The sequence below is a fragment of the Telmatherina bonti genome (genome assembly GCF_933228915.1).
Source record: "Telmatherina bonti genome assembly, chromosome: 18".
In the NCBI taxonomy this organism is placed as follows: Eukaryota; Metazoa; Chordata; class Actinopteri; order Atheriniformes; family Telmatherinidae; genus Telmatherina; species Telmatherina bonti.
In genome coordinates this window covers 27,552,385-27,682,880 of record NC_136616.1, presented here as the reverse complement: position 1 = coordinate 27,682,880, position 130,496 = coordinate 27,552,385, and the positions used below count along the sequence as shown (strand labels likewise).

At 41.3% G+C, this 130,496-nt stretch overlaps 1 protein-coding gene across 1 annotated transcript; it reads left to right on the top strand.

Annotated features, from left to right (window-relative positions):
- Window positions 1–8,896: 8,896 nt before the first annotated feature.
- Window positions 8,897–92,074, top strand: efnb3b (ephrin-B3b; the record flags this gene model as incomplete). Its single annotated transcript, XM_079257689.1, has 5 exons — window positions 8,897–9,045; window positions 46,275–46,564; window positions 83,121–83,213; window positions 87,133–87,198; window positions 90,641–92,074. The coding sequence occupies 5 exons, from the start codon at window positions 8,897–8,899 to the stop codon at window positions 91,063–91,065; spliced, it is 1,023 nt and encodes a 340-aa protein (XP_079113815.1). The 3' UTR covers window positions 91,066–92,074.
- Window positions 92,075–130,496: the final 38,422 nt, after the last annotated feature.

The window sequence follows — 130,496 nt, the reverse complement described above, 5'->3', positions numbered from 1 at the left end:
ATTTCAGTCATTCAGCTCTACAACGTGTTACTTTAGTGTTCCCTGTATTTTTTGGAGCTGTGTAGTTTGTGTACATACACATACATACAAAAAGGAAAGAAAAATACATGATCATAATAACATTGCATCATGTGATTGCTTAAAGAAGTTTGAAAAAGGAGTGGGAAGAAGTATACACTTCATTAAAATACATTTTAATGTGTATATTTCTATCATTTCTGAGTAAAACTTGCATCATTAAAAGAAAAAAATATTGTGTAATTATTATTATTATTTATAATGCAAATGACAAAATTACTAACAAATATTAGTATATTTATAATTTATAATAAAAGTTAATACATTGATTATCATTCTAATATATTATAATTGTAATTTTAATATTTAAAATAACATTTAAAACATTGATTACTATTATTATTATAAATAAAATGGACAAAAATGACAAAATTATCATGAAATTATAAATCGATAAAGTATCAGTTGTTGATTGGTTTCATGTGGTTTTGAGTGGTTTTTCCACAAATGATCACAAACTTCTGTAACAATTTGCAGGACAGAAGCCAAATCTCAAAATAATAAATGTCCTCATGGGAATGGCTCGTAACAGAAACACCTCACTGTTCTCTGTCCGTTTCTGAGGATCATTTCCACGTTACTGCTACAATATCTGCTCATTACAGATGGGCCGGTCTGACGTTCACATGACTTGAGGTTCTCCTTACAAGTCCTGAATCTGCAGGGATATTTTTATAAGCCCCAACCGACTCATTTCATCAGCCGCCAAAATAGCTGCGTTCCTATGAATGCATCCCATTTCCATTCCAAAAGGCTGCAGCTGTGATTGACGTGTCCTTGTTCTCTGGTTTACATTAGATGTGAAAATAATTGGCACCTGCACTCATGCACATGCTCTGAAGCCAGGAAAAAGCACAGCAGCAGAGGTTTCATTTCATTTCACCCTGGAGTCTGATCCTCTATTCACTCCAGATGTGGAGGCATGCACGCACACACACACACACACACACACACACACACACACACACACACACACACACACACACACACACACACACACACACACACACATCTATCGGAAATAGCTTGGAAGATTAATACAGACTAGAGATGTGTCATATCATCATATTGTACAGCTGCAGACAAGTAGAGACGAGTGGCTCTGCATTGATATTTCTCTCACGCATAAATAAGCCCTCATAGATATGGAATATAAAGTAAGAATGTCTGATTCAACATCCCATTGCCTTCACCTCATCCTTTTCTCATCGTCTCATCCTCTCAATATCCCTTTGCTGCTCTGCACACATTTCTTCTGGCGTTTTCCGTAGCTAGTTATCCTGGAAGAGAGCCTATTGAAGTACATTAAGAACCCAGTCTCCCCAGCCGGCCCTGGCCGATTGGATGTGATCTCGGAGGTTTAGAGGGTGTGTGATGCCCAGGGAAAGTAATTGCTTGTGTAATTGCACTCTGGGGGGAAAGGTAGAGCAGTAGGTCCTGAATTCATCCTTCTACCTGCCCTCAGGCTGCATGGACAATTCTCATCCCAGCATGCATCCATTCTCTGCAGCCTCTCATAACCACCCTCCCTCTCTAACACCCAAGTGAGTGAGAGAGGAGGGGGGGGCACAGGTGAAGCAGTGAGTCAGGCCAGAAAAGCTCTGCAAGGTGCTGAGGAGACAGATGGAGGAGGAGATTAGGAGGAACAAGGAGGCGTCCTGCTGATAACCTGAGAAGGCTGGCGTGGGAGGGGGAGATGAAGGCATGCAGAGGACTTGAAAGCCAAAATCCAAGTTAGGAAAGATGTGTTTGTTGTGTGTGAAAGTGTGTGTTTTTTGTGACAGAGGTCCTCATAGAGATGGTAAAATCTTCTCAAGTGACAATGTGGAGCAAATAGGAAGGGATTTGTGCCCGGAAAGCTCGCTAACATGCAGTTAGAGGAAAGAAACTCCACGAAAAAATCCCATAATTTACTACATTCGTTGCAATAAATAAATAACTCTGTAGTCATATTGCCAAAACCTAATTAAACTGGGCTCAGTTTTACTTTTTCAAAAAAGATAAAAGACTAGACACAAACCGCATTCTCCTGGGTAAAAAGTCCTACACACTCGTTCATAAAAGCCTCCTGCATTTACAGAAATAATACTTCTTAATACTCTCTCAACAGACTTCCTAAAAGTTCCTGGCAGAGAGCCCTGAAGGCAAACTTCCCACAACTTCTGCAGGTGATCATCACCTTTCAGAGACTTTTCTGGGAGTCTTAGGAAAAGACAAAATGCAACTCTGCATCAATTTGTCTCTCTACATTTTCCTGTGTTCTTACTGGAAATGCAATCATTATAAGTTAAATAAGTCATTTGTACCTTTATTGTTAAGCATTATAAATAGTTGACTTGTTTCCTGAAGCACCGAGACAATAAATGTAATTTTAGCAAATGTTCCAGCTCCACATTTGTCAAAGAGTTTTTCATAAATGAATGTAAATGCAGCGTACTAATGAGTATGAATGAGGCAGGAGAGTTGTGTTCAGAGGATTTATTTGAAGTAACAATGCGAAACACATGGCAGTGAGGGATCAATGTGGCTCAATGATGTTTTTAAAGGGGTAATATACGACGTAAGGAAACGGCTGTGAGCTGCGGCAACTCTGACTAAAACACAGCCAAAACTGAGAGTCAGACTTAAGTTGCAGCCTTTTAAACAGCTCATAAATCTCTATGTTGCAGATAAAAGGGGCCAATTTGGACTCAGATCGTATTCGGGATAGGGTTTTTAACAGAAGTAGGTGTCGGAGAGGAAAATAGTAGTTACAAAACAGAAAAATTGTTAGTAATTATTTTTCACCAAGCTAATTTGCGCGTAAAGAGCGTGTAATGGAAGATACGCACTTTCTTGCCTCTTATAATTGAAGCGGAAGTGGTCACTTTTTTTTTTTCTTTACAAAATGCAGTGACTATGTTCTTCTAAGAAGTTATTTTTGTGTCACGTTAGATTGTTTTGTGACTGTTTCACACTTTTCTGTGAAACTGGGTCCATTATTTAGTTAAAAACTTTGCTTGCTTCTATGCTGTTGATGCACGTGTGTTCGTGTGCAGATAGGTCTGTGATAACAGAGAGAGCGGATCTGCACTATTTCTTCACATAGCAAATAATTTCTTGCTGCTTTAATAGGATTTTTTAAAAAGGATATTATGTTGGATGAATGTAGAACAACACCAGAAGGTAAAAAAAAAAGCACAGTGCCCCAGTTCTGCTCACATGTTCTAATGGTGAAAGCTGTTTGATTTCTTCGTTCTGAGGGTGTGTGAGGGGTTGCAAACAAAGCAGTCTGAAAGGAGATTTGTATGCTTATGTAATTATGTTTCTCTTGTCAAAGTCAGGTTCTTTTTTTTCTGACTCTTGTAAAATCTTTGATTAAATTTTTACTCTGACAAACTGCATCCATCTTCCCTTGAGTTTTTGTCAGATGAAGCAGCCTGAAAAGTTTCGGTTTAAAAATAAGCCTCTGAATCTGATAACTTAGTTTGTACAAGGTTGCAAATACATTCACAGAGAAAAACTTTCATTCTTCCTCAAATGATTTTTTTTTAATTTTTTACCACAAATCATTGGAGTTTGAATGTGGCTTTTTGGGAAACAGAGTCAAAACAGAACCCAGTTTTCTTGGTGCTTTTTGTGAAGCTTTCAAGCTCCACATTTTGACCTTCCCCTGTGGATGGAATTGCTCATCTGTCAAAGAGATGTTTAGTTTGCTATCACCTGACTGAAGCCTAGACTTCAGGTCCTGTGATAACAGGCAGTCATGCATGTCTCTGTTCAGGGATGGTCTCAGGTGTCCAATGAGAAAGGGCTCTTTTATTCCCGTCCAGCCATCCGGGAAGTCCTGCCGGCACTGAGGGATGGCAGGGTGAGATTTAGGGCTGTCGTTTCCAATCATTCTTCCCTGAGACAAAGCAAAAAGAAATTCATTTACTTGTTTTTTTTAGTTAGTTTTGGATCCCAAGTTCCAAGGACACTGAATAATTATGCAGATTTAGCAAATCACAAGAGCTGGTGTTGTCTTTAATGTGATGAAATAAGACCTAAATTTGGGTAAATTTGGATTAAGGGCTAGTGTTGCAGCCTGAAGAATGGTGGTGTGTGTGTGGTTAATGGACAGTCCCCTCAAGTATAGCAAAAGCCACACAAATAGACTGGCTCAATATGCAAATGTAGGTAAATGTGTGAGAGGTTGTCTGTCTGATGCACATTGTTTACTGCTGCAGAATCCATATGGGCGGTGTGTGTGTCACGTGTTGCTCAGCCTCTCTCTCCCTCCTGCCCTTATTTAGTCCCCCCCCCCACCCATCCCTCTGTGTCACAGGCAGCCATGGGGAAGCGTAGCAGCAGAACAGTGTTTTGCTGCTGCGGTGTGTGTGTGTGTGTATGTGTGTTGGAAGAGTGAAAAAGAGGTGGGAGCACACAAAGATAGACAGATGCTGAAGGATAAAAATGTGCAGCTGAGATAAGGGTGCCATAACCTAACCACGACCCACATGCTCACCATAGACTGTGTGATCCTCACACACACACACACACACACACACACACACACACACACACACACACACACACACACACACACACACACACACACACACACACAAACACATGCACACATCCGTACCACCCTTGGTGTGAATTTTATTCCCATCAGGGTGCATGTTTTCCTGTCTGAGGTCTGTGTACCGGTGTTTCCATCAATGTCTGTGTTGATTTGTGTGTGTACATATGTGTGTGCGTGTGTGTGCATCAGTCTTCGTTTAACCTTAATCCTGACACTACATGCATCATATCAACCATGCACTTACTGTAATTGCTTATGTTTTTCAGCTACGCATGTTTGATGAAAGCAATGCTTGGGGTTGCGCTAATGCAAGAATGTGTGTTTATAGTACGTAATGTGAGAATGTGTGTGTGTGTGTGTGTGTGTGTGTGTGTGGTGGAATCTGGCAGCTGGTGCAGACTGTAGCAACAGCCACCAGGGAGAGGATGTGGTTATGAAGAAGAGTTGAAGGTCGGTGCAGTAAATGAGGTCAGCCTGAATAAATGAGCACTAATAAACCCCAACATACCAGCAATGGGTGAAAATCAAGCAGAGGACTCCATCCTCTTGCATATCGCCGCACGCGGTGCGTTCAGGTATCCCAACGGCACTGCATATCTGCTGCTTGTGGTTTCTTACAGCTCAGTGGTTTTTAAGACTAAAGAAAAATCACAAGCCAGCCAGTTTTCCCACACAGATAAATTCCCAGACAGAGCAGAAGGTTTGTTTTCCATGCCAGCTCCACCTCTGAACCGCCGTTGTCTCCAAACCGGTCTAGCTTCCTCCACTACATTTAGCTCTGTCATCTACCGTGCCAAGGTTTCTGGAGGTCAGAGAAACAGAAAACAGCTCCATCTCTGCTCTTTCTTTCCTTTTCCTCTCCTTTCTTTCGCTCTGTCCATCTCGACAAAACCGCCTCCCTGTGTTTGTTTCTTGTTTGGATGTCAGAGTCTGCAATTACAAGTCTTGACGAAAGCATGCTGTAATTTTGCAATGCAAAGGGAAATGCCTGGGCTTTTGTCTTTTCTTCCAGATTTTTCATCAGTCTTCAGACTCTAGTTTACTCCCCCTGCAAGATCACTCATCTGTTTTGCTGCAGTGCCCTTGAGCATGACACCAAATCAGCTTTAGATGTGTATTTTCCTCAGACATAATTTCCCCTTACTTCTTCATCCTTAGTGCTGATACTCGCCTCTGTCTCTGAGTCACTTTCATTTCCCTGGCTGTGCAGGAACAGCAGGAGGTGTTGGTGGGGTGACAAGCTTTTTCCCTCTCCGTTGATGTGAAGGGAAATACTTTCAATGACAAATATTAAAAGTCTCTTCCTCTCCTTGTTTTTGTCTCTCAGTGGGTAGCCGTAGCTGTGTTGCACTAGGCTACAGTTTGGGGAGCTGATGGATCGCTACACTAAAGCATTGCTGGTAGGAGTGGGAACCATGCGGATCAAAAGTCCTCATGAAGGATTGATTTCTTGGATGGAAATGTCATGTAAGCACTACAGTGTGACGACAGTAAAACTCCTACGACAGAAAAATCATGCATTATGCCATTAAATGCTGCAGTATAGTTGAAGAAAAAGATGTCAAGTTCTGTAAAAGTCCTCGACTCTTAGCTCAGAAGAAGACTTAATGTGCTGCAAAGTGCCAAACACTTCTGTCTTGAACTGTTGTTCCCTAAAATTTAAGTTTTCAGGTGGAGGTTTTAAAAAAATACAGACAGTAAAATGTGTGTGAGGTTGAGGGACATGTGTGAACAGTTTGTACCAGCGAAGAAGAAGAGGCTGAATTTACTTGAATTTTTAACCAAAATCCCATCAAATAATTGAAAGACTGCAATGCAGAAGTCTTAAAATCCTGTAAAATAACATCATATCAAGGGGATTCTTGATCCTGCGACCCCTTTCCTAAATTCCTCCTCTTGATGCCTCTGTCTTCATTCCTGCAGGTAGGGTCAGTGCCCCTTTTTTCTTTTGGTGATCAAAGAGTATGGTCATCTAGCCACATAGACGCCCCCCAGCACCCCGGCTGAAGAGGGAGAACCACTTGCTGATCCATCAAGGAAAAGGGGCGCAATACCTTTACAAATCAGAGGGATTGAGCCAAGAGGAGGATTGGGCCTTTGTTTCTCCAGTAAGTCTCAGTCTCATGCACCTGAACTGCCACATGAGGGCAGTGCAGCCACAGCTTTGACAGTCCTCCCATCTCCTGTGTGTAAAATGGTATTAGTGGCCAGACAGGGGCCTCAGTGTAAACACTGGTGTGTGTGGCCCTCAGCAGAGCATGTCACCCAGCCCCTCAGTGCTACTCATCAAGCTAAACTGCCCGCTTTGAAGTGGATGTCAGGACTTTTCCCCGCACTCTTGTCAACTGGTGGGCAGACAAGAGGACCACATGCTCCCACACATGCAGAAGGGATTCTTTTTGTTTAGACTGGGCTGTAGATGGATGAGGTGAGGTCGGTTCAGCGATTCCCATCATTTTCTTCTGGAGGAGACATTTACCCCACCTCTCCTCCCCTCCCCCATGAAATATGCAAGTAACTCAAGTTGTGGGTGTGTAATTGCACTTTTTCCCAAAATGATGCTATAGCTTTCCTTTAATACATCCACAGGGAGCCGTGGTGGGAGCTCATGCTGTTCTTTGAGATATACTTCTTTTATAAGTGCTTCTATAGAATATGGCTTCAATGTGACATTTGCATAATATCCTTCTAAAATTGCATTTGGAGCTTGTTTTTTTTTTTTTTTTTTCTTCAGTTCAACCTGCTTGTGGTGCTCAGAAAATGCATTGAGGGCGCTGTTGCTCTTTCATCAGCAGATTTGACAGCGCACGTTGGTGAGAGTCTGGAGCAGTGGGGGGGTTGTTCTTCAGTGTTTGAAAGAAGGCAGAATAGAGCGCCGGGGAGTCCAAGGGTCCGAGTCAGGGGCCCCTCCTTAAACTTCTTAGAGGAGGAGGAGAGATGAGGCGCTGAAAAGGGACTCGATACCACCCCCCCACCCCCCCCAACTCCGCAAAAGCCTGGAAGAATTGCGCTCCATCAGTGCGCCCTGCCTGCCAGTCGGAGGATGGGGATTTTTTTCTCCCCCCATTCATTCACATCCCCTTTTTCTCTCCTCCTCTCAAACAAGCCAGTCGGTCTGTCAGTGCGCTGCGAGCATTAGGGCAAGTCAAACCGGTGGGATTTGAGGCAGAGAGACGGATGAGATAGCGCACGCAGCGCGTTCCTCCAGCCGAGAAGCGACGCGTTCAGCTCTCCAAACGATGCGCCACATCAGACAGACGTCCATTTCCAGCTGGGACTGATGCTCACACCGTTCATCTTCTTTTTATTTTCGTTTTTAATCACTTCACAAGTTTCACGTCGGCCTGCGTGTGGCTTGATAGGAGTGGACACGCTTTTCTAGCTCTTTGGTTTGTTTCTCTCAGTTTTCTTCTGTTTTTATTTTGTTCGAATCCATTTTTTTGGATTTTTTTCATCGATTTGGATGTCCATCTTGTCATTTTTGCTATTTTCAGCGAATGTATTTTGAAGGATTTATATATATTTTTAAAACAAAGAGACAAAAAAGGAGAGGATTGTAATGCGCATAGACTGATCCCACCGAGCATCAACATGTCTTTATGAGGATGGAGCTGTGGACACGAGTGACATCTTTTTCGTTTTAGACGTTTAATCTCACCAGTTTTGGCCTCATATCGACTGTGCTCTGACAACAGACTGACAGTATTTCTTTCCAGCCAAGCCTGATATGTTTGGAGGAAGATCTTTGTGAGCAAACGAGGTAATGGGAGAGAAATCAGACAGAGTCGGCAAAGAGAACAAGGGAACATTGTTCGGAAAAAAGACAATTAGGGTGCACCGTAAGGCAACAGAAATTGCTCTTTGGAGGCATTAATTCTTCTTTTTTTCTTTCTATCTGTTTTTTTTTTCTTTTCGAAATTCCTCTTCTGTGGAGTTGTGCTTGCGCACAGGAGTACTGGTTTGGAGAAAGGAAGGCTAATGACAAATTAATGGGAAAGTCATGGGATTGGCACTGAAATAGTACGGCCGTGGACGCGCAGTAAAGCCGTCGTTTCTGGAGCTCCAGACGCACGGATTTGAGCAAGTTTGTCTTCTTTATTCAAGTGTTTGATACTGCGATCCCGCACACTTTGCTCCAGTTTCTTTTTGGATCCATGTGGCTTTGTGCAGCAGGCTCTCGCTTCACACTTTGACTGTCTGCTCGGCTGTAGTCGCGCATCCATTGTTTTGAGTCTCCTTGCAAGAAGCGCAGCAAATAATTCCGTTTAAATGGGGCTGCATATACTGGGAGTCAGGGTTGAAATGGCGTTTCGAAGAAGTGGGAATGGATTGTGGATCCTTCTGGTATTCTTACTGGATTTACTGGGGACAACAGCCAGCAATATGGAGCCCATCTACTGGAATTCCCTGAACGAGAGGTAAGAGCGTTGTAGACCTTAATATTTGACTTCTAAACTAATAACCTTCAGTTTTTTTTAAACTAAAAGGACTCATGAGTAAAAAGAACTTGACTGGGAAGATGATGTAATGGATTCAAGCATCTCTATCAATAAGTAAAGCAACATGACGTGAAGTTAGGGAAAGGGCAGCAGTTTGACACAGTGCATGCGCAAACCTACTTCAGCCCCTCTGAAGACATTATTCTGGTTTCCAAGCGGTCAGTTTGTTGCACGCTCCTTCCAAAAATAACATCATCCAGTCATAATAGTTTCTAATTGAATCCAAACAGAGTAATCTAATAAATGTATAGATCTTGAACTGGAACTGGCTGCTCTGTTGAGCAGCTGCTCTGAATTTGTCACACTCACATTGATTATTGTGGAGAATCCAGCTGCAGTTTCTCTTACTGGAAGTCTCAAACCAAAGCCAGAGATGGAAGATGGAAGCTGTGTTTAGTATAATAAAGACATGTGTGATGCTCTAATTGCTGTTGCTGGATGACCTTGGTTAAAGTCCGGGGCCCGGCTCCCAGGCCTCTCAAACACCCAGTGTGCCCACTCGGCAATGCTCATTTGCATTTTTTTCTTTTCTTTTTTTTTTTTCTGGTGAAGGTGTCAGGCATTAGCTGAGGAAATGCCATTTAAAACACCTCCAGCCCTAACGGCTGACACCACTTTTCTCACACCTCTGCCAATTTCCCCATGTCTTGAGTTGACCTGGTGGCCTCGAGGCGGGCTTTAGAGTAATGAGGCAGCTTGTATGGAGGAAAAGAGATTCATTTCTGGGGATAAATTGGAACAAAGATATTATCCAGCTTGATAAAATTGTCAGCATGGAACACTCTACTTGAATAGCTTGTATTTCTTATCATGGCTACATTTCTATTAATTATCTGGAAGAAATGAGATATTTTAGGCTCGAGCCTCCAGGCCATCCTCAGCCTACACCCCTGCCAGAGGCTCTTCCAGGGGACTAACTTGTTTCCAATGTGTCCATGTGCTGCAGGCTGCAGCCTGCCTTGTCCCTTCACCTCGCCACAGATGTGACCATGCATGGGTCCCTGCTGTGGAGTGAGCCGTGAAGCCCTTAATGAGGGCTTTTTGTCAGCAGTGGGTGGATTCACCCAACAGGGAGTAGAGTTGGACAGGGGTAATTTCCACTGAGAAGCTAAAACTCTGGCTTCTGTGGCCTTACAGGTGATTCCACGGCATTTGTCTCCTAATGGAGTTTAGTGTTAAGTGTATGTCAGGGCTTAGTGAATGGGCCAGGCTGGCAATTAGATGGGTGGTGGCTTTGACGCCAGAATTCACAGTCATTCCCACAGATTTGCTCACTCATATATTTAAAGTACAAAGCCTTTTGTATACTATGAAGCTTATTCATGGAGCTTACTATTCATAGTTAATCAGCTTAGTCATTCCTTGAGTTTATTTTCTTAGTCCTTTTACATACTTTCTTGTACTTGTTTCTCCTTGCTCTCTACTTGACTACAGCTTTACTTTACTTTCAGCCGCCTCAGGGCAAAGTAGCTTTTGGCTTTGGGCTGAAATATGCTCAAAAGCTTGTTCAAATAGGGTGCATCTTCCAATGATAAGCTCCTGAAGCCCACACACATCTGGTTTGTACTTCTGAAATGAGGCGAAAAGTAAGCAGAAGCAGTAGTCTATATCAATCAGGTGCTGGAGAGCATGCATGCTTGACATCTTGTCTGTGCAGCAAATGGACTGTCACGTTGTTAACCTGTAGACCTCTGCTTTGAAGTTCAGACCGTCCACCTGCAGCGTTTCTTCCACCTCCTTTTCCTGTCTCTCTTTTCACCATTGTGAGCACTCATCTCTTTTTTTCTTTTTTTTTTTGCTGTCTTTTTTAATATTTTCTCCATCCGCTGCTGTCTTTATTTCCTGCCCATCCCTCCCCCTCTCTCCACCCCGTCTCCATTACTCTCTCTGTCTTTTTCCCCCTGTCAGTTTCCGTCTGTCTCTATCTCTTCTTCGCTCCGTCACTCTCTCGCTTCACTGCAGTGACCAGACGTAGCAAATTGGAAACATGTGTCACATCCAGCCACTAATTATGGCACTACAGCAGCCACTGATGCACCCAAAAATGTGTTAGGGATGACAGAAGAGAGACGAAAAAAAAATGGGAAAGCCGAAGGTGCGCTTGTGTGCATGATAAATAAAAGCTAAAAGTTTTAGGTTCATCATGTGCTGCATTCACACTTTTATTGACTCCTCCATCAGCTGGAACAACTATGGCTAGATGGGAAAAAAGGAAAACAGAGGTGGGGAAGGAGGAATATAAACAAAGACAGGTGCTGTGAGGTGAAATAGAAAACAGAAGAATAGAGAGGGAGAGCAAAAAGAAGGTAAAGGCACTCCGAACCTTAAGTAAATCAATACCAGTTAAGTCTCAAGTGCCAATACAGTTTCTGCCCGAGGAAGAGGGAACTGAACCGGAACGATCACCTTGGGAAGAACCCCCCCCCCACCACCACCACCCACACATACATTATCCTTATCTCAGCATCTCCCATTATTGGTCTTACATGGGCAGCCTAATGAAAGATCGAATCTTACATTACTGTTAGGGAGTCTGGGGCACGGGGATGGAGCATGCGATGGAGTGGCAGTTGACTAACACAGGTCACATCGCCAGACACACATTTTCAGACACATGCATGAACAGAATATGAACTCAGATCAAGAGAGTATTGGCTTTGGTTACTCCTCTGATCACAGCATATGGAGTTTTGTAGGTTTTGGCCCTCTTGCCAGTTAGATATCAGCGGCTGCTCCGAAGGCCAAAAAAATCATCCACCTCCGTTTTGCTTGCAGCCTCTTCTTATCTCTTTTCATACTTTAATAAGCGATTGTAGATTATTGTAAACGGCTGCTGAGGGTGGGCGTCTCCTCGCTCGTGCTCGCGGTGGCTTGTAATACAACTATTCCCCCTAAGATCCACATTAAAATTTAATCCCCCCCTTCCTGGTTCTCAATAATTCATTAATCGCAGACTAATTGGCGCCGGATAAAAGACTAGCTAACTAGGCTAAGTGTTTCAACTAAAAGAAAAAAAGGAAAAAAAATTGGAATCACTGGAAATGTTCATGGGCACAGGACACTGAGCTCAAAGCGCAATAAGTGTTAGTAGGTCAAACAGGATGTCATATCCAAGGAGCGGCATTCCATTGCCCGAAACTCCACACCCGTTTTCACCCGTGTGAAACACGCCCTTTCATGAATAATGCATGCATCCACACTGTTTGCATTAGCCTACATCCTGAGGTAAAACAGTTAGGCAGTATCCACGGAGTAGTTTTCCACCTTAGCCAGGAGTATAAAAACTAAAAAAAAATTTGAATGTTGTGGAGAGAAGATGAGAATATGAACCATATTTCTAAAGCTGCCCGTTGGCCCGAGCAGGCAACAGCTTTTCCCCTCACTCTCTTTTTCTTCCTACCTCCCTCTCCCTTTGGTGAAAAAGAGGAGTGTTTGCAAGTTTATGAGCTGAGAGCAACAGGAGCTGCGAAGAGAAGTTTCAGCTGATGTGGCAGGATGGAAAGGCCAGGGGAAGGAGAGAAAAGAAAGCAACCAACAAACCCAGGGGCTGACATCGTTCTCCACCCCCCCCCCCCGCCATTTTTCTTCCTTTCTTTGGGCATTGTGGGCAGGCAGATGGACATGCAGGTATGCAGTTAGACTGTGAAAAATCCAGACACATGAACAGACGGCTCCTTTGCAGCCACTCATGCTCGGCAGATGCCGGTGCACATACACATAAATGAGCCTCGTGGGGCTTGACCCTAACCTCCCTCCCTTCCACCTCTGTTGGACACATGTGTAAAGAGTGTGTGGTCCCAATGAATCTCCTTTGTTGCATGTGCAAGTGCGCATTAAACACTCACAGTAAAAGCTGTAAACACAAAGGGGTAGATGCGCACACACACACGCTGCAGAGGTGAGGTTAGTGTCGGGCTTCACGTGGAATTCATTCATTATTTTATCAGTCAATTACGTGTTTACTTGGCAGGAGCTGTGCACATTCATCAACATCATAAGGGCTATAAAGTACCGTTGTAAATATGCTGGGGTTAGCTTCAGAACTAACTTCCTCCCCCTGTTCCCAGAGCTTCAGAAGTGACTTTGGGATTTCTGTAATTGTTAAAAGTGTTGATGATTAGGATGAAGGATATTAACAGCATGCAGCTGGCTGAGCTAGTTCAAAAGTTGAACCACACATGCTTTGTCCCTTGGAAAAGTATGTATGCACAAAAACAAACAGGCTTACACAGGGTGGTGGTGGTAGCAACAGTAATCCAGGCCACAGGTCTAAAGGGGGGGTCACATGTGTCCCAGCATCACTGGGCAGATTGCCCTTGGTGGCTGAACCCAGAGCCCCTTAGCAAAGCCAGCCAACACACACACACTCACACACACAGGCCTCTCATTAGCTTGCTTCACAGCACACCCTGCCTAAGCAGGATCATCCAATCCTCCTGGCAGCATTTGGACTGGGCCAGGTCAACCCTCCCCCCCACCACCACCTCTTCCTGGTGACACAGAGAGTCAAACTGGTGGACTGGGAAGTTGGTATAAGAGTGTGCAAAGACTTTACAGGCCAGGGGGGTGTGCAGTTATAAGCGCAACCTCTGTCCCAGCATTCATCGCCATCTGTTTATTCTTTCACTTTTCCCTTCGTTTAACCTATTTTTTTCCTTCGTCACACTCCTTTTTCATGCATCCCTACCCCTCCTTTTTTTTTGGCTGCTTAGCTTAGTTTAGACTCTGTATCACGAGACTCCCAGCTCTACTGCTCCTCGGCACATCTCCACAACGCTGGGTTGGGCTCATATCGCAGCAGTGGCTTTGGCATCAATCCAGATAAACAGCATAACAGCAGGAGGTAGCTGGAAAGGTTTCTTTCCATGCCTGGATTCTGGTTTATAAAAGAAGATGTGCTGGCATGTGCGTGCGTGTGCATTTGTACCACTAATAGGACCCTGCATGTTAAGATTTACAAGTTCTCAGTTGTTCTGTGTATGGCTTATGAAAATCACCCACTTATCAAGCGATTTATGTTGTTATTATTCCCTGAATCTTTACTTGTTAGTGTAAGAAGATATTTCTAACCTGTCTTCAACTTAGCTCAAACAATAACTGGATTTAAAAATATTAAAATAAAGAAATTTGACACAACCCTGGTAAATTATTCAAGAAACATAAACATTTGGTGAGAATAAAGATTTTAGTCTTGAAATGAACTGATTAGAAAGACTTTTTCTTGTTTGTGTTTTACATTCTTACACCCGTTTCCCCCCTGAGTGACATCAAGGTGGAGTCCTCATTTGCATATCCCTGCATACTGTTACGCATAACTTGTGAAATGCAAAACAAAAGACAAATGTTTTGTGCTTTTATCTGCCAGCCAGCTCCTTGTTCCTGCCAAAATTCATTCCGTTGTCAGCCTTTACATCCTGTCAATTTCATCAACATCACAACTCCATCAGCCTCTTCTTGCCGTGTGCCAATGGACGTCAACGCGGCGCTATGCTTGGACACAGGCCTAAAATGGTTTTGTGACTGAATGTTAAGAAGAGAGCTTGTGTGTGTGTGTGTCTACACAAGAGAGACAAATGAGCGGGTCTGCCGGCAGACAGCTGTGCCTTGTCACAGCTGAAGTTTTGGCAAACATCTTTGACCGATATGAACGAGGGCAAAAATAGAAGGAGTGGGTGTCGTCAGGGTGAGATGAGGCAAAGATGGAGGAGAGCAGAGAGCTGACAGGTCCAGAAAGGGAAACAAAAAGCAAAAAAACAGCATGAGGGAAGGCAACTGAAGAGAGAGATGGATTGCTTGGAAGCCCGGCTGGGTTTGACAAAGTTACTGGTTGATGTGACGCAGCTCAGACAGGGAGAGTGACTGATGATCTGTAGGTCACTAGCATGACTAGCTGCTTCCTGCTCAGCTACAACTGAGCTGGCCCCTCATTCCTCATTACTGACACGTCCCATAATATTTATCCCTGTGAAGTCTAGCATGAAACCTGGTAAGCTTTAAAGGAATTCATTTACTTTTAGGGCAGAGTGAGCTCTTTGATCAACTTAGCATGGAGAGACTAGCTGTTTCCCTATTCTCTGTGTAGAGGATGACACAACGCAAACACATATTGTGCTTAAACTCTGCACAGAGTGTGCAGGACTCAGACAGAAGTCTGTAGATCAGTGTGTTGATAGACTTGATTAGCCAAAAGCTAAATCAATCCCTTTCACAGGAGAGCTGCTGTTCTACTCAATAATCAACTTTTAAGTTGAATTCATTCCAGGTTGAAGTGCTGCAATTTACATTTAATGGGGAGGACTTTCTCGTCTGTTCCTGTTTTCCTGCATTTTACTCTCCAATATGCTTCAACCAGTACAGAAAAGTAAAAACAGGGATGATAATACTGCATCAAATGCATGACATAGATTTATAAGGATCGTACTTTTTCAAATTCAACTTTCATCGTGGTTTTTCGCTGCTGCAATCAAAGGGTGTGATGGATTTCACCCTGTTATGTTGTTTGTAAGTCTTGGAACCCCAACTCTTTGATGCGCTTTGATTTGACCTTCCAAAACTTGATGCTCACCGGGATCCTTTCCTTTTATTCTACTGCATTGTAACTGAGGTGGAACACAATCTCAATAAGTCATGTCAAGGATAACACAAATATGCTGTCAAACAACAACACGGACCTAGAAATGCAAGGCCTGCAGCCAGAAGCTGCGTTTGCAAGTGATGAAGTGGTTACAGGTGGTATTTTCTTTAAATAACTCATTTTGCTTTTATATTTATGGCATAAGAAGCTGTTTCCATGAGATTTGCAGAAATAAACTGAGCTGCAAAAGTAAGCACACATGAATCACCCTGCCTGCAAGAGCCTGGTAACAAGGCAGAACAGCTATACTCAGCTAAGTAACGATGCATGGTTTGGATGAGTGCTTGCATGTGTGTGTATGCGTGTGTATGGTGATGGCAGGGAGGTCCCTCTGGCTGTGTAATGGATGTCTGGTCTTTTGTGTGGGATATGTGGAGACCTGTTACTCCCAAGCATCTTAGCTTCAACATAATCTTTACCATTTACTTACAATGGGTCAGAGATGATCCTCATGTTAAGAGGCTTTGGTGGGAAACCATGTCCTGGTCTGGTCCTTTCCAATAACAACCAGTCAACTTGAAACTTGGGTTCCTAATGAATGAACACATTTATTGGCACAAAGTATATGTGCTGGCTTTTGTCTCTATAGATCCTTTGCAATATTCTCCACGCCTGACTCTCAGCACCTTGATTATTTTTCCAGGCTTCACGCTTTCTTTTCCTCAGATGCTTGAGTGTGTGCACGTAAGCATAGTTCTAATTAGGAGTTAAAAGACCGTACAGTGAGTGTAGCGCATCTGGCTTCGGCATTAGCCCATCATTGTTATAGTCTGTGGGGAAACTGACCTTGGCTTGCTTTGAGGGGAAAACTCATGCTTCATTTCCTGGGTTCTGCATAAGATATAATTTAAGTGGAACTGACATGAAAAAATAAAAAAAGCAATCTTGTGATGGGAATGTCAGATTATGATGAACTCTTATGTTTTGTAGGCACAGGTTTAGGCTTCATATCAGGGAAGTTTAGCCACTATTAAAACTTACTGATTCATCTCAGTTTGTAGAAATAACGTATTGAGATGGGGGATAGCTCGTGACATATGTTTCTGTTTAAGATGCTGGTTTTAAAACTCAGTTGTGACAGAAACGTTCAGTCTTATTGAGAAGAAGAACAGCGGATTAAACAGAGGTCCCAGTTCATATTATTTTCAGTCTAAGCTTAATAATATTCTAGGAGATGTACGTGGTCCTTGCCCACAGTTAGCATGGGGACGCAGCTAGCCAGCCTTGCCCCAAAATATTTATCCAACGAAATGTCTGGAATAGGAATGCAATCACCATATTTTATGACTGCTGATGCAGTGGGCTCTAATAAGAGGAGCTATAACAAGAGGGTATGCCATTTCCACTAAAGGGAGAGAACTAATATTTTCTGAAATTAAGATGGAATAACATGTTCGCCATCTTCAACAAAGAGTTGAAAAATGATCATGCCCTAAATCCCTACCCTGAAATTCTGTTATTAACTTACGTTATTATATTTTTGTTAATGGAATTGGAGAAATTTGGCCTGTCTTTATGGTAGTCTGTGCCAATAGTAATTGACAAGCTAATAGCGACGTTGTCCCAGCCATCTATGCTACAGCTTTTACAACTACCTTTGCTAGATTGAATTAAAATTTATTTTAAATCACATTTTACCAGTAAAATTACACTAGATGTAATTGCATTACAAATGATAATACCTTAGACAAATAATGTTGGGCAGCCGCTAAATGGAAAAGGATAGTAGCTAGCTAATTCTAACATGTTGGTAACAGAAGTAGAAAAGCTTCAGGTTTAAAGCTAGCTTGTTAGTCACTTGTTAAATGAGCGTTAGAAATAATATTGCAAAAACCCTCGAGTGTATTAGATGTGCCAGGGTTTATATGAATGCCTCCACAGCTTACTTAACTTTTCATTTTGTTTTTCTAAAGTTGCATAGATTGCCATGCCTGTTAAAGAGCTTTATTTTTCTCTATAGCTGAGATTATTAGCCATGCTATGAAACCTTTTCAGATGTGCAACAGATAATCTCAAAAATTCATGGTTGTCAGCCCAAAATTACTATTCCCATTTCCTGAAAAGCAGACATTTAGCTGGTGAAAGTATTTCAGTCTGAAGCAATGATTTAAGACTGGTGCTAAAGTCAAATAGCTGAGAGCTTCTAAAGTTTTTTTTCAGCATGTGGAGTCCACTGTGGTGCTTTGTTGTTGCGGACAAGTAACTAATAAGATCCATCTTGTGGGCGATGAAGTAGATTATTGGCCCTTCCACATCCTACAATCTCATACCCACCTTTGGCTCATAAGACGTGACTGTGTGTGCGCTTGAAAAGTTGCTTTCTAGCAGTTTTGGTGTCTTTTTTCCTTTCCCTGCTTTTGTCCTCATGTCTCGCTGTCAACATTTACATACAGCGGCATTAATATACACATGCATACACACATCCAGGCATGCATGTACACAGTAGAGAGCTTGTATACACACACATACTCATGCATGCACAGATGAAAAATGTTATTGCTTCCAGTGCTGGAAAAAGTCCAAACTGAGGGGTTGAATTTCCTCAGAGGTACGCTCCACCTCCCCCTCTCTTTTCGTCAGTAGCATAACCCTCACTCCCTTCTTCCACTCCTTCATCTCTACTCTCTACTCTCCCTCCTTCACTTCTCCCTCCTCCTTCTGTTCCCTATGAACAAAAGAGCTCCCCTCCCAGAGCTTCTACTGAAAGCCCTCACACACACTCGACTCTCTGGCTTCACACTCTCCCACACGCACTCTTAGCCCTCTCGTCGTCTGCAAAACCAGTCCACTTCTCTACGCTAATCCCCCTTTCATTTCCTTTGTCTTTCCCTTTGCTTTCTTTCTCATTGCCTGACTCACCAGCAGTGTAAGTTTCCTTAGCTACATATCCACGGCGTTATCGTGTTACAGCTGGTTGGCAGAGAGTAAAATTTATTCCCACTTTTTCTTTTTAAATTGGGCTCATCTCCTCCTTCTCTGTTCCTTTTTGTTCTTTTGTTACTCTACATCTTTGTGGGTGGTTCCTGATCTATGGTCTCTGTTTTTTCTCATTTGCTCATCACTGTCCAGCGGTAAAAAGGTCCGCTGTAGTAAAGATAGAATGAGTAATCAAGAGTCCCTATCACAGTGGTGTCAAAGTAATTAGGGCCTGACTGTCAACAAGAGCTCACCATGAACGTCCTCTCTCCACCCTCTCGCAAAGTTTTCTACAAATCAGGAAGCCATACCCTTATTAGCTACCTCATCTTCTAACCTCCCAACCAAAAGTTGTCCTTTCTTCTTGCTCTTTATCAGACGTGCTCTCCATTGAAGTGCAGCTGTATTGCAGGTCCCCATCCATTGGAGGGAGGGGGGGGGGGAACAGATGGAGCACTCTGCTTTCTTCTTTTCTTTCATCCTTCCATCCTGTTTTCCCTCTCTCCCTCCTTCTTTACAAAGAAAATCAAGCCAGAAGAATGCTGGTGCTCACAGGGGAAAAGGGCTAGATGGGACAAAAGCCTTCTTTTTCGGACAATCTCTCTCTTGTATTCTTTGACTTTCATTTGATGGATGAGTGACACGGCTAAGGGTCAATCTGCCAAACATGTGCCATCCCATGCCTTATGGGATTGTTTGTGCATCCTTTATATGTAAGTGATGCTTGTGGCATGGATAATCATTCGGCCGTGTGGGGTTTCCAGAGAGTCCCTATGCCTAATGCCCACAACTGTTTGCATTTGGTTGCCCATTTTGCATGTCTCAGTAAAGCCACTGGTCCCTGCTAGGCCTAGCCCATCTGGAGCCTCGGTCCTGGGTGGCCGTTGTATATGTGTGCACTGTTTGTGTACACAGCTGAGCACTGCAACTCGTCCAGTCTCGGAGGTGCATTCTGGCACTTGGTAAATCATACACATTATCTGATTTTTCAAAGCCTAAATGCAGCAGCCGTGGCGCGGCCAAACGACGCCACTATCATGCGTAAGTGCTGTAATTCCAGAGTGTTATCTCTTTTTAATCAGAACCTTAGCTTTCTCCTTATGTTTCAGCTTTCTTCTAATCATTTTTTGCAATGGGTGAGCTAACTGTTATAGTGGTATTTAGTTTAAGCAAAATAATTCACTCAAGGTCTTGTTTAAGTGCCTGTGAAGCCTCATGATGGCCTTACATGCTGAATAGACTGAGTTTTTTCTGTGTGTGTGTGTGTGTGCCTGTTTGTGTTGTGTTGTGTTGTGCATGCGTCATGCGTGGGTGAGTGCTCTTGTGTACATGCCCTGCGTGGGACTGTGTACAACCCCCCTCCTGCTGCTCATTGCCCCCTCCTCCATCAGCACATTAAGCATTATTTGCAAAACAACGCAATCATGGGAGGGAAGGCGAGGTTTTTGGACGTGCATTAAAAGCGAGAGTGAAAACAACAAAAACTGGCCTGTACCACTTGACCCTATTGAGAGGGAGGTGATGAGGTGGTGATGAGGTGCTGTTTAGAAGGAGGGGGATGTTAGCCAGGGGAGAGATAATCCCTCCAGTCATGGTGGGCCCCCCCTGTGCTCCAGCTCTAACGTGGCGCGCTGGGCCGTCAATCACTCAACAAAGCTGTCTGTAAGGGGATTATGAACCCATGGACCCTCCCTCCTCTCCCTCATCCATCTCTCATTTTCTCTCCTTTTTTTTTTTTTTTTTTTACCTTTTTCGCCTCTCTCTTCTTGCATCCTGACCCTGTTTTCTACCTTCAAACTTTCCTGACGGTCCCCTTGTCCGCTGTCATCCTACAACAAAGTGTCAGATTTTGCTTCGCTGTCTGAAGCCGAGTTTATCTTCAGCTTTCCATCCGTAGCACCTCTGTCCTCCGTAAACCCCATTTCACTCTTTCCAAAGCACTTCAGACTCTCTCTATCTCTTCCTCCCACCTGCAGATTCCTCACCTAGACAAGGGACAGGTGTTTGTGTGTTTCTGTGTCTGTCTGGAAGAATGTGACAGGTGTCCCATGCTTGGATTGAGGAGCTCGCTTTGCAGCCACACACAGGAAAATGACTTGTCTTCTGTGGAGAAATAATCCAATGTTTCCTACATTTCTAGAAATAAAGTAGCCAAATTTAAGGCAATGAAACAAGTTGGACTCAGGTCAAATGTAAAGATTTCTCACCTTTAAGAACACAAATAAATCTTTTTTATTGTTTGTTGGTTTTTCGCCCTTTTTGGGCTTGTGCTCTCTGTCCATAAACACCAAGCTGTCATCTGCCTAAATGTCACTTTTCCTTTAAATGAGATGAATAGCTTGCAGTCCTATCTTATCACTGTGTTGTTTAAAACCTAAGTACTGCCTCCTGCTGCTGCTGCAGGTGCTGACAGAAGCTCTCTTCCTGTAGTCACCCTCCATTAATTCACTGTTTTTCCGCACTATCTCTCCATCTATCTGTCTGTTAAATGTCTGTTAAGCTTAAGCGTTTATCACTGCTGAGATGAGTCTTCACTCTGTACCTCATTTAACCGGTTGGCCCACCTTTTTAGTCCTGTTGTACGTCTCGTTGTCTGCTTTTGTTTTCAAATTGACTCTGTTTTTCATGGTTTGTCTCTCTGGCTCTCTGCTCCCTGATAGATAATCTGTGCAGTTTGGCTTGCAGGTCACTGTTTGTTGCAGGACTTCAGATGGTTAATCTGCCTCAATCCCTAGAATAATCTCGCCATCCTAATCCAACAATCGGCTGTTGGGCCCGCATGGGAGAAATGAAGATTTGTCTTTGTGCTCGCTGTGAAAAGGAGATTGAAGGGGTCAAGGCTCTTATAGTGGCGGTGCAGTGTTTAATTAAAGCTCAGTTTCATTACAAGTTGTAATCAAGTTTCCTATCTTTTGCTCATTTAATAGTTTTTCTTAAGGGTTTATTTGATTTAAGTCCTTTATTTTAGTAAATTGCCATTTTTTAAAGTTGTGTCTGTGTGCAAAAATATTAAAAAATAAGCCCTTCTTTTGGCATTTCCTCACAGGCTGCAGCTTTTCAGTTAATATTTATTGTACCACAATCTTAAATCTCATTTCAATTTATCCATTTGAAATGGCTAGATTCAGATGTCTTGTTAACAATAATCACCCTGAGGGAGACTGTGATTCAAAGTGACTTAATTTTTTTTAAAAAAAAAAAAGAAGAAAATTGATGAAAAGATGGAGAGATTTCACAACCATTTATTTTACCATTAACAGAGTGAGATTAGACAGCGATGAGGAGTGGAAGTGAGAGGAAAGAAAAGACACTGGGTGAGAGAGAGAGAGAGGGAGAGACTTAATGTGGGTGACAGGGTTGTTATCTGGCAAGCAACTGATGGTTCTAACAGCTGTGTTATCTCATGTATCTTGTGTTAGATTTAACATGATTCTCTTACATGTGTTGTTCTCTGATTGATGTTTTGATTAAAGACATCCACTGGCAAAGATGCAGAAACAAAGCAAGGGGAGGCTGAAAAAAAAATAGAGGGGTAAGGAAGTGTGGAAAGGAGACTGAGGAGCAGTGTTTTATTGGGCCAGCATCCTGTTAAGTTTAAAATCCACTAACTGTGTTAGAAACTCATTCTTAAAGATAATTGTTTTGTTCTTTGAAAGACGGTGAGTTTGATAAGTTTAAAATACAGTAACTGTGTTTTGGTTAGTACATGTTTCATTGTTATATATGTATTTTTGTGAAATGAGTAGAAGTCTTATTTTATTCTGAAGGTGTGGACGGAAGTAAGTGGGTGGGTGTAGATGTGGTAAACATGGCGTCAGTGAAATAAAGTTAACGTTCGACTTCAAAAGTGAGTTTTTTATTTGTGTAACACATCCAATCTCACAGATTACTGGGCAGAGGTCCATCACTTATCAGTTCATATTACTTATTTCTATGTTTTGTTTAACCTCACATGACAAATGTTGATGGAAATGTGCTGGTCTGCTTAAGTCTCTCCTACATTCACTCCTATTATAGTAAAAACTGATTGGCTGATAAAATAACAGGGAATATATGTATATCATGCTTTTATTTTGTCATCCATGTGTGTCAATTTTCATCTCATCAAAAGCAAATACCATCACAAAAACACAACCAGGCTCATCTGGTAGTTGAACTGGGTTCAGCTGAATCACAAGGCATCAAAAAGATCCTGCATGTATTAGTAATTTAGCTGGAATCACACATGAATGCTTATTGCTCATGAATAAGAAGGCTCTTTCTGTTCAGATTTTCCAGACAAAAGATAAAAATGATTTCCATTGTACTGACACATAAAGCACGTGGCATATAATAAACCTGAGTCATTCACAGAGCTCTCAATTAAATTGGCCTTTTTTGGACTGAAAATGACACGCGAATATACTACAGCTCTGTTGGACTGACTTTAGCCCAAAGTTTTACTAATTTATCTTGTACAAACACAAATAGTGCCGCAGTTCTACATCCACTTAAAAATCTAATCCTCCCTCTGGTTCAACGCATGTGCTCCTTAAATGGAAAGCAGCAGTAGGTCTGTGCATCAGCAGCCACAAGAAGCAGCTCTGAAATTCCCGAAAGCAGTGAGGAAGTGCATAACTCATGGCTAATATGAAAACAGTTAAAATGGAGATTGATGTAGACGCTGTAGAAGAACTGGCAGCTGAAGCTAAAGGCTCGACGCAGACACAAAGGCAAAGCTCAAGTCATTTATGTGGGAGTTATTACACACTGAAAACAACCAGAGACTTAGAAGGGCTACAGCCTAAATTTACGGTTCTATCTTTGCCATGTTTTTGAGCTATTAAAGTACAACCGTGTAAGACTTTGTTGCCCAAACATAAGATGAGTTGTGGCCAAGCTTAGCAAAAGCTAAGATTTCCACAAGTGGCTCCAAAATGCAGAAATGGTCAGCACAGAAAGGCAAGCGGGTAATCTGTGCGCACAAGACCGCTCTGATAGTTTGCACTGCTGATCATTTGATCGTAAATTAAATGAGTTATTCTTTGCCTGATTTGTTCCCATTAAATGATGCGAAAGAGGCTACTGGTTTTTCAGAGGTGTGCAAAAAAAAAAACAAAAAAAAAACCAAGTAGAGGGGAGGGAAAGCAGAGGGTGGAATGGTGGAAGCTGAGAATGTGTTGTAGCTCTTATTAGAAACTGTGACTCTGATCTATCTGGTCTCATCTCACACCTCCTTACTTTCATCACTCCTCCCCCCTCTATTCTCACCCTACTTTCTCTTTCTTGAGTTGTATCTTACTCCACCTCTCTTTCATACTCCTTCGTCTATCACCAGCAAGAGGAAAAAAAAAACAAAACTTCTCATGCTCCGTTTGGTGTAGCTTCCTTTGAATACACGCTCGTACGCACAGCAGCATCGACTCCGCTAACTCAAACATACAGCCAAGGGTATAATAGAATGAAGGAATACTCTGAAATAAAGAGGAGATGGGGGGCAAACACAGGGATAAAGCAGACTGAGAGGGATTGAGAGCTTCATATTATTAATTTACCAGGAGAAAAAGAGGGAATTTCTTTTACCGCTCCTTCCATAGAGCTCTACACAGTCACACAATCTAGAGATTGGAGCCGGACGGTGGGAGCAACAGAGGTAGAGATAATCCATCTTGCTGTATGAACCCTGGAGTTAACTCTTTCATTGCACCAGCTTGGCCTGCCTTTATCCCTCCCTCACTATGCTTCTGCATCTAATTTTCTAATTTCACTGAAACTCCACTTTTTTTTCTCTTTTTTTTCTCCTCCTTCTGCCTATCCGTCTCCCATCTACCTCTCTGCAGGCTCTCTCCCTAATCCTCCCCCCTTAAACATTTCTTCCAGACTTATAGACAAGAATAAACCGTAGCACATCCAGCCAGGAGAGTGTGTTTGTGTTTCTGCGTGCACACAGACACACAGCTCTTTGTGTCCCATATGCGTGTGTGACATACCAGTGTATGATTTCAGTTTGTGGCTGAGAGTGTATGTTGGCATTTGGGAGCTCACTCGCCCATCGAATTTGGCAGAATCTCTCCTCATCTGGCAGAGGAAGAAGGGAGCGTGTCCCATTGCGAAGGCTTACATTGATTTACATACAAACACACTGACTGGTGTGTATTTGCGGTTGAAGAAATATGAAGCTTCTTCATGCCGTCAACAGAACATACGTTTCTGTACATAAATTGTATGAGATGAAGAAGTTTTAAAGACCATTGAAAGATGAGGTGTAATCCATTATAGAAAGAGACAGTGTCTTTGTTCGCATGGGGAGGAAAGACTTGTTGCTTCTTTTGTTGCAATAAACCAACTCTGCTGGACGTGTGTGTTATGTTGCGAGGCAGCTTTCAAGCCTTTCTGCTCAACAAGGAGTGAAATGCCAGTGGAATGCGTTTCTGTAATGGGCCTGCTGACAGCGCAGCAGCTACAAGCCCTCAGAGGAAATATTCTCCAGAAGCCTGTTACTGTAAAGTGTTGCTTTGTCTCCGTTGTGAGACGGAAAGAGAGGGAAAGAGGTGTCTGAGGGGCGGGGGGGTCAGGCTTGTGTCTTTGTATGAACCTGATTGATAGGTGTGTCTGACCTTAAGCACCTCTTGAGAAATCCAACAAGTCATTTTCTCACCTTATATTTAGTCCCCTCTGTGTCTTCCCACACATGCACTCAGACAGGGTCTGGATGGAAACCTAATTCTGTCCTTTTCTTTCTCTCCTTTTCAAAAACCTCCCAATTATGGCCACTCCATTTTCCACCCCTCCTCTTTCTTAACGAGCAATCTCGTTAATGTCAGAGCGCCTCTTTCTTTTCCTCTTTTTTTTCCTCTCTCATTCAGGCTCCTGGCCCATAGAGAGAGAGAGAGAGAGAGAGAGAGACAGAGATATGAAGAAGAGGGGATAGAGAAATCAGAGCTTGGCTGAAAGGGCAGGTTGTGCATGAGAGAGGTGGAGGTGGAGGGGGAGGCTCTGAGAGGGTGTGGGCAGAAAAGAAGCCAGAGCTCGGCAGAATAATGACCCAGACAAGTGTGTGAGATAACCGCCCTGGTTTCAGAGGGGACGTAATTACATGCTGCACAGCCTGTCAGAAAGAATGAGAAGAGGGGACTGTATTTAGTGATGCACCAGTGAGAGATTGGTGAGGCGAGGGGGACAACTAAATCTGCACCACTGCCTGGGCAGCTGCAGACCTGTGTGTGTGTGTGTGTGTGTCTGTGTGGGATGAGTGATGTTAAGCCATTCAATGTCGTAAATTATTCAGAGGCTTCATGCATGGAAACATTATAATTCCATGTCTCAGTGTGAATTATCCTCTATTTTACCCCGAGGCACATACCCCACTCTAGCCCAAGGCCTCATGGGAGATTGAAGGGAGTAAATACAGTGGAAGCTGGACCAGCATATAAACCACATGGAGTGGCCAGGCATCCCAGCAGGATGCGGCACTTCTTCTGCACTGAAAAACAATGTGGGTTTGAATCGATATTGCCTTTTTTTTTTTTTTTTTTTTTTAACCTAATTCTGCTCTTTTTTGTCCATAATAATGAAAATAGACAAAAAAAATCAGCTCGTGAGAATTTGTTCCATTGTTGCAATTAGTATGACGTGCTTGAGGTCTCAACTTCCAGCAGAACAAAGATTGCAGAAGTTCTCGTCCATATTTCGAGTAAGATGTTGGAAAGTAGATTCAAATTTATCTAGAGCAGTATTTTATCAATATTTTTGCATTACAAGACATAGTTGAAATAGTTCTTTTGTCTCTGAGGAACAGTCCTTCCTCAGTGGTTGAAGTATCTGAGAGACAGCCACAATCAGAGTTGATCAGGTTCTCTAAATTCAAAGGAAAGCAACTTCAGTCCTTTGTCCAATGGCCGCTGTCTTGCAGCTTTTAGACCAGGGATGTCCACAGTCAGTCCTCGAGGGCCACTGTCCTGCAGGTTTTGGATGTTTCCCTGCTGCAACACCTAATTCAAATTAAATTGAATTGAAGCAGCTCACTGTCAAGAGCACAAAAGCCTGTTAGTGACACATTGATTTAAGTAAAGTGTTATAGGGTAGCATCTAAAATGGCAGGATGGTAGCTGGTGAACTGAACTCAACCATCCGTTGTGATTAGAAAAAAAAAAAAAAGGGGGAAAATTCATCCTCATGGTTCTTTGTGGCTAAAGCAATCATGTCATGACCTGTGGAATTTAGTTTTGTTTTTGGTTGACTTCTTGTAAAGCGTCTGTGTCTAGTTTTAGTTCCTCATGTTGGTGTATTTTTTTCTTATCTAAGTTTTTTCTCATGGTTTAATTTGCATTCTAACCGGTCATACTTCCTGCTTTTTTAATAGTCGAGCCCCTTTTGTATTTGCTTCAGTTTGCTTCCAGCTCCTCTGCTGCACCTGGTTTCTGTTTCATGATTATTCCACTTGCTCCTCATTAGTTATTAACTCCCTCTGCCTAAGTACTTCCCTTCTTGTTAGATCCTTATCATTCATGTTCTGGTTTGTATCCGTCCAGCTTTTCCTAGTCATACAGTCAGCATTATGTTCAGTCCAGATAGTTTAAAAACATTATTCGTCTTGAGATATATAACATTTTCATGTCATCATACTAACTGTAATGTAAGCCGTATTAGTAAATACAAGGACAAGAGGATGAGTATGAGCAGCCTTGTCATCAATAATGATCTTTTGCTAGATAACCTTAAGGCTTTTTTTTATTCACATTTAAGGAAGATCAGTTAAGATTTTTTTATGTGACAAAAGTGACTTGTTTTGTTTGTGTCAGTCACATCTTCTATTGTTTATTACAGTTGTTATAACCTGGGGAAAAACGTCAATGCTGCTATTTTCTGATGTCACAGTGCAGCGTTGTTGTTTTTTCTTGTTTTTTCTGTTCCTCCTAACCAGTTAAAGGGAAACATGTCTCATTTGCATTTTCTTTTCTGCCACATTTGAGAAGTGGGAAACCACCTATTGGAAGCATGTAAATGAGTGCTGTACGTCTACAACAGAACATTGCACACTAACACAGTCATTTATAAAGCAAAATACCAATCATGCAAAATAAGTTGCATCTGTGTGAATGCACCGTGGGCCTTTCATTAAGCATGCATTGAGCTTATAAGCTAGCACCACTGCTAGCCCCTCCTGTGTGTGTTGACGAATACAGTTTGTGTCCATTCATTAAGGGCTTGTCGAAATAAATGGACTGAAGCAAACTGCTGAAACCACACGACAACGGGAGCAAATGTGGCTTCAGCAAAGATGGAAATTACAACAGAAAACATTAAACGTGCATAGAGGATAGAGAGCCGAACTCTCCTCCCGTCTGCAGCTTGTGGTCCGTCTCGCTGCCCTTCCACTTCTCCTGAACTGTGTTGTCAGATTAAATGTTTTTCTCATAAGTCGGATTCCTCCTTGCAGCTGAAGGAAACTAAAGTTCGATAGAGGCTGGAGTTGGTTTCTATGGTGTGTGTGTGTGTGTGTGTGTGTGTGTGGGTGGGGAAATGTTGGGTGTGAGTGGGAGGTGAACTAGCATGCAGCATTAGTTCTGCTTGAGCTGATGTGTTAATTAGCCAGCCGGGTGCATAGATAATTAATGAGAATCATGATTAATGACTGTACAGTATGCATGGCTAAGGCGGAACGCGACTCACTGATAAGGCGGAAAGCAGAAGATCACTGGCTATTTACCCTCTGCTGAGTGCCCGGTGGGTGTGTGTGTGTGTGTGTCTGTGTGAAACATGTTTGTAAGTATTTGCACGTGTGTGTTTGTGGACTGATTTGTGACTGTTGCCAGGCGTGGGCATTGATGCCAGTACGAGTTAGCAGGCCTGGCAGTCGGAGGGTCTAATAACAGACTGCAGCAGGTCAGGGGGCATTTAACACTTCTAAACACACTAGCAGAGCTGCCCACTGATGCCAGATCAGAAGGAGGACCTCACACACAGATCAACTGTGGAATGAAGAAAACCAAACTAGATCTGCTGTTGTTTTACTTTCTTTTCTTGGGACTTTTTTTTTTTTTTTTTTTGTAGAAAATTTCAACAAACTTTAAAAAGTTTTTTTCAACTTAAAAATCACGTCAAGTTTCTTGATTTTGGTGCATTAGAACATCTGCCATTGTGTGGAAAGTTGTTGTAAATGATTTCTTTTTTAAAAACTTCAACTCCAGCCGTGACGGCCACAGTCCTGCAGTTGTTAGGACATCTGATTCAAACTTTACTCTGACTTTACTTCTACAGACGTATACGGCAGCAAAGTAGACTGTAAACCAGCTGCCAAACAGACTTTCACTATGATGGACAATATTCATTAAAGGGTTAAATAGATCCAGCAACTTGTTGTCAACTTCAGTGCAATGACCCATTAATCTGAGTCCGGTGTGTTTCAGCAGATAGATGTATAAAAATACATTCACACTGCAGGTCTGCTCAAATGAGATTTTTTCTTTATTTATAGAAATACTTATATTTGCATGTTTGTTCACATAATAATTTAAATGCAACATCAATTACACTCCAGTGTGAACTGTACATCGCTCTGAAGTGACCTGCATGTGCAGAGGAAGATGTGTTTGTGTTTACGGATGCCAATATGGATGATACACTTGTTAACTTGTGTGTCAGTTTCAGAGTTGTTGTGCAACTAGAGTTGGAAAAATGATGATATAACGTTGTTCCGTCCATTGTTTGCATTCGATCTTGCCACAGGATTGTGAGTCCGTCTGATTTTAATGATGTAGGAGTTTAAGTTAACATTAACATTAACATTAACATAGTTAAATGAAAGAAGACCGTTCAGACTGACGTTGTTTTGCAAGAGATCAGGTTTGTGCCCGATCCGGTACGTCATAACCAAACTAGCCACGGTCAGATTTAAAAAAAAAAAAAAGATTTGTGCTGTTCAGACTGTAAAAAAAAAGAAAAGGAAAAAAGATCAGATTTCTTTCTTCAAAATTATTGGCACACAGGGGTTTTATTATCGTCATACCAAAACATTAAAGGACACACAGCAAACATAAACACATTTAAACCCCTCGTGGATTAGAAAGCTCAGAATCGGGTGTGGATTTTGAAGCGATCAAAAGCTTTACAAAAGCAACAAAATTTTCTTCAAAGTCAAAGGGAAAGAGGAAAAACAATCAACAGATTATCAGCATTATTAGATATTTGTTATTTGGAACAAACTTGTACAATTTCTGCAGAACTTTTGATTCCTTGCGGCGAGAGAAACTCTCAGGTTGGCAAGGCTCTAATCACAGTTTCTCACTAAATTACCAAGCAATCTGAATCTTTCATTTAAATTTGACACCACAGAGTAATCGGCCTTGATGGCGTGATTAAATTAATTTAAAACCTGCTCAGATAACTTGCCGTGAACAGAAACAGGTGATCGGAGAAGCATCCAGAATTAAAGCCTCGTGTTGAAGTGATGCTTGGATCTCAGAAATCCAGCAAAGCTGTGGATGAAACTGCGATTCAGATTGAGGATCCTAATTTTATAACAAATCTTTCGGCAAAATCTCCCACTCTTACAGGTTACATTCATCACATTCTCACAGTTTAGAAGTTGGAGTCTCTGCTCTAATGGACCAGTCCAAGAAGAATGGCACCAGCAAAAGGCTTCAGGGCTACATTAATAAGGATAATGGGATAAATGTGTGTTTAGCACACAGAAATAAGTGGCAAACGTGCTGATTTGCGATAGCGAGAGAATGCTGTGAACAAACTAAACTGTGCTCTTTGTTAATCTGTTTGCTTTGAATACTAACTCGGAGCTGACATCACTGCCCGTTGCAAGATGGGGTTTGACCGCTGACACAATTGGGGCATTGACCTCCCATTGGTGCAAACTGCAACATATGATGCTATCTCACCCAATGAGATAAGGGAACCCAGGGACAAGCTGAAGGGGGGGGGGTGGTGGTGGTGTTCAAAGGTCTGACATACCACTGCCCGCTCTGTATGTGTGTGTGTTAATCTGCTTTGTCTGGCTGGATGCACAATCAGCACTCAAGCATGACCCTTAACCTCCAACCTCAAATCAGGCAAGCGGGTGGGGAAGGTGTTTCCCTGCACCCACTCACACTCAGCTCCACTGCTTTTAAGCGAGAGTTCGCGTCAAGCTGCTGCAGCGAAACAGAGTTAAAAGGTGTTTTTAGATTAGTGAGAATGATGAGGAGGAGGTCGGGAGAAGAAGCAAGACTAAGGAGGACGGAGATAAGAAGCGAGCGAGGAGGTGCAAACATGGAGAACAGTGTGTTCTGTACTTTCTTCTCCCCCTCTTTCTGTGACGAGGAGACAAATAGCTATTGTCATCTAAGAGATGTTGGAAAAAGCAGATCGCGCTGGCGCTCCCCTTTGTCTTCCGGCGCTGTGCTTGAGAAAGGGATGACAAAGGCCATTTTCATGCTCAGCGTCTATCTCTGTCACCTCCTCCTTCTCTCCTCCTCTTTCTCTCCTCACTTTAAAACCCCTGTGCTCCAGGCTGCCCCCTCCTCTCCTTTCTTCTGTCTTTCTCTCACACTGAGCCTGCCATCGCTTTAGTCATGCCTTCGCTCTTTCTGTCTTTTTTCCCCCTTCCCTCTGCTATGTCACTGCGTCCTTGTCTTCCACCGGTCCCTCCTTCATCTCTCCCCACCACCCGTCCGTCTCTCCCTTTTCATTTTCCCTCCAATCGTCCTTTCACCTGCCAACCTTCTCAGTGGGAGGTGGGACTAATTATTCCTTACTCATGCTTTTTCCCTTGTCGTTCTCGCTTTTTCTCTGCTGTCACTCACACCTGTAGCTCATCTGTACCCACTCATCAGTCTCTCCTTCTCGCCGTGCCTCGTCTTCCTTTCCTTCACGCTATAATTCTATTTCTCACTTTAACGCAAACTTACTTAAGTGAGCTCTCTGTGTTTTCTTCTCGTTTTCCCGCTCTTCTTTTTCTTCTTCTGTTTTTCCGCTCTGTATCTAATGTTGCACCTGCTATGCTGCCTCTCCTTCTCCTTCTCCGCCTCATCTTCGTCTGACTTTAAACTGTCAATCAACAAGTCACCAAGGCATCTCTTTTTTTTTTTTCCTTATTCGTGCCAAAAACATAAACATGTCGACTCCCCAAATTGAACCAGTTGCACTGACTCCAGTTTTTTGCACTTTGAAGCAAGCTGAGTGTTGCAAACCAGAGATTTGAGCGTCTGCGGATGAACACATTCATGGAGAAGCACTTAAATCAAAAAAAAAAAAAAAAAAAAAAAAAGGCATCTCTTTCTCTTTCTTTATCTCATGATGTTCTTGCTCATCGCCAGCCAGTGGTCTCTCCGGAGTTTCCTTAAACAAAGGGTGGAATATCAAAAGTATTTTTAGACCCTTTCATTTTTCATTACCATAATGACTTGCGCTTTGTTGAATCCTTTCATTTATATTTGACTCTGTGTGTGTTTGTATGTGTGTTCAACAGGGTGTGCAGGGTGTTTCTCTTGCTGCTCTGCTGCTCCCCTCACTCGGGAGCCCAGAGGTTGAAAAAGAGAGCACACACACACACACACACACACACACATTCTACAAATCAGTCACACTCATTCCCAGCCGTGCCTCCTGTCTATTTATTCCTCGATTCATCCGATTCTTTATTTATTTTACACACCGCTTCCTAATGCAAATAGGTTTGCCTGCTCCCTGCCGAACTGCACCAGCAGCATGGGACCCACAGTGTGTGTTTCCGCAAGTGTTCATGCTAGTAAGTGAATCCATGTGCACGTGGGAGGATGGGTGAGAGTTTATGCGAGGATGTGCGTGAATGTTTGTGTGTGTGTGTGTGTGTGTGTGTGTGTGTGTGTGTGTGTGTGTGTGTGTGTGAATGGGACCCAGTGAGTAATAGAGCCAAAGTCCTTATCTGTCACCAGAGAGCTGCCTGGCTCTCTCTCAGCTGTCAATCACCCAGCCCTAGAGACAAACACTCTGCTTCAAACACGATGAGAGGCAGAGAAATGGGGGGGGGGGGGGGGGGGGGGATGAGGTAAAAAGACAGCAAGAGGAGAGGTGGAGAGTGAGGGAAGGATGGGTAAAAGACGGGAAGAAAGAGAAGAGGTGCAGGAGGCAGGTGTGGAGCGGCAGCAGAGAAGTGAAGGACAAATGGGATAGAAGTTGGGATAAAGGTAAAGGGTAGGAGGAGGTGGAAAGGGGAGGGGAGCGGAGGGGGGGAGTCTTGTGGGTTTTTTTTTAGGCCCTGCAGGTAAACGGTGAATGGAACTTTAAAACACTTCACCTGCATGAATTAGACAGGCCCCTTGAAAATACTCAGGCGACTTCGGAAAAAGGCTCTTTTTAGACAATAAAGAAAGAGGACTAGAAGTGGTACGGCATGCACGTGGATGTGATTGAGCATACACCCACACACACACACACACACACACACACACAAACACAAACTGACAAACACACACATTGCCATCAGCAATGAAATATCGGCATGACTCTGTTCAGTATCCAGACGGGAGTGAGTTGGATTTTTGATGATCCTGAAGGTCTCTTTTTCAGGTATGTGTGTGTGTGTGTTTTTGCACTTAAGTGAGTGAGTTTGGTCGCCTCAGACCCTTCACACCCCTCTCTTGTGGATGCATCTTCCCTGACTGACTGCTATTACACCAGGCTAACTGTTGATTTTACCACACGGCTCCGCAACCCCGGGGTCGAGCCGAGACTGCTGCTCCAGCGCTTTCCCCTAAGCCTTTAAATCTGTCTTCAGATGAGGGAGAGGAGACGTTTGGGTGGGTGGGTGAGGGGGTAATGAGTGGAGCGGAAGATGACAAAAAAAAAAGAACACAACAGGGTTTGAGCCCCAAATTGCTTCAAGATGCGTTCCACAGGAGTCGGAGGAGGATTTTAGGAGTCTTGTGGTGTTTTTTTGGAGCTGTGGGATAATGGAATGGAAGCTAGACTCCCAGTTCCAGTGGTGGGTTAAGTGTTGTTTCAGATCGCTTCCCAGTGCAACAAAAACACGCCGACATCATTGTGCTGCTCCTTCATTTTCTTCCCTTAACATAAACCAACTTGTCCTGAAAGAGGACGTACCAAGATGTTTTTTTTAAAATTGTGTTTAAGAAAATCAACACATCTGTTGCAAATACTGAAAAAGTTGAGAATATAATGGCGAGAAACAAACATTTTGTTGTTTTTATTAGATTTTCTAACTATTGCAGAAGTTATTAATTAAACGCTGCCTAAATTTAGTTAGTATAAACAAACCAAAAATGTGTCCCCACACAAACATTAAAAAAAATGACTACCATGCCCTTTTACTTGCCTTGTAAAAGAAAAAGAAGGAAAAAAACCCAGCTATGTCCCAGGAGTCCTGCATACTTGGTGGCCCCCAGGGGCCCCCTATGGATTACATTGCACTCCTGACACTGTGGCCTGACTGAGCTTAAGCTGAGTCGCCTTTAGCTAAAGTTTCAGACTCCCTGCACCCTGTGGCCTCTGTGGAGCAAAGTTGAACCTCCACACACATATTCACATACACACACACACATATTCACACACACACACACACACACACACACACACACACACACACACACACACACACACACACACACACACACACACACACACACAACCAGTCCTCTCAGGTCACAGATGGGGAGTGTGGCCCCTCGGAAGAGCTGGCTACATGCATGAACGCATGCGGATGCCCTCAAACACACACATACAGGGAGCTCTGGAAATGTAGGTGACCCACACTGTGCCAGGTCAGCATCTCACCTCACTCCTTTACTCCCAGTGGGACGAATCGTAGATGTTTCTCTTTCTGTGTGTGAGTAAAGTGCAGAGAATGAGAAGGAAAGGCGCTGCGTGCATTAGGGCCTTCATTCCTCCAGAGCCCGGGGTGACCTAATTAAATTAGCGAGGTGGTTGGAGTGAATGAGTGGAAGACCTTTCTCACACCATGCATAAACACCAGCTGCCACTCTCCATGGATGTATAGGTGTGTGTATATGTATATGTCATCATAAGCTACATACTTAAACACACTGACGACCTCAGTGGGAGTTATAAGGGGTCTGCACTGTATCTCTGGAGTCTCCTTTAGTGTCTGTTAAAGGGCTACATATATGCAGGTTAATCTCTTTGTGAACTGTGCAGGTCTTCAATGGCTTTTTTTTTTTTTCCACACTTACATATTTTGCACAGAGACACATGTGAACACACACAGAGCTGTCAGGGCCTGCAGTTCTCCATCACTGGACACCTCCATGAGACCACCTTAATGGGACCAATGCAGACTGCTGCAAATCATCTGGAGTGCATGCTAAAACACAGGGAGCACGTGAGAGGTAAAGAGACGTAGGAGCAGGAAAGAAATGGTGGTACGAGATGGTTTAGAAGCAAAGACAGCGTGAAAAAAATAAAAAACGGTGTCAAAGGTCTGATTGAAGTTCATGTGATCACCCAAAGGGATGGTTTGGTTTCCTTTTAGAAACAAAAGAGAGGGGAAACAAAAGTGTCTCTGTGACTTTATAGTTGCTGGTTAGTTATCAAGTTCATTTTCAGACATTTTCAAATACTGTTCGAAAAAAATATTCATGGAGGAAATTCATCTTTTTTTTTTTATGAGATGAGAAAATTGTCCAGCTTTCTGGGCCGGAGAAAAAAAAGTCAAAACCTATTAAACGATCCCAAAATTCATCGCTATGAAGCTGAGAACTGGATATTTATCTGGATGTAAGGTTTTCACAGGTCAGTTACTGCCCTAATTTGATCTGCTCCCATTGAGATTTTATCCAATTTAACAGTCAAGTGTGTTAAATTCCCCTCCCAAACAGCTTGTGAAGTCATATTTGCTCACATATTTTTATGTGTCTGTTGAAAAAGAAAAAAAAAAAACGTTTTCCTCTGACTGGTCAGCTCGGCCGTCCTTATCAGGGGCTATTTAACCCTGAAACAAATAGAAGGATGTAAAGTTAATATACACCCCCGCGTGCAGCATGAGTCAAGAACATTTTTTCCCAAATGCTATTGCCTTAAACTGACTTTTTGCCATATGGGACCAGATAATGGTGTGCATGACACAAACTACAGATAATATAGAAAAAAAAAAAATCACATTTGATCTCATGGGCACTTTAAAGTTGGAGTATGTAAGATTTTCAATAGTTTCAAAATAAATTAACTAAAAAAATAAGTACAATCATAATTAGATATATATTTTTTTAAACATGTAGGTTCCAGTCATCTATATTTTATGTATTATTAAATTAAAAGTTTAATTAATGACAAAGACCCTTCTTAAATGTTTGCCTACCAGTAAAAAAAAAGTGCTTTTTGTCATTTGTCATTAATTAAACTTGTAATTTAAGTTATTTTATTAGTTGATTTATTTTGAAAATATTGAAAATCTTACATACTCCACCTTTAAAGAAGAACAATGAGAAAGATAATAATCTGGAATCTGTTCTTCACATTTAATGAGAGCTCTTAAGACAGAAACATGTTATAAAAGAAACACAAACTTATTGTGCAAATGAGCTTTTAGTCACATCGCAGTGATTATGAGTTATATATGATTTTTATTAGGTCACTTTAGGATTAATTTAGCACTTCCAAGGGAGATGATGCTGAAGAAAAGCTTTTCAAAGTTAGTTAGCTTGTAGTTTGTTGTATAAGAAAAAAAAGATGCTATTGTGGAGAAGGTATGATGAAGAGGAGGAATGAGACGTAGAGCAGAGAAGGGCCTGACAGAGAAGAGAGAGAATGAATGTAGAGCGCTTTCTAGAGCCCACTTATCGTTTGCAGGAGTCAAAAGAAGCAGCGAACTAAAGTTCTGAGATGGAGATGCAGGTATAGCAACATGAAAAAAATACAGGATGCAAATGAGAAAGAGATGAAGAAGGAAGGATGTTTGCTGGAGAAAAGTTTCTCTTGACCTGAATATGGCTGCATTGTTCAGCTTTGTTCAAAGAGAAGTCTCTCTCTCTCTCTCTCTCTCTCTAGTTGGTTAGTTAGCTCTAGTTTCTCTTTGTGTTGCGGCTACAAGTTTCAACTTAATGTGATACGCTTATCCGCTGCATTGTATTGAACAGAATGTATTGAACACAGCATGAGCAGGGAGATGAAGGGTGTGTGTGCGTGTGTGCGTGTTTATGAGAGAGGCAAACACAGTGTGTGCAGCGTTTCTGTGTGTGTACGTGTTCTTTTCAAATGCCAAGGCATCCAGCGTGCCTCCATCCCGTGTCTCTGTGGTTATCCGGAGTGTGATATGTACTGGATGTGACATCGACGCTGCAGGATGCTGGACCGCCTCCGGACAGCAGGATATGTGAGTGTGTGTGTGTAAGAGAGAGAGAGAGAGCGATGACAAGGGCAGAGTTACCTTCAAAGTCCCATGATGTCAACTAACTATTCAAACAAGGCTGTGCATCCCTTCCTGCTGACTGCCGCCTCCCATCTCTGTCTGTTTCTCCCTCCTGCTGGAAGCCTCATCAGCGTGGCTTTACCTTTCTTTTCGCCCCCTCTTTTTCTGTCACCCCCTCTGTACTCCTCTCACTCGCCATACGGAAACCATATGGAAACCATTACAGCCGTTGTTGTTTCTCACTAGTAACATTCCTGAGGGCTTTTCAACGCTCACTGACTTTACATCAACCTTGTGCTCCTGTCTACTTGTTCACACAGCTTCTTATATCTTATCTCTCACCTTCCATTTTCGGTTTCTCCCTTTAACATCCGTTTCACCTTCTTGTGTTTCCTTTACATGCTGCTAAAAATCTGGTCTCTAAATCACTTCGGAGACTAGTTTATGATCCTTATGAGGCCCATGTGATGCCATTTTTCTCCCATTGGGTACATTTATGCAACAAAACTGGTTTGGTAAGGGTTCGGTAAAAGAAAAAGAAAAAGAAAAAGAAAAAGAAGCTTGAGGTTATGAGACACATGGGCATCCGCCTGCTCATTATAAATCCGATATTGACTCTCCTTCTCCACCGGCTCCTGATGTAACTTTCTGTTTCCTAGAAGTACCAATATTTTTCTGAGTATTTTCTCAGCTAGGAAGTTAAAGTTGACTAAAAAGAAGCACTTCTCCTCAAACAGATGTGATAAAAACAAAAGTTCCTCGATGGGAAGTCACCAAATAACTTTTATTCTTTCTCTTCCACTCCTTGTCGAACTCACATCCGTTTCAGCATTTCATCCATAATAGAAATGTTCAGAGGTATCTGGGCCATGGCTTCTAGAGAGACTCAAACACTCATCAATTTACATTATAACTCTCTCTTCCCTCTCGCTGTCTCTTCCTAACCCTTCTCTGTCTCCGTCTATCTCATACAAATGTGTCTCCATCTCTCTGCGGCTCTATACACACAGTCAAAGACCACTTTCTGCAGCTCTTCTCCAGGGTATATGGTTCTTTAATGAAGACAGTAATAATGATTATGGATATTTTAAAATCATCTGACGGGCTTGTGCACTTATGGAAGCAGAAGCCACCGACTCTGCAGCTAAAAGACGCTGTCAGATGACGCAGAATTAAATCACTGATTGTTGCATCCTGCAACAGTTTAAGATAACACATGGCATGTCAAAGTGCAGGAATTTTTTTCCTGCAGCTTCCTTTTGTTTAAGAAGCTACATTTTTTTTCCTTTTATCTGAAACACAAATACTGTATTAATTCTGAAATATTTTATTGGATGACCCGACACACTCATGCATCTGCAGATGATAATAGTATTTTTCTTTATGCAAGGTCTCGGGTTCAACTTGCAAAATGGCTTTCAGACAGCTTCTACAGTCATACGAGTGATCAAAGATGAGGTCAAGATGAAAGAGCGCAACATGAGTAAAACTGAAAAGCTCCTGAATCTTTCATGGTAAACCTATCAGATGAAGGGGCAGGGAAGAGATGTAGGTGAGATGTGCAGAGCACGGCGGGTCAGCGGCGATGGAAGTGCCGCTCCTACAAATCCTGTTTCAAAGACAGATTGAGCGTTTGGTGAATTCATGTTTTATATAAACTGGAGCATGTGTTTTACATTATATAGTGTTGGTGTTTCTGAGCTGGGGAGCATATAGAGCTACTGATTGCTCCAGCAGAAGAGTGGAAAACGATCGTCTCCTCTCCTTTGTGGCAAGTGATTTAATCCAGCGCCGAGGCTTGAAATAATATTTTTCTTAAAGTGGCTAAAGCCGTCTGTCAGTGGAGTGAGATGATTTCACTTTCCCAAATCTTTTCAATCATTGTATTCATACCTTAGGAGCCATTTGTCATCCTTCTCTAGGCTTCAGCGCGTGTCTGATTGGACGTTCATTAAAGCTCTTTGGAAGGAAACAAATTGCGGTGGAAGATTGGTTGAAAGTCTCATTTGTTTCATCAAATCTTCCATGTGAGCTCAAATGACATGTTTAAAATGGACGTTTTCCGCCGTGTGTGTGTGTGTGTTTGCTCATTGTGGCATTCTTTTGGAAAGCACCACTCCAGCAAATGAGACCCAGCGGATTTGCTTTAGACAGCTACTAGATGGCCTGCAGGTGTTGCAGCTCAGAGGGTATGTGTGCGTGCACGCCGATCTCGCGGAGCATGTATTCCTCCCGTGGCCGATCGGTTTGCTGCTCTTTAGAGCGCGCGCTCCCCTGCTGTGTATTTGACAGCGTGTGTACATTAAAAAGGGGGGAGGGAAAGGTCACTCAGGGCCTCGGCGTGTGTGATTACGCTGTGTATACCATGAGATTTGTGCAGACAGCTTTATGCGCAAGACCCGCCATAAATCTCCCCCGCCACAGAACTGAATACTGCCATCGTTTTAGATCCCCTATAAGATCGGTCATTTGGTGTCTCTTCTTGGCTTCCCGCTCACACCAGGTTGTGGTTAGCTTAGCGACAAGTTGTCTGACTGATCAGACATCCATGCCCTCTCAATCTACCCAGTTTCTTTCTCTCTGTGTGTTTGAAGCTTATATCACTTCTATCTCTTCTTCCTCTTGCTTCTTTTGCTCTCTCTTTGTACCCTCTCTCTCTCTCTCACGGTTTCGGGCCCCACATTCAGCTGTCTCTCAAACACCCCGCCTTCCCGTCAAACTCTCATGTTTGCACACCCCGTCCCTTGTCTTACCTCCGCCCGGCTGCACCTGCATGCCCAGCTCTGGTTTGGACATGGCTCGGGTTGCCTCTGTGGAATCTGGGAAATGCTCGGAGAAGGTAGACAACACGCAGATGGACGAGAGTACTTGGAAGCCACGCTAAAGCTGATACTCTTGCACTTGTGGAGAATTTATTAGAACTTGCGGTAATAAGAAACAAACTCCTAATCGTGCAAAATTTAAGAAGCTTCTGTTCTGAAAGAGTGGGTGAGAAATGGAGGATGGTGATCAGGAGGTGTGAGAGGTTGGAGGGTGGGTTAGAGAGACCGACACTTGAGTGTTCTCAGCTCAGCTCGGAGGTCGTGGCAGGGCGATGCTCGGGTTGAGAAAATGATGTTTCTGCCCTCATAAAAGAGCTCAGAGAAGAAAAGGTTTGAAAGCTCACCCCCACCACCTCCCTCCAACTCCTCTTCCTCCGCCTTCCCTCTCTGCTCCCCCCTCCCCACCTCAGTGTCACCTCTGGCCCCCTCCAACCTCCCACGCCATGTTTCAAAGTGTGGCCACATGAATGGCTCTATTGTTAATGGCTGAGAAAAAGAGAAGGGGAGACACAGAGCGAGGCAGAGTGGACAGCGAGAGAGATGAGAGAGAGAGCGCAAGGATTAAAGACGAGGAAGGAATTTATAGACACTCTGAGTGAAATGTGCCCAAAAAGAAAAGAGCAAAAAGAAAACGTAATGTTGCTCAGGGCTGTTTCTGAATAACATGATTTATTTAGATGTGGCCATAGAGGAACTCTATAAAGCTGTTTATCTGTTCACCTCGTTTCACTTCTTCCTCTCTGCTCTCTGACTCGTCCTCATCTAGTTTGTGCTTCTTCACTGGAAGTGAGTTTTACAACATTGCTGCATCTCTCAGGTTCACAAGACTCACAAACTAACCTGCATTTCCCACTGGACTTTAATGCGATTTTAAAAAAGGAAGAAAAGAAAACAAATGAAGCGTAGATGGTGTTATATTACTCCACTTGATGCTTAAATGCACTCTCGGTCTGTTGACACTGACGTTTCCTACGGAGGAGAGTGAAAGTTGTTCAGTTGTCTTATTTCCTATCTCCTGATTTAATTGGGACGAGGTATAAAAACTTTATTCTGTGAACGATGCACACAGAGACTATTATCCGTTATACAGACTGCAGGTAGGTTAACCTGGACTAACTCAACAAACCTGACACTGAATGTGCGTCCATCACAAAATCAAGCTCCTGAAAAAAATCTTTTTTTAAATTTCTTTCTCTGTCTTCCTTATATGTCTTTGCTTCTTCCTGTGTGTCATATTTTAAGATCTTTATCTGTATTTTTCCTTTTTATCCCTTTTTTTTCCTTTCTGCTTGAGCACCACATTTTATTTTTTGTTGCTACGTAACCGTTCAATATTTTTCCACACCCTCTTGCTCTTCCATTTCACTGATTTCTCCCTCTTTTCTTTCTGCCTTTCATTTACAAGCACTACCTGCCCAGTAGCAATTTACCTCTTAACACATCTCTGTAAGTGTATGTGTGTGTGTGTGTGTGTTTGCTCTGCCATTCTGCAATGCAACTAGGCTGTGACTCAGAATACCAACAGATAAAACTCACACAATGCGTCACCAAGGAAGCAAAAGGTGCTTGTTTTTTCTAAAAGTGTATTTGTCGGTTGATTTTGTTGTTCATGTTTGGGGAAAACTAAATCTGTGTTTTTGGATGTGGGTGGATGTGCTCGGGCAAACCTTTTGTGCTTACAGTAGAGGGCATTTGTTTGGGCCTGTGTGTGAAACAGATTTGTCTTTCAAGGCTTTGCCGCTGAAGCCTCAGGAACTACCACAATGTTTACATTTTAATACTATAAATGGTGTGAATGCCAGTCTGTGGCCAACAGGAAAGGGAGATATGTGTGTGTTTATGAGTGTTGAGTGAGGCTGAGTGCCTGCCTTTCCAGTCTAAGTATGGCCTGATAACCCCAAGTGACCTGGGTAATGAGAAGTGGAACAGTGGCTTCCCAGCATGCCTCTGAGCCTGTCTGAGCTCCTCCGCCATTCAGTCTGCATTCTCAAGTTTTCCTTCGGTGTAGGCCGCCAGCCAGACATGCCAATAGATAAAACTCTCATCATTTTAAAGCAACAGCATGGTTGTAAGCTTACAAGGCTGAGAGATAGATAGATAGATAGATAGATAGATAGATAGATAGATAGATAGATAGATAGATAGATAGATGTACAGTGGCTTGAAAAAATAGTTTTGTAAAAGTGTTCACTGCAGAACAATACATTGTTCCACCCTCTATTTTTTCATCACAACCTGTTATTTGAATTTGAAGTAACAGCTGCCTGTAAAATAAGCTGAAATAGACTAAAGTAATAATAAATAAAGATTTTTACATTATTTTGTAGTTCTGGTTCAATAGAAATATTTTTTAAAAAGCAAACAAATAAGATAATTTATTACATATTACATCAGTCATAAACTAATGTTTAGCTGAACAATCCTTTAATGTTTCCGCTCCAGTCAGGTGTTTTCTGTTCCTCTCAGTCAGACTTCTACACCTGTTGACAGGTATTTTGTCCCACTGTTCAACAGAAAAGTGCTCTAATTTGTCCAGAACCAATTTGTTTTTTTTTCTTTCTTCAATTCAAATAAATGAAAAAACATTGTCTTATATTACTAAATTATATTTTTGCAAATTTTTAGTTGTTCCTTTTTTAGGTCTCCAGTTATTTGAGTGACTGTTGTAAATTCAGCCTTTTCTTTAATGGAAGGGTATGAATACATATGAGCACAACTGTACCTATACGTATTCATACGTATATGTATTCATTCCCTGGATATAAAGCCCCAAAGTAAGCTCAGGTGCTACTAATTTCAGAAATCCAGTTATAACTTAAATAAAGTCTATCTGTGTGCACCAAAGTGTCACATGATCTCATTATATGAATACACACACCTGTTCTGAGGTTGCAACACCACTGATCAAGACCACGAAGGAAGTGACAAAATTAAAGTCAGAAAGCTCTCAAAGGGGCAAAGGTATGTAAAAGTAAAAATCAGGCTTGAGTTATTAAAATGGTTCACTTGGAGAACAACTAAATTCATCATCAAATTTTAGAAGCAACTTTCTTGGCATGGTGGTGTCGGATGTGTTAGAACAATGCAAAGTCATAAAGTATCCTTGTACAAATAGTAACCTTGTTTATTTATAGTGGTGGGTTGTCAAGCATCATCAAGTAAAAGCCAGTGGCCTATTTTTATCATTAGTCAAATCCTACTCCACCTTCTTGTCCACATATGTTCACTTTTGTTTAAAAAAAGTAAATAAAGTAGTGAAAGTTAATTGCTAATTCTCTATTGCTAATGCTATTAATTCTTAAACTATTTGGCAGCTTCAGTCTGAGAAGCTGCCAAATAGTTTAAACAGCTATGTTTGGCTATATCACAGAAATATGTTTAAAATGATCTGCGGACTCTTTTTAATGAGATAATGTTAACAGGCTAAATTCTAAAGTTGGTGTGTTTGGTACTTTGCCTTATGGATTAGCATGTTAGCATTGTTGCCTAGCTGATGTTAGGATTTAGCTCAATGATCACTCTACAACAGCTTCAAGGGGCTTTTAGCATCAACACTTGACCTTGTCAAGTTTTATTGAAGCCAGTAGTCAAGTTTCTGTTCCAGAAAAATGCTGCTTCATGATGGATCAAGAAAGAAACTGTCACACCCAGCATAATTTGTGGTTTTTAGAAGCAAAAATCTGCTTATTGATTTTATACCAGGAAATACCTTTTGTGTTTGAGCATATGAACAAGGACTCAGTTTGAACAGTTATTTTAATTTTTTTTGACTTGTCAGTAAGTCACCAATCTGATTTTTTTGTATTTGTACGACCTTGTCAGAGTCACCATCAAGTTTCATGAGAAGAAGTACAATTTCTTTTATTTTCAGCTGAAAGGACTGAATGAAATCACTGGTTTTACTTCTGCTGTCAGTACTAATGACAAACATACCGCATGTTAAAAAAATCCTTGCTTTTCTAGCTAATTTCATTACCAAAAATGTAATTTTCTTGTTTTCAGTGCTTCCTAATGTTGTTTATCATTTTAAAAGGTGGGATATAAAAAGAAAAAACCCCCACTAGATCTGTTACTATAACTTGACATAATTATTTCGTTGATAGCCGATCATGCAAATATTATCAAAACTGATGATGTAATAGTCCTCATTGATGCCTATTTATATATCTATATATCTATATATATATAGATATATAGATATATCTATATATATATATGTATATATTCTTTTCTCTTAATTAGGTGTAATTAAACTGTGATCATCACATTTCTGCTTAAAACCGAAGAACGCTGCTCCAAGTTATTGGATTGTCCTTTTTCTTTGGCTTTAAACCAAAACTGCCCACTTCTTTGGTTTTGAAACTGAATCCACAATAATTGCCAACAGAAACTGGAATGAACGTTAAACACCCTGAGATGAAAAGAAAAGGAAGGATATGAGAATAAATTATTTTATGCGGGCAAATGGAAACAGTTCCAGGAATTATGAAAGTAATTGGTATGAGCTTAAATGATTGTGATCAGGAAATAATGTAATAACTGTGACAGGCCTGACTGAAAAGTGATTTTTTTATTTAACTTAACAAAACTGTCTGTTGTTGCTTATACGACACTAGCACGATGACTCTTTTTTGACAGTGCAGTTATGTAACATCATTCATTGTCCTTGTGTGCTTTGTTTCCTGTATTTTTTATTTCTAATACTGAAATAGTTGTCTGACAGGGGATCAGAGAGAATAATTAAGCAGGTCTTAGTGCAGTGAATTTGTTGAGAACAGATACGGCATCTGAGGGAGAGGTAACAAAAAACAGGCCCCTTAAACTTCACAGGCATTTACTGCCTCCCACTTCCACATCAAAATGCCACTTAAGATTCTGTGCAAATAGTAATAATAATAATAATAATAATAATTATATATATATATATATATATATATATATATATATATATATATATATATATATATATATATATATATATATATATAAATAAAAAGCATTTGACCTTCTCATCATGCAGAAATGACAGATGTGCTATGAGGGGATGAGTCATTTGTTGAGTTTATGCCCTTCCGATGCCTGTGTTTCACATTTTGAACTCCAGAAAGGCCTCTTCAAGCTGTACAGTCACACTGAGCAACATTCTCAGCATGTCAGTAGATTAGATTTATATGTACTTGTGAAAGAGCTCCTGGAAAACAAGAGTGAAAGACATGCGCGATCAAAGCAGTTCACTGAAAGCCACAAACATTTTGCACTAATAATAATAAACAGCACTAAAGCCATGAATTAGGGAATGGAAATCATGTCATGCTGTAAATGACTGGCATCAAAGCACAAAACAAACTAAATGCTCTTCATGCCAAAGTAGATGACAGAGTGAAACCAAGACGGCTAATTACCAAATTAATTAACTGTGCATACCTGAGGTTTGGCGTTGGCAGCTTTGTTCTTTGTTATGTGGATCTGCTGAGATAGCTGTCTACTTGTTTTTTTCCTCCACGGACATGCCTCAGTTCTCACTTCCAAATATAAATACTGCAAAAAAAAAAAAAAAAGCTCAGAAAGAAAATGTTCTTTGCAAAGAAAAATATTCAAGAAATGTAAATGCTTTGAACATGTGTTTTCGTTTGTGTGTTGCCAAAATCTCAAACTCGCCTGGTAATTTCAGTACAAAGTTGGTTGTTTTTCTACTTTATCCTGATATTTGTTATGAAATGAATCGTTCGAGTAGAACTACACACATAATATCACAGCCATGTGGATTTTTGGTTAACCTTTGGGCCAATACATATGTTTTTCTTATTAAAAATACAATAAAATGACACCTTTTCATCTGCCGGTTGTCCCAAATCACCCATAAGAATACATTCCCCAGTAAATGGTACAGAAAGGTCAGCTTTGCATATAGACCCAGAGACTGCATAATCAAAAATACTCCTTATGGCTCATTTTCTGTTTTTATATTTGGGCAACAAAAGACTACATCTCCTGTTTAAAACAACAAAACATGATTTGGACAAAGCCTTATTGCATTTTTCCCTCTGAAGGTGCATTTGCATATATTTGATAACTTTGGTACATGTTTGATCTCTGTCTTTTATCACATCTCTGAACTCAAAGTTATTTATACAGAGAAAAAACATTGAAAGTCTTTCTTCTTTTTTGTAGTGGTTATATTCCCTGTGTGTATGGTCATATTTGTGCTGTTGGCTGCACAGCTCTTCCTCTGTACTGACACCTGTTCTTCACGAGGAAGGGAAATAAGAAAGTAGGAGAAATGAGCGCACTAAAAGACCCATCTGTTGCTCGTTCAGCAGCAAGGACAGGTGGCTCAGAACTGGTTTATAAAGACTTTAATCAACGATTCCCGCCTTTCGTGCTCCCCTGACTAATTTCTTTTCTTCCTATTTTCTTTCTTTTATGTTTTCCCTCCACCTAGGTTCAGAGACGACAAGGGTTACGTGCTGTACCCTCAGATCGGGGACCGGCTGGACCTCATCTGCCCTCCTTTGGACACGGCCAGGTCCACTCCAGAGTACGAGTTCTACAAACTTTACCTCGTGTCGTCACGGGAACAGGCAGACCGATGCGAGGTGATGGGACCGCCCAACATTGTGCTCACCTGCGACGAACCCACGCGTGAGCGCCGCTTCACCATCAAGTTCCAGGAGTTCTCGCCCAACCTCTGGGGTCATGAGTTCAAGAGCATGCACGACTACTACATCATCGGTGAGTCGAGCGAACGGATGGAAAGTTAGGGAGCAGAGAGACTGCATGTGTGTTTACTAGTGGTTGTGTTGAGCCTTATTGCAGGGTACGGGGGGTACTTGGGGTAGGGGGGATGTTGTTATGATTGCATGGTTGATTTCTGATTGTGCCTGAGTGTGTTTGTTTATTTGCGATGATGATGCTGATTGGGCGGGTGTGTTTAGTGTAATTAGGTTTGAGGATTGCATGCGATCCAGTCCGCAGATGGATGCGCTGCAAAAAAATGACCAGATGAGCGTGTGGGCTCTAGGAGATTTAAGGGTATATTTTCCATATAAATAATTTAGTTTAATGTGACATTTTTGTTGTATTTTAAATGTAGCTATTATCTCTTTTGATTTCTTGCACTGACTTCTAGTTTGCCACTTGTGTGGGATTTGTGATTACTGAAAAATAACGTGTTTCCCCCGTGTCGCCTCCGAGGGTGTCTGTCATTACCATGCCTTTGTCCCGTGTGGCTGCGGTGCAGGCCCCGGGTCTGTTTATTGTTAATGCCAGCCGTGCAGTGACCGCAAATAGCAATGCAGGGTGTTGTTTAGGTTTGTTCAAAAGGTTTGTTTAGAGTTAGACTTTGTGAAGACCTGATGAGATCATCAAGTCAAGCCAGACCAAATGTTTGTATCAGACAGAAAAATCTGCAAGTAAAAGGTCGCGTCAGACGAAACCTGGAGGTTTGTTTTAAACACAGACTTAGAGCCAAGAGCGTTTAACACTCACAACTGGGGCAGCGCATTTACACACACAAAGCACGTGCACGCACGCGCACACGCCCACCGCCCACAAGTTTCCAATACAAACACCAGCACAAGCAAAAGACCTCAGGAGCACGAGATTCAGCAGGATAGACAAAGAGAGAGACCCTGTTTGATTCCCACAGCTCTCCGCCCACGCACCTGCAAGCTCTATTCACTCAGGTGTGCAAATGCTCTCGTCGTTTTTCTTTTTTTTTTTTGTCTGCTGTTGTGGGGAACGATAGGAGGAGTGGAGCCAGGAGGAGGAAGCTGGGACAGAGATGGAAAGAAACAAAGAGAATATAAGATCTTTCGAAGTCTGTCTGGTCCCTCGTGCCTCTTTGTGATCTATATTTGTTCACTAGTTTTTGGTTCACTTGCCTCTCACTATCAGTCCTCCTACCCAACACGCTTGTAAAAAGAGGTGCAACGCTCTGCATGCACATCCTGCACCTCGCTTCAGTATCTGCAAACAAACATTTCACTTACATTAGATGTGTCTGTGACGTGACGTCGTCTGCGTGTGTTTTTACTGTGTTGAATGCACACCCAGGCAACCAAAATGACCAAAAGATGGCCCTGATAAGCAGGGGTAAAAATAAATGCAGGCATTTATCTGCTGATTATTTCTTCATTCAGTGACTCACAGACGTTTAACAGCAGACCCAGAACGACCATCAAATATGGCAGCAAGACGCTGACACTTACAGGGTACATAAAACAGTCTCTGATAGCTAAATTTAACTAGGCTCCTCATTTAAAATCCCTTGGTGCGCCATTAAATACTGCATCTTTTGAAGTATGCTCTCACTACTGTGTAGAAGTTAACAATACATCTTACTTGACAAGATGGCGGCCGACTGTTTATGGTATAGATTGACTGTATGAATAGTATTATGAGCGGATAATCATTTTTGACTGTATTTTAGTGATTTAAGCTGCTCAAATGCAGAAGTCCAACATGTTTTAGGATCATAAATTTACATCGGTGTTTCTTCTTCTGTGTTTAACAGAATCTTGGGAGTAAAGCAGAGAGTGAACAGAATCTTTTTCCAGAAAAACATTGAGCAATACTATAAAAATGGAGCCGATGATAGGCCATTTTTGAGAAATTTTTACTTGTTTTTTTCAATCCAAATGTTGACATTTTCAGAGTTGAAGAAATGGTTTGTTCCACCATCACTTAGACACACACAAGGATTTGGTTTTGCCATTTGTTACTAGCTCAGAAGTGCATCTGTTTTGACTTTCTGGTCTGCTTTTGTACCGTACCATCAAAGGTGCGACATCATGTAAAAGTTTAGTGATAGAGAACAGAACTGATTTAAAAAGAAAAACTATTTTTATTCAGATCGTCATGTTCTCAGCTGTTTACGAGCTACATACCGTTCGCTGTAGAGTTTTAGTTTCCGAGAACAAGACTGCTTTGTTTTTTCTTTTCATCTTCCGCATTTCACAAATGTCGAAACTGTCCACGGTTCAGATCTCATCTTACACGATTCAGCGGATAGCGACTATGTGTCGAACACACCCTGTTGGCTGCTTTTTGTGCATAAAGCCATGACAAAACTCTCTTGCCTTGAAGCCAATCCACTTGTATAATATGTAGGAAGCAACAAAAGTACAGGGCAACGTTTTTCCTCGTACTCGGTTTTGTCTTCCTCTCTTCTGTGGTCCCACCTCAATCCGGAGTCTTGAGACAGCAACACCTTTATCTCCACACTCACAGACCAGACTGATCGATTGACAGATCTGGCCCAATCAATTGACGGCTACAACACAAGGTCACACACGATCACACACAAAGAAAGATGTTTACTTGCGCTTTTGATGAGAGAAGCTGCAAGAGGTGATGAGATGGGGGGGTTGGGGTGATAAGGTATTGATAACATCAGTAGAGTTTATAAAGTGATGACGCCTCCTTTGATAGTTTATCAGGACTGTCGTGAGTCTTTCACCACACATTTATGTGCGCCTAATCAGGTTTGAGACAATTAACAAAAGTTAAATTAGCTGCTGATTCTGAGCTGTATATCTGTGGCTTTTGTGTGCTGACTGGCCATGTCAGTGGATATTACACACACCCAACACTATGAACCCTGGTTAGTCAATAAGTGGAGATACAGCAAGTGTGTTTGTGCATGAATGTAAAGGCATTAATGTAAGCAGAAGCCTCAGGGTAATTTAATTTTAATTAAGCCCTACACCATTCTGCAATTTCATTTGCACACTGAAGAGTGGGCAGCATGAAAAATGCATCGGCGGGGATGTGGAGGGTCTGTCTGGTGGGGCAGGAGGAGGAAGGAGGTCAGCGGAGGTTAATTTTTAAAGTTAAACTCATTACTGATTTCCTGTAACTTACTTAAATCCCACTGGGTGAATACTTTGCTGTAAATATAGCAAACACACACAACGTCATGATGAAACTGTTCCGATTTCCATTCGAGCATCTGCAGCGAGCAGCGCCGCTGATTAAAGAAAAAACAGTTTAATCTGATAAAAATCTGAACTTCACATAGTTTTCAAAGTATCTAATGCCTCACAGATGCCACTGTTGTGTAATCAGATTACTTGAATCTCATTAAGTGTTATTTTTTACTTCCGCCTCCCGGGGAGTGGAGTGAAAGAGTTGGGAATTGATTTGTCATACTTATTGATTGATGTTTTCATTCTTAACATGAGGTCAGAGTTTATGTAAACCCATTTCTGTGTCACTTTCTCTCTCTCCCCTTCTTTCACCCAGTGTTTTGTCTCCATCGCTCCCTCGGCTTCTCCTCCCTCATGTCTTTCACCATTCAAATCCTTCCACACACACACATATACATGCTAAATGCATTGACACTGAACGTAGATCAGGCCTTTCACTGCTTTTAAAGAATCTTTTAAGAAAAGGCAGCCTTGTGTAACAAACTTGTTGTGCGCATGCTCATGCACGCGCACACACACACACACACACACACACACACACACTGCTGGAGGAGAATCTTGATAACACATCTGTTTAATGAGAACTTCAACACAAAGCCATCTCAATGCAGCTTACTGCGTTTGCAAGTGAAGGTGACGAAAACAGGGGAGTTTCTTTATAAAGATGGGATTGATTTAAAAGGTCAGTTTACCCAAATTACAAAGAAACATCTGCTCTTGCAAGGTAGTCTCGCTCCAGAATGTGGAATAGCAGTATTTAAGTTTTATAATAAACACTAAAAAAAAAGTTGTATTATCAATTCCCCGAACTGTGAAAGCTGAGAACAGATGGTGAAAGTGAGCCAAACTGTGCCAAAATGGCCATTTTGGAGATCTTGCCTGAGGTAACTGTACTAAAACCCTCTCTAATTCTGTTCTGCCTTACTTTATCAGAGTGGAGATTTGGAGGGATAATGTTCACATATTTTACCTTAATTTTATAGATGTCTAGAGGTGCATTATTCCAAAGGGACATTCACCCTGAAAGTGTTATTTTTCAGTGATTTTGAAGCTTTTTAAAAATTTTTATTTGTGCTCATAACACAGCAACATTTTGCATTACATGAAGCTACCATGCATGATTTATTTATTTATTTTTTTTGTCCAGCATTTAAGCAAGCAGACTGATGTTCTGGATGCTGTGTTCTGCTGAGCAAATTTATTTTGCCAAGGGGAACTTTTATAGATGTAATGATCCCCTTGTATTTCTTGATTCTTATTTTATTTTTCTATTTGCTTTGGATAATAGCTTGTATTACAGAGTTTATGCTGCTGGACCTGACCGGAAAGGACAGGAAAGGGGCAGAAAGAGAACAGAAAAGAGAACATAAAAAACAAAAGAAAGAGATCAATGCATACACGTATATGCACATACATAGCCACCTACATATATATGTATATACACTCGCACATACATTATATATATATATATATGTATATATATATATATATGTATATATATATATATATATATATATATATATATATATATATATATATATATATATATATATATATATATATATATATATATATACATACATATACACACACATACACATGCATACACACACATATATACATACACACATATAGATACATACATACACAAACACACATACATACATATATATACATATACATATATATATATATATATATATATATATATATATATATATACATATATATATATATATATATACATACATATATATGTATATATATATGTATATATATATATATATATATATATATATATATATGTATATATATATATGTATATGTATATATATATATATATATATATATATATATATATATATATATATATATATATATATATATATATATGTATGTATATATATATATATGTATATATATATATACACACACACACACACATACATACAAATACACACATATACATACATATATACATATCCATACACATACATACATACATATACATACATACATACATATGTACACACACATACCCACCCACAGACATAAATATATACACCCACACAAGCCAACTCTAGATTCATGATCCCTGTAGAGAACAAAACCATTGACAATCAGGAGGACCAGAAACTAGCAAGTTAAATCAAAAAGACAGAAAGAGAGTTACCTGCTGTTAATGAATAAACTTGCTGGATAACTCAGTGACTGTGACACATGCAGAACATTCTTGCAGAACATTTAGAGTGGAACGTGTTCAGAGAAGAGTGATCATGCCAATGTGACCCCGGCCGCCCACGGCTAGAGGCAGGCCAGGAGAACCCAGAGACCCGGGTAACCGACAGTCACCCCCAGGCACAGACCCCAACCACCCCACTCCGGAGCCAGCCATGCATCTGCCCAGGAGGTGGCGAAGGAGGTCCCCAACCAGAGTCCCCCGCAGTCAGGGGGAACAGGCCCCAGCAGGCCCAGGCTACCATGCATGATTAAAACCAGGAGTTACTAAATAGTTATTGCATCAAAAACATCATATGCCTTCATTATCGTTAGGAAATTTTAACATTAATAACCGTTTCATTACATTAAACTATCACAGGTGATACTACACAGATATTGGGTGTTCAAAAATGTTTATAAGGAGGTGTATAGGTGTCACAATTGGTGGTAGAGGTGGTAAGGACCCAAATGCTGAGCCAGGAGCCAGAGATTCAAAATCAGGGAGTTTTAATTGCAGAACACTGAAGGGACCACATGGACCTTACACAAACACAAGCAAACACAATGGACCAGCGCTGAGAACAGAAACCAAGGGGAATAAATGCAGGAAAATCAAACAAGTCACAGGTGTGGTGAATGAACTAAACAAGACTATCTAATGAACAGGAACAAAGGCTAAACAAGAAACAAGGGAACTAAACAGCGAAGACCAGAACTAAAGATATAAAACAAGAAACTAAAAAACTAAAAATACAAAACACATCATGACATATAGGTAGATAGGAGAGTGTACACAGTGGTGTTATACTGACTTTAACACCATAAGTCACAGTCACTTTTAACTTCAGTGTTTATTACAGTTTGCTGGGATTGAGCGTGAAATAGATTACACAGTTACTGGCTGGCACCGTGTTCCCTTCTGCTCTTTTATTGTAACAATACTGTGTTTTGGTAGACAAACATGTTCCAGAGTCCTCATAGTTGTAAACTGACACATATAAGTTGTGTAACTTCAGTGCGTTGCTTCTAAGATTTTCTGTGAAAAAGTGCAGAGATCTCCAGGCTCCTGTTACGTCGCTCCATCCACTGACCTCTCTGTGAACTGTTTTTATTTGAAGCAGTTGCCCCCGTGAAACCTGATGACAACTCATATTATGGATTATCCCCAAGTTTATTTTTTTTGTAATTTGGTCAAACATATCCCGAAGCGAGGGGCTTTTCAGAGATTAATTTTCAGTGACAATGTGGAGCTTGTGGGCAGCATTTGTCCACAACAAAGCATGTTGTATTGTAGATTTGTAAACCAAGACAGACAAACACCGAAAAAAAAAAAAAAAGTGTTTTGTTTTTTTTTTGGATTCATTGCACATGAGATCACTGAATCACTTTTCTTTCAGTCTGCTATAAAAATAATTTTTAGTTTATGATCCCAAGTGGAAAACGCCGCCCATCTTGAAATAAAAGTGGCTAGAAAAAAACAGCGCTTTGCTCGCAGTCAAACCGATGCAGCTAGCTTTGGAGACTTGAGTGATGAAAGCAAGGAGTGGAAAGACGCAGACAGCCTGATTCACATCAAGGGAAAGGAAGAAGGGAGGAGAAGTATGAATACTGTGTACATGTTTAAGGATGAAAGGATTGCAGTAAGACGGAAAGGAATAAGCAAGAGAGATAGGAGATGACAACAGACAAGCCGAGGTTTGTCATTGTGTGCACGGCTGTTGATGCACAGCCACTGCAGCTCATCTGCAGGGTGACACTGAAATGGCGCGGTCACTTTCAATCACCGCTGCCGTTGTCAGGGGAATGGGAAACACACGCATGCATGTTATAGTGCACACCAACTTGCAGTGAATGATTGCAGGCCTGTAGTCAACTTGCATATGACCTCAAACGTGAGTGATCTCTCTCTCTCTCTCTCTCTCTTCTTCTTCTCTCTCTCTCACACACACACACAAACACTGTCAGTAATCTTCTTTGGTGCTCACACTAACATATGCGTGCTCACATCACCATACACTGGGGCTTTCTTATAAATATGTGCACTCACACACACACATTGGCATACAAGCAGGCCTGTGGTTGTAAACATGCACAAAATAACCTCAAAATAGCTCTTTTGCACACACACATACACACACACACACACACGCAGCAAATACCAAAAAAGACTCGCACATATGTTCACATCCACACAAAGTTTAGTCAGATCTGTGGTGGTGAGCGGGTCAGTCGTTGTGGGACTGCAGCATTGATGTTATTGCATGCTATGACAGATGGTAGTGTTTGTGTAAGCATGAGTGTGTGTGTGTGTATATTTGGGGCAGATACAGGTATGTTTTGTGTGCGACTATGTGGCCAGCAGGTGCATGCACAACTGTGCAGGACAGACACGTCGGTGCTTTTCGGTGTTGGCGTGCGTGCCTGCATGGCTCCCCATGGTGTGTTTACGGAGCAGGGCTCCTGGGACTTTGCACAGCCTGGGTGCTTGCAGACACACAATGACAGAGATAAACAACCCCAACTTGCTAATATGAATAATAGAGGAGCTGACTGGAGCCTGCAGTCCAAGAAATATTCATGCGCTTGTGTGTTACTCTTTCAGGAAGTTTTTGACTTGTGTTGTGAAAAGTTGCCGCTACACGTGTGGTTTGTTTTTCCGCATTCAGTAGCATCTCACTCTTTCAGGTCATTTTATTTCTTGCACTTTTGTGCTCCTGCCTGCTCTTATGCTGTTTAGTGTCCTTCTGAATCCATCTGTCTGTCACATTTAAGTGTTTGTTTAGTCTGTTTAACCCTTTCAGCCAGAAATGAAAACTTTTGGTTGCTGCGTTGGTGCTATGTGGCTGAGAGAGAGTGTGTGTGGTCTAATTGCTGGACAGTGAGGGGCAGACGCAGAGAGTGCAGACAGCAATAGTGCTTAATAATGCAGAGGTACTCGCTGGTTTATTTATCAGGGTTAAGCTGAAGTAAATGACACAGAATCCAGATGGGGAGAGGAAGGGAGGGCAGAGGAGGAGAGAGAGGGAGAGAGTAGAGGGGGAAACAACAGTAAAACAGAGTGAAATAGGCAGGAGGGTAGAAGAGACAATAAGGGAGAGGAAGTGGAAGGAAATGCTGCACTGCAGTCTAAATGAGCTGCACCTCTACATTACTTTATGATTCCCCATGTGCGTACAAGCACGCCTGCATGGGTTTAGTGTGTTAGTGTACACACAACTTGCTCATGACTGTCGTGAGAGGAGAGAAGGATTCAGAGGAAGGATGGAAAAAGCTGAGTGGAGGATGGAGAGACTTAGGGAAATCTATATCTGCTGAATATTTGATCAGGTTTAAGCCCTCTGGTTTGAGCCAGGCTCTAAAGCGAGCACACACACACACACACACACACACACACACACACACACACACACACACACACACACACACACACACACACACACACACACAGGGGAGAGGAAAGTAAGGCATGCTCCAACAGGGGAAATCAGAGGATGAAGGAAATAAGATGACCACATGAAGCGAGCCTGAAGGATATCTGGTTCATTTTCACCTTTCTCTTGACAAATTAAAGAACAAACCTAAACCTTTGACTGAGTGACAGGGTTGTTTGCGCTTGCACGACTTTTGAAGCTACACGTATGCTGATTTGGTCATTGCACGACCAGATTGTGTTGTCAAGGCAGCACCATAAGCGTTTGTACCAGTGCTGGAGCTATGCAGAACATGGTGCAGTCCCAACCCCAAACAGTACGTGTCACTGTGGAGAAAATGGCACTCTGACGTCGCAGATAGAAAGCTGAAGTTGTTGCATGTTGACACAATTTAACACTTTCTTGGTATTTCCAGCCGTCTCTGCAACATGTCGGAGAACGTTCAGTCACTCCTCAGCTCTCCCACCAGACATCCGTAACATTGACTCCCTCCTTCTGTTTAACTCCAGACTAAAAACTCACCTCAAGACTGAATGCACTCTGTAATTACACTGTCATTTTTTATGGTCTCTTTATTTTTTCGTTGCTCTTGCTATTATTCTGTTTTTTGTTTTATTGTACAGCATCCCTGAGTGACCCAAAATGTATCATCACTATTATTAATGGCTGTACCTGCTCAGGCTTTGATGGCTTGCAGAGATGCCTGGAGGAAAAACTTGCTTACACACTCAACCCTGCAGCTCTTTCTGTTTTTGTAAATGCACCATGACTCAGGTAAAAAATCAGAAAGTGTGCAAACAGTCAAAACAATATCAAAGCACCCAGCATTTCAGTCAATTTCTATAAGCTCAGCTGTTTGTGAGGTTGCGAACAATGAAAGAAATCAAGATGCAGTGGTGGCCACACATCTGCTTTGCTGGTCCAGCTGTACCAGAGAAATTAGAATAATTCTGTTTCTACTTATGTGCACTTTTTCAAGAAAATATTCTGCACCATAGTCAGAAAAACTTACTTTTACGTCCTTCTACAGTGATTTATCCACTAGAGACAGCAACCAGACATTTAGTCAGAAAAAAAATCACTGGAATACTAAGAACTAAAGCAGGACGGGAGAACTCAAGGGACATATTCCGTAACAGGAGTTGTACTGGGAATCTTCCTTTTTTCCCAAAGATTCAATGATGCTCTGTGGTTGTGAGCAAGGATCTTGCTTGTTTAAAATTTAGCATAGGTTCGGAGTGTTTACACAAAGGAAATGATCTGGGAACCTTTCTGAGAACTGTACCTTTACATACAGAAATTAAATTCTTATTTATTTTTGCAGATACCATTTTGCCGATATGGGTTGAAGTCGACTTGCCCAGTTTTTTTGTACAACCTGATCAATCTACCAAAATGAAGATTTATACTGTCTTTCCATCGATCCAGTAGAGCTCCAATTTTCAAGAAGCTTTGCTACGATTTTGTTGGCAACCGCTGACCAACCATCTTACTACAAGCTGACTCTGATAGTTTTCATCTTTTTGATTTGTCATCCAACCATCTGCACTCGCTCTCCCTTCATGGTGTGCAAATAACTCCTTATTCTTTCCCCAAAACTTAAGAAAAGACATCTGCAAACAAGAGCTTTCCCACACCGACCACCCCGAATCAAGCTGTGCTAAACTGTGATGCGTTTTTCAACTTCAAGCATGTTTATACTTTCACATTTATTTGTGGCCCCCCCGGGGACATGCCTACAGTTTGCTTCTAGCCAGTCAACTGTTTGAGGTGGGTTTGAAACTGCTTTTCTAGCTCACAACACAGTTTTCACACTCCACCAAACACATCAAATTCTTAGGGCAAACTGCCTCAGTTAAACCCTCATGTGTGAAAATAACCTCAAATAAAGTGCAAAAGTAGAAAATGGAATAGAATAGGCCAGTGGGGGTTTGGTGCAATGAATCCAGCTAATTTCCCCCCCTAGAGATAAAGTTTATCAGCATCTCTCTGTGGATAAGGGAAAAAAAAAAAAAAAGGATAGCTGAAAAGATGACTTCATTTAAAATAATAGTACTCAACTCAAGTGTTAAATGATTACACCTGAAGCTCCCTGAAGGTTCTCTGCTTGTATCTTCATTATATGCATGGGAAATGCAGGATGCAGACCCCTGCAGAAGTGCTGTAAACATGCACCATATGCCGACCTCATATTTATGGTACAAAGAGGGCAAAAGCTGGCATGTCTGTTGAGATTATAAAGAAGAGGGACAGGAGTGAGCTGATGTGAAGTGACACCGGGAGAAAACGAGGGATATTTGGGCAAGAAAAAAAGAGGGAGAAAGAAGAAAGGGGAGGAAAAAAGATGAAAAAAAAAAAAAAAGATGTGTGCTGAGTGTGAGTAAGAGAAAGTGACAGATCGCCTGGCCGATTTAGGTCAGCAATCAGAGCACCGCTACTGTCTGCGAGATTGTGTGTGTGTGTGTGTACATGTGTGTGGTTGCCGGGTGCCTTTGTGGGTGTTTGTGTGTAGCTTGCGTGACTGTCATGTTTGTGCGCGGATGGCTGAGGGGTGTTGTTCGTGAGAGTTTGTGTGTAGCATTTTTTCGGTGGTGGAGTTGGGATTGATTGCATGAATGAGTGTGAATGCGTCTCTGCTGCTAAAGGTCAGACAAGAAGAATCCCCCCCTAATTGGATTGGGCCTGGTTAACATTGTATGATTCATTTAACCTTCCAACACTGTCTGTATGTCTCACACATACACAAACTCATGTACACACGGATACACAAACTTCTCCCGTTCCCCGTCGCAGCTTGACAAACAAAGGCGACATTGTGCTGCTGCCTTCTGCTGAAGGACCTTTTGCAGAAGGATGTTTCCCGGCAATCAGGCATAGAAGGGGGGGGGGGGGGGGGGGGGGGGGGGGCTAGAACAAGCGCACCTCTCGGCTGACCTCTGCCATCAGTAGAACGTATTACCCTGCTAATATAGCCATGATTTAGTGCCCAGGTTCACGCAAACATGACCTCTGATCATCATAATGAGCATGTTCACACAGACAGATGTTTAGCCCAACACACGGATATGCAGACACGATGTGTGTGTTTGTTTTCACACACTGATGAACTTAATGATGAAACTTTTCTCAATAACCCATCTGTTCACCATTTTTGCTTAAATTACACATTCTCTTTATGTGTAAGAGCTGCCTCAAGCAAGGTTAGCTTAGCTTAGCATGACGGTAGGAAGCACAGCCAAGCTTTGCCTGATTGTGTCTGAAACTGAAGAAAAATACACAGAAATGTTTAAAATATTTAATATCTTTATGAGAGTGAGCTGAGAAAATAATACAGACTTGATCACAAGGATCAAGGGGTCAAAGTATCCTATATTTTCTATACATTTAGCTTCCAAAAACCCAAATTTTCTTGTCATTTACTGACCTTGAGTTAGCTGGAAGTCTTGCTAAGTCCTTATTATATTGGCTGCTGTTTCACTTACATCTAGTCCAGTCTCTATACCTGACCTTGTTTTAGAGGAAAATGTTTTCTGTGTTTAAACCATTTCACACTGACCTATAAAGCTTGTTACATCCTCCACGAGAAGCAGGAACTTAGTTGTCGCTCTCGATGTTGCAGGTACAAAAGTTACTTTTCTTCTGATTAGCTCATACTCCACAAGAAGCTTTGACTGCATTGGCGCACATCACTGTGGCAGGACGTCAGTGCTTTTATTTATAATGAACCTGGTTATTTCATATTTTACAAGAAACTTTCTCCGTGGGAGAACGGGTTGTGCACATGACTGGGTTTGTGTTGCAAATTGCACATGGTGGATAATTGTACTTTTTCATCACCTTGATCAGATGTTTTATTAAAACAATCCATTTAATCTGCATCAGAAAAATGCAGAAGCAGCAACTGTCCACGTCATACGTCCAATCACATCCACAAAAACAGAATGACGTCATTATGTTCTCGTGGCATTGAGAAGAAAAGTTCTTACTTCTCATGGCTTATGTCTTTTTACCATTAAAAGTTTAGATTGTTACTTTTTTTGCACGTTTTTTGGGTTTTTACCAGCAGTTAGTCATGAAAATGACAAAATGTTTGCCAATATTTAGTTAGAGCTACGATAACACCATTTGGCACAATTAAACATTGTTTTTTTGCAAAAAAAATAGTTTATTAATGAGCTAATGGATCTAAAAAACAGAATCAAAGGACATGACAGAGGACCTGAGAGATCCATCCAGCCCTTCAGTTAATACTGTTCACTGAAGCTTCATCAGAAGTGGTCTTCACAGAAGGGTGTCTGGCAAGAAGTCATTCCTAAGGAGGAGAAACAGGGAGAAAAGGCTGAGTTATGCCAAGTGACATGAAACCAAACAGAAGATCGGAGGTAACATGTCTTATGAAGTGATGAATATTACTTGAGAATGAAACTCTATATTATTGAAGCAGTGTGGGATCATATTGACAGAGAACAAAACAGAAGCAGTGAACATCTAAAGATTTTTTTTCCCCAAAAAAGTCCTTCAAAAGCCACAAAAAGACAAGAAATATCCTCTAAGTCGGTTAAAGGATAAATATTGCTGTACCAAATGTTGACTCCCATGATCGTCAGATTTTGCCTTACTGTGTATTCTGTATTTCTCTTCATGCTTGCACAATTTCATTAAATTGCTGCACATAATTCCAGTTTTTCTGGCTACACTTTTCCACAGTAAATGATGTTTCCTGTTCATGTAACTTAAGATGAACAGACACGAAAACAGCCTTCAGCAATTCAAAGGAAAGTTACACTCTGGGTTCCTGAATAACATCTGTGCTGCATCTCTAATTAAAGCAGGAGTTGCTGAGCACTTTAGACGACGGCAAACTTGCAGTTTCTCCTTGTTTCTTAGCTTTGTCTAAAGCCAGGCTAACCACATCCTGACTTCAGCTCTGTACTTAAAGCGTAATGTCATTTTTTTGGTATTGTTTAACGTTTCTTGAAGGATAGTCTTGTTAGCTTGCCCCCTAAAACATCGTTTTTTTTGTCCTTTTTAAGAGGAAACGGCTGGTGTTTTTGTCCCTTTTAAAAGAAATCTTGCAGGCATGATCTTTGGCATGTGCGAGGCAGATTATGGTGTTCTTGCAGCACAATTGGACCCAGCACCAGCTGTTCGGCAGACGAAGATGGAGAGGAGGAGGCGGGTAGGAGGAAAAGTGAGAGAGAGTGTGTAAATTATAGGGGAAAGTGACAAGCTAGAATAATTTGCGCACGCAGAAGAAGAGCGGGAGGAATCGAGGGAGGCAGAGGAGGCTCGGCTGTTGGATGGCATGAAGAGAAAAAGGATTTTTTTGTGTGCTGCGAGGAGACAGTAGAAGGAGACGGTGTTGACACGCAGCGGAGCAAGAGGGCCCACGGCTCAAGCGCACAAGGACAAACAATCAGCTGCAAATCCTTTTTACGAACCATTTAAGCAGTCCTAATTACGCCAAAAAACTCTACAAAGAACATCATTATCACTCCGTGTGCGTGCACGTGCATGCTATGTGCGCGCATGCATGTGTGTATATGCTCTACTTGTTTACTGAAGAGGGATTCATTAGTGGACTGCCTGTTTACTTGTTCCTAACTAATTGCCATTGTTGGGAGATACTTTGGGTGCATTTCCCAAACACAAGAAGGCATTTTCTGCCATTTTTTACCCCCCCTCCTCTAAATGTCAGAGCCTAAATGATTCCCCCTCCCAACCTTCACTCCCTCCCTAGTCTGCTTCAGTTTTTTATTTGACGGTCAACCGAAGCCAAAAAGTTTAATTTGATGCATGATGATGGTTGGATAATTATGTAGAACGCACATAAAGCATGTTCCACAAATGGCGGGAAGTGGAGCGAGCAGTGGAACTAATGGCCCTGATCCATGTGGGTCTGTGTGATGTGTTGCGAGGGTCAGACAGGGCGAGGCGCGGCGGTCACAAATCAGCGGCAACGTTTGGAATCTCGAACACTTCGTGAAGTTAGTGATACGCCGCAGAGCTCCGGATGAAGACGACTAAAAGTGGTCCCTGTAGTTTTAATATTATTCCTGTCTATTCCCTCTATGGCGGGGTAGGGGTGGGGGGTGCTCATTGCCCATATTAGGACCACACATCTGCTGCTGCAGTATGCAGTGATTATATATTGATGAGGAGGGAGATTAGGATAATTTAATACCCTCATCGAGGCAGGGGAGCCTTCGGTCTCGTTTCTGCACTTCAAACTATCTCAAGTGGGTGTGGAAAGGCGGAGCTTGTTTTCCCTTTTTTTTTTTTGTGTGTGTGCGCGTTGTGTGTAATACCCTTTTGTCCGGCTGTACCCACCTCCGGCTTCCAGCTTTAGATCCAGACCCTAACCACGGCTCCAGCTCTCTAACCACTGGTTTAATATATGCAATTAAGGAGCTAATTAGAGTAATTAATTCAGCCAGGGCCAAGGCCCAGCCTGGCCCCTATTCACAGCTTTGGAACTGCCATAATCCCCCTCCCTCTGCACACACACACACAAACCACACAAAGAATAACACACACTCAGACACCACTATGCCCTCATTATGAGCAGGGTCTTTGTTGGCTCTGTGTGTATGTGTGTGTGTGTGTGTGTGTGTGTATGTGTGTGGTGCCAGAAAAGTCGGAGATGAAGAAAAGAGCGTAAATAAAGACAGAGAAAAAGTGAGGCAGTCAGTTCGGCATAATGAGTGAAAACAGTGAACTAATTCATGGGCACCTCCAGCCTTGCTTGGTTGCTCTCTTGGTGGCGCTGCAAAAAGAAGAGGGCCCTGTTGTGGCAAACCGCGCCTTACCTCATCCTTAGCTCCAGTTCTGCTGTCACTGTTTCTGGAAGCCAGCCGCCTGGGAGGAAAGGCCAGGTTTAATGGAGAATGCACCGTCTGTTTGATTGGTTTAACCTTTATTTATCCAGGTTTGTCCCTTTGAAGATTTAAGAACTGTTTTTACAAGCCTGACCTTGCCAAGAAGGCACTATTACAATATTGCAGCTCAATTTTAAATCATTTGAAGGTTTAATTAAAAGTAAAGACCTTTTTGTTTTTTGTTTTTTTAATTTTATTTTACAGTGCAACAAGACAAGCAGGGTAGTTTGGGAGTCTTTGGTGATTCATGTGCACGTCATAAACCTTTGATAGCTTCCATTTGGCTCGGATCTTGTTATAGAGAAAGAACAGACTAAGTCTTTCCAGGTCTGTTATTTCTGGAGTGTGATTAGGAAATGTGTGATGAATTGAAGATTAGAGGAGCGGGACAGATTTACCGCACTGTGCGAGCTGTTTTAAACGGATTACTGATCAAGTAATCGAAGAAGTTTCGGCGACGCCCCAAAGAATAAAGGTTGCTCAACCCTCAAATATGACACCAACTGACAAAATTAGTCAGAGTTTATTTAGGGTTTGGGTGTGTTATGAAATAATAACATTATTCTGCCTTTTTTTCTGGGATTTAGTCTCTTCAAAAAAAAAAAAAAAAAAAATCCTCCTATGAAGCTGATAATTTTAGCTAAGCACTCCTCAGTGAAACACTGACAGAGAAGGGCACTCTGTTTCATGAGTGGAAAGAGTACACCTCCCATATTTTAATCTTTACACCACCTAGTCAGATCTTGTTATGTGAGGTTTTGTCAGTCAGTGAGTGGAAATATCAGCCATCTGCCATGTTTTGGCATTCTGTTGAAGTCTTTAATAATAATAATAATAAAAAAAAAAAAAGAAAATCAGGCCTATAAAAGAGCTGCAAGAAGCCCTCAGCGGTAACACTGCTGGGATCCTGCGGGAGCTCGGTGTGTGCCGTCAGACTACGTGTGAATGGCACATTTAAAATATGAACTGCTCCTCAGTTTTTACACTCGAACCAACATATTTGACCTCGATAAAAGTTTAACCCAGGTGGGAAGCTTTCTTCCTTCTCACCTTGTGTTTGTCCTTCTCTGTCCCTCTGCATGTCTGCCACCCCATCTCACAGCACTCTCCTTACTCTTTGAAACGCTCCCTCGCCTCTCTTTCGGTCTTTTTGCCGAATTCGAAGGCAGCACGAAAAGCACGGCTGTTTTCTACCTGCAAATTTCACATGTGAGTCAAGAGATAATATCAGTAAATATTACTGTTTTCTAGCAAACTGATGTAGCGTGACGATAAATTTGGCACATTGTGGAGGGAGAAGAATTTCTCGAAACCGAGCGATATATTTTTATTACATAAAAGCTTTCTGTCATAAATAAGTCATGCATGCAAGCAGTGCATGTGTTTTTCAGTCGTTCTGCTGAAATGTGCTTGAGCGAGATGGTTATTAATGGTGGGATAAAATGCCTAATAATATATGATAGATTATATTATTGTTTCAGGGATTAAGCTTCATGGTGAGTGCACATCATATTGTATTTCCCTCAAGGGCACCGCGCCTGAACAATGGATCACCCCTGTGACCTTTTTATTTTATGGGTCAGTCACATGGACTGCTCATTGTCAAATTGAGTCTTATATTTATCCACAAACATTCCAGTAATGCTCTGCCATTTCATTACTTGTTGTATTTGCTCCGAAGCTTTGTTTCACCCACTTTCTTTTATCCACATCAAGACTGTGAGAATGATCTTATCGTTCCGATAAAGCTTGTTGAACTTGAATACTGAAGTGGCACAAAGAGACGAGTATCTTTCAGCCGTCAGACAAAATAAACTTGACATCAAACAGCCAAGAATGCAAACATACTTCAGGATAGCCATAAGAGAACCGTTGTACTAATAAGTGCAGGTTTTTCCAGTCCTGGATTACTTCGCTTAAAGCAAACGGAAGCCGTGAGATTAGATCCTAAAACACACATATATGTAGGAAATGCAACACAAACGCGCTCCAATGCGGTTACCTCCAGACACGTTGGTGATGTGCACACAAGATTAAAAAAATACATAGTGCAAATACACCTGTATGTCTGAGAAGTAGAGACAAACAGATGCATGAATGTACACAACCGGTAAGAAACAGAAAGAGACAGACTGCCATGCTACTCCGCAGGTTTTTAGCACACTGCTTTAATCACAGAGGAGCTCAGCAAATACAGCTATCGTCAATCTCTTTTTCCCTTACAGATACGTACATATCAAAACATACACACCAAAAGTGTACATCCACACACATACACAAACAGGACATAATGTCCCTCTGCTTTCTGCTGTCCATCACCTTCCCCCTTCATATTCCACCTCTCTTCTCTCCACTTTCTTTCTCTCCAGTCTCTCCCTCGAGCAGTATGCAGGCACAGATGTCAAGATGTATTATTTCAGCTGGCTGGCTCTCATGTTTTTTTTTTGTTTTTTTTTTTTGAATATGTGTGTGTGTGTGTGAGAGAGAGAGAGTTTGTTCTGTTTTCCTCTTTTGGAAACAAGAATGGTGGGGGTGATGAAGAGGAGAAATTGGACCAGTGAAGATTAGTCAAAAATTTCCCAATTCCTAAGTATATTACATTACAGAAAAAAACACACACATGTGTACACACGCAGATGCACAACTCAGATTTCTGGTATTACAGTCATGGTTCAAGGACATTTAAGGCAATCGCACATGCATGCACACACAGGCACACACTGGCGTATTGTATAGAAACTGTGTTGATCCATTAGAGGGACCTCCATGCTTGTCAGGATTGTGTTATAGCTCGGTCTTGGCTGGTGCATTTAAACACTAAAACCGAGCCAGGTTTAGAAGTGTGTGTGTGTGTGTGTGTGTGTACAGTGGATGACATAGCTGCTGGTTGACAGAATGGCATGCAATGAGAGAAGAAAGCTTGAGGGAGGAAGAACAGAGACTGTTTTCTTTGTTCACTGTGACTCTTCACCGTCGAGTTGAGGCCCTAAAATGGATAATGGCAGTAGTCAGGTTTCCATGGCTGTTTTTCATTTGCATTTAGAAGAAAGAGGTCCGCACATGCGCAGGAACATTCATTCACCTGCATTTTTTTTTTTTTCAAGAAAACCTGAAGCATGTTTGGTGGAATGGAAACAACTTTTGCTATTTTTATCTGGCCTCACGAAGATGAAAACAAAAGTGACTCAGCTGTTTCTGACAAACAGAAGTGACTGACTGCCATCTTTCCAGATATGATGGAAAGTCTTAGATATTCCCAGAGATGTGTGTAAAAAGAAGAGAAAAGCTGTCTTCAATTTCTTGTGGATGTCCACTGTGGTTGTTTGATATATATTTATTTTTTCTCTCTTTGGCATGTCTTTCCAGATTGGACAGCTACTTCTTCTACTGAATTAAAACCATAAGTAATGTAACGTATACTGCCAGCCTCTGTTAACACTACACAGCTTAAATTAGTGGTCACCAGTTCAGGTCCTTGAGAGCTACCATATTGTAGGTTTTAGTCTTTCCCTGGTACAACACATCTGACCCAAATAAAAGGCTCATTAACGGGCAGGTTCAGAAAATGACAGCAGGTCGTTGAAGAACCTTTTCATTTGAATGAAGTGGGTTGAAAATCTCCCTTTTAAATAAAATAATAAGACAGATTTAACAGTGTTGGAGAGAAGCCATGAAGCTACATAGAAGCAGAAAAACTTCAGCAGTGCTCCAAAATGTAGCTGTGGTAGCGGTTATAGGAGATTACATAAAAAGAAAGTGGCTTAACACACTGGAGCTGAGGTTGACCTGGTGGCCTGAACTTTTAAGCATCAATCATCAAAAAACAAACAAAAAAAAACATGTCTGTTGTTCTGGCAGGGACTTGTTATCAGCATTTGTGCATATCTCTGTTCATTGCTGTACAATAACAGACACAATCCAGATGTGTTTTTTTCCTTTTAAGAAAATTAACTTTTTTTTTACACTTTTCAGTTATTCTCTTTGTATTTTTTTAATACTGAAACATGACCTAAAACTTTTAACTTAATGTGAATTTACAGCAGTTTCTGTCTTTGTTTTATGGTGATGGTAAATTACATTTATTCATTTCTACATGTAAACTAATGTATTAGGTGAACCGGTAATGTTAGATAACTAATCAGCAGAAAACTTGTATTTTTAGTCAATCATTGACTTTTTCATTACTGATGCTGTGACCGCGTGGTGAGTTTGTGGATTGATGACGACTTCTATGTTCGCACTTATAGGTTAATGTAAAGACATGTCCTGCTCCTGATGAAGAGGAGAAGCAGAAATTGACCTGCCAAGAAAACTTGTTTCGAGACTTATTCCACCACTGCAAAAACTACTAAAAATATCTACATCGTTAAAATCTATGTGATTTAATTTAAAACTGCATCTCACTATGTTGTATAAGAGCTTTAATTTACAGCTGGTTTCCCGTTTTTTATGTAAGTAAACGGTTGATGTTGTCTACTAAATAACAGATACCTGTAATTTGTCAGCATAAATCAGTGTTTCTATGCCAAGAGGCCTCACTCACACTCACTGACATTATGAATGGACGATGGGGGTCAGAGAGCAGTCCCTGTTGTCACACAGGTACACAGAAATGTTTTCAAGGAAGTATTAACCTGCAAAGGAAAATAATATGCTGAGCAAACTGAACTCTGGGACAACTCAATTACAGTGGTGTTACTCAGAGTCCAAAAGTGCATTGTAATGATACTGAAAACATTTTGATATAAGTCAAAATTGATTTAAAATAAGTCAAGATTTATTTATTCAAGTGTATTTATATATATATAAATATATATATATATATAAATATATATATATATATATATATATATATATAAATATATATATATATATATATATATATATATATATATATATATATATATATATATATATATATATATATATATATATATATGTATGTATATATATATATATATATGTATGTATATATATATATATATATGTATGTATATATATATATATATATGTATGTATATATATATATATATATATATGTATGTATATATATATATACATATATATATATATATATATATACATATATATGTATGTATATACATATATATATATATATGTATGTATATATATATATATATATATATATATATATATATATATATATATATATATATACATATATATATATATATGTATATACATATATATATATATATGTATATACATATATATATATATATGTATGTATATATATATATATATGTATATATATATATATATATGTATATATATATATATATATATATATATATATATATATATATATATATATATATATATATATATATATATATATATATATATATATATATTTATATATATATATATATATATATATGTGTGTGTGTCAGACTTTGTGTCTTAAAAAGTCTAAATAACACACCATAGTTTGCTATCATTGGTTTCCATCATTAAACATAATTCAGCTCGGCCACCCACAGCCAAATTTTGTGATATTTTTTTTCTGAACTTTTGCTTCGTATCAGCCTCGAGATCAACGCCCAATAGTTTTCCAGTATGTGACTGCAGTTTATTTTCCAATACAGCAGGCCAGCCAGCAGAAGAGGGCAGCCAAGAGTTTAAACAGCTATGCTTAATGATGTATAATATAGATAAATCCTCTTTTGAGGAGCGTTTTAACTAAATCTTAAATAAAGTTTCCCTTAATGGCAAATCCAATAGTTTTAAAGGTCTTTCCTATAGGTCCAGACACGCCTCTTGAGCGGGCAGGACTTTAACACTTTATCACCATAGAAAGTGACAGGAATAATTACTTTTGTGTGTTTTTTGTGTGTGTGTGTGTGGATCTGTTGAAAAGGGAGATGAGAGACCCTTTAAGGTGCACGTGTTTATTAGACGGTGGACCTCAAAGCTGAACTCAGCCTCATTAAAATGTTTGATTGTGTTGTTGTTATGTGCACATTCTTCGTTGAGTGCATCATTTATCACGCGCACACGCAAACAAATGCTCGTGTTCCAGCGGCTGGCGGTTTTTGTCCTTTCTGAGCTCTCACAGAGTTCATTAAAAGCCTTAATTAGACTGACAGTTTTGTGTAATTACAGTCTTTAAGATGTACAGCTCCTCTGCAGGCCCACTCCGTCACTGCCTCCTTCCAAAAGTCATTGTCTGCGGAGGGAAAACCGGCTGTTTGACAGTGTTCATGCACAAGTTTGTGTGTATTTAGCGACGTTAACCTCCCGTACGTTCGGAGTCTCTGACATTTGCCATTAATATCATTAAATTTATCAGGCCTTTTTTGTCTTTAGAAGCCCCTGCCTCCCGTGGATCCTTCCATTTTCCCGTCTTTGTCTCACGTTTTCACTCTCACTCTGCCTCCACCTTCACACCCTTCTGCTTCACTCCCTCTTAATTTAGAAACCTCTCCCTTGTCTCGGCCGCCATCTTCCCACTCGCTCTCACTTTCTCTCTCTCTCCCACTGCATGCTACAGATCGCTGTCACGTTCCTCCCTTCAGACTGTTTGACCCACTTCCCTCTTTTCCGCATCATTCCTGGCTTCCTGTTTTTACCAGACCTTTGTCCTTCACTTAAGTAGCCCATAACTTAAGAGAAAGGACAAAACTTTCTAAAGGAGTTTGCAAGAATCTCCAAATTCCCTCTGAGCTTTTAAGGCGACAGAGATGTTTTATTTTATTGTATTTTAGCTTTCCTTTATATTTTTATGGGACTTATTACTAAAAACAAAATGAAAGAGAGACAAATTTGGGGTGGTTGTGAAGTATCTGAAAGTGATACTTCAAATGTTTTTGCTCCTTTATTAGCTGTAACATTCCCAGAAACAGTGGATATAGTGATTCGTTTGGATTTTAAAAGAAATAAAAATTAAAAAAAAGACACTAAAGTGTCACTGAATAAATGCACTCTAAATAGTCTTGCAGGCTGTTGAGTCCAACTGCGTTCTCGACATTCCCTAAGCAGTTTCATGCCAATTTTTCAACAAAGTCTGTTTGTAAAAAGTCAATATAAGCTGCAAAGATGATTCAAAGTCACTTACAATGAGGAAATCTTAGTGTCTCAGAGGAACGTTTCAGCTTCGGATGCACACAGCGATTCATGACTTCTGCTTATTGTCGAGCGGTTTGCACCCTGTGGCAAAGCAGAACTCATCCACGCTGTGAGGGTCGCCTCCTCCGCTTCTTTCGGCATGTTCGTGGCGAGACGCCAGAGCTGTAATCCTGCAATGACAAACAATGTCACAGTTAGGTTCTGCCTGAGAGGAAGCTCCCACAAAGACGGGGAAACATTAAGGGAATAATTGAAAGGAGAAGGAGAGGAGGGAAAGCAGCTTCGAGTGAGGAAGATGATTGCTGCAACAGTCACCTCTTTTTTTTTTTTTTTTTTTTTTTTTTTTTAATTATTTCTCCCTGTGTTATAAAAGTATGACAAAATGACAGGAGACAAGGAGCGGGGAGTTAAGGTGTAGTTGTCTCTTGTTTTCCTCTTCACTGCACAGATTCACGCTTAAATTGAGCCAGTAAATCAGACTAATGTGAGACTGTGGGCTTTTATGTAGTGATTGTGTGCTTACACAGGTGTGTAAATGGGCAATTCCCTTTGAGTTGTGTGGGTGGGAGTGTGTAAGCACAAGGCATTCTGAGCACGAGCGAATGGGAGGGTTGTGAGGGCAACGCAGCGGCCTAAAAAAGACAACAAGATGAATGATGGAGGAACTAATTTAAGAGGAATGGAGGGAGTCACTTTTACTGTCCTATTAGTCATGACTGCAGTATCCTGTTACCTGTTGTGTCTCACCTTCTCAGACTGTTGTCTAACAGGTGTGTGTGTGTGTGTGTGTGTGTGTGTGTGTGTGTGTGTGCGTGTGTGTGTGTGTGTGTGTGTGAGAGCAGGACCACCATGATAAAACACTTAACTCTGCTCCCCGTGAGCATGACCCTGAACTAGAAACATTAAAGTATCAGAGGAGAAAGCCTACTAAAAATATACTATGGTGGGTTTTTAGTCGCCAAAATGTTGCTAAAATTGGAACTTAAATGCTTCAAGGCATTTTTCAAGGACCTAATTTGCCTTTCACATTTCCACTGAAGTCAAATATGGAGGGTTGATGAGGCAGAGGAGTGTCAGGGCTGCTGTCCTGCTCATTGCAGCCAACGGACGCATGGCAAACAAACCTAGAAGCAGAATCAAAATGTAATCAATGTGGGTGTTGTTGTCTGTGTGTTAGAAGGTAGCCATGGTGAGACAATCTGAGATTAACATGTCTTTGTTTAGGTTTAAGGTCTCTTCATCAAACTGCGTTCTCTCTCTTTTATTGTGGAGCTCACTCGACCACCAGAGCTTGTACTGAATCAATGTCTTCCCAATTAATTGAAGCCTGCGTGATCGGCTTCATGATAGGTTTGAATGTTTTGTTGAGAAGCATAAGCAGGTTTTTTTTTTTTCCAACATGAGGTTCATAGATTTTATGAGAAATAGTGTTGAATACATTCATCATCACATTTTTAAGGTTTAAGCTCATCTTAAATGTACTAACTTGCTACTAGAGCCACATTTTGGAGGTTTATGCTTTGGTCTCCAGAACCTTTTGTCCCTGGTTCCTGCAGTGGGAATGGAAGGGGTCAAGAAGAGAAACCCCTAAGAGATCCACGTTCTTGGAGGTTTCCTGAGGTTGCAGTGCAGCTCAAGTCTGGTGGTCTTTATATCATGTAGCAGTCTGTGTCAGTTTGCCTTTACTCCTCCAAACGTTCATATCAATGCACTGTATCTGCGTATCCTCAGTCAAGCATACTGGAAAACACAGACGAAGGAGCAAGTAACGGACTTTGTTAGTTTAACCTAGATCCAGGCAGCCACAGGAGGAGTGGACAACCGGCGGTGTTTCGCTTTTATTCTCGGAGCGACTTGGGAATAAGAAAGAATGGAAGGAAAAACAGGAGTAAAGAGCAGGAGAGACAGCGAGAAGGGACAACGAGGCTGGCGCTGACCCATTTCTCCAGGCCTCCAATCTTGCGCCTGATATCATGGAGAACGGCAACTTGCAAGCACACAAAGCCGGAGATGGACACACGCCGGCAGACTCCTGCAGACAAGAATACATACGGACAGACTCACATATACTCTGTGTAGACAGCAAGATTCCCCGCGATAGCTTCGAGTGTGACTGCTGCAAATGTAGCATCACCTCTGCCTAGCTGAAAAAGGATCCCATTTACACCTTCAAACGCGACCATGAACTCTCCGGCCCACTCTGACAGCTCGTCCTCGTTTCCTTCTACCCCGGCGGCGTCGGTGTGCGTCATTTACTGAGCTGCATTTAAAAGGCTTTGCATGCCTTTTAAAAGGCTTAAAAAAAATCACTGCTGTAGAAGTCACTCAGGGATTCACTGATAAGCATTCATTAAGTATTGATAAGTAGTCATTGAAGTATTCATTCAGTATGCAGGGGGGTACACTTGACAGGGATTGCAGGGATGGCAGTTTCTAGTAGGTTTTTGGAATCTAGCAGATATACAGTATCTACACACACACACACACACATATGTACACATGCACGTACACAAAACCACACAAAATGCCCCCGCTGCCCCGGGACGGAAACATTGACCCACTTGTAAGGAACATTGGTTGTGACTGTCCTACATGGCTAGCACTTTACTGACGTTACACAAGGCTTATCCACCCAGTCACTAGGCCTCCGTTTAATGGTCCTTCTCCCTTTTTTTTTGCTTTAGCTCTTTTTTTCTCCCGGCTTTGTCCCTGCCGGTCTTTCTTTTGCTTCATTATGCATGTCTAAGCTCTGCCAGTCGCATTTGGTTGACGTGGATTATTTGCCCAAAATGGAGAGTCTATAGCTATGATTTGTTTCTTGTCATTTAATTAGACTAAGAAAGATTGAGAAAAAGTCAGTGCCTGTGCTTATGTCCACTATGGCCTCCCTCTCTGACAGCCATAATAACTCCCCTCCCCCCTTTAGCATGCATGTCTCTGTTTACATATATACAAATATCTCTTGCAGAGGCTGTAATCAGCTTTAAGATGTGGTGCTTGGGTAGTTTATTGACATATGGACACTCATGCTTAGTGATCCAGAATACGGCTCCACCACCATCAACCAGAGGATTTTGTTCCATACAAACATGCTCTAAGGCGTTCGCAAACATTCCTGACCTCTGCCCACATGAAACAGGTAACCAAGGCATGTAACAGGATAATTCTCAACAATCCTTATGGCAGATTCAGTGTCAAACAAATGATGGTATGGATTTGGGCAAGGGTGACGCGTCAGCAGGCCTCCAACTATGTCTTTTTTAGTCAGCGCATCAGAACTAAGTCATGACATGGCAGCAGATCTGTCACAAGCAATCAGGCTTTCGCTGTCATCCCTACATGTGCATGTAAGTGTTTGTCAGATGGAGCGATCGGGTACTTTCCTCACTCAGGTTCTTCCTTTTGGAGCTCTGATGGGCAGTAGGGGGGGGGGGGGGGGGGGGGTTGAAAGCTGCCACTTAGGGCCCAGAGTGTTGTGTGCTGGAGGTTAATACGATGTGATTGTGAGTCGCCCACTCTTCAAGCTCACAGGACACTGAAAGACGGAGACACAGTGGGAGGGAGCATGCAGCGTGATCGGAGGAGGGGATAGGTGGACCGTGGAAGGGTGATAGTAATGGAACAGGATGGATGGAAAGAGAAGAACTGCTGAGAATTAAAATGTCATCGAGCACAGAGGAGAGATCAACCGCACGCAAGCAAGGATATTGAGATCATTTCCCCCCAGTGGGTTGTGTGTGTGCACGCGCGCGTGTGTGTGTGTGCTTGTATGTGAGTTGCGTGTGAAAGCTTATGCCTGTGGTTTCAGGAGATGCTGTCTCCACTGAGGAGGTATGTGTGAAATCATTGGCTTGCGTGAGATTTTACTGAATTTCTGTGTGTGTGTGTGTCTCTCTCTGGTCAGCATATGACTCATCATGTGAGTTTAACCTGTGACCGTGACGTTGGCCCAGGCCAGTTCCCTCACCTCTTCTTCTCTGTTCATGTACTGAAGCTTATAGGAAGAAGGTTTAAAAGCCCCAGATCAGCGTTGCCCAGATGAGTTCTGATAAATTATACTGTCTGAATTAAAATCTGAACACAAATACTGGAGTCTCTTCATCAGAAATTACAGAATTAGATTTTTTTTCTTTGAAATATTTCACCCTTAGGAAGTGCTGCATTGATCAAATTAAAAGTGTAAAGTACTTTGCAAAAGTCGCGAGTTTTGTCTCGTTTCTTTTTATTTCATTTTCAAGGAAACAGACTTTCCTTTAATCTTTTAAAGTGGTCTTGAGCAATAATTAGATCTCAGAAAAATTGGAAATCAGATTTCTGAAGGTCTTTCATAATTTTTTGTTTTACTTTCAGTCCAGTTCCACCTTAACGTTTTCAAATAAATGTAGTTTTGGCTTGCCACTTCAAATGGACGCATGAATCAATTGGGTTTAAAATTGAAAAAAACACCTAAATCAAAAACATAATTGGGAAATTTGTGTAAAAAAAAAAAAAAACTTGCACAGAAGCACATTTCTTACCCATTATACCTCCTTGTAAAAGCAGCTAATCAGGCTTTCCAACTCTGTATATTTCAAAAGAAGAGAAAAAAAAAATCAACCAAACACATTTTTGTGCCAAGTTTATAACTACTTCTCGTAACCCATAGTTACCAAAGTATCTTCGCATCCTAGATTTGGTTGCTTGGGTGTGATGAAGCCAACAAATCTGCAATTTCACTTTCACTGCCAATTTCACTCATGTTATATTTACTCTGTATCTTTACAACATACAAGGCATCATGCAACGGAGGCTCCAGTCAATCAGATGTCCTTGTTTGTGGCTGATCCAACATGCAGCTTGAGAGCGACCACCGCACACCAAACACTGGCTCTTTTGTCTACAACAATAATATGAAAACCGTGAACTCTTTGCAGAAAAAATATTTTGTAAAATTTCATCCAGCACTGGAAGTGTGTTTTGTATTTAGAGGTGGAATGCAAGTGAAAATAATCCTGGGCTAAAGTGTGGAAAGGGGCGGCTAAAAGAATGCCTGTTCTGTTTCAGTACACAACTTAATGCCTTTGCCACCACGCCGAGCTAATGGCTTGTGATAGCTTCGTTAGTGCGTCACAGCCAGGTTATAAAAGTGTCATAAGAGATTTATGAAGACGTTTTTAGTTACAGGAAATTTGGAGGGTGAGATTTTTTTTCTTTTTCTTTTATGGAAAAGGGGGTAGAGGAGGTGACACACAGAGAAGCAGAGAGTTAGATTGAATCCTTTAGCACCGCCTCAAGGCAGAGGAGATCGGTTTTTATGCTCCTCATCATCTAAATGACACACATGGACCTCATGGAGGCTTTAGAGAGTAAAGGAACAGGAAGGATTTGGTAAAGCCCACCCTAAAGACCACTGCGCACCCACTCACAGCACAAACACACAAACTTTTGGGCCACCCGAGTGATACTTAGTTCTGCGGTCGCTTTTGCAGAGTGTTGTGCAAAAGCTAAACAAGTGCATCTAAAAGGAGGGTTTTAATGGCAAAGGGGCAGGTTGGTTTTGGGCTGATTTGCGCAGATGGAAGCACTCATCTGCACAGTGACACAAGCCAGTTCCAATCTCAGCTTGCACCGTGTGCCCCGAGCAAAACCAAAACGCTGCATTTGCAGTCGCCGTCATTGCATTTGTTAACCTGACACACTCATGACGCAGCTCACACTGCACCACACACCAGAGGCTAATGAGGACGCCTCTGCCAGTGGAACATGAGAGAGCACAACCAAAGTGTGCTTTGTTCCTGTCTGGCTCTTGTTTTCCGTGTTTATTTATTCCATTTGTTGTGTAATCTGCCTGTTTGCTGCGCGTAACAACCCCGTTTTTGCTCTCTTTAATGTTGCTGCCATTATGAAAATATAATGATAATTAAAAAAAACAAAAAAAAAAACATTGCCTTTTCAAGCTCAGAGTGTGTGTTATTTTAGGGTGTCGTACAGTAGCTAGCTTGGCATGCTGTAATAACTTGGCCACACATTCAGTATTTATTCAGCAGTGCATAAAATGCTCCACCTCAGTCTCTCCAATCATTAAAAAAACAAGACTTAACAGCAATTGACAAATTTTTAAGCAGGAGGAGTGACGTTAATCTGTCTGAAGACCATTTTTAAAGTAATAGGAACATCTAGAATTAGATTTAAAAGGGTGTGATTTCGACTGAGTGCGCAGGCAGGGGCACACCACCCTCACTTTCCACCAAAGTTCTCATTTTGTTTATGTACATTTCAGTGAAGGTTGATTGTGTTATAAAGCCACCGTCGTTTAGATGTGAGAAAAGAGCTGCTAATGAAAATGCTGGTTAGTTTATTGCTGTTTTATTACAGCATGAAGCTTTTTCAGGCAGCTCTTTAGTTTTTATTTGCCCTGGGTTTTGCCTTTAAGGCTCTAAGAACATTGCTACCCGCCCCTCTGACTTGGTGGCGCATTCAATCTCAGCTTGAAAGAAAAAGAAAACACTCCTCTAAAAACTGTACATTTGTCAAATGAAAAGCTATTTTCTTACATAAATCAGCAATATGAAACACTTAGGAGGCTCAGTCCTGCAACTTAAAATACAAAAATGGTACGCTTTAGATTGACTTGAAATCAGTTAAAATGACATATTCCTCCAAGAGCTAAAATCCCAAAGCAAAGCTGCCTTTAAACCCAAAAATATACAACATCACTCAATAAAAAAGTATATCATGACTTCTCAGAGTAAAATGTGAGTTCTGTACCAAACACTCCAAGGTGCAAATGATAACATCAGCACTTTACAAGCTCACATCCCTCATATGGAATTGAGTGTTTTGCTGGGAAAGGGGCGGCTGTCACTCAGCATGCAATACATCCAAAGCTGCAAAATGCAAAAGGGGGGAGGGAGAACAGCCTTACACAGCAAAGATGGAGGCCAGAAATGTGTATTAAAGGAGTCCTGTTATGATATTTCGAGTTTTCTGAGCTTTCTACAGTGTTACAGTGTTGAATCCTCATCAGACATGTGAACGGCACTGTTTTTTTAAATTCTTTTTTAATCATATTTGAGTTTGAGTTCCAGCACTCTCTCCGTTCGGTTTCCATGGCAACGAAAAACGCGTCGTTTTAGAGAGTTTTTTTCTACTTGGAAATCCTTGTGACGTCCCGGGGGATAAGGTTCGGTGATTGGTTACCTTCTACTGGTTAACAAGGACATGTACAAATACATCAGGCAGGTGGAAAACGTCGGATAAAGTTATTTCCAACGATGGCTGGTGAGTTTACCTAAGAGAGACATCCTGCTGCATTCGTTGCTGTGGGTTGCTGTTTTCCACTTTGTTTTCAGGGTCGGATTCAGGTTCCAACATGTAGGGCTGTATGCTATGTGTTGACATTGTATTTTTTTTTTTTTTTTTTATTGAGTTCATATTAGCCTAATCCTTCTGTTTATGAGACGTTTCAATGACGGCGAAAGCAGGTGCGGTGCGTGCTCCCGATGTAGTGCAGTGACGGGAGGCGGGGCTTAATGCGGAAGAGTCTCAATCCACTCGTTTTGCCCGCAGGCTGATCTGACAGCCTACGGAGAGGGTCGGTCTGAAGTAAATAAAGCGATTTGTGACAATAACTTGATCAATCCCAGCCCTTCTGGTCTCAGAAATAAAAATAAATTAGCCTGAAATGCACATAATAGTTCCACTTTAAAGTAAAAATGTGACTTCTTCGTCTGCTGCAGGCATCAGCCAGCCAGACCTGAAGCGCACGCTCCTGAATGAGTTTTGAGCCAAGTTTAATTATTTGTCATTTTTCTTGTATTACAGTTGGGAAACTTAAGGAAAGATGATGGAGGCAGAGAGGAAGCTTGACCCAGCCTGACCTGGGTGGTAAAGCATAGACGGAGAAAAAAACTCCTCCCTCGTTTGATCTATTCTATGAACTAGATCCACACTGCTGCCTCCTCGTCCGCACGGCCCGGCGCTGTCTCTGATTGGGGTTGACTGCGGAATTATTTCATTAATTAAGTTTTTCTACTTCCTCCGCCTCTCCCTCCCGTCTTCCTGTCGAACGATGATGGCAGAGCGACGCCCTTCCTCTCCTCTGTCCTCTGATGCTTCTCATCTCCCCCATCACTGCTGATCATTGTCTCAATTACTCATCCCTCCTCTCTTTCTCCCCTTCCTCCCCATCTCCCGCTCGCTTTTTCTTCCTCCTTTCTCCTATTATCTAATCCCAGATTGCTCCATACACTCCTCACCACTCATTTCTCTTTTTTTATAACTCTCCCTGGCCTCCCAAACTAAGGTGGGAAAGATTTGAAGCACGCCAACTCCTACATCTCCTCATCTCTCCCACTCTCATCTCTGTCTCTCATCAGGATTTCACAGATGTTTGGTCATAATTTCTCCCTTGATTTGCTGATATCTCCTCCCCCTCAAGTGCTTGGAAATGTGAAACATTTCAGCTCAGACTGGAAGGAGCCCACTGGGGATCCAAACAGCTGGGATCTTTGTCCTCGCTTTGCTCCCAGGAAATCGAGAAACGGTGGCACCTTTAACACGCCTAATGGGTTTAAGAGAATTTGTCGTGATGCAGTTCACTGCTTTAACAAAAACAGCCTTTGTGATATTTGGGACCTGTTGATTATGATGATTAAAAGAAAAATAGCATGCATTTGCAAAACCACATTTGGAGAAGCTCTCTTGGTTCAATTTGGCTCTTCTGTCTTTGTCCCTTTTTGTGACTCCCTCTTCTTTATATCCATTACTGCTCCACTCCACATAATGGAGACATTAGAGTCTTTTACCTCACTGCCATCTATCATGTCATTTAAACTCTCTCCTTACTTTCTGTTTTTAACCTCTCTACTTTTTTCTCCATCCTCCGCCCCCCCCCCCCCCCCCCCCCCCCCCCCCCTCTCCCTCTCATCTCCCCCCTGCTTCCCTTTGGCCCTCCATGGTCTCACATAGTCTTCTGTCTCCATCATATCACCAACAGCTTGTCACAGGCAATCAGCCTCCACGCCTCGCTTCCCTGCACGACTTCCTCCACATCCTCCTTTCCCCACCCTGGTCTTCCTCACCTCGTTCGCCTCCTGTCACCTTGTTGTCCTCCTTCGTGTGTCAGCAGTTATTACTCGCAGAAATCATAGTTCTTCTCTCTTTTCATAATCTCGAAGCCCAGTCCTGTTATCTCTCCCAGTGCCCCCTGTCCGTGGTTATAATGGAAGTTGAGCTCATGTAATCGCTCTTATGTCATCTACTAAATCTCTGTCGGAAACTTGTATCAATAGTGATGTTTTTAGGAAAATGTGGACTAATAAGTACTTTTCTCAGTTTTCTTACCTTTAATCTTCTTTATTTTCAAGCACAACGTGCTGCAGGATAAATAATGTTTGGAAAACACTCGGTAATGCCATGTAGCGAGGGGAAATCAGTCTATTAAATAAATATATCCTATACATAATTGGAAGTTTGCACAGGAGCAGAAGTTTAAGTCATTGATGTTGTATTTCTCTGTTTATATGAGAGAAAAGTTTTCAACATAAGTTTTCTCATTTTGACTAAATATTATTCTGTTATTGAGGACTGCACAATAAATATCTTTTTCAATCATTCTTACATAAATCTGAAAAACCAGCGAGGACCGGAATGTCATGATGTGGTGTTTTGTGTTTCTCCTTAGTTCTGGTTTCCTGTTTTATTTTGTAGTTTTTCCTGTTTAGTTCTCTTGGTTTTTGTTAACTTTACTGATTTCCTGTTGTAGTTCACCTGGGTTCCTTCAGTAGATTCATACATCTGTGTTGTCTGTATATATACTCCTGGTTTTCAGTTCGCAGTTGCTGGATCATTTTGTTGTTTTAGTTCCCTGAGTTCCTTGGGTTAAAATAAATCTCCTTAAATCTGCATTTCTGTGGCTCTTCTCTGCATTTTGGTCCACATCCCCACCGCCCGACCTGACAGGGAATGAAAGTGGACGACAAAGCATCCACAACAAAATGTCACGAATCGAAAGCCCTTTTCAAAGTCCTGATGAATCCTCCCATGATGCTACAACATAAGCACGACATCTGAGCTGAATGGATTTGAAAAGTATATTATTTTCATTGACAGACCTGTTTAAAACCAGAAGCAAAGAAATAAAAAAGAAAATAATGTGCTTCACATTCTGTTTCATTCATTTGAACTTGTATAAAACCAATGATGCCGTCCTTGGAGTAAAAGAAGATATTTCACAGGTCACTGGCAGGGAAAAAAAACAAAAAAAAAAAAGCTGAGTCGTAATTATTTGGCAAAACAATGAATTGTGGAAAGACTTGGAAGAATGTGCAAACTTTTGCACAGCACCTTCTTATCTCAGTCTTGTGGTTTTCCCGCCACACTGCTGTTTGCCTTGACCTCCACCTGCTCTTCTCCTCTTCTTGCTTTCACACTCTGCCTCCTGCAGGGATGGAGAGATATAGGAAGAGAGAGGTGTTAGAAGTAAATCTGCCTCTTTTTCACACCTTCCTTTCTCTCTCTCTCTCTCTCTCTCTCTCTCTCTCTCTCTCTCTCTCTCTCTCTCTCTCTGGCAATCCACCATCCTCTCCTCTCTGCTTCACTTCAGACAGGCTAGTCTACAGCCTGGAGGGAAATGGCGGAGGAAAATGATTTCACTCGCTCCATATATGCATTTATTTAAGGATAGGGAGGTGTAAGGGTTAACCTGGAGGGTTATAACTGCAAAAATAAGGTTATGTGGGTGCTGTGTGCAGGGATGATGGAAGCCAGAGGATGCTTACTGAACTTTTTTTTTACCTGTGGCTGCAGAGTCACAATTGTTTTTTATGTTGCCTCAGACTTTAAAGCCAGTTGCAGACGTTTGTGCTTGTGTGGCGTGGAGTGGCGAGTGAAAACACAGCCAGGCAGTCAGAGAGCGTTTGTGCTAAAGACAGAGACCAGCTGTGCAACTGAGGTGTGATCGTCAGTATGAGTGCCTCTCTCATCTCTTCACTTCTCACTTTTCTCTCTGCCTCCTCTCCGTGTGGTCATGTTTCCTTCCTTCCATCCTCCCCCTCGCCGCCAGTCTGCTTCTGTGTGTCGTCAACTTTCCGTCACCTTCTGCAACCTGCAGGCTGGTTTAATGCACTCGCTGACATGCCTTACGTAACAGGGGAAATGTGTGCATTTGAACACAAACACACAGATTACAGACCAGTGATCTTTCTTGAGACTCTGAAGTGAGCTAATTTATTTTTTCTGCCTCCGTAACCCGACTATATTTAAACATGTGGACTCTTACGAGATATTGTTTGTGATTTGGACAAACAGTTTGCAGCTTTTAGATGAACATCACTGTGTAAAAGTCTTAAATCATCTCACATTTTGTTTCTATATCCTCCTGACTACCAGCAGTTCAATTTGTCCTCTGTGGAGGACCTTTGTAAACCTAAATATTTTCATCTCCCTGAATGCTACTGAACCAACACCTTTTGGTCTTTAAAGGGGTGCTATTATGGTATTTGGAGTTTTCTGAGCTTTCTACAGTGTTACAGTGTTGAATCCTCATCAGACATGTGAACGGCACTGTTTTTTATCACCTAAACGCTTGTTTGAGTTTGAGTTTGAGTTCCAGCACTCTCTCCGTTCGGTTTCCATAGCGACGAAAAACGCGTCGTTTTAGAGAGTTTTTTCTACTTGGAAATCCTTGTGACGTCCCGGGGGATAAGTTTCGGTGATTGGTTACCTTCTACTGGTTAACAAGGACATGTACAAATACATCAGGCGGGTGGAAAACATCAGATAAAGTCATTTCCAACGATGGCTGGTGAGTTTACCAAAGAGAGACATCCTGCTGCATTCGTTGCTGTGGGTTGCTGTTTTCCACTTTGTTTTCAGGCTCTGATTCAGGTTCCAACATGTAGGGCTGTATGCTATGTGTTGACATTGTATTTTGTTTTTTTATTGAGTTCATATTAGCCTAATCCTTCTGTTTATGGGATGTTACAATGACGGTGAAAGCAGGTGCGTTGCGCGCTCCCGATATAGTGCAGTGGCGGGAGGCGGGGCTTAATGCGGAAGAGTCTCAATCCACTCGTTTTGCCCGCAGGCTGATCTGACAGCCTACGGAGAGGGTCGGTCTGAAGTAAATAAAGCGATTTGTGACAAAAACGCGATCAATCCCAGCCTTTCTGGTCTCAGAAATAAAAATAAATTAGCCTGAAATGCACATAATAGTTCCACTTTAAAGAGGACATTTAGTGCTTTAAATGGTACCTCACTTGTGGGGGGGGGGCTTTGTGAACTTTCTTTCTCTCTTTAAGAAAAATGGCCTTCATTGCAACAAGCATGTTTTATGGGAAGAGAACAATACTTTTCTTTGTGCTGATTTTTACTTGAAATTTTGTAGTCATATTTTCATTGAATATCTTATGAACACATTAAATCGTTTCTTAGATAAATATAACTGTATTTTACCACAGTATTTAAAAGTTTAAGCAATGTCCTCCGTAGTGGACATTTGTAGTTACACATTTTTTTTCCTGGTAGTCAGGAGGATATTGTGTCCTTAATGAGTCGGAGTTTCTTGTAAATCTTTTTGTGCTTATGAGCAATAATTCTCGAGGCATTATGAGGATTTTTCAGGAGATTTCATTGGACTTTTTCTGCTTTTTCGCTTATTTACAGTCATCTCCTTGTACCATTTTTAAAGGAACCTAATTTTGTTTGCTTATCTGTGTATTTCTTTATTGACTGATTTGCTTATTAGGCTTCTTACACTTGCCTACAACTCATTCATGCATAAAAAAAAAAACTCAAGGAAACTTAAGAAATAACTGTTTTGTCTACAAATCATAGACAACTTATCAAAGAAAGATCTTTGAGGAAAAAAAAACCAGTTAAATTTTGACTTTCAAACTTGTTCAAATCGTACAAACTGTACTTCATTTTACAATACACAACACACACTCACACATCCACTTTCTGTCTGCACTTTGTCTGCACTGATTATTCGTCTTTGATTCCTGAACAGTTCTTGAATTTAAATGATTTTCTTTACTGAATTGTTGCATTTCTTGTCCTCCAACATGGAGAGATCCTTTCATAGCCTAAAAATGCACATCAAGTCCCTCAATTATAAATGAAAAGAATTTCTTTAATTCTCTTAATTAAAAATAAGCAATGACAGTAATGGGGGTATTACCAATGGCGGCTTTGACACATCCATCTGTATTCTAAGAAATCAAGTCCAGTTTTTCACACAAATCACACAGTGATTTGTGTCTCAGGGGCTCCATTTTATTTCATATACGCTCTTGATTGGATTCCTCCCCCCCCCCCCCCACCCACCCATCATCCAGTCTGCTTCTACAGTGCCCCTTCCACCCACACCCCCCACCCTCCTTTCCTTCAGCTTTTCCTGCAGCCTGAGCAGCAATTGCAGTTGATTGCGAACGGTTGAGTCCATACAGCACGGCGGGGGTGTTAATGAATTCCAGCAGACTGCTAAATGAGGACTTATTAAAGTGCTGCTGCCGCGTAGTTTGACATTTCAGAGCTTCTGGTGAAGTTTTAAATCGCTGCCTCTGCAAATGTCACTCGCTGACTCTCCGGAATGGCTGACCATATGAATAGAAGTCAGTGTTTGCCTTGGCTGCAGACTGAGAGAGAGTGCTGTTTTGTGGCTTCAGTGGATGACTGGAAAGAGGGGGGGGGGGTTCTGTGTCTGCACCCCAAACTGCTACTTGCTTAATTGTGCAACTTTGTGTTTCTATCCCTCCAGCTACGTCAGATGGGACACGTCAAGGCCTGGACAGCATGAGAGGAGGAGTGTGTGCCACGCAAGGCATGAAGGTGGTCCTGAAAGTAGGACAGAGTAAGTCCTCACCTCTCTGTTTCTGTTTTCTCTCCATCTATACGCCACGTGATGGACTCTTCTTCATACCGACTCTCTTTTGTTCGTCTCACGCTGGCTCCAGTCCACCACATCTGTGCAGAGCAAAGCGGCACACATTCACAGGAGCACCTTATCTTAAATGCAGCTTTTTTCCCTCGCTGAAATCATCTCTCTAATCTTCTTCTGTCTAACACACACACACACACACACGCGCCACACAAGCACACACACTCGTGCACCTTTCTTTCTGCACGTGTGTTCTCGCTGAGCATATTAGGGCTCGTTAAGTGGTGAGAACAGTGAAGAAGTGTGGGATCAGTCAGCTCTAATGAGCCCTGTTGACTCCCTTCTCACTCTGTCTTTTAACTGCTACTGACTCATACTGGACACACACACACACACACACCCTCACACACACACTTCTGTCTGTGCATAAACAGTAACTCACACAAACGAAGATATTAGTGCACAACATGGGCGCAGAGGTGTCCACGCAGGCACGCAAACACACACACAGAACACACACATTCCCATGCAGCAGACCCGCCAGTGAAAGCATGATTACAAAAATGACTCCATTTGGTGTTAAAGCCCACAGTCAGTGATTTTTAATGACTCGTAGCCGCGCACGCTTCTAATTTGTTTGGAAAATATTCCCAGGTAATGACCCTCACTTGCTGCTTTTTCTAAAAAAAAAAAAAAAAAAGGCCAGTTTAAGCATTTTCACTGACCTGCACGTTCCTGCTAATAATAGGCACCTGTCCTTCACATGACCGCCCTCACGTCCACACACACACACACATAAAAACACTCTCCTAATTCTATTTCTTTGATCTGTGCTGTGTTATCAGGCCTGGTGTATTGAAGGTTCTGTTCAGCAAAGAGCCAAGTGGCGCTGTTGTGGCTCTATCAGCCCGTAACATCAGCACAGTCAGCGTAGCTCAATAGAAATACCACCTCACACACTTTATTTCCCCTGGCTCTTTCACCACGCGGCCAATGGAAAAGTTACCTTCCACACATATATAAACCCTATTACCAGGTTTCCTTCCCCTTTTCTTTCATTTTTTTTCATCTCTCACTTCTTCTCTTATTCCCCTTTTCATTCGAACTCGCTCGCTTCCTTTTCAAATTCCCCTTTTCCCTCTCCTCATCACCTCCCTTTAACTTTGGATGCAGACCTGCTCTCTTTACAGCTCTTTCATTTCCACCCTTTTCCACTGTCTTCCCATCTTATCTGCGTCGTGGCTGAAAGGTCACGTCTGTGTTGTTTGTCGTCTAAATAAGCCGCATGCCGCCTTGCGGTGATCTCCGATGAGATATGCCGCTCTGCTCCGCTTTGACGAACACACATATTTACACATTGCTCCCCACTCACATTCTTTTATTTCTCTCTTTATCTAGCTTGCGTGCTCTCCGCATCTGTCACATTGACGCGAGCATCTTCTCATGCCTGCCTCCACTGGCCCCTGCTGACCACACAGCGGTTCCTATTGATCCAGCCAGCACCACCCCCAACTTCTGTTTAGTTTACTGTCAAAAGGGAGCAGCAAGCCAATAGCCTTACACTGTTCGAAATGTCAGAACATGTAGGCTGATGACTGCAAGCACACGCGCGCATAGAAAGGAGTTAGGACGCACTGGATAATGTAAATGAAAAACAGAACGCAATGATTTGCAGGTCTCATAAACCCATATTTTACTCACAATGGAACAAAGGAAACACATTAGGTAATAAACATTGGGAAAATTACTATTTGGGAGGGAAATAAGCTAATTCTGAACTCCTTTTTTTTTTTTTTTTTTTAACTTTTTAGCACTTCTTCTGCTTTCAACAAGTCTATAAACATCTTGAAACTGAGAACAAACGGTTGCTGGACCTTTAGGAAAGGAAAGTTGTCTCATTTTGGTCTAAAAGAGAATGCTGGCTAGGAAAGATGCTTGGATGGGAGGATATGTTGCTCTGACATTTGTACATAGCTTTCAGCATGGATGGTGTTCGTCCAGATATTCAGGTTGCCACTTCCACAGGCACTAACATGCCCTGATGCCATCAGAGAGATGAGCCGTTAACAAGCCTGATGGTCCCTCCTCTCGTTGATCTGGAGGACGTCACGCGTTCATGATTTCATAGTAGAATTTAACAGTATATTCTTCTGACCAGAGAAATGTTTGAGTTTCGGCCAAGAGATCACGTTCACATGCAGCTTCCTGTTTGAATGACGGAGCTTTAATCTGCATTTGTGAATGGTAACGGAAACTTTGCTCATGTGATTTCTGGAAGTGTTCCTGAGCTCATGCAGGGATTTCCATGTTAAAGTTATGCTTGTTTTTTTTACGCAGGGCTGTCTCGACTGAACATCACAGATATCCAATATTGATTTTTGCCTGTGTCTCCTGTGCACAGAGATGTCTTCAGACTCTTTCAGTGATATTACTGTAGGTGATGGCATAGTCAATGTCTTTGCAAGTATGCATAGGGATCTTTATTCAGAACTGAGTCCACAAGCTTTTTTTTTTTCCCAGTATACTTAACCAATTCCCATCTTTACTTCTAAATCAAATCAAATCAAATCAAACTTTATTTGTGAAGCGCTTTTCCGACATAAAATATGTAACTCAAGAAAACACACAGACAGACACATTATATAAAAAGATACCTCCAACCCCCCTTTTTAGATACATCTAAATGAGAGAGCTAAGTGCAGACGGACTAGTCGTGGAAACCCCATCAGAGGAGCTGTCTGCACCGGGGCAGCACAATGGCAGGCACCAGTAGCACTGCACCCTGTCCACCACCGCCACCCCGGTTGCAGACAGCTCCCACAAAGGAAACACCATTTTAAACATATAAAATAAAAGAGACTCTAACTTTCAGAGGTGCTGATTATATCCCCACTTATATTTCCAGCCTCTTACCGATTAACCTAATAAGTTTCAGCATATTCCTCCAGCTCTTTCTTTTCAGCACCATTTCCTTCTTTTATCGTCCCCATGCCAACTTCTCTGAGATGTTACCACCAAGATTAGTCATTATAGTCTATTATGTCATCAATATTATAATTTATTTTATTATTGATGAGATTTCTCCAAACACCTAAAGTGGTTTATATTGAAAATATCGCTGTTTAATTTTTTTAAATAAATTTTCTATTTAATGAATTCCAGCATTTCAACTCTTTTGGTGTATTTGTTGCTCTATATGAGTAATAAGAATATACATAAAGACTTACTGCATCCATAGGCACTCCCTCTATATTTCTATTATTTCCTTTCCTGCAGCTTAAATAACTAGTTAGTATTTATTTATTTATTTTTTTTATAAAAAGTTACACGATCGGCAGATCTGAATCATCACAGACCAACATCACAGTGTTTTGGTCTTCGTTCTACTTTGGCCAGATGGCCTCGAGGCAAATGAAATAAGTATTTTCTGAACCATCTCTTTCGGCTTTGTGGAATACCACTCATACAATGGCTGCATTTTGTGTGTGCGTGCGTGCATGTACCACATAAACGCACTTTAATGCCATCACCATCACTGAGGACTTGCTAGACAGATGGCCTGATTTAGCGACTACAGATTACAAGCCGTTATGGCCTTGTGAAAATTCACTCAGGCCAAAACAACAAACGGCCTCTCTTTAGTTTCCCATTCGAACAAATGGAAAAAGAGCTTGTATGCGACACATCGAAGCCCTGTCAATATGTGCTCTCCTATAATGAGAAGTTAAAGGAAGGAAGTGTTTATTAAACCTCCTCAGTCTATATTACTTTTTCTGGCTGTGTCTCTTCTTCTCTAATGTCATCTGCTGGTTCCAGCTCTGAGAGATTTGGTAGCGTTAGGAGCTAGATTCTGTAATTCCCCTCTTATTCCACCCTTGTTTTCCCTCCCTAGGCCCATATGGACTCCCTCCAAAGAAGGAGCCGCCAGCGGGACGCACCACCACCAACAGAAACCCAGGTAAGCAGGAAACCAAATGGAGATAATCCGCAGCAGATCCATCCACAAAATGGATGGAGGGAATAAGCAAAGACTGACAGATATAAAGAAAAGCAGCAGCGAGAGGGAGGGAGGAGGGCGACAGATGGAGAATGTGCAGCGGTGACATCTGCGGATCTCTCTGTTTAATTCCATATTTCTCTGCGCTTTCTATCCCTCTCCTCCTTCGTCTCTGCACCCGGCCCTTCCAGCTAAGTGCTGCGGGCGGGGAATGGATGGCTAATAGCTACCTTGGGAGAAGGACAAGAAAAAGAGAGGGAGGAAGAAAGAAGAAAGAGCCAGGGGGAGGAGGGAGGCAGAGAGGGCGAGAGCCGTGGCGACATTTCCGAGAGTTATTGTTGTCATTAGTTCAGACGGCCCGGATTCTGTAGCTCTGCTGAGGAACAACGGCAGGAAGAAACGTGAATCACGATGCGATGAGAGGAGCGAGGGAAAGAGGCATGAGGGAGTGATAGAACTGTGAGGAGAAGTGAGAGGCACATAAGGAGAAAGAAAAAGAAAGGAATAATTGAAAAGCAGAGAGGAGAGGGGAATACAAGGATGTGAAAATAGAGAGTGGCTGGATTCATGCTTCCTCTCAAAACTTATTCAGTGGAGGGGAAAGAACACAATTCACTCTCCGCTGCAGTTATTTCTTTTTTTTTTTTCCTCGCTTTTTTGTGATGTTAAATTTGTGTACCATGGCAAACGCGGGAAGCGACGCATTCACACCTTTCTATCTACTGCCTGCGTATATGTAAAAACTGCATGTGTGAAGTTAGCAACAATAGTATCTATTGTCTTTGCTGGAATGTGTGAAATAGCTAACACTACATGAATGACTTAATCACACACGTAACAGCAGATTTCACACATTTTCGACTCTCAGACTGGAGCATATTAACACATACTTAACTACACATTTAAAATGACTTGTTTCGACTACCAGCTCAATAATTTTGGCAGAATTCTTCATTTTCAGGTGGAACATCCCAGTTTATCAACATTTTTTGTTATTCCATCATCAATTTGAGTGTAAATAAATAACCTGGGCAAAGCACAGTAAATACTTTTCTCTTTCACCTTGTTTGCTACTTCTTCCAAATTAAAACTCACTGACAATTATACACTCACTGCTAATTCAGTCTTTACTGTCCACTGATGATAAACATCCATAAATTTGTTTCCTATCGCAGAAAAAGGCACTCCTTGTGATTGTTATCTGCAGTATGAGGAAGAACTGCCAAAGCAGCATTCATTTTCATTATACAAATAGGCTTGCAGACTTAAAACACAATGTTCAGATACTTTTAAGTTTAATATTTAGGCTTTTATCAAGACCTATATGACTTTTTTATGGTGCAAAACAGTTTAATTCACCTGGATAAACCCAATTCTAGTTATTAATAAATAAAAGGATGACTTCATATTTGTTTAAAAACTGATTGAAGTTTTACTTCTTTCTAAGCATCAACAGAAACACGTCCTTGGTTTTTTTCTTTCTCCTGGGATTATTAGTGTATTTTACCATTTTATTGAATTTAAAAACCCTCCTTTTTCCAGCTGTCCATATGGATAGATGCATCCTTCAGTGTAAAAAAGACTGTTCGGATGTCTTTTTACACTGAAGGATGTAACAAGTGTGTGATCTTATGCGGAGAGTAGTAATGAAACAACATCATGGATGAGTAATTTTGTTATTGATTTAACTTAATTTTAGCAAAATCTGTGTCAACTGCATTAGTAAACATCCATATATTCAGCCATTTTCCTATGGTCTAATGGAGGGTCATGGGGAGCTGTGGCCAATCCCAGCAATCGTTTGGCGAGAAGCAAGGTCCACGCTGGACAGATCGCCGGTCAATCACAGGGCCCACTACCAAACAGTTCCTTTTTTAAAAAAAAAATAAATAAATAAAATGATGCCTTAGTAATCATAACAAAATGATTTTAATCTAAAATTTGATCGATGCTTAAAAAGTTCAGCAGGAAAGACAGTGAGAGATTTCAGAAGAAATGTAACTTTCATTTCTGACCTGTTGCATTTTCATCTCCAAGATTTATTTTACAAATGATATGAATGAGAGGGTTGTAATGGGGGAAAAAAGGCCTCAAGACAGAAGAGAGATGGAAAATAGTGGGAGGGAGGGAAGAAAGAGGAGGAGAGGCAAAGGAAGAGGATATAATAAAGAGAGTGAGTGAAAAGCGGCAGTCATAATGGAGATGGAGAGTGAGGGATGTTGGGTTAATGGAGGGACGAAGAAAGCAGGAGGAGGAGTAAGGAGCGTAATCGACATCCAGCATTAGAGCTTTTCTCCCATTCAGATCGGCGCAACGGGGGGCCGAGCGGTACTTGCATTTATCTGCTCGCACGGTTGTGTATGTGAATATCTAAGTGTGCGATTGTGTCTGTGTTGCTAGGTGCTGAGCTCTGAGCAAGGCAGGTCATTATGGCTACAATAACCCTAAGATAGCTAGGACCACGAAGCGAGGGAGGGGGGTCGTGGAAATAGAGGAGAGGAAGGAAGAAGGAAAAGCAAGGGATGTGTGCCGAGAATAATGATGGACCAATCCAAATGCTCTATCTCAGCCTTAACCAGTTCACAACTCGTGCTCACACGGTTTGGTGTGAGGCCCATCCCTGTTCTGTAAACACGAGCGCAGATGCACACGCACACACACACCTGCAGACCCCCGTTCACCTGCTGAGTGCTGACCTGACCTCCTGCAGAGACGAGTGTGAACTCACAGGCTGTGATGATCTCTAGTTTCAGGCAGACACGTAACGGACGGAGAGAAACTCGGCAGACTAACAGGATAGCCTGACGGACAGCCTGATAAACAGGCGCACAGATAAAAAGACAGACAGGCAGGCAGGAAGGCTAGCGGGCAGTCAATGTGTGGTCTGGGGGTAGAAGCACAGCTGGGAGGCTCCCTTCATGTGGTCGACTGTAATACTAAGTAAATACAGTTGTTAAGGTTAGGGAAATAGCGTGTTACCTCCATACACACTGTGGTTTCGCCATGCTTTCCACAAAAGCATATACCGTACAGTGCAGCCACACTCACTGCGGACATTCCTCCCTGTTTTATATGCACTGCTGTCCACTTCATCACATCAATAAAGAGACCACAAATAAGCTTCTGTGAGATTTGCTGCATACTTGTTGCATTCCATTGGGCTAAGTCGATGCAGCCACTTCTCACAGAGCTAAACCATTGTCGTTACTCATGTTATTGTGGTGCAGAGCCACAAAGAATGGTATGTTTTTTCAAAAGCTCATGAAAGCTCGACTTGTGAACGATAGCTGTGTTATTGCACTGGTTTATTTGTCATGATTAAAAGGAGGGTTTAGTAGAAGCGCTGGACGTAGCTTTGGATAAGGTTGATGTTGGCGTAACACTGTGTTCTGATTTGTTTCAGGTGGCGCGGGAAACTCCACCCACTCTCAAGGGTCTTTTGATGGAGGCCAAGATGAGAATGGGCCCCTTCAGCCTTCTAACATTGCCCTCATTGCTGGTGCAGCAGGAGGCTCCGCCTTCCTTCTGCTGGTCACGGCCGTGATCTGCATCGTGTGCTATCGGCGGCGGCATGCAAAGCACTCGGACACCCACCACCCCCCGCTTTCGCTCTCCTCCCTTACAAGCCCCAAGCGGGGAGGCGGTGGGGGCATCACCAGCTCCAACAACAACGGCTCAGAGCCCAGCGACATCATTATCCCTCTGCGGACGTCGGACTCAGCCTACTGCCCGCACTACGAGAAGGTGAGCGGGGACTATGGGCACCCGGTCTACATCGTCCAGGAGATGCCGCCTCAGAGCCCGGCCAACATTTACTACAAAGTATGAGACAACCGCTGCTCTGGCCGACTGGACGCACCCAACTCCCTCCACCTGTTATCAACCAATCCCCTGCTCCAAATGAAGCCACAGAAAAGCTCGCCATCACAGCTCTAACCTCTAATCGCCTCAATACTACCAGTATTGTCCCTTGGACCCTGCACCCCTTCCACTCTTCGCCCTCTGAGCCTGCAACCCTGGCCGCAGTTGTGTTTCTAGCTGAATAAACCACCCCAACCCATTCTCACACAACTGGGCTATTAAGTGTGTACAAGGGGTAATGTCTTAACCGTACAGCACCCTTCTTAAAAAGGCCCTCACGAATGGGCAAGAGGCTCTAAGTGCCCCAGTCTTGTTAACTCAGCCCTCAATGAGCCCCGCCCATGTGTTACTGAAGAGTCATCCCCCTTAGCGCCAGCATGTATGCGCAGCACACACTCTTTTTCGAGTGTGAAACCTGGCGTTGGGACATGTGATGTTAAAAAAAAAAAACAAAAGAAAAGATTAAAAAAAGAACTTCAGCTGAAAGATAAAAAGGCTCCACCCCTGACCTCATTCAGTACCGGAGAACTCTGATTCCCAGAGACCACGCCCGCCTAGCCCACCACCCCGCTCCCTCAAGAGCTCTATCAGCCAACCAGAGACCAGCCCCTGCCGCTAACTTGATGATAAAAACCCTTAGTTTGTTTGTGTTTGTTTCTCCTGAGATAAAAAACAGGGGGCCTCGAACTCACCCGATTGGCACGCCCGAGTGGCGCGCTCATGACCAAGCCCAGGCCTGAAGAGGCCTGACCAATCGGTGACACTCAGAATCTTGTATATTTTAATAATATGTGTGTGAGACTGCGTGAATGTGCATACAAGTTGGGTAATAATTATGGCGCTGCTGCTCCACATTCGACGTGTGTGCGCAGTAAGTGTGCTTCAGCAAGTTTGCATATGTGCGCGTGGGGTTTAGTTCGTGTGTGAGTGTGCTTTGTATGTGAGTGATTGTGTGTGAGTGTGTGCGTTCTTTAGACCTGTCTTAAATACCAAAACACAACATAGTGAGCAAATATAAAAAAAAAGTGAGATTTTTTATGGCTATCAACACTTATAGATTATATATATGAATATCCAGTAAATAATTTCTAGATGTTTCTTTTCTGTTTTCTATTGTTTTATTATTTTTACCTACTCTGTTAAAAAAAAAAACTACACTTCTGTTGACAGACATTTTTTTATCTGATATTTTATTTTTGGCTTTCACAACTTCGAGTGACCTTATACCCCATCCCTTCCCTTTTGAGTTGTATATTAATTTAATCTTTTAATTGACCCAACAAACAGAAGTTGTTTCTCTGTCCTCTCTTTTTCGCCCACTCCCTCCTTCTCCTCCTCTTCTCCCCTAGGGTCTACTCTGTGTATATTTTTATAGCTCCTTGTACTATGCTGTAGTTCTGAGGTCTAGACCTCGTTTGTGGAAGTGTTGAGGTAGAACCATCTATGAAAGTTTTTTTTGTTTGTTTGTTTTTCTTTTTTTTTTTTTTTAAAAAAAAAAATGCAGAAGTGAAAAGAAGCTGGGGTGGGGGAGAGGTGGTGATGGTGGGGAAGGGGAGGCAAGAGGGGATGAAGTGAAAAAGAGGAACAATGGCGAGTAAGCGCTGTCTCGGGAGGAGGAATAAAGCGGCATGTGAATGCAGAACTTTGAAAAAGAAAAAAAAAAAACGGAGAGAGGGAGGGAGATGAGGAAAAGAAAGGACTGTGAAGCAGTTGCGCGCTGAAGAGAAGAAGCAGAGGGGAGGATGGGAACGGCAGGAGTGAGAGATGAAGGAAGGATGGACGGCGTGGATGAAAGAGTGGCTGGCAAGGACGAGAATGGAGAGTCTCCTCAACGGAGGTGAAGGACTGACAGCCAAAACGGATTACAGCAGAGCTGAACTTTAACTGTGGAAAGGAGAGACTTCATCACAAACACACACGCTCACACACATCCACCGTGATGTAACTCCTTCACACTTTACGTTCACATGAGACGGCACATTTCGGATTTGTTCCTCTTTTCCGCCAAAATTTGTGTTGAAACGCATCTTTGTCCATAGCACAACACACACACACACACACACACACACACACACACACATGCTCTCATTTATGATCGAGGTGCACCCCCCCCCCCCCCCCCCCAGACAGCCAGTACGCAATATTCCTCTCTGTTCGACACACAGACCCTCACACACCCTCCCACACTACCTAACGCAAATTTCACACATTTTAATGACTGTCACAAATGCTTACTGATTGCATTGAATGACACACAACCCCCCCCCCCTCCCCCCTCGCTTGTTTTTCCTGCAAACGCGTCCACTCAACACACACTTTCACCTACACCCGATACAAAACCTTGATTACTTTCATATGACTCTGTCTCTGTGATTAAGACTAACCCGATGGACATGGAGGGGATGAAAAGAGTGATTGTGTGTGTTGTTTTCTCCTCTCCTTCACATGCTCTCACACCCTCACACACACACAGACGCACACACTAAAGGCCAGCACCTCGACCTCAGAGAGCAACAAGTCGCTGTGTTCAGAGGTGCAATATGTTCACATGTGCATACTAATAAAGCTGTTTTGTGTTGTTCAAACATGTTTATGGCTTGTGTGTAAACTGGGTAGCGGCAGAAAGCTTATTATTTGTTTAGACACACGCACACACATACACAAAAAGCCTCCAGTATTGTTGCCATGTTTCCTGTGAAGCCAGTGTTAAAGCTGAACCTTTCAACATTTCTCTGCTGTTTTTGTATCAGTATCATATAATCTTTAAAGTGTCACATTCGTCTGAAATGACTTTGTTCAACACATGATGATGTTCAGATATAATTTTTGTACCATGGAGGAGGAGTTTGGATTGTATTTGACTGTATCAAAATTGAGAGAAAAAAAAAAAAACAAGAAAAAAAAGCCACCTCAAATTCTTCTTTTTGTGCAACTACCGACTTGTTTCTGTTTTCTTTTTTTTTATGTATCCTGTTAAGTCTGTGTCTATTTAAACATGCTCAGAGTACCTAAAAAAAATCCTCCCAAGCCAAAAGAAGTGTCTGTTACTCTGTTTTCGAAACGTCAGCAACGTTTTGGAGCACTCAAACCCCAAAATGACAGTATTTTTCTTTTGTTTAGAAATTGTTGCTGTCGCAAGGGACAAAAAAAAAAAAAAAAAAACAAGAAAAAAAACTAAGCTTCTTGGACTTTGGCAAAAAAAAAAAAAAAAAAAAAAAAGCAAAAAAACCCCAAAAAAAGCTACTGCTCTGTTTTTTTTTCTGTCCATTTCACTCCCTCTCCCTCAGCAGAATGTCAAGTAATCCTTGGACTCAAAAGATCTGTTTCAATTTTCAAGTTTTAATTTCCATGTCGATGTAATTTCAAAGTTGTTTCTCTGGCTTTCACTGTTTGTGTTTGGTCGACTCAACGTTTAGGCTTTTCTAGAAACCGCAGATGCTGGTTGTCATGCTTAAAAAAGAACGCAGAAAGTGCTGTTTCTATGGTACATGGGGCAGAGAGAGAGAGAGAGAGAGAGAGAGAGAGAGAGAAAAAGATCAGTTCCCTCACCTCCTTGTTGGTGAAAGTGTGTGCGTATGTGTGTAACGTGTGTGTCTGAGTGTGTGTGCTTCTTTGTGCCAATAGCCAGCGAGCGGAGACCACGGATGGAGGTGGCTCTCATATGTGATGTGTTGAGACTTTGTATTTGGGACACCTCTGTGTCAGAAGGGTTTTTTTTTGTGTCCTCTCCTCCTTCTCTTCTCTCCTCCTTTTACCCCCTTGTCTACTCATCACAGCTTCCCCCCTGAAACCCCCCTCTCCCACCCACCTCCTCCCTTTCTTTACTCCTAACCCCTCCCCTCCAACACACCTCTAAAGAGAGGGGAAAAAACTAGTACATTCCTGGTTTGGAAAATGAAAAAAAAGATTGAATAAAAAAAACAAACAAAAATGTTTAAGCACCACTCTTTTGGTCCTTGTGTGATTCATTATTGCGTGAGGGTCCGCTGCGGTCTTTTGTTCTGCCAGTGTGTGCAAGACAGAGATTGAGAAAGAAAGTTCCTGAGGCCCACTAACCCAGCCTTTAATAGCGGGTCTCTCCCCTTATCTCTCCATTGGGCTCATCTCAGCAGGGAGCCTTTCACTGCCTCTGCTAATAACACCGCCGTTTCAGACACACACACACACACACACACACACACTCTCCCACTGGTGTTATCAACAAGTTATCAAACCAAGCTTCGTTAGTGTTGAGTGTTGCTTGGCAACGTATTGACAGAGCTGATTTCATTCTCTGCCTTCCTCTCAACACCCCTCTACCTCTTCTGCTCCCCAACCCCAGCTTTGTGGCACATTTCTATGGCAACTGCCGTCTTTTGCGCCCCCTCCAAAATTTGCTTCATCCGGTTATGGACGTGCCTGTTCGTGTGTGTGCGTGTGTGTGTATTCAAGGGCCTTCCAGGATATGTTATACCACCAGGGTGGCCTAGGGTAAAATGACCAGGCAGCTGCTTTTGCCCTTTGATCTCTGATGCATGAGAGTAGATTACCGTCCATCACACACATCTATCCGCTGATCCCACCTACACAAACTCCACCGCATGTCCGTATACAAATGTGGCCTTTTTTTCCAATACCGCACACCGTCATTGATATAGGAAGACACTTGTCAGCGCCTCTGCCATGACAACGTGTCGCAGGATGGAGGCCAAGCACAATGTAGGTTGGGAAACGGCAAACATCCATCCAGACAGCGACCTGCTGGGGCTGCTAATCTACCAAACACCTGCAGTCAGTCACTACTTTCCTCTGCAGCAATTTTCTCATTTTCATCTCTTTCCCTTCCCTTTGTACACACAATGCAGCAGGAAGTATTCACCTCTAATCTTATAAACCTCCAACACAAGCAGCTTGTAAAGCAAAAAAAAAAAAGATGATTTAAAACTGAGATTTAGAGTTGAAAAGTGCTCTCTAATTACAACCGGCTCAGCAACCCGTTTATCTCAACTGATTTCTCCATGCTAAGTAACTATTTCACAACATGCATTTTAATATGATATATAGTCATGACATTGTGGCATTGTCTGCATTGATAAGCCCAGAAATGAACCTGAAACTGAAGCAGCAAATAACATCTGTCTGGTATTTTTAGAAATACGGTATTATTCTGTTATATTTCTAAATACTAAAATACAATACAGGAGGGATGTATTGTTATACAGCCAATCTATGAAATCCCAAACCATTGCTTGTCTCTGATGAAGTACTTCTGCATGGTTTTGTCAATAGAAAGAGTTTTATTCACAAAGCAAATCCAAAGGGATCTTTAGAAAAGAAAAAGAAACCAGATACAGTTCATGAATTAGTTCATAATAAGTGTTGTGCCGCCGGAGGGTGGTGACGAGTCACATTGTTTGTTGCGATTCAGTATAGGTGGTTGCAGGAATTAGAAATAAACCAAGAGATTTTAAATCTGTCAGAATATTTTGGATATTATATCATCAAGTATTACAAGTCTGAGTTGCTGACTCAAAGAGCAAAGCGCTGACAAGATGCTCAATCCAAAAAATACTCAAGATCAAGATGTGAATAAAGCAATAAATCAAACTATTGCTGTGTACTTGGATGAGTCAGTGGAACAGCAAACCGGCAGACAGGTGAATGCTCCAGGTTTGGGAGAGTTTCCAGGGCTGGAGGAGACACCAGCTGTGGCTCAGAAGGTGGTAAATCTTAGAGGTATGACAAAGGTGAAGGACTGTTCAATCTCTGGATTTGCAGCAGGAAACATTTCCAGCTTGGTTCCAAGGAGATGCGGCATGGAGAGAATATTGTAAAAAGGACAAGAAAAAAGAAAGAAGGGGGTTGTTGGAGGGGGGATGAAGGAATATACTGACAGGTTAACCGGAGAAACCTGCTGTAGCAATGAGGCAGCCACACAAGGAACACAAGACCAGCAACACAGGAGAAGTGAAACAGGAGGAAAGACATCTGAATCCAAAAGCTTGTGACAAGCGGCCAGTCATGTGTTCATTGTTTGCCTGCTCAAACCAGCATCAGCCGGTGTGAATGTCATGAGTGGAGGTGAGGGATGGTGAAGGTGTGGACCCAAATGCAGAGATGAGGGAAACAGGGATGCAGATTCCAGACTAATTTTATTAAACGGAGGCACTCTGGGGACTTTACACAAACAACAAATCACAACAAAATGATCCAGCAAGCAAGAACTGAAACTGAGGGGTATAAATACACTGGAGAACCAGACCAGAAACAGGTGTACTGAATGAACTAAAACAAGACCAGGTAAACTCAATGAACAGGAAATCAAAAAAGCCAAACAACAAATAAGAGGACCAAACAGGAAAAACTACTAAATAAAACAGGAAACCTGAAACTAAGGCACAAAAAGTCTTAACCATGACATGAAACTTCCATTTTACATTAATCAGGTCTCACCCAGTTTGCAAAGTTGTCTCCCATCGTTGAAACACACCTGAACCACATTGAGTAAGTTTGAAAACTTTCTTTTCTAGCCTAAAATTTTTCATACTTTTTAAAACTTTAGTTACCCTTTTAAACCCAAATCAACCACATCAATGAAGACCTGAACTACTGACACCACATGCAGCACTGTCAGCAGCCTGGTGGTGAAAACCTGTTAAAAAAACTGCCCACTTCTGCCTCCGTGGTTGGAGTCATATGCAGATAAGTCGTCAGTACTCAGGAGAATGCTAATGCTAGCTGGCTAGCTAACAGCAATTGGTTTGTGTCAGGCAAAAATCATTTTAACTGTGTGGGATCTCATAGCAATCCTCATTTCTCCATTTACCTTCAGCCAGAGTAAAGCTGACTAGTCGGTTGTGGTTTGTGAAAACTCCAGCATGACTACAAATCCTTTAACAAATCGCACAAATTCCCCCAATGAAGCAAACCAGTGAGTTAGCGGCACACAAAAACTTAAAGTGAGGGGGAATTAATAAAAACTATTTAAATATAAGATATATTTTTTAATTATGCCACATAGTGTGGCAAATAGCTCGTGCTGCCTTTAATGATATCCAGAAAAACATAAATAATGTATTTAATGTCCTTTAGTGTCCATTTCGTCATAGCAACGCAGCCGAGAGCATTTTTTTTTTTGCTTCCAGTATCTCATGTTTTTGTCTGATGATACAGCCACAACTTCCCCAGATCAGAAAACATTTTAGCAGTTTAGCAGTCAATTAGTTCCACATGTGAACTAGATGTTCAGTATGTATTTCTGATTTACTCTAACCAGCAATCACTGCACTGCAGGAGGAAATGAGCGACAATAAAGAAGCTAGAGCTTGACAACAAATTGCTAACTCTAATAGCAAACCAGTAGTGATAATGTTCCTTGAATGGCTCACATGGAAACCAGCAGCAATATTCCCTTCAAAGAGGAACTAATGCTAATCTAATGGCTGTTAAGCCATAATGAGTTTGCTTGCTTCTTTCGAGTCGGGTTTAAAGGAGGCCTGTTCAGACTATCGGGACTGCTATGGTCCCCTTATCATTACATGCTCATCATTACTCCTGCTAATCTGTTCTGCTATATGCACACACAGATGAATATTAATGCCATGGAGGATGATAGCTGTGCGTGCGTGCCGCATGAACACACACAGACAGATGCAGATAGGCACCAAAACTTGGAACGACGCAGCACACAAAGACGAGCGCGAACACTCTTGCATCTCTCTGTGTGTTGCCAAGTGAGACGACTGAGCTTCCTCTTCAGCTTCGCAGAGGAAAGAAAGCCTGATGTGCCGCACACACAGAAACACACACACACACACACACACACACACACACTGCCTTCTCTGATACTTTATCACAGCAGCAGAAGGAAGGAAAGAGAAAAGAATCAGTTTTAAGTGAAATCAATAGAGATAATCCCCTAAATTAGATTTTGAAAAGCTTCGCTGCCGAATGCACAAGTTAAAACCGGAGGATTGGCCCACTTGACTTACCAAGGAAACAATCCTCGAGTAAGACACGTTTACCATGGGAATAAGCGGAGGTCAAGGATAAGACGAGAGGAGGAAGTAGGGAGGGAGTGATGCTGAAAATCAAAGAAACATACACAGGAATTTGCATAGTGAATTGCTGTGATTGCAGTGTCAGAGTGATTAATGTAATGTAGTGTCTACACCCGCCCCCCCCCCCCCCCCCCCCCCAAAAGAGAGAGGCTTGCCAGAGTGCAGGAATGGTTTGCACCTGACAGACCTGAAATGTCATGTCATGATTGGAGGCAAGATGAAGGGTTAAAAGGTCAAGGTATTTCATTGGATGCAAAGGCTTTGTCATAGAGGAGGACCCAGCCCAGCGAGCGAGTAATTAAACCCCCGCCGTGGACGAACCGTCAGCCGAAAATCCAGTGTCTTACAGTGCTGATGCAGGCAGTTATGTGTATGTGTCTGACTGAAAATTGCTCTTGTTGCCCCCCCCCTCTCCTTCTTCTGTTTTCTGTTCTGCTCTCTGTCAAACTCATTCCCTCTTCTCTTTCGCCACCTGATTCTAACCCCTCTCCTTTATTTTTCTTCTTCAGCTCTCCCTCTCTTACCTCTCCAAATTTTTCAGTTTCTGTACGCCGAGTGAGAAAAATGTTACAGTTAATAACAGACCCGATGACAAGTGCTGCTGTGATCTCTCTAACGCAGAGCTGATAGTCAGAGAAAGGGAGAGACGGTTGGAAAACGGCTTGGTTACACAGTGGGTGGGAGGGTGGGTGGGTACGGGGCAGGGTTGCCAGGTTTGTATATTATGTGTTTGGCCAGAGGATATAACAGGATTAATTTCAGATGATTAACTTGTTAATATTTCTGAGTGGATGGAGTCACCGTAACCCTCGCTGCTGCACACAAGCTAAAGTTTAGATGTGTCTCTGCTTGTCACGCAAACAGCTCTCCTGACCGCCCCCCAACCCCCTCCAGCACAGACACACACCATGTGCATGCATACATACAGCCGAAGCTCTTGGAAATGAATGAAGTAGGTTGTGTTCAATTAAATAAGAAAAAAAAAAACGACCAAATTAAATACTCAGCTTCTTTTTAAAGAGTCTTTCCTTTTTCTCCAAACTACCTCTGCTTCTTTTCTCTCCATGCAAGCAGTTCTAATAATTAGAACAAGCATAATATTCAGTTTCAGATAATAACAGTTTGTTATACCTCTTGCTTGAGCAGCAATTGTCCAATCATGATTTACAGTAACTAAGCATGGCAGGCCTGTCAAGCTTTGGCTTGCTCCCATGTGCATAGAGGCGTGCTGACAGAACAATTCACCAGCAAAAAAATAAAATCTGTTTTTCATCAAGCATGAAATAATAGTTCAAATAAATGCAAATATTATGAATGTAAACCCGTACTGCAGCGCAAGTCAAAAGGATGAGATATTATGGAGAGAAATCTGGAGATATTTCTGCATCTTTTCAGCGTTAACATCAGCAGCAGACGATGAAGCTCACTGTCTTCATCAGTTTGGCTCGTAGGATTTTCAGTGCCAAACATATCGTCACCTAATGATGCGTTATTTTTGGACTTTTTAAAATTTATTTATTTACTCAGAAAGGGTGAGATGTGCACTTTGCAGAGCTCATTATGATGGTAGCTGCTCCTTTCTACATATTATATTCCTCTCACCCAAGTCTGGCCCAATGCAGAAATAGCTTTGCATTAACCAGTAATATCAGCTGCCCTTCATCATCAAGGCCGTTTGTCTTGTGAGAGAAAAAACTATGAGAAAAGAAAAACATTAATCCAACCTTTGCCTGTTCTCTGCTCATCTTGTTTGAGCGTGTTTTTCTGTAGTAAGCTCAGCGCACAAAGAGGGGATTAAGTTAGAACAAAACATCCAGTCTGATATTTAGTTTCCCTGTCTTTCTTCATCAGAATAGCAGTACATCTCAGGAAAACGCAGTTCCTAATTATTTCCACTTCTGCAGAATGAATCATCGACTGCGAATGATTATGTTTTACCTTGGCACACAACTTATGAGTCAAACTTCTTGCAAAATATCAACTATATCCACTGCACGTTGAGGATCATCTCACCTTTTTTTTAACGTTTGCTAAACAAGCAAAAATTTCTTTTATCTTTTAAGCTGCAGGTTCAACAAAGCAAATCAAGTTTAATCAGTAGATAAGAATTAGACTTCCTTTAGTATTTATCTGCATGAAATGAGGGACAAGATGTCAGATGCGTGAAGCCTTTAGCAAAGTTTTGCATGGCAAAAACGACCTAAATGCATTCTTTTTGCCAGATTAAGAAAAGTTTAATCAAAATTTGGTTTATTTTTTCAACTGTTTTATACCAAAAGTCATCTTGATTGAGAAAGTAAACAAGTTCAAGACAAGTTTAAGTGAATCCAGGCCAAATTATTCAAATCAACCCAGTTAAAGCCAAGCAATGAAGTCATGTAAAAAAATCTTATTTACGACATTCACAAACTAGATTTTTTCCAATTTCTCATCATAAACGGGAGACTCTGTTAATCTAACATTTGCTCATAAAAACTTTACGGTACTACGAAAGAGCCTTGATCATGAAAGCAACCGTAAAGAAGGAGATTAATTTCCCACCATTCGGTGATGTCAGCTATGGACACACAAGCAGAAAAAACAACAACAACATAGGTTTAATAAATGGATGTAGCTTGATGACCAACCGGAGACCACAAAGCGAATCAGGTTGCATGCAGACATTGTCTTGACTACAGTAAACCCCGTCTCTCACACATCAAGCAGCCATCATACTGTGCCAGAAACTCATGACAGGCTCTAAGTAATGATGCAATCACATCAACAACCAGAGCAGCTTTATAGACCATCAAGCAGACGCCGTTATTTTTAACACCCACAGTTACATCTAGGTAAAAACTAAAGATAATAAACTAAAAAATAAGCAAGCACTCCCAGGGTGGGCCAGCTTTGTGAAACTGGTTGGTTAAAAATTACATTCTGTTGCTGTTCTGCTCCTCATATCAGGCTTTAAATTCCCTAACATCTGTTTGCATGAATGGTATGTGCATAGTTGACTTTGTACACCTGACCCTTGCTGTTTAAAGAGGTGCTATTATGGTATTTCAAGTTTTCTGAGCTTTCTACAGTGTGACAGTGTTGAATCCTCATCAGACATGTGAACGGCGCTGTTTTTTTTTATCACCTAAACGCATGTTTGAGTTCCAGCACTCTCTCTGTTTGGTTTCCATGGCGACGAAAAACGCGTCGTTTTAGAGAGTTTTTTCTACTTGGAAATCCTTGTAACGTCCCAGTGTCACGGTGGCAGTGGAGATGTGGTGTGGACCCAAATGCAGAGATGAGGGGAAAACAGGATGCAGGTCGAAGATAGATTTATTCCCGAACAAGATGAGGGCAGAACTAACAAAATGAACCAACAACCACAAACTGAAACAGAGGGGTATAAATACACTGGAAAACCAAACAACAGGTGAAACAAATCTAGCAATTGAACCCAGGTGAACTACAACAGAAAATCCATGAAGTAAACAAGAACCAAGAGAACTAAACAGGAAAAACTACAAAATAAAAACAGGAAACCAGAAACTAAGGCACCGAATGAAACCACATCATGACACCCGGGGGATAAGGTGATTGGTTACCTTCTACTGGTTAACAAGGACATGTACAAATACATCAGGCGGGTGGAAAACGTGGGATAAAGTTATTTCCAACGATGGCTGGTGAGTTTACCAAAGAGAGACATCCTGCTGCATTCGTTGCTGTGGGTTGCTGTTTTCCACTTCGTTTTCAGGGTCTGATTCAGGTTCCAACATGTAGGGCTGTATGCTATGTGCTGACATTGTATTTTTTTTTGAGTTCATATTAGCCTAATCCTTCTGTTTATGAGATGTTACAATGACGGTGAAAGCAGGTGCGGTGCGCACTCCCGGTGTAGCGCAGTGGCGGGAGGCGGGGCTTAATGCGAAAGAGTCTCAATCCACTCGTTTTGCCCACAGGCTGATCTGACAGCCTACGGAGAGGGTCGGTCTGAAGTAAATAAAGCGATTTGTGACAATAACTCGATCAATCCCAGCCCTTCTGGTCTCAGAAATAAAAATAAATTAACCTGAAATGCACATAATAGTTCCACTTTAAAGATATAATATCATAACATGATTGACAAACTCATCAAATCAGACAATATTGCTGCTTTTGTGGTTTTGTGCACAGTGATATAACTTCATAGTTTCATATTTGCGTTTAAAAAAAAAAAGAAAGAAAAAAGCAAGATTATATCACTAATCACATTTTATCCAGAAATGTAACATAATGACACTGAATACACTTTTCCAGGTGTTATTCACGAATACAGTTACACCCTAGGACAATACACAGTTGAAGCACAACAGCATTATTGTTTGCAAGTATATTCCTCACACACACACACACACACATACACACAGACACTGAGAGCACATAAACAAACCCAGGCAGACTTTACATAAACCACACTCTCAGAGAAATTCCAATCTAACCCAGCAAAATAAACCCTTCAGTACTCGCTGGTGTGTCATGATTGAAGTTTATTTCCAAAACACCCTTCTATTGTTTCATGCATCAGTTTACCAGGCACCTCATTTATATATATATATATATAAAAAGAAACCTACTTGGATTTCAGGTTCATTGTTAAAACGAAGGAATGCCCTCGCTTTCTGACAAAGAAGCTGTGTTAGTGGCATCGGGGTGGTCTTGCAGATAAAGAAACCTGCAGCATGAAGCATTGTGGCTTCTTTGTTCACCAACATCTTCCCTGCTGAAGTAACTTGCAGCATTTGCAAGAAGGGAAAAATGCATATTGTGACCACAATGGAAGGCAGCAGAGTTTTACTGTCATATGTAAAGGCTGGTGCCTTTCATAGTGTTACATGACTATTGCACAAACGTTAAGTTATATTCCACCTTCTAGTCGATGGAAGTGCTTCACACACTGCTGCTGTTACACTATTTAAAAAAAAAAAAGGATGAAATTTATATGAAGGGACACATTGCCGAAAGGCACTGTCAGTCACTTTATGATGAAACAATCACTGCATGCTGAGCACAGTCAATGATTTAATGTACAAAAATAAATATTTATATTACCAAGGGTTCATTACCATACAACAGCTAACAGGAAATATTTCATCCAAATGAAAAGTCCTTTAAAGACAACTTAATTCTGACTAACAGTCGACACTACAGCAGTGTTTTCTAGATTAAAAGCCTCTTTTGATGGATAAATGTTATGTCAGGTAAATGCAAAAGAGCAAAGCAGTCTCCTAGGACAGACAAGTACGATGAAACAAAACTTCAAAAGTGTCATGAGCTGCATAATTTATTGAAGGCACTGATAAAAAATCAAGGCGGCACTTTCTGCTCTTTTGGCATTTCTTCCCTCAATGACAAAAAAAGATGGCAACTTATGGTCCTTATCATTGTAAAACCTCCATCAGTGACAAGCAGAGCAGCAATAAAAAAAAAAAAAAAAAGCTTTGCTATTGTAGAATCCCAAATCAGATCAGAAAAAGCCCCACTTATGAAGGGGCTTTAGGGTGAACGGGTGCCAGACTGGCAGGATTAGTCTTAACAGCTAAAGCATGCAATTTGCTCTTGCAATCGGTGATGAAGGGGGCTTTTTGGAGGAGCAGCGCTCATCTTTTAGAGCTTGTTTGTGGCTCCATTTTATTTGCATTTATTCCTAAGACTGAAATGGAAAATGTCCTCGAAGTACAAAGCACACAAATACGTAGATAGCCCTCGCAAAGTGGGACCCTGGATGGTAGTTTTACCACAGGAGTTTTGTAACAGAACATGGAGAAGGGAGGGGGGGGAAGAAAGAAGTTTCTTACACATGACATCTGCTTTATCTGTAGCTGTATTTGAGCTCAAGTATCCCTGGAATGTGATAGGAATGTGCCGCGCAGCCAAACTAATTAACAATGAAAGACTTGTGCTGTTTTTGTAAAGAGAAACGTGTAAGATACAGAACAGTTTTCATCATACCAATTTGTGCATGTCACACCTTTTTCAAACCTTTAATGCATCATCGTTGCCGTGAGGAAGTGTGTTCATAACAAGATGAGAGGGTGCGTGAAGAGCCAGGAAGTTTCTCATGTCTAGTTCAAAGTTTAGGGGCAAACCACAGGGAGGTGGATTTACCTGCGCGCATTTCCACGATCAAATTGTGTCAGGAGACCTTTCTCTAAATGTTGCCCGGGCAGAGTTCAAAGCAAATCCTGTTCAAAGGGAATCTGATTAAAATTTCACTCAGCCAAGTCTAAATGTGATCATGCCAAAGTCATCCTGGTTAGCACCACACCCTTTGACATGCTTGCAAAGGGGAGCTTTGGCATCCTTAAAGACACTTTTCAATCCATCAAGGAGGATTTCACACCACTTGTGCTGCGGCAGCCTCCCATTACCCTCCGCTGGTGGAAGTAGCAGCCAGTAAGAGTGGAATTTTCTCCCTCCCTTGCCACAGCTGTCTGGCTCATACCCGGATCTTTGAACTTCCTGTCTTTGGTTCGTGTAACCCAGAAACAGGTGTTAACAGGATATTAAATCGAAACATATTTTACCATAAGCAACATCCCTCTGTGTTTTTTTTTATATTAAAGACATCAATCATTTTGTGACAGTTTGTGGCACTTTTACAAAGGTTAATGTACCATTTATAGGTGCTCTCTGCCCCTGTAGAAGCATTGCAGTGAGTTTTATGGAATAAAAATGGTATTTTTAAGGTTGTGAGGTCAGATCTGTTTATCAGGTACAAAATGGCACAGCCCAGACCTAAGCATTACCAAGAACCTACTTTTCTTTTTTTTTAGCTTTGTTTTGGTAGGGAATGTATATAAGGGTCGAAAGCCATGCCACATATTATAGTACGGATCCTTCTCCTAGCTAGCAACTGATTCGGCACACCTCCAAAAGGTCAGTGGAGCACCAAGTAAGTATGCTGAGTTTAAACGAATAGCTCGAGTTGTTTTGAAATGTTGGACCATCTGGGGAGCGGGAACTATGCCATCAACCTTCTCAGCCATAACAAATCCTAAACTGCAAACAGCAGTAGAAGAGTAAACTGAACAAAAGCAAGAGAGTCCAACCAGCTGAAACAGCCACTGTCCCACCAGAGAGCGAGATAAAAACCATTCCTAAGGGGCAACCTGGAACATTTTTAAGGAACCTGTGGTGAGTTTCACTGTGTAACTCAGCAGAAAGCTCAAGTGGTCAGTTACAGGGGAGTTGGATTGTTAGGAAGGCTATGTTAGAGCTTTTAACGGTGGAAGATTGAAAAATGGCTGCAAAACATTTTTAAATGAAGGCAATTGTCTTTGTGTTTGTTTTTTTTTTTTAACCCGATGTATCATGACTTTTAAAGTATTTATTTGTGCACCATTTATTTAATGGAAAGTCTCAGATCGTCTCCATTAAACAAAGCAATGACTGAAGTCAATGAATTTAAAAGCCTCAACCTAACTAGATAGCTCTGCTGTCGGTGAAAGCATGAGTGAGCAGCACAAGTGAAAAGAAAACTAAGTGATATTCCCAAACAAGTGGAAATACTGTTTACGCCGTGTTACCGCATCACCAATACCTCAGTCTCTTCATACAAATTTAGGCTGTACTCAGCTGGACAAAAACAGTTGGAAATGATATCCATATGTATAAACCTTTATGTCTGTTTTTCGGTCATTTGCATGCATATTTTGGTCTGCTTGCAATATGTATCAAACAGAGCGGTAACAGTGGAAACCACAGGGAAAGTGTTGCTGTAGTTTTCACATAAGCAACACTACCAGCTTAAAGGAAAAAAAACATAGGAGCTCCTATTAATTTAATGACTTGATAGACCACCACCTTCTTCTTCTGCTCTGCCACTTTTTATGCGTCTTTCTGAGAATTAAAATGATTATGTTTCTTCCAACTGTCTACATGTGTGCTATTGTCTGAAACTGACTTTAAAGTTGAAAAATAAATTTTAAACGTTGTCCTCAGTGGATGTCCTGCCGAACATGGGAGTATACAGCGATGCGTGAGGATGTTTGAAGCAGATGTACTTCTTTATAAGCGTAAAGGGAGGATAAATGACACTTTAGAGTCACCACTTGTTTTTGCACTGTGGGAGGATCTAAACAAAAAGAAGCAGGAAGTTCTTATCCCAGTTTCAAATTAGAAGCCTCTTTGTTTATCGCCACAAAAGTGTAGCACCCAAAAACACTCCTGTATGTAGTTTCTTTGCTGTCCATGTATACGAAAAAGAGAATTAATGCCTAAGAATACATTGAATAGATTTTATAAACCTGAACTTTGTACTTTAGGAATGCAGTGATGACATGAATACATTCTGTATGTCCATTTTTACCCAAAGTAAAGGAGTATTTCATGTTTTAAGATTTACAATAATGCACTATTTCAACAGTAAAAGGAGCATTTCCAAAAATCTATTATTGCCAAATGACTTGCATTGATCACTGATCAGCATTTATTGCAATTGAAATTATATATCTGATGAACATAAGAACATATTGTTCCTTTGTTTTGATTTTTTATGTATTGTAGTCATGACTGGTTCTAAAATAGAGGTAATCAAGCCAATGGGACTGAATCAGAAAAAATAGAACTCAACCAAGACCAGTTCCATTATTAGGAGCTCCATTTCTACAGTTTTGCACATTTTTGCCATGACAAAGGACTCAGTTATATAACCTACTGAAGTTCCTGACAAAGTTGTAGACATCACCAGCCGTTCTCACTAATAAACTGTTATGGTCTTTCTGCCATCCATTTACAGTTTATCTGAACCTGTGCTAAAATTAAGATAAAACTGATCTGTAATCCTGTTAATAGGTTTGTAAAGTAAGACCTTATTTCTACTCGAATAACAGTAAATGTCTGAACTGGGGTTAATTTCTAATCAGTTGCTCTTCCAGTCTGAATTTGGATGGTTTTGTTCCAACAAATCAAGTCAGCAGACAAATAGGTGTTGTCACAAGTTTCCAGGTTTTTCACAGAAATCATTGTACACCTCTTCTAAACGTCTAAAGAGATGTGGATCCAGCCAGAATCTCCTAGATACCCAACAAACAACCTCTCTGTTACAGTCCAGTATTTAGTCATGACCAATAATAACACTGCAGTTTTGTTTTTTGTACAGATGTTTTTAAGCTGATGCAGTCAGGTGGAAATCTTCCCCTTTTTTTAGTCAGAACTAGGCATGCTAGCAAAGTGTAGTCAGTGCAGCGGCGGAGGATTTTCTCCATTAGCCAGCAGCAGATCCAGATCGTTATCAATACAAAGAAGCCACGGCCAAGGAGCTCTTTAGCAAATAGCTGTAACCAGCCATTTGTGTTTACATCTGCTGCAGCCAAAGAGAGTAAACAGTGTGAGAAAGCAGTACAACAACCGCTAAACAGCAAAACAAGCCAAAAAGCGAGCCTCTAACCACCCCCCCCCCCCCCCCCCCCCATGCTCTAACTCTCCTATGCCCACTGCAGAAAGAGAGGAAAGTGAATGAATCACCCACCTCCTTCTCCATCTCTCACCCTTTCTCCCTCCCCCATCTCTTTATTGAGGCAGCTGCACCCTTTGACCTTTACGCTTGTGGAATGTGTGTATGTGTGTGCGCATGGACCAGTGGTGGTGCAGGCCCGACGGTACGGGGGAGTAAAAGTGTGAAGGCAGGGAGCAGAGAATAGGGGAGTTGGTGAATTTGGGAGACGGAGGGGAGAAGGGAGGAGGGGAGAAGTTGCTTTTTCTCCTAACTACAAAAGCTGTCAGGGGGAACAATAAGCATGGAGAATGGTGTGTGTTCAGGGAGGCACTGAGCCGTGTTAGTGTGCGAACTGGGCAGAGTGGGCATACAAGAGGGGGTGATGGAGAGAGAGATATATAAAAAAAAAAAAAAAAAAAAAAAAAAACAAGAAAAAGAAAACGGAAAGACAAATGATGGGGAATTGAAATAAGACGAGAGAACTGAGGAGAAGGGAAGGATGACGGGAGAGAAAGATGCAGAAAACTGGGGGGAGAGAGCTTTGAGAAGGAGAGGGAGAATGATGGGAGACAGGGATATTTGTTTTGTCTACCAGCTCTCTTAAATGCTGAACTTCCGTTGCCAAAGGAAACAGAACACAAGGCCCAGTATCGTGTGTGTGTGTGTGTCAGAGTGTGTGTGAGACCAGCATACCAAGGGGGCCCTTGCTCCTCACTGTACCAATAACATCAGCATGGTTAGTGCTTCACATTCACCAGGGCTTCATTAAGTTTATCTGTGCGAGTGTGTCATCGTGAATGCGTGCCCTGCATTCAAACCGCTCACATTTCAGATTACACACCGTGCAGCTGGCTGCAGACAAAGGTGTGCATCGTGCTTTGTTTCAAAACGCGCATGCACATGAGTGTGTGTGTGTGTGTGAGCATGTGGGGGTGTGAGTGGTTGAGTTGAGACTTTGAATATCGTGTGTGTGTGAGAGAGAGAGAGAGAGAGAGAGAGAGACAGAGAGAGGATCGGGGGGGTCTGAATGATAGGGGAGTTTTGCTTTGAAAGCTAAGAGGGGAGGATGGCAGACCACTACCACACACATGCACACGTGCAAACACACACATAGTAAAAGTATTGATTTTCTAACTGGTGTGTGAGGTGTGGTAAGTGGATGGTAATAGCAGGAGGAGAGTGTGGTAAAGTGGTGTAGGTTAAGAAGTTTGGCTGCTGGAGAGACTTTTTATATCTGGGACGGGGGCAGCATCGATGGGTCGAGATGGACGAAGGGTCAGAAAACACTTCAGGGAAAGAGAGGTGTGAAAATTACTAAAACCACGAAAATAAAGCATCTACAAAAAGCGCATTTTGTTTACACACAAATGACATTTATGTGCGACTTTAAAGCTGGAAAGACATTTAAAGCTGCACACGTCCTCCCAAGCTGCTTGTCCAACCGTATTTTACATGTACACACACGTAGGCAAACACATTCATTCTGTTTTATAGCATATTATGCACCAACATGCACCAACTGCACTTATAGAGCCACACAAGCCTCCTCTCAGAGTTCTTGTGCATACTTTAACGTAGGAAGTACACAGAATTGCACACAAATGATGGTGAGTGCACAAACATTTCATTTAACACAAGTAACAGAACATGATGCTAGAAAATAATTATGCAGAAACAAAGAAGCTTTACAAAGTCACTTAAGTACTTACAGAATTGCAAAGGCACATTTCCAAATTCTCTATTCTCTCTGACACGGGCATAAATTAATGCTTGGTTAAGTGTTTGCAGACTTACATGTGCTGCTATGTGCACCCTCAGTGTCTGGAGCAAACAGGCCTACGCAGGGAGCATTTCACACGCTTACATTCTACATACTAAAATGTATCAAAGGATGTTTTTACACAAAATATATGCTGAGAAAATATGAAAATAATTCATTAACGATTGAATGGATATCAGAAAATGTGATGTCACTAATTGGCTTTTGGTGTCCACTTCAGGGAACTGCAGTTTTTTGCTCTTTAGTTTTCATCCCAGGAGGTTGCTGCTCGATACAATCTAATCTTGTAACTTGTATTAAAGCCACAATTTTCAGTGTATCAATGTTGTTCATGCAGTTATAGAGAGCATGAGTGGTTTTCTGAGTGTAATATAGAACGAGTACAGATGGGAAAATATGCTGCTTTTTTTTTTTGCATTTTTAAGACACAACACCTGTATCATTTACACGTCTCATTTCCATCATACGATGTTTACAGTTTGTGAGGACAGCAGCGGAAATCTACATTTTGATGCCAAACTCTATTGTTTTCCTTAACCTAAACTGGGCGTCTTTGCCTAATGTTATATGTAGTAAGATTTCTGTTTTGGGTGCCAATGTGACTCTTTCCATTAGTTCTGCATGCTAGATGATTAATTTCTTTTGAATTTGGGTCTTATTTCAGCTGATTTAGGGCTCTCTGGGTCACTCACCGGGTCGAGAAAGAGAACCATTTCTGTGTCCATATCTATAAAAAAAAAAGTAAAGTAACAACATGACTTACATTTTAAGATTTCCTTAAATGTTAAACACCTGGAGTCCAAGAGAAAATTGTGGCAATAGAACCAGTCACTAAAGTGAACATCCGCCTTATTTACATCATAGATAGAGTATCACAGCGTATCTTTGAAGATGCTGGTCTGACAGAAGACTTTATTGTTTCTTACCTAGACCAGAAGCAGCCATTTAGTCATGTAATTTCAGTCTTTAACAGGCCAGAGTCATTTAGCTGGTAAAATCCGACTGTTATTTTACAACAAAAGCGCCACAGGTTAGGATGTTCTTAACGTTACAGTGTGTAAGTTAAAGGACTTTTACTGGGATCCTGAGTTCACTCCCAGTAATAGAGACTTGTTTAACACTTCGGTTTTCTGCAATTTCAGCGTGAACTCAAGTCCTGCTAAAGTTGCTAAGTTGTGTTTAGGCTCTTGGTCTAATCAGTAAGTGTCAGAAGATCATGGAGAAGATCACTCCAAGTTGCTTTTAATTGCTAGTCAGGGACAACTCAAGAGTCTGAGTTGACTTGAACACTCTTCAGGTAAAATACGGCTTTTCAAGACCCTCATGGAAATTAAAGTGACCCATTAATGAATGAAAGCATTCAGTTACAGATAGACAGTTCTGTTACAGCTTTACAATAACAAATATATGAGATCATACATATGGGAATATGGTGAGTTATGTTTTTTTAATATCATATTTCAGTTTTTGTCATCAAACAAGCTCAAGATGGCTTGGTCATAAATATCTACAGAGGCTGAGTGTATTTTCATATAACAACATGTAGGGCAGGGGTGTCAAACTCCATTCCTCGAGGGCCGGTATCCGGCAGGTTTTTGTTGTTTCTCTTTACCAACACAGCTGATTCAAATCAAATGGATCCAGCAGCTTCTCGTCAACCTATTTATGAGTGTTGGTCAGGTGTGTAGGAGCATGGAGACAACAAAAACCTGCAGGAAACAAGCCCTTGAGGACTGGAGTTTGACACCTGTGATGTAGAGCATACAACTATATGCAAATGTTTACATATAAAGGCAACAACATCTACATAAAGCAGTCTGGGCTGTGCTGCTTTGAGGAGAGTATTTTCAAGCTACCAGCAAGACCATGAATCTGAATCCTGAAAGGCAACTTGTCAACACAGACGGCATTCAACTATTTGTGTTTTTTTTTTCTTTCTTTCTCTCTCTATCGCTCTCTTTTCCTCTCTCTCTATGGGGTGTTTTCTTTCTCTTTCCCTTTGTCTTTCTGTCTCTCTTCTGTCTTCTCCGGTCTGGTCCAGCAGTAGAAACTCTGTATTACAATTATACAAAATAAATAAAGATATAACATAAGAATCCAGAAAATCAAGGGGATCATCATACCACTAATGCTCCCCTTGGCAAAGTAAATTTGCTCAGTAGAACACAGCATCCAGACCATCATTCTGCTTCGCTTAAATGCTGGACAAGACATGGGGGAAAAAAAAAGCATTTGTGTCATGGGATGGGTGTCAGATTAGCATCTTTCCCATCATTCCCTCTTTCATGTTGTCACCTGTGTTTATAGATGTATTGTACAAGTGAAAACAATGCATATATATATATATATATATATATATATATATATATATATATATATATATATATATATATATATATATATATATATATATATATATATATATATATATATATATATATATATATATACATATATATTTCCACACTTTGAGTCTATTTTCAGCCAAATTCAGCTGTGATGATTGTGTTCCTTCAGACTTCCATTGAACCTGAACTCTTTCTGAATGGACTGACTATGTGTTGACACAGTGTAGGATTCATAAGTCTGGAGGCTTACTGCAGCATATACCTTTACGAGAAAGGATTAAATAACTCTGGAATGTTGTCTTTTATTATTTTTAAGGTGAGTTGTTGTCGGCTTTAAAAAGAAAACAAATCAAAAATTAAAATAGTGAGTTTACCTTGTAGAGTTGGTGGAAAATTTCAGCGTTCACGCTTATCCATGTAAGTGTGTTGCAGTGTTTGGCTTGCTGGGCGGATCCAGGTGTAACAGTTGTCCATATGTTGCTGCATGGAGACTTTGTGTTTGCCTTATTTGACATGCAAAATTTGCAATCAAGGAGACAATAGGAGCCAACAGACATGGCGGTTACGCAGAAGTACCCAATCAGTGTTTCATAAAGCTTTGTTTTCATCACCCACACAGCACTATGGAGAGTATTTTGGACAAGCGTCATTTCAGAGGCTGAAAAATGGCAAACGAGTGTGTGTGGAAGGCTTCATTCAGCAGAGCTGCCTGCAGCATGCTGCCTATAGTGTCTAAGCACACAGAGGAATCACATCCTTAAGACCTGTGATATCCTCCACTGCTTCTGTCAACATGCCAACATGCTCAATCTATGTTTTTTGGGTTTTTTTCCCCTCTGATGAAACAGGTGCTCTCTGTATAGGTCCAGCAGCCCTCCTCCTCTCTCTCAATCACACCTCCTTCGGTTTTCTCCATGAAGTCCCCCCCCCCCCCCCCCCCCCCCCTCCACACACACACACACACAATGCTTCAACTGACTTTTCCTCTATTCTCCTCTCTCGTTTGCCTTTTCCTCCAAAAACCCACCACCCCAGCGCTCCATCCTCACCCTAACCCCCAATTACACACAACAGCTGCCAGTGTCCTTTGGAGGAAAAATGATGCGTGTCCAAAACAACTGATCTCTCTCCTTCCCTTTTTCTTTTGCTGCTCAAACCTTTCTCCCCACCTCCACTGACCCCCCCCCCCCCCCGCCGCCTTGCTCCTCTGGACTCCGTCTCTGCAGTTGAAGCACCTCACAGTCAGGCGAGCAGAGAGCATGTTGATGGGAGGTTTCCTGACTGCCAGGCATGCACATGTGAAGGTCCCGTCGTGCCTTTATCACCTCGCCTGACAGATACACTGATAGCACCCCGGTGAGCAAAAAGCATGGACTCACAGGCCTTAACACACTCACACACACAAGTAGGCCTACACACAGTTTTCAATGCACTGTAAAGCCATTTACCATCATTTTCTAATAAATAGGGAACTGCAACAGGTGCTTATGTCCAGTGAACCTTCTGCAGCAGAAAATGATGCACCAGCTGCACAAACAGCAAGCACTGACAGGTAACTGTCATGGTTTCTGACTTTTGTTGTGCCAAGGTCTGTATGTTGTATTTTAGTCTCTTGGATTCAAACTATATTCTGCTTTTATCTTGAATGTTTTGATCATTTATGCTCAGTATCTTGTCTGTGTTTGCTCAGTTTTTCTGTCCTGTTCTGTGTTCTGGTTAACTTTCCTTTTATGTAGTTTTTTCAGCTTACTCCCTGTTCTTGATTCACACAAAGCTTGTCACGCCTTACCTTCCTTTGGAAGTAGTTCTGCTCCAGGTTTTGCTTTATTTTAGTGCTGTGTCCTTCTTGTTGTTTAACCTACTAAAGGACTGGTGATGAATTTATAGTCTTGGCTTCAGTAACACACACTGTTTAATGGTGTTAGAGACATTCATCAGCCAAGAATGATGCTTTTTTTACTTCATGTCTTTTAGATGACTTTATTCGTTTAACTACTACTACATTACAGATTCTGAGGTTGAAGGTATTTCCTGATCATACAATGTGTCTCTACTTAGTGCGGGTGCATAAGAAGCTAATGATTTCTCTTCTCCTTATGCGATATGATTATTGTTATCACTGCAGATATGTCGCTCAGTCTGGCTGATGAGAACTAGGTCAGTGTGTGGAGGAACAATGCACAGACAGCTGATGATGTAATTACTGATAACTATTTGGGTGTGTCGAGAACTGCGTAAGAGATAAAAGTTCTGTATGCTGGACATGATGCGACAGAGAAAACTCTCTGAGCTGCAACACCAGATTGCTTTTAGCTGTTTTCTACTTGATCAATCAAATCTCACAAAGACTGTTTGCCTGTTTGAGACTTATTCATCAAGTTTTATTTGGTAATGACAAAAAACTTCTTCCAGACAGATTAAATATTTAGCTTATGATGGACATTACTTAGTTATGGTTAGGAAAACATTTTATCAAGGTAATCTTCGCTATAATTTTCCACATTGCCATGCATAATTACACATCCTGTTGCCGGCTGAATAAAACATGTACATCCTAATGTAACACTTTAGGAAAACCCTTTTGGTTTTATACTGTTGCAGCATGTTTACGACCAAGTTAGAAGTAAGGAAAGGTTGAACAGATAGAGCTCAATCGTTCGGTAGAGCAGTGTTTTCCAACCTTTTTTGAGGGCTCACCTTTTTTTTTTTTTTTTTACTGAAAACTCACAAGGCACGCCACAAACCAAAATGTTTGGTTTTTTTTTTTTTTTTTTTTTTTTTTTTTTTTTTTTTAAAAAGGCCATATTATTAATATAAAGTCATCTTGTTAAAGTGTCTTAAATAGAAAGAAGATAAAGACAAGAAAAAGGAATTTTATTATCTTTTACCTGGGCCTCTTTGGATGAACACTTTGCTGCTTTTTAGACCAATCAGGTGAAATTTGATCATTTCTCAGGGCACACCTGATGATCTCATCTGATCACCTCACCTGATGATCTCTCACGGCACACTGGTTGAACAACACTGCATTAGAGAGCCGAATATTTAGTAAAACAACCAGACAAAATTCATGACAGATATTTCAAACCAGGAAGCTGACTGAGCTCCTGACTCATCTTCTTTGTTTGTTTTACAGAAGAACTCAGTGTACTGACACACATTACAACACAGTTTTCCTGTTTTAAAGCGGAAAAGCCACATTTTCATTGTCATTGTCACGTACAGCATGCAGGCGTGGAGTAGACGAGAAGAGGCACACTCAAACACACAAAACTCCAGCTATGGTACCTATAGCAACAAACTCCCAAAGCCTCTTGTGAGGCTTGAGGTACAATCAAAGACTGAAGGAGGTGAAATGTGTGCGTGTGTGTTTTTGTTGTATTCACTTAGGTGTTTAAAGAGTTTGTTAAAGGTCTTGTTTTATTTTGTCCTCTGCGGCAGTGCGATAGAGGGAATTTCATTATGCAAATCTATGTCTCTCTGCTGATGAGCATGCCCTCAGGCTTCTGTCTCACACACAATGGCACTCACACACACACACACACACATAAACACACAACCTCCATCATACACCCTCTCGCATATAAATACACTCATCCATTCAGTCTGTTTCTTTTTCACCCGCGCACTCTGATACGCACATATGCTCAGACACTCAGGAAACATGCGTGACTGCGCCACACAGACACGGTCACGCATATCATGTCTGAGACTGCGGGCACAGCAGGGGAGTGTGTGTGTTCACGTGTGTGTGTGTGTGTGGCGAGGCTAAACGTCACTGCTTTGGGTTACAAACCATTTACCCCCATTTCCTGGTACACGGTTGCACTATATACTCTCTTACACACACACACACACATGCACACACAACAGTTGTAGTGACACACAAATGTACTAATTATCATATACAAACAATACAAACATCATACAAACACATTTAAAAGTATCTATGCCTACAGACAAATGCTAATGCTCGGCACATAGAGAAAAAAAAACACTAATACTTGGGTGCTTGTGTGTGTGTGTGTGTGTGTGTGTGCAAAAGGTCAAATTACCCACTTCATATACACCCACGCACACCCACAAAAGCAGATCCCTACCCCATGTGGATGTGACCCAATGACCCTGCTGTCACACAGTGCCCATCTGCCACAGAGAGGCACAGAGGAAAGAGATGGGGGTGAGGGGGGAGGTTGTCTTCAGAGAGGGAGACTTCAAGAGGGGAGGGGGGGTACTTGAGTACGTTGGGGAGGAGGAGTACAAAGGAGCAACTTTGGACAAAACAGAGCAAAAGAAAGAATGTGTCTTCATGGTAAATTTTGAGTTCACTTTGCACAGATGTGTAGTTAGAGAACTTTTTAGTGGTTTTGAGGCCCATTGCTTATCATTACAACACACACAAACACATAAAGAAGTACACAACTCTCAGGAACAGAATGTGTTGAGTACCCGAGGCTGATATATCCAGTAAATCCTGTCCTCTGACTCCTTTAAACTGTAGCCATCTCAGTAAATAAAAAAAATACTCAGGCGAGCAGTCTGAGTGTTGTCCTGAATGTAGAAGGAAAAGAAAAGGTATGAAGATGTCAGGCTGAAAAGTGCTGAAAAAGGAAAGACAGTTATTTAAAAAAAAAAAAAAAAAAGTGCAAAAGAAAAACAAATATTTGAGTGATTTTTTTTTCTGTTACCTCACCAGTGGATTTAAGTTTACTTTACCCATTCCATGAAAAAAATGATCAGATAAGTCAAATGTTTTCAATATGAGGTCTTTATTTATCACTTTAACTCAGCGTAAAATGAAAACAAATGTTTTTCGGGATATTTACTATTTCCTGTCATGTGATATTTCAACATTTTTATAGTGTAATCTGCTTTCTGGTGTCCTTTAAGGGACAGAAGACAAAAATATGATTGTATGTCACAGGATTTTGAACAGAGTTTATACCATAAAGTGACACCAAATGTCTCAGAAACTGCATGTAACATATGTGTCATGCTGGGTTTTCACAAGATATTTTGTCAGGTTATAAAAAATGAAAAGAAACTATTAATGAATGAAGAAACTTTATCTTGAACATTAAAGGCAACATTATTGTTATTATTATTATTATTATTATTATTTAGAAAAAATATTACAACTCCTTGTTGTTTCCCCTTCATTTAAAAGAAAACAACAGATGTAAATGCTTGTAAGTATTAATGAAAAATCGGTACTAGTTAAGACAGAATTTAAACCAGTGAAAATGTTTCGGTGCAAACATGTAAAGCCAAACCTCCATCTATCTATCTATCTATCTATCTATCTATCTATCTATCTATCTATCTATCTATCTATCTATCTATATGTATATATATATATATATATATATATATGTGTGTGTGTGTGTGTGTGTGTGTGTGTGTGTGTGTGAGTGTTAGAGAGAGAGAGAGAGAGAGATTCCCCTCTCCTTTTTTCTTTTCAAAGCAATAACTTGATGTAACAGCAGATCATATAATTGCCATCCACTACCAATATGATATCTGTTCCTCTCTGACTGCTACTGCCTGATAACAGCCTGTAAAAACCTACTATAAAACTTTATATTCTGGGCTGGCTGTTGTTTTGTTATTTTATTGTTCAGTTATAATTTCTCATTGAAATGCCAGCTATAACCATACGGCATACTGAACAGTGGCATCTTTACTCTTAAACCGTCAGTACTGGCTTTTAAAATTCATGCATGTGAAGAACTAGTGGATAATTAAACAAGCAACAGAGTGAGGAGTGGGAAGAAAGGGAAAAGAGGATTGACAACGTATTCAGGCCATCATCCAGGATGAAAGCGGGTGGAGGGAAGCAGGTTGTGGAACAGGAGAGCAGAGGGTGCGAAGGATATCCAGAGGGGACCAACTGTAGTGGTGTCAGACTGAGGTGTTGCCAGCACACATCCTGCCAACACACCAAGAGCCAGACACACACACACACACACACACACACACACACACACACACACACACACACACACATACACACACCCCTTCCAGTCTGGTCTTAAGTGAGTGAACATCTATGCCAACTGTACCTCCACCCATCACACATTTACTTGTAACCCCCCCCCCCCCCCCTGCACAACCCCCAAAGACCCAATCTGGAATCAGTCTACAGCGACATCTCTGATGCCAAGCTCGCCCTGCTGCTGGCTCTTCTTGTATTTATTTCTCTGAGACAGAGACACGGGTCCACTGAGCTCCCGCCACAATGACTGAGAGCACATTACAGGGCTTAGAGGTCTAAATACATTTTTATGCTGTGAATTGTTTGAGAATATTTTTATTCTTCTGAAACACTGGAACACAATCAATCTGGATTTTGTATACTGCTTGGAGGAGGAAGTTGAGAAGAGACTGTTTTCCATGAGAAAGCATAAGCTCTTTGTGTGCATACCAGCAATTTATTCACTCTCAAGGGTGAAATGATGGTTCGACAGACACTGCTTACCATATACAGCTGGCTTCACCTCTGCTCACAACCATCACTGCATGCCAACGCCTCATCTTCTTTTCTGTTTGTGTCATGTGCATGTTTCAAATTTCATTGTTAAAATCCCATAATTCATCAACAAACCTCTTCTTAGCCCAACCCCCAACCTCCAAATGATGCTAACCCCTAACCCTCCTAATGCCTTAATCATGTTTATGCTAATTTCATTTGTATGTAGCATGTGACCATAATGGATGATGCTATCATCTGTGAGACAGACCAGCCTTATATATATGCAGGTTTCTGCTTTTGCAGAACAGTGAGGCTGATAAAGAATATGTATGCAGTCTGCAGATGTAAGAAATGTTTTTTCATTATTATTATTTATGTATTTCAGACAAGCTAGGCTTCTAAATCTGATTATGCAAGGAATGCAATGTAACCTGGGGTGTTATTCATATTTAGAGAGTCAGTTTAGAAAAAGAAATCATAGTGGAGAAGATCTTACAAAAGTGCCACCAGTTTAGCTCAACTGTTCCTCAAAATCATTAAATGGTGATTTAAAAAGGATGTTAGAAGTGTTAAGTGTTTAAATATATTCATGCTTTGCTATCTACAGCTTTGCTTTTTGACATGACGCTTAACTTTATGGTGCTTTAAGCAAATTTCACAACCTGATCACATGACAGAATGTGTATTAGCTGTAGCCCAAAGCAGAAAACACAGCAGTTTCCCAATAAAGTTTCAAAAATGGTACAATGACTGCATTATTTTACTCATTTCCCTACAGCAGCACGTCATGGATTACTTTATGATTATGTTTTTATTCAGCATCTTCCTAAAGTTTTTTTGTTTGCAGCTGTAACTGATTAAAGATGTTCGTTGTTCCTGTTCATTCATTGATGTTTATTGATTATAAAAACTTAAGCTGATATTACTTTACAGGTTTCCAATCATTTATGGACCATTTAAAATAAATGTGAATTTTATTTATTTACTTATGTATTTATTCAATTCAACTGGTCAAGAGGTCAACAAAGTACCTGAGCTATGACAGTCTTTTATTTTGAAAAACCCAAACAATATTATTGTTAGATTTATTCTGTGAACTGGGCTTAGATTTGACTTTCGAAATGGGAATATGCTTACACTGACTGTACTTAATCATGCTAAAGTTAGCTTAAACTCATCAGGAAACCTTGACTCTTGTTTACTTCCTTGCTTTATTTAATTCTTTTGTCCTATGGTCCTGTTTTATATATATCTGAATTACATATTTTGTCATTATTTATACTTTTAACTGGATATTGTTACTTGTAAATAGTAGTTGTAACAGAACTATTTACTCAAATAAAATAACATAACACATTAGGAAGCCTGAAGCCTTATTAAATACCCAAATTTAACCAACCATGAGCCTCTTAACATTTAGTTCAGTTCAGACACATTAATCCCAAATAGCAATTCACTTTAAGCGATTGGATCTTACAAGATCCAACACTGTCAAGTAGATCGCTTCAGCTTCATGCTTAAATTGCTATAATTGCTTCTGCTTTTTAAACCACTAAAGAGTTATTGTTTAAATTTGCTTATGATGGCCGATAAACAATTAGGGTTTGATTTTTTCTTGTACTGGCTGCAGTCTGCCCATCTGGCGTTCAACAATACAGCAGCAGACCTCGCATGACTTCATGATTATGTTGACAGCATTGCTCCTCTGCCGTCTTAATATGCATACACTTAGATGTCTTAATGGCAAAAACAAACAAAACCTTAATCGCTGTAACTCTGCAACATCGGAGCAGGCATCTTACAATTTGCAAAACAAACTCCATCCCTTTCTCCTGTAAACGATTTCCTATTATAAACACATGTTGGAGATGAATCACTCTTTAGTTCAACTCTCTGAGAGGACATTTCAGACACGTTCCCCCTCCTGTTTTCCATTTGGTTGTTTAATTGTCTCAGCGCTGTCAACAGACTATCAAGGTAATTAGCCATGACTGCACAACAACACAATCAGACAGACAGGAATGAACTGCAGCCTCTGAACATGATACTTGGAGAGGGAAAGGGTGGGAATGACTTAATGCGGACCCACGTGTGCACACACATCCGGGTGCTCATACACACGGACACACTGAGTCTCCCATGCAAAGTCATTACCGTACCCTGAGTACATAGTTCCATGCCACACATTATATTTCCTCCACCAACCATAACCTTCCACCCACCTCCTTCTTAATCCCTCTACCTCTTACAACTCTCTTTGCCTCCCTCTCTGTTTCACACACACACACACACACACACAAACACACACATAGTTACAAAACCAAAACCTCATTTCCTCTGTGCCTCAAGCTATAGGAGCAGTGTTAATTGCGAGAAGGTGGGGGAGAGAGCACGTGTGCTTTTGTGTGTGTGTGTGTCAGTCTGCAAGAACACGAGTGTTATAGGTGTGTGTAAGTCTTGCAAATGAATGCATTTTGTAATGTGTGACTGTGTGTGCGTGTGAGACGATTTCTTTTAAGTGTGTGGGCAGTGGCTCCTATGCCAGTCTGGGCTTAGCTCCAGGGTTTCCTGCACCACCTGGGCATTTGTGAGTCCTCGTGCCTGTCACTGGGCCCCAGCTGGAGTGTGTGTGTGTGTGTGTGTGTGTGTATGTGTGCATACAGTATGTTTATGTTTGTGTGAGTCAGCTGAGGAGGGAGCCAACCAGCAGCAAACACCATTGTCTTATCCTCTTTGAGCCAAGGGGACCCACACACAAGCACACACATACACAGAGTATACATCTGGCTCTCACCTCCGCCTTCTTTTCCACACACTGAATGGATTCTTCCCTCTGAAAAACCATTACCAGAAAAAAAGACAAAAGGAATTAAAAGGGTGGGGAACAAATTCGATTTAACAGCCACCATTAAGTAGCCAGTGAAGCTCTCTGTGCCCACTTGCGTGGACCACACATACACCATTAGTTGTTCAGGGCATGGCCGATTTAAAAGTACCCTGACTCAAAGGTCATCTACCTCCATTGAGCAGAACTAATATTAGATTAGCTCTATAGGACTCTGTGTATGGATATAAAAAAAGAAAGAAATAAAGGGCAGATTATTCTGAGATTATTCTGACATTGAAGTTGTATCACTCTGCTAAAAAAGCTAAAAACCTACATTGGGGTTTATGCTTTCGAAGTGTATAGATCAATTAGAGATTTGAGGAGGTAAAACCCATCAAGCGAATGTGCCATTAAAGCTAAAGATTAAGAAAAAAGAAGAAGTATTCTGTTTTAGATTTGAATGCACAACTTCTCTAGGATTTGTTGTGATACATAATATTCATCAATCTACAAAGTATCAGTCCATCACAATCTAAGCCGGAAAGGAGGATTACGAGCCAAAACTACTGGTATTAAGGTCCAGGCACACAAAGAGGTTCAACATTTTAAAGACCTTTAAGTAAATGAACCGGAGATATCCAAAATACACTAATGCGTATTGGCTTATGCCTTTATCAGGCTGCCGTGGCACAGAAACAAACAAAGTAATTATAGATGCAATCATCACAGGTGTGCGCAGGTACCATGCACCATTATATTCTTGGCCTCTAGGGGCACCATATAATAAATACAAGCAGAAGGCGCAACAGACAAGATCCCTAAACATGCAACAAATCCTTTAGCCTCAAGGGGTGTAATGAACTGAATCCATCTGAGTAAATAAAGAAAACAAAGTCTTCTTACAGTCTAAATGTGCAAAGAGGTGGACAAAATATCCCCAAAAAAAAACCAATATGGAATTAATTGGAGCACTTTATGGTCATGTGAGGGGATAAAACTATAGGAATGTTTAATCAAAGTCCTCATTTAGACCAGGGTGTCAAGTGCCTTTAAGGCTATAAATCTAACATGTGTCTTTCTTTGAGGCCACCAACGTTAAAACTTAAAAATACCTTCTTGAATCTGATGGTTTTAATGAAAAACCATTTGATAGGTTAAGTTACATAATAGACTGTGTTGTCATGTTTATCAGTATTTCTTATATTCTAACTGTATCAATTCAATTCAACTTTATTTGTATCATTCATAATAAATAGACTAATTAAGGAAAACCAACAGATTGCAATGAATATTTACCTCGATCCAAGCCCTCATCCTGAACATGCACAAGGTGATAGTGGAAAGAAAACCTCCAGCAGAATCCGGCTCAGGAAAGGCAGTCATCTACCTGGACTGGTTGGGGTGGAGGGGACAGGAAAGAGAGACAAACATGCATGACAACTTTTTGCCAAGAAGACCTGTAGAAAGAGAAGCAATGTATTAATACTGACATGTCTTTCTACATGGTAGATAAGGAACAGAGAGATGAATCAGAAGTGCTCAGTGCAACATGGGACGTCTCTCGGCAGTCCAAGTCTATTTTAACAAAGTTAAGGGATGGCATCTATAAGATTTATCAAAAAGGAAGGTCTTAAGCCTGATGTTAAAGGTAGAAAGGGTATCTGCCTCTCAAACTCGAACTGGGAGCTGCTGGTTCCACAAGAAAGGAGCCTGATAGCCAAAGGCTCTGCCTCCCATCGTACACTTTGAAACTCTGGGAACCACGAAAAACCTGCAGTCTAAGAGCAAAGTGCTCTATTTGGGATACATGAAACTAGGAAATCTTTAATATAAAGAGCTTTATATGTGAGGAGAATTTTAAATTTTATTCAAGATATATCAGGAAGTCAATAAAGAGATGCTAAAACTGTAGAAATAAGATCTCTCCTGCTAGTTCTCATCAGAACCTTTGCTGCAGCATTGTGGATCAGCTGGAGACTTTTCAGGGCATTTTTGGAACAACCCATGAATAAGGTCAAATAGTCTATATATATGTATATAGTCTATGATATGTTGTTGACATTACTATAACGTGACTATACTATAATATAATACAACGCTATACTATGCTATACCATTCTATACTATACTATACTAAACTATACTATACTATGCAATACTATACTATAATATACTATACTGTGCTACAATGCACTACACTACGCTACGCTATACTATACTGTACTGTACTGTACTGTAGTGTACTGTACTATACTATACTACACTGCACTACACTATACTATACTATGCTATGCTATATTATACTGTACTGTACTGTGCTATACTATACTACACTATACTATACTATACTATACTGCACTACACTATACTATACTACGCTACGTTATACTATACTATACTATACTGTACTATACTATACTATACTATACTATACTATACTATACTGTACTATACTATACTACGCTAAGCTATACTATACTGTACTGTACTATACTGTACTGTACTATACTATACTATCCTATACTATACTATACGATAATACAACAAGGATTTCTACTCAGAAGCAACTTAGAAGTTTCCTGTAGAAACCATGGACCATTACCACTGGCGATCACTCAGAAACAATAAAATACATTACAGGGTGCTATACTCCTGCTGGTGGGCATGAGTGTTGTGATAGAATTAATGACAACAGCAAAGAGGGTAAAAGAGGAGTAAAAGTGTAGTAAGAGAGTGTCCTTGATGCTCTTTGTTGGTGAAATTGCCCTAAAAATGATACATTTTCTCTGAAAGAGTATAGAAAAGCGTGCCAAAGCTTTGGCTGCGAAAACAATTTTAAGAGCATTCAGGTAAGGGTCAACAGATCGCTGTGTACAGCATCCCTTCAGGGTTGAAACAATACACCCAGCTCTCATACAATAATGCTTCTGGCCTCGGGCACCCCACTCAGACACACGCAAACATACACTGCTATGTTCCCTGTGTTCGCTTGCCCCAAGGTTGAAACTGTAAACCTAATCACTCTGTACTCAGCAGACTCCTGCCCTCAGCCAGCCTAATCTCACCACACGTTCCTTTCTTGTCATTGTATGTGTGTTGGTGGAGGTGAGGTGGGATGCGTGGTGTTGGTTTTTGAATATTTGCAGAGGTTCTGCACCTTTTGCAGTACATGTGCATGAGCTGTTGGTTTAGTTGTCTTTTTTGTTGGTTTTTTTTTCCATTTCCCCCTTTTTGTGAAGATTTGTGTGGAACAGCATCAAAGTAAACTGCTGGAGTGGGTGTTAAAATACTGCATGTGTTTTCCTTTGGGTTAAACTTGCACTGCTTTTGTTTGTACTTATTCATCTGTGGGGATGCACTATCTGAATGTTAGTTTGGAATCCAGCCCAAACGAACCATAGATGTAGCAGAGTTTATCAATATATTAAAGTAGAATATCTTTAGTCCTATAATACCTTCATGAATCATAAAAAAAAATCTCTTTGTTATCGGAACAATGTCCGTAAGATAACAGGATAAAAAATAATTCACATATAATCTATATGCCAACACCTAATGACTGCATCTAAAAATGAAATATCAGCGCTTTCTTTAATGAGAATAACTTTGATGCCCAAACTATTCTTGAGCATGTGATTTGGTTGGCATTTATTATTTAATACAATTAAGATTAATATATCTGCATTTTCCTCTTCAGCAGCAGTAATGTAGATACAGTAATGAAAGGCAGCAATGGCAGATGTGGGCTTGCATATATATAAGGTGGCCAAAGGGTGGGTGGGAGTTTATAAGGTTGTGCTGAGGAATTCTTAGATCATTATTTATCGAATATTTTAATCTTCAACAATAAAGTTTTGATTAACTGAGTTTATGTGCAGTTCCTTAATATGCTCACTGTTAACTAAATATGAATGGTTTCCTCATATCTTCATAAAAAACTAATCTTGTGCCACCTTATGACCAGATTAGCACTGCTAGGTAGCTTCATGCTAACATACGGCATAAAGCTTGATAGACTTGCGCAGGATAAAGTGCGGTCAAGTTTCAGGTTTGATCATATTTCAGAGGTGGCCACACTTTTACCACACTTTTAGTTCCAGCTCTTATAGGTGGTTCATGTAGGAAGTTTAGAAATAACTTTATCCAACAGGATGCTTTTAAAGAGGGACTTTAAATTCACTTCAATTCAACTTTATTTGTATAGCGCCACTTCACAACAATGTTGTCACAGGGCACTTTATGTCCACAAATCAACAGACACATCATTTCAAGCCAATTCATATCCTATAATATAAAAAACCAACTGATTGCATCGAGTCATGACTTCGATCCAATCCCCCATCCTGACCATGCATGCGGCGACAGTGGGAAGGAAAAAACTCCCCTTTAACAGGAAGAAAACCTCCGGCAGAACTCGGCTCAGGGAGGGCAGCCATCTGCCTCGACTGGTTGGGGTGGAGAGGACAGGAAAGACAGATCAACATGTACAACTGGACTTATTCAGTTGTGGTTAAACAACAAGATAGATAGATAGATAGATCGATAGATCGATAGATAGATCGATCGATCGATCAAGGTTGGCCAATCAGAATGTAAAGGTCAATATTATAGCAACAACAAATAAATAAAAAAAAGTCAAAGGCAGAGGAATTTAAAAGGTAAATGCTGACTAGCTCATCTAGGGCTAGGGAAAGTGGATTTTGCAGGGTGGTGACCCTGCTGAAATCCACACCAGGCGTGCTTCACACACACCTTCACAGGTGCAGCCAATAAGGCTAATTAAAGGGATTCAGCCCAGACTTCAGCCAAAGACTCTCACAATGCTACTGCAAGGCTAGTGAGGATGCAGACAAGCATAACAAATATGAAAACAACACCAAACCTGTCAGATTGTTTTGTTTTTTTTCCTGTCACTTCAGGTTGACTCCATGTGGAAACTGTGTTTTTGCTTGTCTGTTTTGCTGCTTCACAACTAAAAGGTAAGACCAAGTTCAGCTTCTGCTTTGTTTATTTAAGCTTTGTTCTACAAATGAGCTGACAAAGCGACATTAATTTCTTAATAAAGCATGCTGAGCCTGTGTCAGAAATGTAATGATTTCTTTTCACCTGGCTACATCACCATGGTAACGTTGGCTGAATGCATGGAGGCAATTACATTGACAGTTTCAGATTAAATCGTCTGTAAAAAAAAAGTGCCTTGATGTCGCAGATTATATTCTTGTGATATCCCAAAGGTGAGACTGGAGTTGAACAACATGCAGATGCCGTCATAAAGAAACATTTTACCTATGCTGATGTACAACATGACAACCCCTTTTTAAAAGTGCTTGGTACTGAATAAAGTGTAGAGCAATTTGGCAAAAGAAACAGTAATTTGATACTCTTCTTAAAAGCTGTTTCTTCTTCTTTGTTTTTTTTTTTTTTTTTTTTAAAGTTGAAACTAAAACTTGAGCTTTGCAATACCACTGCATGAGATCTAATTAACTAGAACCGGTCAGTATATCAAATATTTAGGATTAATGTCCCTTTGGTTGGTCTGAGTTTGACACGATTTAAACATTTATTATTTGAAACATATCATTTGAGATTCCTGATGCTTATTTTGGAGCAACGTTTTTGCAGCAGTGTCCTGCAATAATTTTTTATTTTCCTTACATCTCTACTTTTACATAACACGGTCTTTTGTGAGAAGAATTGTCAAATAATGCATAAAATTATCCTTTTTTTCTATTTAAAGAGGAAAGACTGAGTTAATGCTGAGAAATCAGAACCGCCATTATTGCACTCGTCGTCTCAGAGAGGAGGCTCAGGTTTTGTCAAACCCGCTAACACAAAGAAAGCCTGGATGTGTTGAACTCGCTTGTAGTACGCCCCTCTGGGATCGTCTTCTGTAGGGTTTACTCTACTTGCTCCACGCAGTCTCTGCTCCGTCACTTTTTCTGTTCATCTGCGAGACTGCTTGCTTGAAGGACTGTCATTGACTGTCAGATGCTGTGTGAGTTTGTCAGAGAGCAGACTCTGCAGAGGGATCAATTATTCATGTGCATTGTTATGTGCCATGCCAAGTGTATGGTATGTAAAATTTTCCCTTTTTCCCCTTCTGTTTACATGTGTTGCAATTACGTCTGACTGCTGAAGCCTGCTCTGAGACTTTACATACACGCAGCTTTTAGCATTCTAATTGCATGACATGGTAAAGTGTTTAAGTATCATTTCAGGGTGTAGGTGGGGGCTGAATAATGACTCCTGCCATAACAAGCCCATGTCTGATCACTGTGTAAGCCTATAGTCAGAGCACTCGGGTTCATAATTTTTGTTTGAAATGCATCTAAACTTCATAATATGCATTCTTTTGAAAGCTTTGTCTCCATACAGTATGTCCCTATGTGTGGTAGCACATCTTTAAGTATATATTTATCTGGGAAGGCTAATGTACATATGCCGGAATGAGCAGAGTGTGTAATACGTTTTGGGAGTCAGCCGGGGTCCCATGAGGCTGATTAGTGGACCCAACCAAATGTCATCAGGATATAATGAAAAAGCAGCCCTGGTACAAATGCATAATAAAGCGAATGGGCTGTTACATTACCACAGTGTGCAGACTACGCCTGTTGGCACATCGGCACATCACTGGTTTGTGGGCGTGTGTGAGAAGCCATACATAGAATATCCAAGGGAAAAGATGACTGAAACAGAGCTGTTGCAGACAGCTTGCCAACATGGGTGTATGAGGGAGAGAGAGACAAATGAGGGGGGGTGACAAATGAATCTGATGCACACCAGAGGGGATTTGAAAGTACTTATCCTGAGTGATGAATGCAAAGTAAGTAGTAATGTTTACTTGAACCCATGTATATCCTGCACAGTGCTACCACTTGTGCACGTGTCATTATAGTAATTTATGGCCTTCTGTGGTAAATGACTTGAGTAACATGCAGTACTTAAAAGAAGCATCGTATTTGTGTTATAATTTTAAAAGCAGTGACGGAAAAAGTGGGAAACTGGATTGATTTATGTTTGTCTGTTTGTATTTTTGCATATAAGTAATGTCTAAGCGGCAACCTCCGGTGGTTAAAGTGAAGTCTATGCGGAAGTGCATAAAACTGCAGTTCCCCCTTCATCCACTAAGGGCTGGCTCCAAAACAGAGCCAATCCCCATAGACTCCCATGTTAAAAAGGCCAACTTCACGGCAGAAATAAACATGTTTACAGCCTGGTTCAAAAATCCATTTTCGGTTTATAGGTCAGGTTTACCTTCATGACAACTGTGGTGGGAGTGAATTTTTTTTCTAATTCGCCCGTTTAAAAGTAATTTAATCTCAAAGTTCTGCATATTTAGGGGCGTGTCCTTTTGATTGACAGGTAGCAATCTCCGGCTTTAAGTCAGAAGAACGTAAAACAACCGTGGTTTTTAGCCAGTTAACAACGTGACCTAGCTTTAGCCCGCTTACCTCCGTTAGCTCCCGTTATCTCGGGGTTAGCTCAGTTAGCTCTTAGCTACAGAAAGCCATGACGCTCACGGCTCCCCTCTCAGCGCCACCTCTTTGCTCATATTTGTATTACCTGGGCTATACAACGCGCATGACGCTGCCAACATGGCGATGGTAGGAACCGACCACCGAGCTTCAATTCAGCTCTTCAGAAACCTATGGGTGACGTCACAGAGGCTCCGTCCATCTCTTTATATACACTCTATGGTAATGTCACAACGAAGCTTATGTATTTTCCGTGTGTACCATTACAGGCAGAATCAATGAGAAATCTCCCATTCTTTGTGTAATAATCACAGAAAAAGGACAATATCTGTCAACTGTGTCATCATATTACTACTGCAGCCTTGACTTTACTATTGAGTGCATCAGAAGCATCTGCTTCCTTATGTGCTTGTCTGCAGTGCGTTATAGCCTCATGAGTCGCACTGTGGAGTGACTAGCTGCCTATTATGCCTAATGTTAAGTGTAAGAAGCGTTTTTAAAAAAAAAAAAAAAAAAAGTCATGTTTCTATGCAAGACTAAATAGCTGCCTGTCGTTCTTTCTCTTTGACAGGGACCCACAGTGAAGGGCAAACTGAGAAGCGTGTATAATCCATTCTGTCTCTCCCCCTCGGTCACTGTCACAGCATCATCTTTCTGTCTGAATCCCAGAATGTCTGAATATTTACTCTCATTTAATGCAACTGTCCAAAAAGACAACAAGCGGCAGAGACACATGCGTGCAAACACACAAATCTACACACACAGCCGAGTCTACCCATTTAATTAAGCACTCTATGAATAATTCAGTTTGAGCCTCTGGGCTGAAGATAATTATAACGATCAGGATAATAATGTTTATTTTGCTTTTTTATTGTATTAAGACATCAATATCTCTGCAGTGCAGTGTGGACAGTTTGCAACTACACCCCAGCGCCTGAAGCGCCACCTCTAATATCCAAGTGATGGTGTCTGTCTTGGTGCATGCGTAACATTTGTTTAAAAT